A 144179-nucleotide genomic window follows, 5' to 3' on the forward strand; every position below is an offset into this window, starting at 1 on the left:
ACATTAACCTCACAACTAATGAGACACAGGAGTCTGAATCCAACTCCACTGAGTGAGGGGTTTGATGTGACATCATGCACGTATACATTCATGCTCACACACTCACAGGAAATGCACAGTTTCATTCCATTGCAGTTGAATGTCCGTTTAATAATTGAGCAAACACAGCGATGAGGATATAACTACAAAAACATATGTCCAACACGACTCTATTATCTTTGGATTTGAAAATGAAACACACACACACACACACTTTGCCTGAAGGTTTAGACTATTCCAAATCTTAAAAAGACACGTCCCCATTTATTCACGCAACACTGTAGAAATGCATCATCAGCATGATTAGTCAGCAGCTTTCACACAGACCAGGATGGCTTATTAACCCTCATCTCTCAGCCTGTAGCAATGGATCTCTAGTGATGACAAGACACTGTCCTTCTGCTGCAGAGGGTTAGAACCAACAGGCCCTGGGACTTACTGAGGAGAGGGCAGGTAGACAGCATACACCACTTTCAAACACACACACAGACAAGGACTCTTGCAAGCATGCACACACACACACACACATTTTAGTCAGTATAGCTGAGACAGCAGCTATACTATGTGGGTCTCTGCTTTAGATGGGAGGAGTGTTGCACTATAAAGCTACTGTAAAATCACATTGCATCAATGAGTTACAGAGTGCAACATGTATAAAAACAAATGGTCATATACTGGAAACAATATCTAACCAATTGAAATGTGTTGTTTCCATGGGAGAATGTTTAGCATATTAATGTTGTCTTTGTGCTCAAATACACACAGCACAGTTGCTGTTCAATTGTTAATTGAACAATCAGTGAATGAAAGAAAGGAGACAAAGGAAAGGTAGCCTAGCGTTTAAGAGCATTGGGCCAGTAACCGAAAGGTTACTGGTTCAAATCCCAGAGCCGACTAAGTGAAATATATGCCGACGTGGCCTTGAGCAAGGCACTTAACCCTGTAAGTCGCTCTGGATAAGAGTGTCTGATAAGTGGAAGGCAAAGAAATCAACGTCAAAATATTATGCAAAAACAAAGGCCAGAAAGGAGTCCCTTGATGTCACCCTTATCTGAGATCAGTAGCGAACTCTCTAAACGTAGAACATCACGTGGAACATGCAGATGACTTCAGGATGCTTCCGGAGGATCATGCTGCAAAATGAACGTAGAATGAAAGGACATTTGAAAACACATACAGTATGTTATATACTGTAACAGTGCTAGGGTCAGGTTGACCTTCTGTGTAACTGAGTTACAAAGTTACTCATTACAGTGGAGTAGTTACACTTCAGGTAGAAATAGATTACTTTCATGAGAACAGCAGGAAAAATGGTGCAATGTCTGATCTGACCCCTTCTCTCACCAGTTCGTCTGCGTCTCTCTCTGCGATGTTTCGTCGTAAACGCTCCCAGAACGTTACCCTCTCGTCCTCATCTTGGGGCCAGTCCAGGTAGGTCCGGGTTCTGGCCAGCTTAGCCAGTCTGCAACACAAACACCCAGTACATCATATCACTACTGTTCATATCACTACTGTTCATATAATTTCTGTTCATATCACTACTGTTCATATCATTTCTGTTCATATCATTTCTGTTCATATACAATGTATTCCATTCTAAGTTCAGTCCATTCAAGAGGTGAGTTGGTGTGTTACCTGTGGAAGGCGGACAGCTCGAAGGGGGAGATGTGTTCTAGGAAGATGAGGATGAGTCTGTGGCTGTGCTCAGACAACAGGCGGTGTGTGGCCACTCTCATCTCCAGGCCACACCAGTCACTCCTCAGGTAGCGTCTGGTCAACACACACACCGTCCTCCTGCTGCAGTAGATGTTCTCAGCGATGTTATCCACGATGCCCTTCCCTACCTGGGACAGGACATAAACAGCACCCAGCCTGTTATCAATGAAATCTAATGTAGTTGTACTTTGTACCATTATAGCCCCATATTCTCTATTCTCACAAACACTTGCATGTCAAAGCGCGCACTCGCCCGCACACACACTCACCTCAAAGTCTCGGTGGTGCAGACACAGTCGTAGTCGTGGCTCCCCCTCCTCTAGCATCGGGGCCATCTCTCCCAGTACCCACGCCTCATCACCACTGCTGAATGACACAAACGCATCATACCTCACCTCCTCTCCCTCTTCCCCCTCTATCAGCTCCTCCCACTGTCCCCCCATCCTCCTCTTCCTCCTCCACCACCTCCTCCCCACACGTCGCTCCACCCATCCTCTCAGACGAAAGAATAGAACGACACAGGGCCATCGGAGGAAGCGGTATCCTAGCGCCAAGCACAGGAGGGTGCACACAGTGGCCGTTGTGGAGACGTAGGACAGGAAGTCGTCTTCGGTCTGGCACAGGCGCTCCATGGTGGACAGGAAGTTGAGTCGTTGGTAGTGCCAGATGCACTGCTGTCGCTGCAGGAGCACCACCTGAGTCCATAACCAATCAATAATTAATCATCTGTAATCAATATACTGTATCAACTTCACCTCTTATAGTCAATTATCAAAAATCTATAAATTGACTGTTGTTGAACGATTCTAATCAATATAATTTGTTGTTCACAGCACCCGTTAAAGACCAGAAATCATCAAACATAAATACACGATCCCTAGTAAAAACCTGTTACCTGTAATTAATCAACAATTATCTATATGTTATCAGAACTTTAGTTGGACCTGACTTGTTCTACCTGTGTTTTGCGAGAGTTGTCAGCCCAGTCCAGAAGCCAGCCGTTGGAGCAGTCACAGCGGAAGTCGACCTGGTCAAAGACCAGCGTGGAGAGAGACAGCAGGGGAATGAAGACCCCCTCCAACAGGATCAGAGGGCTCTCACTGTACAGCCTCAAAACACGTAGAGACACCAGGTCTGTAAACATGGACTGGAGAGAGGAAGGGAGGGAAAGAAAGAGGGACGAAAGATAGTAATGAGAAGGAGAGAGAGGGAGATACAGTAATGACATTGTGAGGGAGGGAGAGAAAGACAGAGGGAGATAGAGATACAGTAATGAGAAAGAGACAGAGAGATCTGAAGTCAAATTTTTACTGTTTGCTGATGATCTGGTGCTTCTGTCCCCAACCAAGGAGGGCCTACAGCAGCACCTAGATCTTCTGCACAGATTCTGTCAGACCCGGGCCCTGACAGTAAATCTCAGTAAGACCAAAATAATGGTGTTCCAAAAAAGGTCCAGTTGCCAGGACCACAAAATAAATTCCATCTAGACACTGTTGCCCTAGAGCACACAAAAAAAATATCCCTACCTCGGCCTAAACATCAGCACCACAGGTAACTCCCACAAAGCTCTGAACGATCTGAGAGACAAGGCAAGGAAGCACCTTCTACGCCATTAAAAGGAACATAAAATTCGACATCCCAATTATGAACTGGCTTTAAAATACTTGAATCAACCCTTTATGGTTGTGAAGTCTGGGGTCCGCTCACCAACTAAGAATTCACAAAATGGGACAAACACCAAATTGAGACTGCATGCAGAATTCTGCAAAAGCATCCTCTGTGTACAACGTAACACATCAAATAATTCATGCAGAGCAGAATTAGGCCGATACCCAGTAATGATCAAAATCCAGAAAAGAGATTCCACAACAACCTAAAAGGAAGTGATTCCCAAACCGTCCAAAACAAAGCCATCACCTACAGAGAAAGTAACCCAGAGAAGAGTCCCCTAAGCAAGCTGGTCCTGGGGCTCTGTTCACAAACACAAACAGACCCCACAGAGCCCTAGGACAGCAGTACAATTAGACCCAACCAAATCATGAGAAAACAAAAAGATAATTACTTGATACATTGGAAAGAATTTACCAAAAAACTGGAATGCTATTTGGCCCTAAACAGACTGTACACAGTGGCAGAATACCTGACCACTGTGACTGAACCAAAATGAAATTAAGCTTTGACTATGTACAGACTCAGTGAGCATAGCCTTGCTATTGAGAGGACGCCATAGGCAGACCTGGTTCTCAAGTGGAGACACTGCCCACAGTGTGCCATCACAGCAGCAAGATTTGTGAACTGTTTCCACAAGAAAAGGGGTTGTACAACCCATAATTGTTTATTTATATTCCCTTTTGTTCTTTAACTATTTGCACATCGTTATAACACTGTATATAGCCATAATATGACATTATGAAATGTCTCTATTTCTTTGAAACTTTTGTGAGTGTAATGTTTACTGTTCATTTTTTATTGTTTATTATCTATTTCACTTGCTTTGGCAATGTAAACACATGTTTCCTATGCCAAAAAAGCCCTTTGAATTGAGAGCTACAGTAATGTGGAAGACAGCATTGGCAGTAACATGTGATGCCATCACTAGAAGGATCTAAGGACTCTCAATGTCAAGGTAGAGACACCAGGGTCATTATCAGTAGGCATGAAACTAAAAGCGGTTGGAAAAACGATCAATCAATTAATGATTCGATTGATGGACCAATAGCTAGTTAGTACCCTGGTGAGGAAGTTGAGTCGACAGTTGATCAGCACTAGGCTCCTGAGCTCCGTCAGGTTCCTGAAGGTAACACTGGGGTCTGTGTGGTTGGAGAAGTTGAGGTTGGTCAGTTTGAGCCTCTTCAGCTTTCGAAGCTGGTTGATGGTGGTGTAGGGGGTGGCAAACTTCTCAGGGTTGGCTGAGAACTCAAACGACTCCAGGTTGAGGAAGTAGGGGGCCAGGAAAATGTTGTTGCAGTCAAATTTTGTCCCCTCGCCCACCTATTTTCAGAATATTTGTATTACTAAGATTACAGGACAATTACTGGTAGCTAGCCAGATCAGTGTCTGCTGCAACCAAGTCCTTCAGCACAACGTTGTTGAGGCATGACAATAACATGAATTGGCGGTAGCAGAAACTTATCTGGCTAGCAACCAGTATGATTCATTTTCCTGTACAAGATCTGCTGCTTAGCTATAAAGCAGTGTTCTTCAATCCTGGTCCTGTGGAACCACAGCTTCACATAAGTTGATCAGGTGAACCAACCCACTGGGCACAGACATCATTTGGTTGAGTTGTCAACTAATGTGAATTGAACATGAAATCAACAACAAATGTCACCATGTCATTAGATTTAGGTTAAAGGTTTGGTGAAGAAAATACTAAATGTTCTTAGGTTGATGACTTTTTGCAAATCCAATCAGTTTTCCACTTTATTTCATCGTCATCACAGATATATTGTTGTTGCTTGAAATGATGTGGAAAGAACATTGATTCAATTCGTTTTTGCCCAGTGGGAAGTGTGTTAGTACTGGAGGATGGAGCAATAGCCTGCACACCTTTACTTTCGCCAGGACCATGGTTGAAGATTACTGCTAGACATCACATTGAGATACAACACAGAGTAACTCCTCATCCTGGCCCACCTTCAGCTCTCGGACCATGGGGAACATGTTGTTTTCACAGTCAGAGGACTGGATCATCTTCCCTCTGAGTTCCAGGACCATGGGGAACTCAGGAGCGGGAACATGGCCTACGGTGAGGTAGGTTCCTGGGCCTGTGTCGATGAGGAGGTGCTGGAGCTTGGTGGGGAAGCCCAGGAACAGCATGTTGAGGTAGAGCTGGTAGATAATGTCTATCTCTCCCAGGCTGAGGTCTTGGAGTCGATGCTGTCTACGGAACACCCCATGAGCGATGCCCCCCGAGATCTTGTTCCCTTCCAGGAGGAGAACCTACAGTCACATCATCAATAATTGATTACCAAAATCTGTTTCCCCTCCAAACATATAGCAGTTACCACATCAACACAAATATCCTGATCTGACCTCTAGAGCAGGCAGACCCTCAAAGTCGTCTTCTCCCAGCAGGGAGATTTTGTTGTGGGTGAGGTCGAGGACACGGAGGAGCGGTATCCCCTGGAGAGCCCGGTGGGCCAGGGAGGAGATATGGTTCCCACTCAGATCCAAACGCTCCAGCAGGGGCATACAGGAGAACTGAGAATGATCATGACAAACATCATACTCATCGCCATACTGATTTTATATAGCATCACACAAATATCTCAAGTCAAATACATTTGTCAGCAAAGTTATTGTATCTCAGTTAATTGAGGTATAGACATTAAACAGAAGTGACAGACTGACTGACCTGATCAGTGGTGATCTCAGTGAGGTGGTTCTCATGGAGAATGAGAGAGGTGAGGTTCCACACCCTCCCTCCCCCTGCTGAGCAGAACGAGGCATTGGTCAGCTTGGTCAGGACCATCATCAGACCCTGTATCTGACCGGTACCAGTCCAGAACCCCAGGTCCATACCAGACAGATCCTCAGAAGTCACAGACAGCTGCCTCAGACCAGGACCACACCTACAGAGTCAGGGTTAGCATATTACAACATTAGCCTGGTTGACAGATCTGTTCCTGTGCTCATTTGTTGTTCATAGACATGGGAATTAATTTTCACATTCAAAAGATCAATTGGAGTGCTGTAGCTCAGTAGGTAGAGCATGGCACTAGTAACGACAGGATAGTGGATTCCATTCCTGGGACCACCAATACGTAAAATGTATGAACGCATGACTGTAAGTCGCTTTCAAATCAAATTGTTTAGTCACATGCAGCGAATATAACAGGTGTAGACCTTACAGTGAAATGTTTACATCCGAGCCCCTAACCAACAATACAGGTAAAAAAATATATGAATAAGAAATTAGAGTAACAAGTAATTAAAGACAACAGTACAATAACAATAGCGAGACTCTATACAGGGGGTACCGGTACAGAGTCAATGTGCGGGCGCACCGGTTAGTTGAGGTAACATGTACATGTAGGTAGAGTTATTAAAGTGAATATGCACAGATTCTAACAACAGAGGAGACCAGCGTTGTGAGGGTGGGGGGGCATTCCAATGTTTAGGACATTCCTCTATCCCTCTGGTATAGAGGTCCTGGATGGCAGGAAGCTTGGCCCCAGTGATGTACAGGGCCGTATGCACTACCCTCGATGGTGCAGCTGTAGAACCTTTTGAGGATCTGAGGACCCATGCCAAATCTTTTCAGTCTCCTGAGGGGGAATAGGTTTTGTCGTTCCCTCTTCACAGCTGTCTTGGTGTGTTTGGTCCATGTTAGTTTGTTGGTGATGTCGACAAAAGTGTCTGCTAAATGGCATATATGAATGTATTATTATTATTTATTACAACTGCTTAGTTACCAGTCTGTTTATGCTTGTTATTCTATGATTATATATGACAACTGCTTGGCTACCAGTCTGTTTATGCTTTATCCAAATCCTTTGAGTCTGATCAGAAACCAGGCCCCCAGAAAACCCTAGACTAGACCTGGGGTACCCAACTCTAACCCAACGAGGTCCAGAGCATGCTGCTTTCTGTTCTAGATGATCATTAATTACACACAACTGGTGTCCCAGTTCTAAAATCAGTCCCTGATTAGAGGGGAACAAGTAATAAAATGCAGTGGTACTGGCTTTGAGGTCCAGAGTGTAGTTTGAGGGAACTAGACCATTCTAAAGCGACTCACCTCTTCATGACCTCTGCAGTGAAGGCTGTGATCAGGGCCAGGTGCAGATCCAAGGACTCCACTCCATGTTTTACTACCAGAGTACACAGGTCAGACAGGCTGGGGGTGAACTGTTTCAAGGTGTAACTGGACAGGTAGAGCTTGTTAACCCTCCCCATGCCAGACCCCCACAGCTGGCCCACCCAGACATCCACCATAGACAGGGACAGACTGGACAGGTTCTGGAACACAGACAGAGACTTCGGCTCTACCCTTCGCACCGGGTTTCCACTCAGATCCAGGATCCGGATCCTGGACAGGAGCACTGTGGGCCACGGATTGGATCCAGAGCAGCCTCCGTTCTGGATGGAGCTGACCATGCTGTCAGGCAGCTCCAGGGTCTCTAGTTTCTCCATCCCAGGGGAGAGGAGACAGAACAGTTCCCCCAGGTCTCTCGCTCCAGCCCTGTCCACCCTCAGGCTCCTCACCCGTACCAGGGGATCCAGCAGAGCAGGGGGGGCCAGGGCCAGACTCATCCCAGCCAGGGTGAGCTCCTCCAGGCTAGACAGGCCCTGGAACACCCCTGGCTCCAGAGTGACGTTCACTCCCCCCCAGGAGGAGGAGACGAGGATGTGGAGGAACCTTAGTTTGGGCAGACCAGCGAAGGCCCCTGAGGTCACCTGTGAAAAAAGGGGATACACACACATCTAGGATTAAAAATATGGGCTGAATCAATGCATAACAGCTATACACATGTATAGCACGCACACACACACACACACACACACGTACCTTTGCCAGGTGTGAGCCATCCAAATAGAGGTGCTCCAGGAGGGGAATGTGAGAGAAGGAGTCTGCAGGCAGGGAGGAGGAAGAGTGAAGGATACAAAGAGAACGCACATCAGGAAACACCTCCTCCAGCCCAGACCTGAGATAAAGAAAGATAAGATTAGTGATTGATTCGTATATACACTGCTCCAAAAAAATAAAGGGAACACTAAAATAACACATCCTAGATCTGAATGAAATATTCTTATTAAATACTTTTTTCTTTACATAGTTAAATGTGCTGACAACAAAAATCACACAAAAATGATCAATGGAAATCAAATTTATCAACCCATGGAGGTCTGGATTTGGAGTCACACTCAAAATTAAAGTGGAAAACTACACTACAGGCTGATCCAAATTTGATGTAATGTCCTTAAAACAAGTCAAAATTAGGCTCAGTAGTGTGTGTGGCCTCCACGTGCCTGTATGACCTCCCTACAACGCCTGGGCATGCTCCTGATGAGGTGGCAGATGGTCTCCCGAGGGATCTCCTCCCAGACCTGGACTAAAGCATCTGCCAACTCCTGGACAGTCTGTTGGGCAACGTGGTGTTGGTGGATGGAGCGAGACATGATGTCCCAGATGTGCTCAATTGGATTCAGGTCTGGGGAACGGGCGGGCCAGTCCATAGCATCAATGCCTTCCTCTTCCAGGAACTGCTGACACACTCCAGCCACATGAGGTCTAGCATTGTCTTGCATTAGGAGGAATCCAGGGCCAACCACACCAGCATATGGTCTCACAAGGGGTCTGAGGATCTCGTCTCGGTACCTAATGGCAGTCAGGCTACCTCTGGCGAGCACATGGAGGGCTGTGCGGCCCCCCAAAGAAATTCCACCCCACACCATGACTGACCCACCACCAAACCGGTCATGCTGGAGGATGTTGCAGGCAGCAGAACGTTCTCCACGGCGTCTTCAGACTGTCACGTCTGTCACATGTGCTCAGTGTGAACCTGCTTTCATCTGTGAAGAGCACAGGGCGCCAGTGGCGAATTTGCCAATCTTGGTGTTCTCTGGCAAATGCCAAACGTCCTGCACGGTGTTGGGCTGTAAGCACAACATACCACCCTCATGGAGTCTGTTTCTGACCGTTTTGAGCAGACACAAGCACATTTGTGGCCTGCTGAAGGTCATTTTGCTGGGGTCTGGCAGTGCTCCTCCTGCTCCTCCTTGGACAAAGGCGGAGGTAGCGGTCCTGCTGCTGGGTTGTTGCCCTCCTACGGCCTCCTCCACATCTCCTGATGTACTGTCCTGTCTCCTGGTAGCGCCTCCATGCTTTGGACACTATGCTGAAAGACACAGCAAACCACCTTGCCACAGCTCGCATTGATGTACCATCCTGGTTGAGCTGCACTACCTGAGCCACTTGTGTGGGTTGTAGACTCCGTCTCATGCTACCACTAGAGTGAAAGCACCGCCAGCATTCAAAAGTGACCAAAACATCAGCCAGGAAGCATAGGAACTGAGAAGTGGCCTGGTCACCACCTGCAGAACCACCTCTTTATTGGGGGTGTCTTGCTACATGCCTATAATTTCCATCTGTTGTCTATTCCATTTGCACAACAGCATGTGACATTTATTGTCAATCAGTGTTGCTTCCTAAGTGGACAGTTTGATTTCACAGAAGTGTGATTGACCTGGAGTTACATTGTGTTGTTTAAGTGTTCACTTTATTTTTTTGAGCAGTGTATATATATATATATATATTACACACAGTACCAGTCTAAAGTTTGAACACACCTACTCATTCAAGGGTTTTTCTTTATTTTGACTATTTTCTTCATTGTTGTAATGAATATGATGGGAGACAGAGAGCTGGTTTCAAGCGCAGGGCGCAGCAGGTATTCATTTGTAAAGGACCACAGGAGGAGGCAGGTAGCTGTGTCCAGGGGCAGGCAGAAGGTCATACACAGGGGGTCCAAAAAGGCAACAGTACAGGCATGGAGAAGGCTAATGACGTAGTGCGGGAGATCAGACGTACAGTACAAGCAAGGAATAGGCTAAAAGGCGTCGTTAGTGAGGATGGCTAAAACTATGGTACACATGAGGACTAATACGGAAAAAACCAGAGCTCCAAATAGAAACATGTATCAAAACAAACAATACCTCACAATGACAAGGTGCAAAGAACTGAACTAAATAGTGTGTGTAATAAATGACATACAGGTGTGTGAACAGGTGATCAGAGTTCAGGTGATTGGGATCTGGAGAGTGAGCTGCGTTCAGGGGATCTATGCGTTTGAGAGTGTAAGTTGGAAAAATACATTACAATTGTAGAATAATAGTGAAGACATCAAAACTATTAAATAACACATATGGAATCATGTAGTAACCAAAAAAGTATTAAACAAATCAAAATATATTTTATATTTGAGATTCTTCAAAGTAGCCACCCTTTGCCTTGACAGATTTGCACACGCTTGGCATTCTCTCAACCAGCTTCACCTGGAATACTTTTCCAACAGTATTGTTGGAGTTCCCACTTATGCTGAACACTTGTTGGCTGCTTTTCCTTCACTCTGCGGTCCAACTCATCCCAAACAATCTCAATTGGGTTGAAGTCAGGTGATTGTGGTGGCCAGGTCATCTGAGTCAGCACTCTCCTTCTTGGTCAAATAGCCCTTACACAGCCTGGAGGTGTGTTGGGTCATTGTCCTGTTGAAAAACAGATGATAGTACCACTAAGCGCAAACCAGATGGGATGGTGTATCGCTGCAGAATGCTGTGGTAGCCATGCGGGTTAAGTGTGCCTTGAATTCTAAATAAATCACAGACAGTGTCACCATCAAAGCACCCCACACCTCCTCCTCCATGCTTCACAGTAGGAACCACACGTTGTCTCACAAAGACACGGCGGTTGGAACCAAAAATCTAAAACTTGGTCTCATCAGAACAAAGGACAGTTTTCCACCGGTCGAATATCCATTGCTCATGTTTCTTGGTCCAAGCAAGTCGCTTCTTATTATTGGTGTCCTTTAGTAGTGGTTTCTTTGCAGCAATTCAACCATGAAGGCCTGATTCATGCAGTCTCCTCTGAACAGTTGATGTTGAGATGAGTCTGCTACTTGAAGCATTTATTTGTGCTTTCATTTCTGAAGCTGGTAACTCTAATGAACTTATCCTCCGCAGCAGAGGTAACTCTGGGTCTTCCTTACCTGTGGCGGTCCTCATGAGAGTCAGTTTCCTCATATCTCTGGATGCTTTTTGCGACTTTCAAAACTCTTGACATTTCTGGATTGACTGACCATCTCTTAAAGTAATGATGGACTGTCGTTTCTCTTTGCTTATTTGAGCTGTTCTTACTATAATATGGGCTATCTTCTGTATACTATCCCTACCTTGTCACAACACAATTGATTGGCTCAAACACATTAAGAAGGAAAGAAATTCCGCAAATGAACTTTTAACAAGGCACACCTGTTAATTGAAATGTATTCCAGGTGACTACCTCGTGAAGCTGGTTGAGAGAATCAAAGTGTGTGCAAAGCTGTCATCAAGTCAAACAGTGGCAGCCTTGAAGAATCTTAAGTAAAAAATATTTGGATTTGTATAACACTTTTTTGGTTACTGAATGTTTCCATATGTGTTATTTCATAGTTTAGATGACTTCACTATAATTCCACAATGTAGAACATTTTAGAAAACCCCTTGAATGAGGTGTGTCCAAACTTTGTCTTGTACTAATATATATATATATATATATGTGTGTATATATAGCATTTATATATATATATATATATATACTCACATATATATATATACACACACACACACATATATATATATATATATATATATATTAGTACAAGACAAAGTTTGTATATGTTGTATATGTTGTATATGTGTGTATATATATGTGTATATATGTGTGTATATATATATATATACACACACATATGTGTGTATATATATATACACATACATACACACACACAGTGAGGAGAACATGTATTTGATAACCTGCAAAATCGGCAGTGTTTCTTACTTACAAAGCATGTAGAGGTCTGCAATTTGTATCATAGGTACACTTCAACTGTGAGAGACAGAATCTAAAACAAAATTGATTTAAGTAATTAATTTGCATTTTATTACACAACATAAGTATTTGATCACCTACCAACCAGTAAGAATTCCAGCTCTCACAGACCTGTTAGTTTTTCTTTAAGAAGCCCTCCTGTTCTCCACTCATTACCTGTATTAACTCCTGTTTGAACTTGTTACCTGTATAAAAGACACCTGTCCACAAACTCATTCAAACAGACTCCAACCTCTCCACAATGGCCAAGACCAGAGAGCTGTGTAAGGACATCAGGGATAAAATTGTAGACCTGCACAAGGCTGGGATGGGCTACAGGACAATAGGCAAGCAGCTTGGTGAGAAGGCAACAACTGTTGGCGCAATTAATAGAAAATGGAAGAAGTTCAAGATGACGGTCAATCACCCTCGGTCTGGGGCTCCATGCAAGATCTCACCTCGTGGGGCATCAATGATCATGAGGAAGGTGAGGGATCAGCCCAGAACTACACGGCAGGACCTGGTCAATGACCTGAAGAGAGCTGGGACTACAGTCTCAAAGAAAACCATTAGTAACACTCTACGCCATCATGGATTAAAATCCTGCAGCGCACGCAAGGTCCCCCTGCTTAAGCCAGCGCATGTCCAGGCCCGTCTGAAGTTTGCCAATGACCATCTGCATGATCCAGAGGAGGAATGGGAGTAGGTCATGTGGTCTGATGAGACAAAAATATAGCTTTTTGGTCTAAACTCCACTCACCGTGTTTGGAGGAAGAAGAAGGATGAGTACAATCTCAAGAACACCATCCCAACAGTGAAGCATGGAGCTGGAAACATCATTCTTTGGGTCGGCTTTTCTGCAAAGGGGACAGGACGACTGCACCGTATTGAGGGGAGGATGGATGGGGCCATGTATCGCGAGATCTTGGCCAACAAACTCCTTCCCTCAGTAAGAGCATTGAAGATGGGTCGTGGCTGGGTCTTCCAGCATGACAACAACCCGAAACACACAGCCAGGGCAACTAAGGAGTGGCTCCGTAAGAAGCATCTCAAGGTCCTGGAGTGGCCTAGCCAGTCTCCAGACCTGAACCCAATAGAAAATCTTTGGAGGGAGCTGAAAGTCCGTATTGCCCAGCGACAGCCTCGAAACCTGAAGGATCTGGAGAAGGTCTGTATGGAGGAGTGAGCCAAAATCCCTGCTGCAGTGTGTGCAAACCTGGTCAAAGTTTCATACAGGAAATGTATGATCTCTGTAATTGCAAACAAAGGTTTCTGTACCAAATATTAAGTTCTGCTTTTCTGATGCATCAAATACTTATGCCATGCAATAAAATGCAAATGAATTATTTAAAAATCATACAATGTGATTTTCTGGATTTTTGTTTTAGATTCCGTCTCTCACAGTTGAAGTGTTCCTATGATAACAATTACAGACCTCTACATGCTTTGTAAGTAGGAAAACCTGCAAAATCGGCAGTCTCTCAAATACTTGTTCTCCCCACTGTACAAGGCCTTTTTCAAGACAGGTCTCCCACTGTCTGTTTACCCACAGAGCGTATCTGACTACAAACTATTTTTATTTATTTAATCAGGTAGGCAAGTTGAGAACAAGTTCTCATTTACAATTGCGACCTGGCCAAGATAAAGCAAAGCAGTTCGACACATACAACAACACAGAGTTACACATGGAATAAAACAAACAGTGAATAATACAGTAGAAAAATAAGTCTATATACAATCTGAGCAAATGAGGTAAGATAAGGGAGGTAAAGGCAAAAAAGGCCATAGTGGCAAAGTAAATACAATATAGCAAGTAAAACACTGGAACGGTAGATTTGCAGTGGAAGAATGTGCAAGGTAGAGATAGAAATAATGGTGTGCAAAGGAGCTAAATAAATACAGTAGGGGGAGAGGTAGTTGTTTGGGCTAAATTATAGATGGGCTATGTACAGGTGCAGTAATCTGTGAGCTGCTCTGACAGCTGGTGCTTAAAGCTAGTGAGGGAGATAAGTGTTTCCAGTTTCAGAGATTTTTGTAGTTCGTTCCAGTCATTGGCAGCAGAGAACTGGAAGGAGAGGTGGCCAAAGGAAGAATGGTTTGGGGGTGACCAGAGATATACCTGCTGGAGCGCGTGCTACAGGTGGGTGCTGCTATGGTGACCAGCGAGCTGAGATAAGGGGAGACTTTACCTCGCAGGGTCTTGTAGATGACCTGGAGCCAGTGGGTTTGGCGACGAGTATGAAGCGAGGGCCAGCCAACGAGAGCGTACAGGTCGCAGAGGTGGGTAGTATACGGGGCTTTGGTGACATAACGGATGGCACTGTGATAGACTGCATCCAATTTGTTGAGTACGGTATTGGAGGCTATTTTGTAAATGACATCGCCAAAGTCGAGGATCGGTAGGATTGTCAGTTTTACAAGGGTATGTTTGGCAGCATGAGTGAATGATGTTTTGTTGTGAAATATGAAGCCAATTCTAGATTTAACTTTGGATTGGAGATGTTTGATGCGAGTCTGAAAGGAGAGTTTACAGTCTAACCAGACACCTAGGTATTTGTAGTTGTCCACATATTGTAAGTCAGAACCGTCCAGAGTAGTGATGTTGTACGGGCGGGCAGGTGCAGGCAGCGATCGGTTGAAGAGCATGCATTTAGTTTTACTTGTATTTAGGAGCAATTGGAGGCCACGGAAGGAGAGTTGTATGGCATTGAAGCTCGTCTAGAGGGTTAACACAGTGTCCAAAGAAGGGCCAGAAGTATACAGAATGGTGTCGTCTGCATAGAGGTGGATCAGAGAATCACCAGCAGCAAGAGCGACATCATTGATGTATACAGAGAAGAGAGTGGGTTCAAGAGTTGAACCCTGAGGCACCCCCATAGAGACTGCCAGAGGCCTGGACAACAGGCCTTCCGATTTGACAAGTAGTTGGTGAACCAGGCGAGGCAATCATTTGAGAAACCAAGGCTATCGAGTCTGCCGATGAGGATGTGGTGATTAACAGAGTCGAAAGCCTTGGCCAGATCAATGAATACGGCTGCACAGTATTGTTTCTTATTGATGGCGGTTAAGATATCGTTTAGGACCTTGAGCGTGGCTGAGGTGCACCCATGACCAGCTCTGAAACCAGATTGCATAGCGGAGAAGGTATGGTGGGATTCTAAATGATCAGTAATCTGTTTGTTGACTTGGCTTTCGAAGACCTTAGAAAGGCAGGGTAGGATAGATATAGGTCTGTAGCAGTTTGGGTCAAGAGTGTCCCCCCCTTTGAAGAGGGGGATGACCGCAGCTGCTATTCAATCCTTGGGAATCTCAGACGACATGAAAGAGGTTGAACAGGCTAGTAATAGGGGTTGCAACAATTTCGGCAGATCATTTTAGAAAGAAAGTGTCCAGATTGTCTAGCCCGGCTGATTTGTAGCGGTCCAGATTTTACAGCTCTTTCAGAACATCAGCTGACTGGATTTGGGAGAAGGAGAAATGGGAAAGGCTTGGGCGAGTTGCTGTGGGGGGTGCAGTGCTGTTGACCGGGGTAGGGGTAGCCAGGTGGAAAGCATGGCCAGCCGTAGAAAAATGTTCATTGAAATTCTCAATTTTAGTGGATTTATTGGTGGTGACTGTGTTTCCTATCTTCAGTGCATTGGGCAGCTGGGAGGAGGTGTTCTTATTTTCCATGGACTTTACAGTGTCCCAGAACTTTTTTTAGTTTGTGTCAAGCAAATTTCTGCTTGAAAAAGCTAGCCTTGGCTTTAACTGCCTGTGTATATTGGTTTCTAGCTTCCCTGAACAGCTGCATATCACGGGGGCTGTTCGATGCTAATGCAGAACGCCATAGGATGTTTTTGTGTTGGTTAAGGGCAGTCAGGTCTGGAGAAAACCAAGGGCTATATCTGTTCCTGGTTCTACATTTCTTGAATGGGGCATGCTTATTTAAGATGGTGAGGAAGGCATTTAAAAAAATAACCAGGCATCCTCTACTGACGGGATAAGGTCAACATCCTTCCAGGATACCCCGGCCAGATCGATTAGAAAGGCCTGCTCGCTGAAGTGTTTCAGGGAGCGTTTGATAGTGATGAGTGGAGGTCGTTAAACCGCTGACCCATTACGGATGCAGGCAATGAGGCAGACTGAGGAATGAGGCAAACTAGACTATGATGATGTAATATTATATAGTGCTGATCTCTGTACTATTGTCCTGGTTGTATGTAACCTACCTGAGGTCAGTGATCTCTGTTCTATTGTCCTGGTTGTATGTAACCTACCTGAGGTCAGTGATCTCTGTACTATTGTCCTGGTTGTATGTAACCTACCTGAGGTCAGTGATCTCTGTTCTATTGTCCTGGTTGTATGTAACCTACCTGAGGTCAGTGATCTCTGTGCACTCAGCATAGGGTCCCAGGCCAGGCTTAAGGGAACACTGTATGAACCCTCCGATGTCTTTCTGTACATACATATCTTCCTCATAGCAGTCACAGTGACGCCTGATCACCCCTTCTGCTCCGTCACACACACACAAGAGCAGCAGCACACTCACACCGGGCCTCCACACCCAAAACACAAACGTCATTCTTGGTGTTAGACCTAAACGAAACACAGAATATTTATGTTACAGCACACTTTTTATTAGAACTACATGGCATACAGTAATTTCATAATCCTCATAACAAACACCTAATTAACAATCAATAAATTCCAAGTAAATACCAGCTGATAGGAAACCAAAATGGACTATACAAGTGAAGAACAGGACAGTCAAAGTGAAGAACAGGACAGTCAAAGTGAAGTAGGACAGTCAAAGTGAAGTAGGACAGTCAAAGTGAAGAACAGGACAGTCAAAGTGAAGAACAGGACAGTCAAAGTGAAGAACAGGACAGTCAAAGTGAAGTAGGACAGTCAAAGTGAAGAACAGGACAGTCAAAGTGAAGAACAGGACAGTCAGTGAAGTAGGACAGTCAGTGAAGTAGGACAGTCAAAGTGAAGTAGGACAGTCAAAGTGAAGTAGGACAGTCAAAGTGAAGTAGGACAGTCAAAGTGAAGAACAGGACAGTCAAAGTGAAGTAGGACAGTCAAAGTGAAGTAGGACAGCTCACCTCAGTGTTCCGTGTTTACAAACTGTCTTCCTTTGCCAGACCTCTGTGCTTCTATGGAGGGAGAGGTCTGTACTTCTGTCGACACCTAGACCGCTACAGTCTCGTGCAGAATACTAGAGAACAACCTTTAAATATGTCTTGAGAAAAGGGAAGTGAAAACAATGTCTTTACTGCAAAAGTTGTTGTGTAGGTTTAAAATAGTCAGATAGAGGTTCTCTGTGGCTGTGAAGTGCTGAAGGTTAATTACCAGACCTGTAACGGACAGAACAGCAATACTTTTCATTCTCACCACTTATCAGTTGGCATAAAGCTGAGCAAGAATAGTAAACAAACAAATTTGACCAACTGGGGCCATTTTGTTAGTCCCCAAGGTCAAATGCTATTTCTAGGGGGTTTAGGGTTAAGGTTAGAATTGGTGTTATGGTTAGAATTAAGTTCAGGGTTAGGAGCTAGGTTTAGTTTTGGGGTTAGGAGCTAGGTTTAGTTTTGGGGTTAGGAGCTAGGTTTAAGGATTAATGTTAGGGTACAGGATTTTGAATGGATTAGTTATACAAGGTTAGATATACAAGACTGTGTGTGTGTGTGCGTGCGTGTGTGTGCGTGTGTGTGTGTAACATATATCTATATATCCGTTCAAAGGTTTGGGGTCACTTAGAAATGTCCTCGTTTATGAAAGAAAAGCACATTTTTTGTCCTTTAAAATATCAAATTGATCAGAAATACAGTGTAGACATTGTTAATGTTGTAAATGACTAGTAGCTGGAAACGGCAGATTTTTTAATGGAATATCTACATAGGCGTATAGAGGCCCATTATCAGCAACCATCACTCCTGTGTTCCATCACTCCTGTGTTAGCTAATTCAATTTTAAAAGGCTAATTAATCATTAGAAAACCCTTTTGCAATTATGTTAGCACAGTTGAAAACTATTGTACTGATTAAAGAAGCAATAAAACTGGCCTTTAGACTAGTTGAGTATCTGGAGCATCAGCATTTGTGGGTTTGATTACAGGCTCAAAATGGCCAGAAACAAAGTGCTTTCTTCTGAAACTCGTCAGTCTATTCTTGTTCTGAGAATTGAATGCTATTCAATGCAAGAAATTGCCAAGAATCTGAAGATCTCGTACCACGCTGTGTAATACTCCCTTCAAAGAACAGCGCAAACTGGCTCTAACCACCAACCTGCCTAGAAGGCCAGCATCCCGGAGTCGCCTCTTCACTGTTGACGTTGAGACTGGTGTTTTGTGGGTACTATTTAATGAAGCTGCCAGTTGAGGACTTGCGAGGCATCCGTTTCTCAAACTAGACACTAATGTTTTCTAATGATCAATTAGCCTTTTAAAATTATAAACTTGGATTAGCTAACACAACGTGCCATTGGAACACAGGAGTGATGGTTGCTGATAAATGGGTCTCTGTACGCCTATGTAGATATTCCATAAAAAAAATCAGCAGTTTCCAGCTACAATAGTCATTTACAACACTAACAATGTCTACATTGTATTTCTGATCAATCTTATTTTAAAAAGACACATTTCTAAATGACCCCAAACTTTTGAACGGTAGTATATACACTGCTCAAAAAAATAAAGGGAACACTTAAACAACACAATGTAACTCCAAGTCAATCCCACTTCTGTGAAATCAAACTGTCCACTTAGGAAGCAACACTGATTGACAATAAATTTCACATGCTGTTGTGCAAATGGAATAGACAACAGGTGGAAATTATAGGCAATTAGCAAGACACCCCCAATAAAGGAGTGGTTCTGCAGGTGGGGACCACAGACCACTTCTCAGTTCCTATGCTTCCTGGCTGATGTTTTGGTCACTTTTGAATGCTGGCGGTGCTTTCACTCTAGTGGTAGCATGAGACGGAGTCTACAACCCACACAAGTGGCTCAGGTAGTGCCGCTCATCCAGGATGGTACATCAATGTGAGCTGTGGCAAGAAGGTTTGCTGTGTCTGTCAGCGTAGTGTCCAGAGCATGGAGGCGCTACCAGGAGACAGGCCAGTACATCAGGAGATGTGGAAGAGGCCGTAGGAGGGCAACAACCCAGCAGCAGGACCGCTACCTCCGCCTTTGTGCAAGGAGGAGCAGAAGGAGCACTGCCAGAGCCCTGCAAAATGACCTCCAGCAGGCCACAAATGTGCATGTGTCTGCTCAAACGGTCAGAAACAGACTCCATGAGGGTGGTATGAGGGCCCGACGTCCAGAGGTGGGGGTTGTGCTTACAGCCCAACATCGTGCAGGACATTTGGCATTTGCCAGAGAACACCAATATTGGCAAATTCGCCACTGGCGCCCTGTGCTCTTCACAGATGAAAGCAGGTTCACACTGAGCACATGTGACAGACGTGACAGAGTCTGGAGACGCTGTGGAGAACGTTCTGCTGCCTGCAACATCCTCCAGCATGACCGGTTTGGTGGTGGGTCAGTCATGGTGTGGGGTGGCATTTCTTTGTGCAGAATACTAGAGAACAACCTTTAAATATGTCTTGAGAAAAGGGAAGTGAAAACAATGTCTTTACTGCAAAAGTTGTTGTGTAGGTTTAAAATAGTCAGATAGAGGTTCTCTGTGGCTGTGAAGTGCTGAAGGTTAATTACCAGACCTGTAACGGACAGAACAGCAATACTTTTCATTCTCACCACTTATCAGTTGGCATAAAGCTGACATTTTGGACACAACAACATGACAACTGTTCTTCAGAAGGTCAACGCTTCATTTATTAGGTTGCTTTTATCACAATCGTACCATGTTACATTTGCACATTTAAATCACACAAAGTGGAGTTTTCAACGATGCCTCTGTAAGCCCACGTGGTTCAACTTGAATGTCCGTTCAATCAATGTTTTAATGTGTGGATATGGGCTTGTCAATCATCAGATTTACACAGTTACCATCATGTAAACACAGGGCATCAGTCAGACTTGATTTTACAGCCCTGCTTCATCTGGTATCTACCTGGTATTTACTATGAAACTATGGTAACAGTCATACCTTTTGGCACTTATCTCAAAGAATTCAACAGAATTAGAAACTCTTAAAATTAACTTTTTTTTTATAATAAAAGTTGTCATTAGGTGGATATTCTAATGATCATTCTACTATTTAAGTAAATACCTGGTAAATACAGGAGTGTAAAGTAAAGTTGAACCACAACATCCAACTGTTTTCTTTCCTGAAGACAATCCTTATCTTAAGTGCCATGAGCATTTATCTTCATAATAACTGTTGCAACATAACCAAAAGGAAAGATGTTTTAGGGTTTTCAATACATTCCCTCTTTATCCAAAAGGATGGATGCATGGTCATCATATTACATTGTCTCCTAAGCAAGTTCATGTGCCTTCTGACATTTATAACATCCTCTATTTCATTTTAAATAGAATATATCATTCAAATGTTTTGTAAGTGTGTGGTGTTTTAGTGCACTATTTACAACCTGTTGAACATTGACATGAATATAAAGACCTGCATCACCATCACGTTACACTCACTCCTCCTCAGTACTTCAGTCACTTTGTAAATCTATCCTTTAATGACTTTTAAAGACCACGTCTCACAAACAAAAATAAAGTTATTAATAAATAAGTTAACAGAAATGATTGACATGAATGAAAGCTACCAACGCTACATGCCGCCAGTGAAAGGGTTAACTTGGCAGTGCACAATGCATAGTGTAATCTACAGCGGAAACACACTCCTATTTATGAAACAGACAAGTGTTACATCACTTTTCTAGGCTAGCGATCCTGGGTGGTTTGGTTTCCTATGGGGACAGTAAGAGGTTAGGCGAGGGGTTGATTTGGGATTGGCCATTGAGAGACACGTTCTAGTCCCCTCCGACTAGCTATGTTAAGACTGCTGGATGGACCTCTGTTTCCTCAGTGCCACTGGCCTGCTAGTCTCTCTCTCTACTCCCATCAACAACTTCACAGATCCCTCTGAAATGAATGCCTGAGGTGTGTATGTTTGTGTGTAATACATTATTCATTCAGACTTTTAAACTGTTGAAATGGAAAATAGCATAAGATTAAAGACATTAGTAGATAGTGTGTGTGTGTGTGTGTGTGTGTGTGTGTGTGTGTGTGTGTGTGTGTTTGGACGTGTTTCACTATATTTGTGGGGACCAGAAGTCCCCACAAGAATAGTAAACAAACAAATTTGACCAACTGGGGCCATTTTGTTAGTCCCCAAGGTCAAATGCTATTTCTAGGGGGTTTAGGGTTAAGGTTAGAATTGGTGTTATGGTTAGAATTAAGTTCAGGGTTAGGAGCTAGGTTTAGTTTTGGGGTTAGGAGCTAGGTTTAGTTTTGGGGTTAGGAGCTAGGTTTAGTTTTGGGGTTAGGAGCTAGGTTTAAGGATTAATGTTAGGGTACAGGATTTTGAATGGATTAGTTATACAAGGTTAGATATACAAGACTGTGTGTGTGTGTGCGTGCGTGTGTGTGTGTGTGTGTGTGTAACATATATCTATATATCCGTTCAAAGGTTTGGGGTCACTTAGAAATGTCCTCGCTTATGAAAGAAAAGCACATTTTTTGTCCTTTAAAATATCAAATTGATCAGAAATACAGTGTAGACATTGTTAATGTTGTAAATGACTAGTAGCTGGAAACGGCAGATTTTTTAATGGAATATCTACATAGGCGTATAGAGGCCCATTATCAGCAACCATCACTCCTGTGTTCCATCACTCCTGTGTTAGCTAATTCAATTTTAAAAGGCTAATTAATCATTAGAAAACCCTTTTGCAATTATGTTAGCACAGTTGAAAACTATTGTACTGATTAAAGAAGCAATAAAACTGGCCTTTAGACTAGTTGAGTATCTGGAGCATCAGCATTTGTGGGTTTGATTACAGGCTCAAAATGGCCAGAAACAAAGTGCTTTCTTCTGAAACTCGTCAGTCTATTCTTGTTCTGAGAATTGAATGCTATTCAATGCAAGAAATTGCCAAGAATCTGAAGATCTCGTACCACGCTGTGTAATACTCCCTTCAAAGAACAGCGCAAACTGGCTCTAACCACCAACCTGCCTAGAAGGCCAGCATCCCGGAGTCGCCTCTTCACTGTTGACGTTGAGACTGGTGTTTTGTGGGTACTATTTAATGAAGCTGCCAGTTGAGGACTTGCGAGGCATCCGTTTCTCAAACTAGACACTAATGTTTTCTAATGATCAATTAGCCTTTTAAAATTATAAACTTGGATTAGCTAACACAACGTGCCATTGGAACACAGGAGTGATGGTTGCTGATAAATGGGTCTCTGTACGCCTATGTAGATATTCCATAAAAAAAATCTGCAGTTTCCAGCTACAATAGTAATTTACAACACTAACAATGTCTACATTGTATTTCTGATCAATCTTATTTTAAAAAGACACATTTCTAAATGACCCCAAACTTTTGAACGGTAGTATATACACTGCTCAAAAAAATAAAGGGAACACTTAAACAACACAATGTAACTCCAAGTCAATCCCACTTCTGTGAAATCAAACTGTCCACTTAGGAAGCAACACTGATTGACAATAAATTTCACATGCTGTTGTGCAAATGGAATAGACAACAGGTGGAAATTATAGGCAATTAGCAAGACACCCCCAATAAAGGAGTGGTTCTGCAGGTGGGGACCACAGACCACTTCTCAGTTCCTATGCTTCCTGGCTGATGTTTTGGTCACTTTTGAATGCTGGCGGTGCTTTCACTCTAGTGGTAGCATGAGACGGAGTCTACAACCCACACAAGTGGCTCAGGTAGTGCCGCTCATCCAGGATGGTACATCAATGTGAGCTGTGGCAAGAAGGTTTGCTGTGTCTGTCAGCGTAGTGTCCAGAGCATGGAGGCGCTACCAGGAGACAGGCCAGTACATCAGGAGATGTGGAAGAGGCCGTAGGAGGGCAACAACCCAGCAGCAGGACCGCTACCTCCGCCTTTGTGCAAGGAGGAGCAGAAGGAGCACTGCCAGAGCCCTGCAAAATGACCTCCAGCAGGCCACAAATGTGCATGTGTCTGCTCAAACGGTCAGAAACAGACTCCATGAGGGTGGTATGAGGGCCCGACGTCCAGAGGTGGGGGTTGTGCTTACAGCCCAACATCGTGCAGGACATTTGGCATTTGCCAGAGAACACCAATATTGGCAAATTCGCCACTGGCGCCCTGTGCTCTTCACAGATGAAAGCAGGTTCACACTGAGCACATGTGACAGACGTGACAGAGTCTGGAGACGCCGTGGAGAACGTTCTGCTGCCTGCAACATCCTCCAGCATGACCGGTTTGGTGGTGGGTCAGTCATGGTGTGGGGTGGCATTTCTTTGGGGGGCCGCACAGCCCTCCATGTGCTCGCCAGAGGTAGCCTGACTGCCATTAGGTACCGAGATGAGATCCTCAGACTCATTGTGAGACCATATGCTGGTGTGGTTGGCCCTGGGTTCCTCCTAATGCAAGACAATGCTAGACCTCATGTGGCTGGAGTGTGTCAGCAGTTCCTGCAAGAGGAAGGCATTGATGCTATGGACTGGCCCGCCCGTTCCCCAGACCTGAATCCAATTGAGCACATCTGGGACATCATGTCTCGCTCCATCCACCAACGCCACGCTGCACCACAGACTGTCCAGGAGTTGGCGGATGCTTTAGTCCAGGTCTGGGAGGAGATCCCTCAGGAGACCATCCGCCAGGTCATACAGGCACGTGGAGGCCAGACACACTACTGAGCCTCATTTTGACTTGTTTTAAGGACATTATATCAAAGTTGGATCAGCCTGTAGTGTGGTTTTCCACTTTAATTTTGAGTGTGACTCCAAATCCAGACCTCCATGGGTTGATGAATTTGATTTCTATTGATAATTGTGTAATTTTGTTGTCAGCACATTCAACTATGTAAAGAAAAAAGTATTTAATAAGAATATTTCATTAATTCAGATCTAGGATGTGTTATTTTAGTGTTCCCTTTATTTTTTGGAGCAGTATATATATATATATATATATATATATATATATATATATATATATATATATGCGTGTTGCTCCCTAAATTCTACCTTGCAGCACATCCATCTATTTTCCTCAACCTTTATCTTTCCGCTCCTCCTGACATGCATTGACTCCCTTTCTCACTCCATCACACCCGTCCTCTCCCACTATCCTTCTTCCACTTCTCCCTCTCTCCTCCCCCTGGAACTGAAAACCTGTTCATTGCCTCTTCCTCGAAGTCATCCATCTCCTCCTCTACCTCCTCATCCTCCACCATATCCTCTAAGATGTCATCCACATCCTCCACAAAGTCCTTGAAGCTCATCTGGTCGTGAACGAACACTCCGTCACAGAAGAACTCCTTGGTTAGCTTACTGAGCTCCTCCCTCTTGGAGGCCTCCACCCCCACCCTCTCTGCCTTGACCAGGTAACCCAGGAGCAGGGCCTCAAACTCCGGCATGGTGACAGGGAGCAGCCCCTCTGCCTGAGCGCAGGCCTCCACTGAACTGCAGTGGGTTTGAGGGTTGGGTTTGTGCTGCAGTCGTTCTCTCTGGTGGCTCCAGTAGTCAGGTTGCTCAAGGGGGAGTCCGAGGTGGGTTTGGGGAGGGCCCTTTTCTCTCCTTCTCCTCTCTTTCTCTTTCTGCCCTTCCTTAGAGTAGTGGTGGTGGTGGTCCTTCTCGTACTTGTCATTCCCCCGGTCCTTTTTCCAGTTCCCACCGTTTCTCTCCTCCTTCAATCCTTCCATCTTTCTATTTCCATCCGACCACTCATTTTCTCTCCTGTTGTCCTTACTCTTCCACTCTTTACTGACGTCTTTCTTTCTGTCTTTCTTTGTCCAATCTTTCTCTCCCTTCCACTCCCTTTTCTCTCCTCTATCCTTCCATCCTTTGCCAAGGTCCTTATAGTCATCCTTGTCTTTCTTCCACTCTTTCTCTCCCTTCCACTCCCTTTTCTCTCCTCTCTCCTTCCATCCTTTGCCAAGGTCCTTATAGTCATCCTTGTCGTTCTTCCACTCATCCCTGCCCTCATTCCAACCTCCTTTTCTTCGATTTTTGTCCTCTTTTCCATCCTTCTCTCCCTTCCACTCATCCCTGCCCTCATTCCAACCTCCTTTTCTTCGATTTTTGTCCTCTTTTCCATCCTTCTCTCCCTTCCACTCATCCCTGCCCTCATTCCAACCTCCTTTTCTTCGATTTTTGTCCTCTTTTCCATCCTTCTCTCCCTTCCACTCATCCCTGCCCTCATTCCAACCTCCTTTTCTTCGATTTGTGTCCTCTTTTCCATTCTTCTCTCCATTCCACTCCTTGCTATCACTCCATCTTTCAGGGTTTTCCTTTTTCCAATCTTTCTCCACCTTCCAGTCTTTTTTCTCACTCTTCTCCTTCCATTCCATCTTGTTTCCTCTGTCCTTCCATGGTTTTCCCTCATTCCCTCTGCTAGATTTATCTTTCTTCCATTCTCCCTTCTTGTCTTCTTTCTTCTTCCACTCTTTCTCCTCTTTTCCTTCTTTCTCCTGGTCATATTTTCCACTTCTCCACTCTTTTTCAACCTTATAATCCGTCTTCCCTCCCTTATTCCAATCCGACTTCCCTCCCTTATTCCAATCTGACTTCCCTCCCTTATTCCAATCAGACTTCCCTCCCTTATTCCAATCAGACTTCTCTCCCTTATTCCAATCAGTCTTCCCTCCCTTATTCCAATCCGACTTCCCTCCCTTATTCCAATCCGACTTCCCTCCCTTATTCCAATCAGTCTTCCCTCCTTTATTCCAATCTGTCTTCCCTCCCTTATTCCAATCCGTCTTCCCTCCCTTATTCCAATCCGTCTCCTCTTCCTTCAACTCTTTTTTCACTCCCTTCCCTGGTTTCTTGCCCTCCCTCTCCATCGTTCCTGCTGTGTTCAGGCTGTCATCCCCAGCATGTCCAGAGGGGGGCGGGACAGAGGCAGAGACTGGAGGTGGAGCTGCATCCTTGGCTACGGAAAGAAATTAAGAGAATTAGATATTTTTGTGTGTGTGTGTGTGTTAGATCAGTCACTGTGGCTATTAGTGTCACTAGCTGGAAATTTCCCCTTGTCCTCTTCCTCCCTCCTTCACATTCCCTACTCCCCTCCCTCTCTCCTTCACATTTCCTACTCCCCTCCCTCTCTCCTACACATTCCCTACTCCCCTCCCTCCCTCCCTACCTCCTACACATTCCCTACTCCCCTCCCTCCCTACCTCCTTCACATTCCCTACTCCCCTCCCTCCCTCCTTCACATTCCCTACTCCCCTCCCTCCCTCCTTCACATTCCCTACTCCCCTCCCTCCCTCCTTCACATTCCCTACTCCCCTCCCTCTCTCCTTCACATTCCCTACTCCCCTCCCTCCCTCTCTCCTACACATTCCCTACTCCCCTCCCTCCCTCTCTCCTACACATTCCCTACTCCCCTCCCTCCCTCTCTCCTACACATTCCCTACTCCCCTCCCTCTCTCCTACACATTCCCTACTCCCCTCCCTCCCTCCTACACATTCCCTACTCCCCTCCCTCCCTCCTACACATTCCCTACTCCCCTCCCTCCCTCCTACACATTCCCTACTCCCCTCCCCTACACATTCCCTACTCTCCTCTCTCCTTCACATTCCCTACTCCCCTCCCTCTCTCCTACACCTTCCTACTCCCCTCCCTCTCTCCTACACATTCCCTACTCCCCTCCCTCTCTCCTACACATTCCCTACTCCCCTCCCTCTCTCCTACACATTCCCTACTCCCCTCCCTCTCTCCTACACATTCCCTACTCCCCTCCCTCCCTCCTATTCCCTACTCCCTCCCTCCCTCCTACACATTCCCTACTCCCCTCCCTCCCTCCCTCCTACACATTCCCTACTCCCCTCCCTCCCTCCTACACATTCCCTACTCCCCTCCCCCTCCTTCACATGCCCTACTCCCCTCCCTCCCTCCCTCCTACACATGCCCTACTCCCCTCCCTCCCTCCTACACATTCCCTACTCCCCTCCCTCCCTCCTACACATTCCCTACTCCCCTCCCTCCCTCCTACACATTCCCTACTCCCCTCCCTCTCTCCTACACATTCCCTACTCCCCTCCCTCTCTCCTACACATTCCCTACTCCCCTCCCTCTCTCCTTCACGTTCCCTACTCCCCTCCCCCCCTCATTCACGTTCCCTACTCCCCTCCCCCCTCATTCAAGTTCCCTACTTCCCTCCCTCCTACACATTCCCTACTACCCTCCCTCCCTCCTACACATTCCCTACTCCCCTCCCTCCCTCTCTCCTACACATTCCCTACTCCCCTCCCTCCCTCCTACACATTCCCTACTCCCCTCCCTCCCTCCTACACATTCCCTACTCCCCTCCCTCCCTCCTACACATTCCCTACTCCCCTCCCTCCCTCCTACACATTCCCTACTCCCCTCCCTCTCTCCTACACATTCCCTACTCCCCTCCCTCCCTCTCTCCTACACATTCCCTACTCCCCTCCCTCCCTCTCTCCTACACATTCCCTACTCCCCTCCCTCCCTCTCTCCTACACATTCCCTACTCCCCTCCCTCCCACACATTCCCTACTCCCCTCCCTCCCTCCTACACATTCCCTACTCCCCTCCCTCCCTCCTACACATTCTACTCCCCTCCCTCCCTCCTACACATTCCCTACTCCCCTCCCTCTCTCCTACACATTCCCTACTCCCCTCCCTCCCTCCTACACATTCCCTACTCCCCTCCCTCCTTCACATTCCCTACTCCCCTCCCCCTCCTTCACATTCCCTACTCCCCTCCCCCCCTCCTTCACATTCCCTACTCCCCTCCCCCCTCCTTCACATTCTCTACTCCCCTCCCTCCCTCCTTCACATTCCCTACTCCCCTCCCTCCCTCCTTCACATTCCCTACTCCCCTCCCTCCTACACATTCCCTACTCCCCTCCCTCCTACACATTCCCTACTCCCCTCCCTCCTACACATTCCCTACTCCCCTCCCCCTCCTTCACATGCCCTACTCCCCTCCCCCTCCTTCACATGCCCTACTCCCCTCCCTCCCTCCTACACATTCCCTACTCCCCTCCCTCTCTCCTACACATTCCCTACTCCCCTCCCTCCCTCCTACACATTCCCTACTCCCCTCCCTCTCTCCTACACATTCCCTACTCCCCTCCCTCTCTCCTACACATTCCCTACCCGCCTCCCTCTCTCCTACACATTCCCTACCCGCCTCCCTCTCTCCTACACATTCCCTACCGGCCTCCCTCTCTCCTACACATTCCCTACTCCCCTCCCTCTCTCCTACACATTCCCTACTCCCCTCCCTCCCTCCTTCACATTCCCTACTCCCCTCCCTCCCTCCTTCACATTCCCTACCTCCCTCCCTCTCCCTCCTACACATTCCCTACCTCCCTCCCTCCTACACATTCCCTACTCCCCTCCCTCCTACACATTCCCTACCCCCCTCCCTCCTACACATTCCCTACTCCCCTCCCCCCTCCTTCACATTCCCTACTCCCCTCCCTCCCTCCTACACATTCCCTACTCCCCTCCCTCCCTCCTACACATTCCCTACTCCCCTCCCTCCTACACATTCCCTACTCCCCTCCCTCCTACACATTCCCTACTCCCCTCCCCCTCCTTCACATTCCCTACTCCCCTCCCTCCCTCCTACACATGCCCTACTCCCCTCCCTCTCTCCTACACATTCCCTACTCCCCTCCCTCTCTCCAAAACATTCCCTACTCCCCTCCCTCTCTCTCCTACACATTCCCTACTCCCCTCCCTCCCTCCTTCACATTCCCTACTCCCCTCCCTCCTACACATTCCCTACTCACCTCCCTCCCTCCTTCACATTCCCTACTCCCCTCCCTCCCTCCTACACATTCCCTACTCCCCTTCCCCTCCTTCACATGCCATACTCCCCTCCCTCCGTCCTACACATTCCCTACTCCCCTCCCCCTCCTTCACATGCCCCACTCCCCTCCCTCTCTCCTACACATGCCCCATTCCCCTCCCTCTCTCCTACACATTCCCCACTCCCCTCCCTCTCTCCTACACATTCCCCACTCCCCTCCCTCTCTCCTACACATTCCCCACTCCCCTCCCTCTCCTACACATTCCCCACTCCCCTCCCTCTCTCCTACACATTCCCCACTCCCCTCCCTCTCCTACACATTCCCCACTCCTCTCCCTCTCTCCTACACATTCCCCACTCCCCTCCCTCTCTCCTACACATTCCCCACTCCCCTCCCTCTCTCCTACACATTCCCTACTCCCCTCCCTCTCTCCTACACATTCCCTACTCCCCTCCCTCTCTCCTACACATTCCCTACTCCCCTCCCTCCCTCCTACACATTCCCTACTCCCCTCCCTCCCTCCTACACATTCCCTACTCCCCTCCCTCTCTCCTACACATTCCCTACTCCCCTCCCTCTCTCCTACACATTCCCTACTCCCCTCCCTCTCTCCTACACATTCCCTACTCCCCTCCCTCCCTCCTTCCTTCACATTCCCTACTCCCCTCCCTCTCTCCCTCCTACACATTCCCTACTCCCCTCCCTCCTTCACATTCCCTACTCCTCTCCCTCCTTCACATTCCCTACTCCCCTCCCTCTCTCCTACACATTCCCTACCCGCCTCCCTCTCTCCTACACATTCCCTACCCGCCTCCCTCTCTCCTACACATTCCCCACCCCCGCCTCCCTCTCTCCTACACATTCCCTACTCCCCTCCCTCTGTCCTACACATTCCCCACCCCGCCTCCCTCTCTCCTTCACATTCCCTACTCCCCTCCCTCCCCTCCTTCACATTCCCTACTCCCCTCCCTTCCTCCTTCACATTCCCTACTCCCCTCCCTCTCTCCCTCCCTCCTACACATTCCCTACTCCCCTCCCTCCTACACATTCCCTACTCCCCTCCCTCCTTCACATTCCCTACTCCCCTCCCTCTCTCCTACACATTCCCTACTCCCCTCCCTCTCTCCTACACATTCCCTACTCCCCTCCCTCTCTCCTACACATTCCCTACTCCCCTCCCTCTCTCCTACACATTCCCTACTCCCCTCCCTCTCTCCTACACATTCCCTACTCCCCTCCCTCTCTCCTACACATTCCCTACTCCCCTCCCTCTCCTACACATTCCCTACTCCCCTCCCTCTCTCCTACACATTCCCTACTCCCCTCCCTCCCTCCCTCCTACACATTCCCTACTCCCCTCCCGCCTACACATTCCCTACTCCCCTCCCCCCCTCCTTCACATTCCCTACTCCCCTCCCCCCTCCTTCACATTCCCTACTCCCCTCCCCCTACACATTCCCTACTCCCCTCCCCTACACATTCCCTACTCCCCTCCCTCCTTCACATTCCCTACTCCCCCCCCTCCCTCCCTCCCTCCTTCCTTCACATTCCCTACTCCCCCCCTCCTTCCTTCACATTCCCTACTCCCCTCCTACACATTCCCTTACTCCCCTCCCTCTCTCCTACACATTCCCTTACTCCCCTCCCTCTCTCCTACACATTCCCTACTCCCCCTCCCTCCTTCACATTTCCTACTCCCCTCCCTCCTTCACATTCCCTACTCCCCTCCCTCCTACACATTCCCTACTCCCCTCCCCCCTCCTACACATTCCCTACTCCCCTCCTTCACATTCCCTACTCCCCTCCTTCACATGCCCTACTCCCCTCCCTCCCTCCTACACATGCCCTACTCCCCTCCCTCTCTCCTACACATGACCCATTCCCCTCCCTCTCTCCTACACATTCCCCACTCCCCTCCCTCTCTCCTACACATTCCCCACTCCCCTCCCTCTCTCCTACACATTCCCCACTCCCCTCCCTCTCTCCTACACATTCCCCACTCCCCTCCCTCTCTCCTACACATTCCCCACTCCCCTCCCTCTCTCCTACACATTCCCCACTCCCTCCCTCTCTCCTACACATTCCCCACTCCCCTCCCTCTCTCCTACACATTCCCCACTCCCCTCCCTCTCTCCTACACATTCCCCACTCCCCTCCCTCTCTCCTACACATTCCCCACTCCCCTCCCTCTCTCCTACACATTCCCCACTCCCCTCCCTCTCTCCTACACATTCCCCACTCCCCTCCCTCTCTCCTACACATTCCCTACTCCCCTCCCTCTCTCCTACACATTCCCTACTCCCCTCCCTCCCTCCTACACATTCCCTACTCCCCTCCCTCCCTCCTACACATTCCCTACTCCCCTCCCTCTCTCCTACACATTCCCTACTCCCCTCCCTCTCTCCTACACATTCCCTACTCCCCTCCCTCCCTCCTTCACATTCCCTACTCCCCTCCCTCTCTCCCTCCTACACATTCCCTACTCCCCTCCCTCCTTCACATTCCCTACTCCCCTCCCTCCTTCACATTCCCTACTCCTCTCCCTCCTTCACATTCCCTACTCCCCTCCCTCTCTCCTACACATTCCCTACTCCCCTCCCTCTCTCCTACACATTCCCTACTCCCCTCCCTCCTTCACATTCCCTACTCCCCTCCCTCCTACACATTCCCTACTCCCCTCCCCCCTCCTACACATTCCCTACTCCCCTCCCTCCTACACATTCCCTACCTCCCTCCTTCACATTCCCTACTCCCCTCCCTCTCTCCTACACATTCCCTACCCGCCTCCCTCTCTCCTACACATTCCCTACCCGCCTCCCTCTCTCCTACACATTCCCTACCCGCCTCCCTCTCTCCTACACATTCCCTACCCGCCTCCCTCTCTCCTACACATTCCCTACCCGCCTCCCTCTCTCCTACACATTCCCTACCCGCCTCCCTCTCTCCTACACATTCCCTACCCGCCTCCCTCTCTCCTACACATTCCCTACCCGCCTCCCTCTCTCCTACACATTCCCTACCCGCCTCCCTCTCTCCTACACATTCCCCACCCCACCTCCCTCTCTCCTACACATTCCCTACTCCCCTCCCTCTGTCCTACACATTCCCCACCCCGCCTCCCTCTCCTTCACATTCCCTACTCCCCTCCCTCCCTCCTTCACATTCCCTACTCCCCTCCCTTCCTCCTTCACATTCCCTACTCCCCTCCCTCTCTCCCTCCCTCCTACACATTCCCTACTCCCCTCCCTCCTACACATTCCCTACTCCCCTCCCTCCTTCACATTCCCTACTCCCCTCCCTCTCTCCTACACATTCCCTACTCCCCTCCCTCTCTCCTACACATTCCCTACTCCCCTCCCTCTCTCCTACACATTCCCTACTCCCCTCCCTCTCTCCTACACATTCCCTACTCCCCTCCCTCTCTCCTACACATTCCCTACTCCCCTCCCTCTCTCCTACACATTCCCTACTCCCCTCCCTCCCTCCCTCCTACACATTCCCTACTCCCCTCCCGCCTACACATTCCCTACTCCCCTCCCCCCTCCTTCACATTCCCTACTCCCCTCCCCCCTCCTTCACATTCCCTACTCCCCTCCCCTACACATTCCCTACTCCCCTCCCCTACACATTCCCTACTCCCCTCCCCTACACATTCCCTACTCCCCTCCCTCCTTCACATTCCAATCTCCCCCCCCCTCCCTCCCTCCCTCCTTCCTTCACATTCCCTACTCCCCCCCTCCTTCCTTCACATTCCCTACTCCCCTCCTACACATTCCCTTACTCCCCTCCCTCTCTCCTACACATTCCCTTACTCCCCTCCCTCTCTCCTACACATTCCCTACTCCCCTCCTACACATTCCCTACTCCCCTCCTACACATTCCCTACTCCCCTCCCTCCTTCACATTCCCTACTCCCCTCCTTCCTTCACATTCCCTACTCCCCCCCTCCCTCCTTCACATTCCCTACTCCCCTCCCTCTCTCCTACACATTCCCTACTCCCCTCCCTCTCTCCTACACATTCCCTACTCCCCTCCCTCTCTCCTACACATTCCCTACTCCCCTCCCTCTCTCCTACACATTCCCTACTCCCCTCCCTCTCTCCTACACATTCCCTACTCCCCTCCCTCTCTCCTACACATTCCCTACTCCCCTCCCTCTCTCCTACACATTCCCTACTCCCCTCCCTCTCTCCTACACATTCCCTACTCCCCTCCCTCTCTCCTACACATTCCCTACTCCCCTCCCTCCCTCCTACACATTCCCTACTCCCCTCCCTCCCTCCTACACATTCCCTACTCCCCTCCCTCCTACACATTCCCTACTCCCCTCCCTCCTACACATTCCCTACTCCCCTCCCCTACACATTCCCTACTCCCCTCCCCTACACATTCCCTACTCCCCTCCCTCCTTCACATTCCCTACTCCCCCCCTCCCTCCCTCCCTCCTTCCTTCACATTCCCTACTCCCCCCCTCCTTCCTTCACATTCCCTACTCCCCTCCTACACATTCCCTTACTCCCCTCCCTCTCTCCTACACATTCCCTTACTCCCCTCCCTCTCTCCTACACATTCCCTTACTCCCCTCCCTCTCTCCTACACATTCCCTACTCCCCTCCTACACATTCCCTACTCCCCTCCTACACATTCCCTACTCCCCTCCTACACATTCCCTACTCCCCTCCCTCCTTCACATTCCCTACTCCCCCCCCTCCCTCCCTCCTTCCTTCACATTCCCTACTCCCTCCCTCCTTCCTTCACATTCCCTACTCCCCTCCTACACATTCCCTACTCCCCTCCCTCCCTCCTTCACATTCCCTTACTCCCCTCCCTCTCTCCTACACATTCCCTTACTCCCCTCCCTCTCTCCTACACATTCCCTACTCCCCTCCTACACATTCCCTACTCCCCTCCTACACATTCCCTACTCCCCTCCCTCTCTCCTACACAGACCTCTGGGTTCAAATACTACTGGAAATTTTCCAATTACTTTTAGGGATCGCTTTAGCATGCCTGGTATACCAGGTGGGCGGGGCTTGCAGTTAAGACAATTTTATTGTGCCAGGCATTCTCAATCAAGCCCAGCTAAAGTACAGTATTGTAAATGATTTTAAATAGTATTTGAAGCCAGGTCTACACCTTAGTACCTGTGCTGTGTTTTAGTTCAGTCACTGTGGCTCTGAGTGTCTCTAGATCCTTCTGTAAGACAGGAACAGACTCCAGCTCTCTCTTCATCCTCTCGTTCTCCTTCTGAAGGACAGGGAGCGTCATCATCTCTCTCTTCATCCTACCGTGCTCCCTCTCCACCTCCTCCCTCTTCTTTCTCTCCTTCCCTCCATCCTCCGCCTCCTTCTGGGCTACTTTTAGCTCCTCTTTCTGTGCCTGATTTTTAAAAAAACACACCAAAGAGGACCCCTTGAGAATATAGGCAGCACACACACACAGTTGTACATTATGTCAGAAAGAAAGAGAGGGGGGGAGAGGAAGAGAGAGAGACAGCGAGGGGCCTACCAGGAGTTGGGCTTGCAGTACAGCTATCCGTTGGTCTTCTTTAGCCAGTTTATTCAGTTGGTCTGTACTGTCAACTTCTACAGGTGGTGGAAGAGGAACCTCAGGATTCAGCCATTCCTTTGATAACACACACACAAACATTACACACACGCACAGACAAACATTACACACACGCACAGACAAACATTACACACACACTACCATTTGAATGTTGAAGTTAGAGGGGATAAGATAGAGAGAAAGAGGCTGACCTGTTTTCCCACCACCTCAGTTTCTCTCAGCTCCCTGGCATCATAGTCCCCCTCTGGAAGCACAACAGCTGTTATAACGCATCACAACACTGACACAGAATGTTACAATGCATTATATCACAGTTATAACAAGTATAATGCATCATAAAGACAATGGAGACAACCCCAGACATATCACACAATACATATCATTGTGGACAATACACATCACTCTACACACAAACACTAGGATGCACTATCACCATGACAACAAAACACAATGATGGAATGCAACACAGTGCATCAGTGCATGTCAGGAGCTTCCTCATCAAAGCATTGAGAAACAACATGATGCATCAAAACACACTCAAATGGTGTCATGAGGATGGGCAGGCAACATTCACCTGCACAAAGCCCCCTCAGCATGCACACACACACACGTTATCATTATTAACGTGCACTTGTCATTTGTAATTGGCTAAGTAACCCTTCAGTTACACAGGGGGAAAAACTAAATCAGTAAGCGAATATCAATTTCTAACATTCATTGAATAGTAATATTATATACAGTGTAGATCTAGAGAGAGCAGTGCATCTTGGGAAAGCATGGAGAGCACTCAACCAAGCATGTGAGTGTTAATTGCATAACACTCCTCTTTTCCTCTGACACACACACACACAACCTACCACCATCCAGGTCCATGAAGACACCTGTAGACATAATACAGTCTCAGATACACCTTTATCTGCGACCACGACTTCAACCAACACACTACTGACTAGCTGTGATGTGGGGGACAAATCCCTTTACTCTAATCATTCATCATTATGTGAAGCACATCGTGTTACCGTCAAAGAGAAGAGACAGGCACAGGTGACATACAGGCGTGTGTAGGTTGTACACAGGTCACTTAAAAGGTAACAATATTGTATGTTACCATGGTAACAAACTGCATAGACACACACCTGAGAAGAAGATGGTTCCGAGGCCCAGAAGTATCACAGCTCCTAGGATGCACTTGTTGAGAGAGAAACCAGTCTCCTCTTGCTCCCTCTGCTGCGGAATCCGGAACTCATCCTCATCCTCCTCTTCCTCCTCCTTCCTCCCGATCCGCTCCAGAGCCGCCAGGAGAGACCCCCTCCTCCTCCTCACCCCGGACACCCCTTCCTCCTCCTCCCCCACCACCTCCGCTTCCAGATGGGAGTCTGGCCCAGGGAGAAAGAGAGGAGGAGTTATAGCTACTGAACATTAACGTTAAAGGGACAGTTCACACAAACTACATTTTAAGGAGAAGTGACAGTGAAGCTAATGTTGTTACGGTGCTCCAGACAGATGCCTTGTGTCTCACCTGTCTTGGCCCTGACCTCAGACAGATCAGACTCCTCCTCTTCCTGCCCAAGCCCCTCCTCATAATGATGATGCACATCCTGTATATACCCCTCCGCTTCCTGTACAAGCCCCGCCTGCTCAGTGTTGAGCAGCAAGGCTGGGGGCTCTTCAAGGTCGGGGGAGGAGCTAATGTGGGTGTAGGAGTCAGAGAACGAATCAGGGTCAGAGATGGGAGGGGCTGGGTTCCCAGGGAGGCTTCTGGATTGGCTGTGTGTATTTGGGTCAAGCCCTGTGGGGGCGAGGACTTCTAACAGAGAGCTCTGAGGAGCAACACTAGCAGAGGTGGAGTCAAGGGCAGGGGTGGAGTCAGGGGCAGGGTCAAAAGGAAGGTCATGGGTGGGACTCTCTACAACAGGGGTGTAATCCTTGTCTCTCTCTGGTTGTGTTTCCTGGGAATGGATGTGAAACAACTGTTAGTGTCCAAGACCAGTCAGTGTTTCCTCTAGCTAGATATGATCCTAGGTGGGGTGTCAATAGAGATGGATCTCTAACCTGCTGTAGCTTCACAGAGTGAGACTCTTCAGCAGACACAGCATCCTCCCCAGGCCTACTCTCTGATAGACAGACAGACATGTTAGAGGTTAAGTAGTATAACAGTATTAGTGCCTGTAGGTTATACTATTGCAGTTGCTACCCATCGTTCACGGCAGGGCAGAGCCCCACCTGCTTTGTGTGTTATTTTGGCATTAATACGTTTCAAATATCAGTTTGCAAACAATGAGTTAATAAAGCTGCATACAAACATGGTCTCTTTTTAGATTTCCTGAGTAACGCAGCTCCAAAATGCAGGTGTTTTTGCCAGGCTCAGCGCTTTCTGTGGTGGTGGGGCAGCCAGCGGAAAATACAGAGCGAAGGGGTTCTCTAGTTGGGTCGTGATTGGGTCAGTGTTGTGTCACTCATGGGGACACTGTCAACGTAAAATCTACAGGGAGATTCTGCAGCAATGAAGGTCCTTCATGAAGGTGGACTCCATAATTCTAAAATGGAAGACGTTTGGAAACACCAAGACTCATCCTAGAACTGGCTGCCCGGCAAAACTGAGCAATCAGGGGAGAAGGGCCTGGGTCAGGGAGGTGACCAAGAACCCTATGGTCACTTTGACAGCACTCCATAGTTCCTCTGTGGAGATGGGAGAACCTTCCAGAAGGACAACCATCTCTGCAGCACTCCGCCAATCAGGCCTTTATGGTAGAGTGGCCAGATGGAAGCCACTGCTCAGTTAAAGGCACACGACAGCCAACTTGAAATTTGCCAAAAGGCACCTGAAGGACTCGCAGACCATGAGAAACAAGATTCTCTGGTCTGATGAAACCAAGATTGAACTCTTTGGCCTGAATACCAAGTGTCACGTCTGGAGGAAACCTTGCACCATCCCTACGGTGAAGCATGGTGGTGGCAGCATCATGCTGTGGTGATGTTTTTCAGCTGCAGGGACTGGGAGACTAGTCAGGATCGAGGGAAAGATGAATGGAGCAAAGTACAGCGAGATCCTTGATGACAACCTGCTGCAGAGCGCTCAGGACCTCAGACGGGGGGGGTTCATCTTCCAACAGGACAACGACCCTAAGCACACAGCCCGGACAACACAGGAGTGGCTTCAGGACAAGTCTCTGAATGTCCTTGAGTGGCCCAGCCAGAGCTCGGACTTGAACCCGATCGAACATCTCTGGAGACACCTGAAAATAGTTGTGCAGCGACACTCCACATCCAACCTGACAGAGCTTGAAGGGCATCTGCAGAGAACAATGGGAGAAACTCCTCAAATACAGGTGTGCCAAGCTTGTAGCGTCATACCCAAGAAGACTCAAGGTTGTAATCGCTGCCAAAGGTGCTTCTACAAAGTACTGAGTAAAGGATCTGAATACTTATGTAAATGTGACACATACATTTGCTAAAATAAAAAAGTTTTTGCTTTGTCATGATGGGGTATTGTGTGTAGATAGTTTTTTTTAATCAATTTTAAAATAAGGCTGTAATGTAACAAAATGTGGAAAAAGTCAATGGGTCTGAATACTTTCCGAATGCCCGGTCTACCGTAGCTTTGATTGGACTGATCATGTCAACATGATCCTTTCAATATCTTATCTAGCAAACAGTCATCATGAGTCAGGTCGACAATGTACTGGCAAATCATTTTCAATTATTGTCATATGAAGGGAAACTATACAAAATCTATCGTTGCAATTTGGCCATTGGACAAACATTACACAACAAGTAGGAAATCGCAAATTCAACAATGAGTGGTTTGGAAGGAATCAGTGGCTAACTGCAAGCATTGCAAAGAAATCACTAGCCTGCTATTCAGTAGAGAGGGTGTGGGTTTAATGGTCTCTTTTCCAAGCTTAAAAGGATAAACTCACTCAAGTCAGATTTCCCAGTTCCGAAATCTGCCATGTTGTTTTGAACAAGGCAGATTTCGGAACTTGGAAATCTCAGACTTGAGTGAGTTCAAGACAAGTGGGAACTCTGGGGAAGAAAAAAAAAAAGTTCCCAGTTGTCTTGAAAGCACCATAAATCCAGAGAATGCCAGACTTTGATGAAAGTTTGCTGACAAAAAAAAAAGATGGACCGCTGCACCACCTTCCTGTTCAAGTGAGCACAACAATGTGATTCCAAACATGTCTTGTATGCTGCTGCATAAATGATGTAATATGCCAAGGAGATATGTATACTCCAGCTAAGTATGTTGTATAGGAAGCTATAGTAGCTCATGTGCCTCACCCTAATAGATTTGGTAACTTTCCCCCTCATAATTTAGTCTACTGTTCTGACTTGTGCCTATAGCCTGTTTTAGAGAAATGTAGTCACTGAATATTGTAAGAGCTTTCATTGTCTGCTTATATGCCCACTTTATTGATCCTACGGTTCTGACTTGGTGTACAGGGAAAACACTGTAAGAACAGCCCATGTTATGAATTCTGTCACTGTACATTTCAAAAGTGCTGAACAAAGTTATTGACTACGTCCATTTTAGCTCGCTCATTAATGTCTTAATCAAAATTACAGATTGATTCTTATCCGCTCATCGTTCCCTTATGGCACAAGTTTGTACAGCTTAATTGTCAGTAGAAACCACATGTTTAAACAAGTCCGCCATATCAGCTGTTTTTTTAAAGGCAGTAAATGAGGCTGAATAAACTGTGTCGCTGCCAGACAAGAACCAGCTGATAGCCATGTGTAGCAGTGGTAAGGATTCACTCCATGGTGTTGAAAAGAAAGCTCTGCTGTTGGGACAGCTTTATGTAGGACCTAACAGTTTGTGGGAACTGCTTGTCACCATTATATAGCAATTGATGTATTGTGTAGTGTTGTTTAGTGGCTTTATTGGTATGAATCAAAACTTTTTTTTTTTTGTTTGCCCCAACAAGATGTACATGCTAAAATCCCCACTGTTGCAATACGTGTTGTGTACCTGTAGGTTCTCATGTGGCAATACAATAAGTATTGGGACAGTGATTTTTTTTGTCGTCGTTTTGGCTCTGAACTCCGGCACTTTGGATTTGAAATGATACGGTGACTGAGGTTAAAGTGCAGACTCAACTTTAATGAGGGTATATTCATCCATACCATTTAGAAATTACAGAACTTTTTGTACATAGTCCTCACATTTTAGGGGACCAAAAGTACTGGGACAAATTCATTTATGTTATGTGTATTAAATTAGTCTAAAGTTTAGTATTTGGTACCATATTCCTAGCACACAATGATTGCAGTAAGCGTGTTACTATACAAACTTGTTGGATGCATTTGCAGTTTGTTCTGGTTGTGTTTCATATTATGTTGTGCCCAATGGAAATGGTAAATAACGTAGTGCCATTTTGTAGTCACTTTTATTATAAATAAACACTTCTAAATTAATGTGGATGCTACCGTGATTATGGATAGTCCTGAATAATGAGTCAGAAAGTTAGACACACATATTATACCCCCACGACATGCTGATCTCTCACCATTACAATAACAGGAGAGGTTAGCATTTTATATCATACCCCCACGACATGCTAATCTCTCACCATTACAATAACAGGAGAGGTTAGCATTTTATATCATAACCCCCACAACATGCTAATGTCTCACCATTACAATAACAGGAGAGGTTAGCATTTTATATCATACCCCCACGATATGCTAATCTCTCACCATTTCAATAACAGGAGAGGTTAGCATTTTATATCATACCCCCACAACATGCTAATGTCTCACCATTACAATAACAGGAGAGGTTAGCATTTTATATCATACCCCCACGACATGCTAATCTCTCACCATTACAATAACAGGAGAGGTTAGCATTTTATATCATACCCCCACAACATGCTAATGTCTCACCATTACAATAACAGGGGAGGTTAGCATTTTTGGGGGGGGGGGATATTTGATCATCTAACTTTCTCACTCATCATTATTCACAATTCATTCAGGACTATCCGTAATCTTGGCAGCTCCCACATTAATGTAGAAGTGTTTATAAACATATTATATTCTTATTTTACAATAAAAGTGACCCAAAAATTATACAATCCATTCATTTGCCATTCATTTCAATTGGGCAAAAAATAATCTGAAACACAACCAAAACAAACAGCAAATGGATCCAACAAGTCTCACGCTTTATGTAATACTAAACGTTTGACTACTTTAATAGAGAAGTGAATTTGTTCCCTATACTAGGGGTACAACGAGTGCTGTTATTTCTACACAGTTCACCCAATATGGATGAAAATACCCTCAAAGCAAAGCTTGAGTCTGCACTTTAACCTCATTTCAAATCCAAAGTGCTGGAGTACAGAGCCAAAACATGTCCAATACTTTTGGTGCTCACTGTATGACTGGGTGTACCTGTAGGTTTCTCTGCAGCAGTATGACTGGGTGTACCTGTAGGTTTCTCTGCAGCAGTATGACTGGGTGTACCTGTAGGTTTCTCTGCAGCAGTATGACTGGGTGTACCTGTAGGTTTCTCTGCAGCAGTATGACTGGGTGTACCTGTAGGTTTCTCTGCAGCAGTATGACTGGGTGTACCTGTAGGTTTCTCCGCAGCAGTATGACTGGGTGTACCTGTAGGTTTCTCCGCAGCAGTATGACTGGGTGTACCTGTAGGTTTCTCCGCAGCAGTATGACTGGGTGTACCTGTAGGTTTCTCCGCAGCAGTATGACTGGGTGTACCTGTAGGTTTCTCTGCAGCAGTATGACTGGGTGTACCTGTAGGTTTCTCTGCAGCAGTATGACTGGGTGTACCTGTAGGTTTCTCTGCAGCAGTATGACTGGGTGTACCTGTAGGTTTCTCTGCAGCAGTATGACTGGGTGTACCTGTAGGTTTCTCTGCAGCAGTATGACTGGGTGTACCTGTAGGTTTCTCTGCAGCAGTATGACTGGGTGTACCTGTAGGTTTCTCCGCAGCAGTATGACTGGGCGTACCTGTAGGTTTCTCCGCAGCAGTATGACTGGGCGTACCTGTAGGTTTCTCCGCAGCAGTATGACTGGGCGTACCTGTAGGTTTCTCCGCAGCAGTATGACTGGGCGTACCTGTAGGTTTCTCCGCAGCAGTATGACTGGGCGTACCTGTAGGTTTCTCCGCAGCAGTATGACTGGGCGTACCTGTAGGTTTCTCCGCAGCAGTATGACTGGGTGTACCTGTAGGTTTCTCTGCAGCAGTATGACTGGGTGTATCTTCATGGTGTTCTGTTCCTTCCGCTACAGACCTCAGTGTCTCAGCAACAGTCTCCTGAGAAACACACATTATTTAATTGACCCATATGGTGACACATTAATCCCATTTGAAAAACAAAATGTTCAAAACTCAAACTTTTGTAAACTCTGCAGTTCGCACACACACCCACACACACACACTAAAGTGTAAAGAGAGCGTACCTCAGCTGTGAGGACAGTCCAGCTGCTGCTGTTGGCAGCACCACTGCTGTCAGACATTGCCCCCTCGTGGCTCTGACCAGCACCTGCAAGTCAAACACAGTACTTCAGCACAGGCTATAGATAGGCCTAAGTAATATTGAAATCCTGGCCTCAAGGTCCACAGTTCTGGTTTTCATTCTTTCTTTCGACTGATTTAAACCTGTGAAACCAAGTGTGTGCCTGTCATGGGCGATTACATTACATTGATAGAGTAAGGGCCAGAGGGAGAGGAGAAAGGCAGCAGTACTGCAGAGAGGCCCCCAGGGCCTGAATAGTGTTGTTATAGACTTTATGTACAGATACTAAAAAGACTGTAAAAACACCAGGAAATCAGCTCCAAGAGATTTTAATTCAATAAGTCTGTTGTAAGGATTCCCATGCATAACAGAGAGACATGTGGTTGTACACAAAGGTAAGCAAGGTTTGAAATGATTATTTTAGTCAAACATAGTGGCAAGGCAAAGTATGTGAACCCTTTGGAATTACCTGGATTTCTGCACAAATTGGTCATAACATTTGATCTGATCTTCATCTGTCACAACAAGACACAAACAGTGTGCTTAAACTGATAACAAATTGTATTTTTCTTGTCTATATTGAATACATAATTTAAACATTCAAAGTGTAGGTTTGAAAAGTCTATGAACCCCTAGGCTAATGCCTTCTCCAAAAGCTCATTTGAGTCAGGAGTCAACTAACCTAGAGTCCAATCACTGAGACGAGATTGGAGATATTGGTTAGAGCTGCCTTGCCCTATAAAAAAAAACTCACAAAATTTGAGTTTGCTATTCACAAGAAGCATTGCCTGAAGTGAACCATGCCTCAAACAAATGAGATCTCAGAAGACCTAAGATTAAGAATTGTTGACTTGCATAAATACACTCCTCATTCTGCTACTGAAGGCTCTACAGCATCAGTATGCTACAGTACTGTTCTCATTCTGCTACTGAAGGCCCCACAGCATCAGTATGCTACAGTACTGTCCTCATTCTGCTACTGAAGGCCCTACAGCATCAGTATGCTACAGTATTGTTCTACTCCTCATTCTGCTACTGAAGGCCCTACAGCATCAGTATGCTACAGTATTGTTCTACTCCTCATTCTGCTACTGAAGGCCCTACAGCATCAGTATGCTACAGTACTGTCCTCATTCTGCTACTGAAGGCCCTACAGCATCAGTATGCTACAGTACTGTCCTCATTCTGCTACTGAAGGCCCTACAGCATCAGTATGCTACAGTATTGTCCTCATTCTGCTACTGAAGGCCCTACAGCATCAGTATGCTACAGTACTGTCCTCATTCTGCTACTGAAGGCCCTACAGCATCAGTATGCTACAGTACTGTCCTCATTCTGCTACTGAAGGCCCTACAGCATCAGTATGCTACAGTACTATTCCACTCCTCATTCTGCTGCTTAAACTCCTCATTTACATCCTCTGTTTTTACATGCACAGGAAGTGTGTGTGTGTGTGTACATGAAGTGCACACTCCTGTGAGTGTATTCAGTCCTTCATTAGTAGTATAGTGTGTGTTGCTAGCATTGTGGCTACCCTGGCTTCTGACTGGCTGACGCATGCTTTGGCAGAGACAGGGGTTACTATGGCTCGGGACATTGTAGAATTAGAATTAGTAGAACAGACATTCCCAAAGAAGCAGTGGATTGGCCTACACCAGGAGCCATAATAGGTGCAGGAAGGCCCAGTATTTATTTAATGTTCAACTAATTGATGCCTACCACATAATCTTTTTTAATTGTGCCTTTCTCAAAGTTATACTACACATGCACAAAATGGCAAATTCTATTGTCATTCGGTAGATGGTGGATTTTAGAGAACTAGTCCATTCTAGTCATTGTGATTCTATGTCTGGCCAGGCAGTGCAGGAGGCACCTCCACTCTGGCTGAAATTACTGGGGCAGAAACCAACTGACTGAAAATACTGGACAGGGTTCTAAAACGACGCAATAAACTGCATACATGCATTAGTATGTTTATTTTAAGCCTAGAAAAAAGGTGTCCTGTCTACTTTCAAAAGTATGTTCTATTAAATTTGACTTTTTAGGCTACACGGGTTATTATTGTCATTGTGTCTGACACCATCTTCAATCATGCCACTTCTGTCAGATCACAGCATGACACACTTTAGTCCCCCATGTCTCTTCTCTGTCCCATAGTCATTTAGGTCTTCTAATCAGGCTCTTCCCATGAGAAGCCTGTTGAATGTCGCCTCGGGCCAACGAGCATTGTGGAGCATATCGCGGAATGACTTAAATATAGATTGTAGCCTAGCTAAATATAGAGCCAATGAGATAGATTCCAAGACAGAAAGAGCGAACAGTGCCCTGGTGAATCAAACATGCACACGCATTCTGAAGGAGCGCCACTGTTTTAACTGTGGAGCATTTAAAGAGGCAGTGGCGACCAGTCATTCAGGGCAGAGCTAAAAAATATACAGGTACAGTGGGGCAAAAAAGTATTTAGTCAGCCACCAATTGTGCAAGTTATCCACTTAAACAGATAAATTACAGGTCTTTCATCAGAGGTACACTTCAACTATGACAGACAAAATGAGAAAAAAAATCCAGAAAATCACATTGTAGGATTTTTAATGAATTTATTTGCAAATGATGGTGGAAAATTAGTATTTGGTCACCTACAAACAAGCAAGATTTCTGGATCTCACAGACCTGTAACTTCTTCTTTAAGAGACTCCTCTGTCCTCCATTTATTACCTGTATTAATGGCACCTGTTTGAACTTGTTATCAGTATAAAAGACACCTGTCCACAACCTCAAACAGTCACACTCCAAACTCCACTATGGCCAAGACCAAAGAGCTGTCAAAGGACACCAGAAACAAAATTGTAGACCTGCACCAGGCTGGGAAGACTGAATCTGCAATAGGTAAGCAGCTTGGTTTGAAGAAATCAACTGTGGGAGCAATTATTAGGAAATGGAAGACATACAAGACCACTGATAATCTCCCTCGATCTGGGGCTCCACGCAAGATCTCACCCTGTGGGGTCAAAATTATCACAGCAAAAATCCCAGAACCCCACGGGGGGACCTAGTGAATGACCTCCAGAGAGTTGGGACCAAAGTAACAAAGCCTACCATCAGTAACACACTACGCTGCCAGGGACTCAAATCCTGCAGTGTCAGACGTGTCCCCCTGCTTAAGCCAGTACATGTCCAGGCCCGTCTGAAGTTTGCTAGAGAGCATTTGGATGATCCAGAAGAAGATTGGGAGAATGTCATATGGTCAGATGAAACCAAAATATAACTTTTTGGTAAAAACTCAACTCGTCGTGTTTGGATGACAAAGAATGCGGAGTTGCATCCAAAGAACACCATACCTACTGTGAAGCATGGGGGTGGAAACCTGCTTTGGGGTTGTTTTTCTGCAAAGGGACCGGGACGACTGATCCGTGTAAAGGAAAGAATGAATGGGGCCAAATATCGTGAGATTCTGAGTGAAAACCTCCTTCAATCAGGAAGGGCATTGAAGATGAAACGTGGCTGGGTCTTTCAGCATGACAATGATCCCAAACACACCACCCGGGCAACGAAGGAGTGGCTTCGTAAGAAGCATTTCAAGGTCCTGGAGTGGCCTAGCCAGTCTACAGATCTCAACCCCATAGAAAATCTTTGGAGGGAGTTGAAAGTCTGTGTTGCCCAGCAACAGCCCCAAAACATCACTGCTCTAGAGGAGATCTGCATGGAGGAATGGGCCAAAATACCAGCAAGTGTGTGAAAACCTTGTGAAGACTTACAGAAAACGTTTGACCTCTGTCATTGCCAACAAAGGGTATATAACAAAGTATTGAGATAAGTATTTGGTCAATAACAAAAGTCTATTTTCCACCATCATTTGTAAATAAATTTGCAAATGCAAATAAAAAATCCTACAATGTGATTTTCTGGATTTTTTTCCCTCATTTTGTCTGTCATAGTTGACGTGTACCTATGATGAACATTACAGGCCTCATCTTTTTAAGTGGGAGAACTTGGAAAATTGGTGGCTGATTAAATACTTTTTTGCCCCCCTGTATATGTGTTATTTGTATTTTTTTTGCGTGTTATTTTGGCATTAATGTCAGTTTGCAAACAATCATTGAGTTAATAAAGCCGCATACAGTCTCTTTTTTGCTTTCTTAAGGCAGCTCCAAAAAGCAGGTGTCTCATGGGGACACTAAGTCACCGCAAAATCTACAGGTAGAGCTTGAAAATTCAAGTCCCTTGGGTGCCCATCCAAGAAGGCTCAAGGTCTTTGTCGTCAAATCACATATCTACCGTAGCTTTGATTGGACTGATCATGTCAACATTTCAAAGTCCTAGCTAGCAGTCAAAATCATGAACCAAGTCAACAATAAACTTGCAAATCCTTTCAATACTTGTCATATGAAGAGAAATTATACATAAAATGTTTCGTTGCTCAGCGGCAATTGGACATAGACATTACACAACAAGTTAGACATTTCAAATTCAACAATGAGTGGTTTGGAAGGAATCAGTGGCTAACTGCAAACATTCCTTTGCAATCACTAGCCTGCTATTCAGTAGAGGGGGTGTGTAGTCCAAGTCTGGGTTTAAGGGTCTCTTTTCCAAGCTTAAAGTATAAACATTCAACACCATGGGCCATAAAAGGGTGAATACATTAGCCATGCTGTCAACCCAGACTTCTACAGCATTTCAAAACAACTGGAAACCCGGAACTGGGAAATCTCAGACCTCAGTGAGTTCCAGACAACTGGGAACACGTAAAAAAAAGAGATTGGACTGGGAAAATACATTTTGAACGGTCATCCAACTCTAAATAACAAGTCGGGACTTGGGCCTCTTTCTAGAGCGCACCTTGGACAGTGGAGTTTTCAGCCAATATAAGACACTTATTCTGTATACCTCTGGCCCTTCTTTGGACACTGTTAACTAAACTCTCCTTGGCCTCCAACTGCAAGTAAAACTAAATGTATGCTCTTCAACCGATCGCTGCCCACACCTGCCCGCCCGTCCAGCATCACTACTCTGGACGGTCCTGACTTAGAATATGTGGACAACTACAAATACTTAGGTGTCTGGTTAGACTGCAAACTCTCCTTCCAGACTCACATGAAGCATATCAAATCCAAAATTAAATCTAGAATCGGCTTCCTATTTCACAAAAAATCATTCTTCACTCATGCTGCCAAACATACCCTCGTAAAACTGACCACCCTACCGATCCTCGACTTCAGCGATGTAATTTACAAAATAGCCTCCAACACTCCACTCAGCAAATTGGATGCAGTCTATCACAGTGCCATCCGTTTTGTCACCAAAACCCCATATAATACCCACCGCTGCGACCTGTTTGCTCTCGTTGGCTGGCCCTCACTTCATATTCGTCTCCAAACCCACTGGCTCCAGGTCATCTACAAGTCTCTGCTAGGTAAAGCCCCACCTTATCTCAGCTCACTGGTCACCATAGCAGCACCCACCCATAGCAGGCGCTCCAGCAGTTATATTTCACTGGTCACCCCCAAAGCCAATTCCCCTTTGGCCGCCTTTCCTTCCAGTTCGCTGCTGCCAATGACTAGAATTAACTGCAATTAATTTTATTTTTTTATCACTAAAGCTGGCGACTCATATCTCCCTCACTAACTTTAACCACCAGCTGTCAGAGCAGCTCACAGATCACTGCACCAGTACATAGCCCATCTGTAAATAGGCCATCCAACTACCTCAGCCCCATTCTGTTATTTATTTTGCTCCTTTGCACCCCAGTATCTCTACTTGCACACTCATCTTCTGCACATCTATCATTCCAGTGTTTAATTGCTATATTGTAATTATTTTGCCACTATGGCCGAATTATTGCCTTACCTCCCTTATCCTACCTCATTTACACACACTGTATATAGACTTTTTCTTTTTTTTTGTTGTTTGGTGTCGCACTGCTTTGCTTTATCTTGGCCAGGTCGCAGTTGGAAATGACAACTTGTACCCGACTCGTCTACCCGGTTAAATAAAGGTGTAATAAAAAAAATATATATGTACCTACATTTGTTTTTTCTCTAAAATCTGCGTTCTTGACATAATTCGCTGCATGATTTACAACTGTCCCGTTGACGGGGCGCTGATCCTTAAGCAAGTCTGCCAAATCAGCTATTCTTTATAAAAGACAGTAAATGAGGCTGAATTAACGGTCGCCGCCAGACAAGACTCCACTGAAAGCCAGGTGTAGAGGTGGTAAGGATTCATTCCATGGTGCTGAAAAGAAAGCACTATTTGTCACCACTATAGTGCAATTAATGTATTGTTGGTATATATATATATATATATATTTTGCCCCACCAAGATGTACATGTTAAAATAGCCACTGTAAATGTCCTCTAGACCTATAGCAAGTAGCCTAGAATTCAATATAAAATAAACCTAACTTGTTTAAAGAAAAAACATTTGTAAAAAATAAGGTATCAATGAAAGATGCCCTCATTCTTCCATACTCGCTCTCTGAAGTGGGTCATGTCTAGAAGGGATACAGCTTGTCAAATTGAAGTCAAAAAGTTGCATTTTAACTAACTCTTAAACCTTTTTCTAATCTTAACCTAGTTCACCTAACCTTCTATTTTCATTCGCCTAAATTATCTTAAACCTGCTAAGAAAAGTACATTTTGACTAAAACTGTATCCCTTCTAGACAAAACCTTTGAAGTGGTGTGTTCATTTGGCAGCCATGGAGCTCTCGACAGAGTAGCGATCTTCTGAGACACACTCTTGACCCATCAACTTCACAAATTAACAAACGGTTCGGCGCCAGTGGTAGCACACTTGGCCTATACAGGCGTCCACTGCAAACTGCACTTTATCCTCTTTATATTTGCTTAAATAGGCATGGGTACTAGAGAAGGATGTGCTTTGAAACGAGTTTCTCTCATTCTCTTTCCTCTGAAATTACATTTATTTTGGCGTTGTCACATGCTTCTTCAGTCTGTGTGCCAACAGCCTGTTATATATCTTTATCTGTGTCTCGGCGAAAGAAAATGACCAAAAATGGTCACAACGCTACACTGCTGGCCTTGTCTAGTCGATGCTAGGCTGTAAAATGTTTAAACAAGTGTTCAACCTAAACTCCCTGACACCTAATTTGCATGTTAGCCATCTGTGTCGACAAAGGTGTGTACTCTGAAATGTCAACAACTGTCACACCGTATCTCCACTGATGAACCATGAAAAAAAAATCCTCATCGATTGAAACATTGTGACCATCGGTGGTAACACAATATAGAACTAAAGAATACTGAAACTTTACTACATCTGTTACAAAAACATGTACTATTCAATTAAAGATAACAGGTTTTATCTGCCAACCTACTATGGAAAACTTTAATCCCGTCCCTGAAAATCCAGATAGTTACTGTTTCTGTCGAGAACCAGGAAACACTAACATCTAACGACAAAATGGTAACAAGAACACAAAGTAACATGACATTTTCTACTCCACTTACCTCTGAACGCGATGTTTTCCTTATAAATGGCAATCGTGTATCAATCCCTTTCTGCCAAATTAATTGAATGCATCCAATTTCGGAACTTGGAAGAGTCTCTTTGACACTTGCGTGAGCCACTCTCTCTTGTCCAACCGGGAAGGGCATTCTCTCACGTCCCACCCCTTCTTGCCCAACTCGCCAATGATAATCACTCTCTCGTGTCGCTCAATGGGCACACTTTCAGATTGATTGACACACGCAGGTGAAAAGAGTGGGTATACAAAATATACCATACGCAATGCTTTTCCGATGATGAGTGGTGCGACCTGACACTATGATGACATTGGCAGATGTCAGGCTCTACTTTTTTGTTTCTCACACACACACACACACACACACACACACACACACACACACACACACACACACACACACACACACACACACACATCACCTGACTCCGGGTAGCACACACAAACCAAATCAGATATTACATTGTTTATTCCTTGCATATTAAGACTGTACAGAAATGAATAAAACTTGGAATTAAATGTGACCTAAGCAGCATCAAAAGCCATGTCCATTGCCTCACAGGTTTGGTTTCTCCACAGGTCTAGGATCAGCAGATTCGTGTTAAGATGATGCTTCACACACACACACACACACACACACACACACACTGCAGGTCTCCAGACCGACTGACTCAGGATCCGAGAATGACAGAGATCCTCTGATACACCAGGCAGCACATCAGTTTCCCAAGCCTCCAGACAGGAATACAGAACTGCATCATGGGCACTAAGAGGAGCAAATCCACACACCAGGGCCATATAGTACAACATGTAAACCATAACATACTACACAGTCCTACATATTTGGTAGAATATTTTACAGGTAACATGTACCGTAGCTGAAAGGAAATGATGTTGTCAGAAAACAGCTTGGCAAACGTCTTCTATTTTGGAGTCAAACTTTGTACAGTATCTACTGTATGTAATGACAAGACTCATACTTACACCGCTTCACACGCTGTGTTTAACATCTTAGCTGGTGAGAGAAAAACAGAGGAGAAAGAGAACCTCACCCTCGTGCCCCTCTCTCCCTCTCGTAGTGTCTCAGTCAGTCAGTCCAGTATCTCCTTGATGCACCAGCAGCAGAGTACGAAGTAGAGGCACTCCTTGAGGGACTGGATGAAGCCGTAGGCAATGTTCCCACCAAGGAAGTTCTTCCCTCTGCCTAGGCCCATGGCCATGTCACGCAGGTTCTGCCCGAGGGAGGAGGGCATGGCCTGGGGGAGAGGACGCTGGGGGTGCATGGCTCTGTGGCACTGCTCCACACGGAGGACAGGAGGAAGAAATGATAGAAATGGGAGATGAGAGGAATAGGGGTCAGGTCAATCCCAGAGGAGTAGAGGAGGAAAGGAAGAGAAGACCAGGGTTGGACTGGGTGTGAGTGGACAGAGAGCTCCTGTCCAGAGAGCTCCTCCTATAGTGACATCAACACTACCAACACCAGGGGGTGTTCTCTCAGCTCCTGATTTTTCTCTATTCTATTCTTCTACACTCTGGAACACAGACACACCAGTCACCCCTGGTTATGAAACATTCTGTTCACTGGCTGTGGGTGTGTTCTGCACCCCACCACCCCTCTCTCTCCCTCCCTCCAGCTCTCTCTGCATCTCTAGGGTTTTTGCCAGTCTGGAACAGTCTCTCCCTATGTAAAGCCTAATCTATCCACCACACCTACAGTACACCCCTCAGGATAGTTCCAGTATCACCTGCTCAATGCAACTCTACTGTAAATACGCACAATATGCCTCCTCTCTTTGTCCAGGACTGTGTGACTGTCTATTGTTTCTCTCATCTGGTAATATGTGTTTTGTGTTCTGAACAGGTTGAAATAAGTAAGCCCCACTATTCTGATTTCTATATTGTTGGATGACTGCATGGTGGTCATCGTCGAGGTTGAAATGATTCTGAGAAGGGCAGCTATAGGACATGTTATCACCAGGGGTCTGAATATAGAACATTTACTGACATGGACCCTGCACCAATGCACGTTCTCTAACCCCAGACCCTACTGTACACCTTGGCACTTAATGTAGAGGCACAAAATAGCCTCTACCTCGCCCTGCGGTAACTCAACTAGCCTCTACCCCCCCCTGTGGTAACTCAACTAGCCTCTACCCCCCCCCCCCTGTGGTAACTCAACTAGCCTCTACCCCCCCCTCCTGTGGTAACTCAACTAGCCTCTACCCCCCCCCCCCTGTGGTAACTCAACTAGCCTCTACCCCCCCCTGTGGTAACTCAACTAGCCTCTACCACCCCCCTGTGGAAACTCAACTAGCCTCTACCTCCCCCCTGTGGTAACTCAACTAGCCTCTACCTCCCCCCTGTGGTAACTCAACTAGCCTCTACCTCCCCCCCTGTGGTAACTCAACTAGCCTCTACCCCCCCCTCCTGTGGTAACTCAACTAGCCTCTACCCCCCCCCCCTGTGGTAACTCAACTAGCCTCTACCCCCCCCCCTGTGGTAACTCAACTAGCCTCTACCCCCCCCCTGTGGTAACTCAACTAGCCTCTACCTCCCCCCTGTGGTAACTCAACTAGCCTCTACCCCCCCCCCCCCTGTGGTGACTCAACTAGCCTCTACCCCCCCCCTGTGGTAACTCAACTAGCCTCTACCCCCGCTGTGGTAACTCAACTAGCCTCTACCCCCCCCTGTGGTAACTCAACTAGACTCTACCCCCCCCCCCCCCTGTGGTGACTCAACTAGCCTCTACCCCCCCCCCGCTGTGGTAACTCAACTAGCCTCTACCCCCCCTGTGGTAACTCAACTAGTCTCTACCCCCCCCCCGTGGTAACTCAACTAGCCTCTACCTCCCCCCGGTGGTAACTCAACTAGCCTCTACCCCCCCTGCGGTAACTCAAGTAGCCTCTACCTCCCCCCTGTGGAAACTCAACTAGCCTCTACCCCCCCCCCCTGCGGTAACTCAACTAGCCTCTACCTCCCCCCTGTGGTAACTCAACTAGTCTCTACCTCCCCCCTGTGGTAACTCAACTAGCCTCTACCTCTCCCCCTGTGGTAACTCAACAAGCCTCTACCTCCCCCCTGTGGAAACTCAACTAGCCTCTACCTCTCCCCCTGTGGTAACTCAACAAGCCTCTACCTCCCCCCTGTGGAAACTCAACTAGCCTCTACCTCCCCCCTGTGGTAACTCAACCAGCCTCTACCTCCCCCCTGTGGAAACTTAACTAGCCTCTACCTCCCCCCTGTGGTAACTCAACCAGCCTCTACCTCCCCCCTGTGGTAACTCAACTGCCTCTACCACCCCCCTGTGGTAACTCAACTAGCCTCTACCCCCCCTGTGGTAACTCAACTAGTCTCTACCCCCCCCCCCCGTGGTAACTCAACTAGCCTCTACCTCCCCCCGGTGGTAACTCAACTAGCCTCTACCCCCCCTGCGGTAACTCAAGTAGCCTCTACCTCCCCCCTGTGGAAACTCAACTAGCCTCTACCCCCCCCCCCCTGCGGTAACTCAACTAGCCTCTACCTCCCCCCTGTGGTAACTCAACTAGTCTCTACCTCCCCCCTGTGGTAACTCAACAAGCCTCTACCTCTCCCCCTGTGGTAACTCAACAAGCCTCTACCTCCCCCCTGTGGAAACTCAACTAGCCTCTACCTCTCCCCCTGTGGTAACTCAACAAGCCTCTACCTCCCCCCTGTGGAAACTCAACTAGCCTCTACCTCCCCCCTGTGGTAACTCAACCAGCCTCTACCTCCCCCCTGTGGAAACTTAACTAGACTCTACCTCCCCCCTGTGGTAACTCAACCAGCCTCTACCTCCCCCCTGTGGTAACTCAAATACCTGTACCACCCCCCTGTGGAAACTCAACTAGCCTCTACCTCCCCCCTGTGGAAACTCAACTAGCCTCTACCTCCCCCCTGTGGAAACTCAACTAGCCTCTACCTCCCCCCTGTGGTAACTCAACTAGCCTCTACCTCCCCCCTGTGGAAACTCAACTAGCCTTTACCTCCCCCCTGTGGAAACTCAACTAGCATCTACCTCCCCCCTGTGGTAACTCAACTAGCCTCTACCTCCCCCCTGTGGTAACTCAACTCCCTCTACCCCCCCTGTGGTAACTCAACTGCCTCTACCCCCCCTGTGGTAACTCAACTGCCTCTACCCCCCCTGTGGTAACTCAACTGTCTCTACCCCCCCTGTGGTAACTCAAGTAACTTCTTCCTGCCCGATCCTGTCTCTTTCCTTGTCCTGTCCTCTCATAATCTCCTTGGTCGTCTCCTCGAAGTGTAGAACTTCAATTAAAACAATATATCTTCCTCACCTGTATTTAGCAGAATAAATAAGTAAAGGGGATATGTTCTATTTAATAGTTATGAATCAACATTTAAGAAAACACATCACAGGAGACCAAAGTGTAAATCCAGAAACTGCATTTTAAAGCCAAACTCACCAAGAAAGATTCATGACATATGCATTTATATGCCATCTGTGATTTCAGGTACAGGTGTAAACAGATGTATTTTCCCCCAAAAGAACAAGAGCATTACAACAGAACTGTAAAAAGTAAAAAATTAAATCAATATATTTGTGAAGGCTAATTGAAAATAACCCTTTGGCTTTCAAAACTCAAATTAAAAAGTACATCAAAACAACAATATAGAAACTTTAAAAAATGATTTCCATGCAACAAAGGCAACTGTGATGAACAATGACAACGCTAGAATGTTTCACAAATTATGTAGAGGATAGATGATTCCTTTTACACACACATCTTGGGGCTTGTATACTTGTTTTCTTGTTGCCTATCCAGGACCTATAGTCACTTAAACAGTCTGTGTCTAACAGTCTGTGTGTTTGTGACAGAATGAAGCAAAGACCTCACACACAGAGCACAAGTGCCACCATGTAAGAACTACACTCCCAACCATAAACTCTGATCATCCACACATCCTCTCTCACAACACACACACAAGCACGATGAGAAAGATGAATAAAACAATTACCTGTCCAGGCTCAAAGAGCCCTTTCTCATGACTAGAGTTGCAAAATTCAGATAACTTTCCCCAAATTCCCCAGTTTCCCAGAAATCCTGGTTAAAATAATCCTAGAATTACACGAGCGAATAAACAGGAATTCCGTGAATCCTCCCTCCAACCAGGATTTCTGGAAAACCACAGGATTTTGCAACCCTACTGATGAGACAGAAATATTTTGTACAGCAGGTGGCAGATCCCAGTTTACGCTTCACTTCCACGTTTACAGTTTGGTTTCAGCCTCCCTCAAAAACCTGGACATGGTTCATTGGCTAGAATCAAAATGAATTGGATTCAGAGAGAAAAGTATTCTGTGGGTATTACATGTGAAATACAGTATCTGGTTCTGTCCCACCCATGTTATTAATAACATCTAAACAATAAAGACTTTCATTTCAGAACCAAGAACTCAAACCAACCAATCAGATCTGATGTTATTTACAGGTGGAGTGGAAATCCCTCCAGTGAGAGCTGCGACATCAAGCAACCGTGACAACAACAAGTGACAACAGGAAGTAAGAATGAATGTGCAATAGAGGAGCGGATTGGCATCACTGGACCTGGGTGGTGAGAGTCAGTGTCCTTTTTGCAGAGTCTTTGATGGACTGAGAGACCATGTGACAGGATCCAACGGTCCACTACATTTGGATTAAGTACATCAACTGACTGTACAATAAGCACAGTACATTAGGTGACAGACTGCACTGGAGTGAGGTGACTGCATCGAAGAAACAAGGCACGAGTAAAAGATACAAAACATATCATGAAGAGAAGGAGGGAGAGGATGATTCCTCCACGTTCTCTCCCTCTACCATCTTCTAATTCCAAGGAAAACAACACGTCAAAGTCCAATGTCTGACCAACGTTCGCGAAGCTCCCAGATTTTGTTGTGAACAACACTGCAGTTTTCCCTGCAGTGAGCTGACAAGACACACATCACACACTAATGCTTACGCTAATGCTAACGCTAAAAGCTAATCTCCTGACCAAGTGTTGCAGCACATTTGGGGAGGAGATAAAATCTATGCTTTGAATGCTCTGGAACGAACGCTTTCGGCATTAAACACACTTCATCCAGTATGCCCCCCAACCTCTCCACCCCCCACCCGTCCAGACAGAGACATGGCCATAGATTGTCAAGGCAAGCAGATATTAACAACAAATCCATTGAAAAGCAAGAAAATATTGGCATTAATCCGAACTATGATTCCAACACAGCACCGATTAAATTGTGACAGCCGCATTTGGGTTAACTGTGACAACGTCGTAGAATTGGTTTTGAGCTCTTTCAGATGACATCGTGTCTAGGTCTGATGACATCTCTAGATGTGGAACCTCCCCCCGGCCTCCTGCCCCTTCCTAGTCTTCTCTCCATCCCTCTCTATGTAAAGACACTATACTCCCAATGAAAGTACACATGACAGATACAGACTAGCACACTGTATGTTGGTGTAGGAGTCATCTCCATGGTTTCTGCTGCCCCAGTCCAACCAAGTCCACTTTCTTTGTCATGAACAGGACAGAAAGGTAAGACCAGTCCCATGCAGACAGACAGGTAAGACCAGTCCCATGCAGACAGACAGGGAGACCAGTCCCGTGCAGACAGACAGGGAGACCAGTCCCATGCAGACAGACAGGCGGATGTCGGACATCCTTTTATCAAACTCCACCTTCGGAGGCCGGAAAGAAACCTTGTCCATATTTGGACAGACGGAGACAATGGTTGTTGGTATAGCAACCCCCTTTTTGCATACAGAGACGTCCTCCTTGACATCACCAGGTATCACTCAGGGTCAATGGTCAAAGATGAAAGGTATTTTAATGGAAGTGGCTTGATGGTAAGCGAGGGCCCTGATTGGTGTGGACACAAAAATGTCAATGCATATTAACAGGAGGCCTGATCTCAGTCATGATTGGTTATTCATGTGTTCCACTGATGTTTGATTGGAGGATCCATGTCTGAGCTCTCTGACGAGTCCAATCATCAGACAAGTCTTTGGAGTGCTTCTGTGACAGTGAGAGAAACTGTTTCCTCTGCCATGTCTGGATCAAGACCTCTCCCCCCATCCCTCCATTCCTTTCTCTACGTTTCACTCCTCCCCTCCAAGGTGCATAGTCCTCCTTTACTATGATAGAGTCATTTCTGAATGATACAATGGCATGATTTAATTAATAATGCTCAGTTTTTTACTAAATTGTATTAATTTCTGTCCCGATTAGAAGGAAAATAAAGTGTTCCTAGGTGTTACTCCCACGTTCTTTGGAGGGATGGAGGGAGTGGACCTCGATGACGGAAGGATGAACAGAAGGAGGGATCACGGAGGTAACAGTGAGTCGTCCAGGAGGAGAGAAGGGTGTGAGGAAAAGCAGAGTGCAAATGATTTTGGCAGAAAGAGTTAGAGGTGTTTTTTTGTCTTTCCTTAATGTTGGCAGCACTGCTTATGTGTGTAGTGTTTCTGAGAGTGTGTGTGTGTGTGTTGCATTGCTGTGTGTGTGTGTTCAGGCCCCGTGCTCCACTGGTTGTTGCAGACACACCTCACTGCCTGCTGATACGATGGGCAGTCTGTTGTCCATGTGGTAACTGATCAGGTGGCTCACACTCTCAAAGTGGTGGTCTTTGGTACGTACCTGAGTAGTTGGACAACACGCACAGACAGACACACACACACACACACACAGAGAAAGAGAGAGGGTCACAAAACATCACGTCACAGCTGATAAGTGGGAAGGCTTCGGGTGGCTCGCTCTAACTCAGACACCTCTCCCTCCCAACTCACCACTCCCTCTGGGTCGACCAGTAGTAGGTGTTTGGGCTGACCCCCCTGTTGTCCAGTGAGGACGTACTGTCCAGGGGTGGTGCCTGACTCTCGGACCAGGAAGTCTCCGTCACGGGTCAGCAGTCTCTCAGCCTGCCTGCGACTCAGGCTGCCGTGGAACCAGGCCTCGCACTGCAGCTGTTCCACCAGAGGGGGCGCCGCTGAGACCCCCAGACCTGATACACCCAGGGAATCATCAAACGGCTCTGAGGGGAGAAGGAGAGAGGGCAGAGCGAGAGAGACGTTTTGAAACCATATGACCAGACCAGATTCATTCTTGATACATTCAGGATAACAATATTCTAATTTCCCCTATGTCCAAACCCAAATGAAAAAACTAATGACTTCTACTGTAGTGTAATTACTGCAATATAGCTGATAACCATTCTAATTAGTCTTATCTGAGATGACTGATAGTGACTGCTGTAGACTGCAGGGCCAGTTGATGTATTGTATACAGACTCTAGCTGATAGGGCCAACTGGGACTCACTCATGTCGAACGCATCTCTGTGAGCATTGCCATTGGCTGCAGCTGTTGCGGGGCGGGGTTTATCCACATTGACGTATGAGGGGTCATCACACAGGTCCCGCCCTCCCTCCTTTGCTCCCACTGAAACAACCAATCAGAGGAGTTTAATCACATAACTGTCTGTCAGTATCACCTGGGAGGTGTTCAGGGATGGGAAACATTTAGACATATAGAATATCTGTTCTGCGATGTCACAGATAGAAGAACCCAGATAATTCACAGGATGTATAAATCTGAAGCATCTGTTACGAAATTCTTCTCACCAGCAGATATGGTGATGAGAGGAAGTCCAGTGGGAGGAGATGTAGTTAGATTAAACCTACAACTACTAAGGACATGGTGATGAGAGGAAGTCCAGTGGGAGGAGATGGAGTTAGATTAAACCTACAACTACTAAGGACATGGTGATGAGAGGAAGTCCAGTGGGAGGAGATGTAGTTAGATTAAACCTACAACTACTAAGGACATGGTGATGAGAGGAAGTCCAGTGGGAGGAGATGTAGTTAGATTAAACCTACAACTACTAAGGACATGGTGATGAGAGGAAGTCCAGTGGGAGGAGATGTAGTTAGATTAAACCTACAACTACTAAGGACATGGTGATGAGAGGAAGTCCAGTGGGAGGAGATGTAGTTAGAGTAAACCTACAACTACTAAGGACATGGTGATGAGAGGAAGTCCAGTGGGAGGAGATGGAGTTAGATGAAACCTACTACAACTACTAAGGACATGGTGACCTCTAGTGGACAACCAGAGACTTACACAACCAGATACTTTTTTATTTGACCTTTATTTAACTAGGCAAGTAAGTTAAGAACAAATTCTTATTTTCAATGACGGCCTAGGAACAGTGGGTTAACTGCCTGTTCAGGGGCAAAACGACAGATTTGTACCTTGTCAGCTCGGGGATTTGAACTTGCAACCTTCCGGTTATTAGTCCAACTCTCTTACCACTAGGCTACCCTGCCACCCCTATTTAACTATTCGTCACAGACGGATCGGCTGATTTCAGCAGAGCGAGTCGACAAAGACATACAAGCGTAAATATGTACATTGCATTTCTAAATCTGAATGAGCGGGTGTTAGGGTGCTAAATATCCATATTTACGATGAGCGTATTATTCAACTGCATGTACGATAGATGAATTCCTCTGTCTCCCCTTCTCCCGCTCTTTCTTTCCCCAGCCCTTTCACTGTGTAACCAGCCGTCATATCGGGTTAGTCCACTAGGGACTTTTCATTGCATTATGTTAGAAATCAACGTATAATCTATCCTGTGTGTGTTTATGTCATTTTGTGTGATTATTTAGTTAGTCAGTAAATAAATCAGCCAGTTTGTGTATCGCTGAATCATCATGCAGACTAGGGTTGGTGCAAGTCAACGAGGTTCAGAATGAGACTGATATGAGGTAATAATAATTCATGGATGACTAATATGATAAAGGTATATTCTGATATTCTTCAGTCAATTCGGGGAAATTGTAACTCATTAAACAAACTTTTTCTGTGGTGCCCCAAGATTGCTAATGAGTTAATTGTTACGTCATTATTTAATCACATAATCATTTAAACGTAGTAAATTTATTTAATTAAATAATTGTCATCGCATTAATGGTATTCACGTCACAACACCCCTATGGGAACACAGAGACCAGTTGACACACACACTGTCCGGGAGCAACACACACTGTCCTAGAGCAACACACACTGTCCTAGAGCAACACACACTGTCCTAGAGCAACACACACTGTCCAAGAGCAACACACACTGTCCTAGAGCAACACACACTGTCCTAGAGCAACACACACTGTCCTAGAGCAACACACACTGTCCGAGAGCAACACACACTGTCCTAGAGCAACACACACTGTCCGAGAGCAACACACACTGTCCGAGAGCAACACACACTGTCCTAGAGCAACACACACTGTCCTAGAGCAACACACACTGTCCGAGAGCAACACACACTGTCCGAGAGCAACACACACCGTCCGAGAGCAACACACATTGTCCGAGAGCAACACACACTGTCCTAGAGCAACACACACTGTCCGAGAGCAACACACACTGTCCTAGAGCAACACACACTGTCCTAGAGCAACACACACTGTCCTAGAGCAACACACACTGTCCGAGAGCAACACACACTGTCCTAGAGCAACACACACTGTCCTAGAGCAACACACACTGTCCTAGAGCAACACACACTGTCCTAGAGCAACACACACTGTCCGAGAGCAACACACACTGTCCTAGAGCAACACACACTGTCCGGGAGCAACAAACACTGTCCGAGAGCAACACACACTGTCCTAGAGCAACACACACTGTCCTAGAGCAACACACACTGTCCTAGAGCAACACACACTGTCCTAGAGCAACACACACTGTCCTAGAGCAACACATACTGTCCTAGAGCAACACACACTGTCCGAGAGCAACACACACTGTCCGAGAGCAACACACACTGTCTGAGAGCAACACACACTGTCCTAGAGCAACACACACTGTCCTAGAGCAACACACACTGCCCTAGAGCAACACACACTGTCCGAGAGCAACACACACTGTCCTAGAGCAACACACACTGTCCGAGATCAACACACCCTGTCCTAGAGCAACACATACTGTCCTAGAGCAACACACACTGTCCGAGAGCAACACACACAAGGTCAATCTGACTCATTTCCTCTCACTGTGTCCGTGTCATTCTCTCACTGCAAGTCATTGTATTGTGTCACCTCATATCCTTTAGCTGTGTGTGTGTGTGTGTGTGTGTGTGTGTGTGTGTGTGTGTGTGTGTGTGTGTGTGTGTGTGTGTGTGTGTGTGTGTGTGTGTGTGTGTGAGAGAGAGAGAGTGAGAGGGATGGCTCACTTGGTAGAGGGGGAAGCGGCTGCTTGTGAATATCATTCTGACCCGGCTGTCCATAGGGCTGAAAACACACACACCAGAAGCAATTAGGATACAGATGGAAAAACATACATTACACTGACCAACTGATGACACTCACATACACACACACATTGTGAGGTGAATAAGGTGAGAGCCAGAGAGAGTGGAAGACTAAGGCCTGCTGTGATGTGAGAGTGAGACTGGGTCAGATGATTAGCCTACATACTGAACTGCCCTCTCTCCCCTGGAGCTGCAGTCTGGATTCAATACAATTGACTAACAATTACTTGATGTGTGTGTGTGTGTGTGTGTGTATGTAATATATATATATATATCTCACCAGCGTAGCCACAGGGCGGGCCCTCATGTCCACCAGTCCCCCAGGAGGAGGTTGTTTCCCGGGGAAGTTATTATAGTACGGAACATCTGCAGGGGGCGGTGCTCCCTCATCTTCCTCTTCCTCCCACGCTGAGCCATCAAACGGAGCCATCCTGAGAAAGGGGAGAGGAGTCAGAACTCAGGAGTGACACACACACACACACACACACACACACACACACACACACACACACACACACACACACACACACACACACACACACACACACACACACACACACACACACACACACACACACACCTGTCATGGGGGGTGACCAGTTTGGGGGGGTTCTTCAGGTACTGTTTGAAGCGTAGTTCGAAGGCCTGCCCTATCGTACTGATGACTTCCTGGGCCAAGCCCTCCGAACACTCCAGGATATGACACGCTGGACAGAAAAGAAGCAGAGAGGAGGGTAAACAACAGAGGTAAGGAAACAGAATATTGGCACTGCCTCGCTGTCCAAAGAAAGGTACTGAACAGGGATTTGATGTGCTGCTGGATAAATATATTGAGTTTATTTATTTTTACAGGGACAGTGCACATTAATCAATGTTTCAGTAAAAGTGCCAGTTTTAGCCAGCTGGCTAATTTTCAACTGCAGTCCCTGGGCAGGTTATTAAAAACAATTACAATATAGACAATCAATGAGCAGTGAGCACACGCAGAATAATATAGGACAAGCAACACGTAGCATGCAGACAAAGCAATAGCACAAAAAGCAACCAAACAAAATACATAAAAGCAACAAAGTGGAGGGATGACATTGATGTAAGGTACTGAACAAGGACTGGATGTGCTGCTGGATCAATCTATTGGAGGGATGACATTGATGTAAGGTACTGAACAAGGACCAGATGTGCTGCTGGATAAATCTATTGGAGGGATGACATTGATGTAAGGTACTGAACAAGGACCGGATGTGCTGCTGGATAAATCTATTGGAGGGATGACATTGATGTAAGGTACTGAACAAGGACTGGATGTGCTGCTGGATAAATCTATTGGAGGGATGACATTGATGTAAGGTACTGAACAAGGACCAGATGTGCTGCTGGATAAATCTAGTGGAGGGATGACATTGATGTAAGGTACTGAACAAGGACCAGATGTGCTGCTGGATAAATCTATTGGAGGGATGACATTGATGTAAGGTACTGAACAAGGACCAGATGTGCTGCTGGATAAATCTATTGGAGGGATGACATTGATGTAAGGTACTGAACAAGGACCAGATGTGCTGCTGGATAAATCTATTGGAGGGATGACATTGATGTAAGGTACTGAACAAGGACCAGATGTGCTGCTGGATAATCTATTGGAGGGATGACATTGATGTAAGGTACTGAACAAGGACTGGATGTGCTGCTGGATAAATCTATTGGAGGGATGACATTGATGTAAGGTACTGAACAAGGACCGGATGTGCTGCTGGATAAATCTATTGGAGGGATGACATTGATGTAAGGTACTGAACAAGGACTGGATGTGCTGCTGGATAAATCTATTGGAGGGATGACATTGATGTAAGGTACTGAACAAGGACCGGATGTGCTGCTGGATAAATCTATTGGAGGGATGACATTGATGTAAGGTACTGAACAAGGACCGGATGTGCTGCTGGATAAATCTATTGGAGGGATGACATTGATGTAAGGTACTGAACAAGGACCGGATGTGCTGCTGGATAAATCTATTGGAGGGATGACATTGATGTAAGGTACTGAACAAGGACCGGATGTGCTGCTGGATAAATCTATTGGAGGGATGACATTGATGTAAGGTACTGAACAAGGACTGGATGTGCTGCTGGATAAATCTATTGGAGGGATGACATTGATGTAAGGTACTGAACAAGGACTGGATGTGCTGCTGGATAAATCTATTGGAGGGATGACATTGATGTAAGGTACTGAACAAGGACCGGATGTGCTGCTGGATAAATCTATTGGAGGGATGACATTGATGTAAGGTACTGAACAAGGACTGGATGTGCTGCTGGATAAATCTATTGGAGTGATGACATTGATGTAAGGTACTGAACAAGGACTGGATGTGCTGCTGGATAAATCTATTGGAGGGATGACATTGATGTAAGGTACTGAACAAGGACCGGATGTGCTGCTGGATAAATCTATTGGAGGGATGACATTGATGTAAGGTACTGAACAAGGACTGGATGTGCTGCTGGATAAATCTATTGGAGGGATGACATTGATGTAAGGTACTGAACAAGGACTGGATGTGCTGCTGGATAAATCTATTGGAGGGATGACATTGATGTAAGGTACTGAACAAGGACTGGATGTGCTGCTGGATAAATCTATTGGAGGGATGACATTGATGTAAGGTACTGAACAAGGACCAGATGTGCTGCTGGATAAATCTATTGGAGGGATGACATTGATGTAAGGTACTGAACAAGGACTGGATGTGCTGCTGGATAAATCTATTGGAGGGATGACATTGATGTAAGGTACTGAACAAGGACTGGATGTGCTGCTGGATAAATCTATTGGAGGGATGACATTGATGTAAGGTACTGAACAAGGACTGGATGTGCTGCTGGATAAATCTATTGGAGGGATGACATTGATGTAAGGTACTGAACAAGGACCAGATGTGCTGCTGGATAAATCTATTGGAGGGATGACATTGATGTAAGGTACTGAACAAGGACCAGATGTGCTGCTGGATAAATCTATTGGAGGGATGACATTGATGTAAGGTACTGAACAAGGACCGGATGTGCTGCTGGATAAATCTATTGGAGGGATGACATTGATGTAAGGTACTGAACAAGGACTGGATGTGCTGCTGGATCAATCTATTGGAGGGATGACATTGATGTAAGGTACTGAACAAGGACTGGATGTGCTGCTGGATAAATCTATTGGAGCGATGACATTGAGTCTCACCTCTCTGGTTGACTGGGTCTTTGGCCACGTATGCTACATACTCTGCTGTGTCCTGAGGGAGAGAAAAGAGAAGAGGGGGATGGGGAGGAGGAAGAGAGGGTGGGAGGGGTAAATGAGAGGGAAATATGAAGAGGAGGGTGAGTAGAAAAGGGGAGAGTGGGTGTGTTGGAAGAGAGAAGGAAGCAAAGACGTTTAGTCGGAAGAGCTATTAACACACAATGATCTAGAGGAGGAAGAGGAAGAGCTATTAACACACCATGATCTAGAGAGGAGGAAGAGGAAGAGCTACTAACACACCATGATCTAGAAATGAGGAAGAGGGAGAGCTACTAACACACAATGATCTAGACAGGAGGAAGAGCTATTAACACACCATGATCTAGAGGAGGAAGAGGAAGAGCTATTAACACACAATGATCTAGAGGAGGAAGAGCTATTAACACACAATGATCTAGAGGAGGAAGAGGAAGAGCTTTTAACACACAATGATCTAGAGGAGGAAGAGCTATTAACACACAATGATCTAGAGGAGGAAGAGGAAGAGCTATTAACACACAATGATCTAGAGGAGGAAGAGGAAGAGCTATTAACACACAATGATCTAGAGGAGGAAGAGGAAGAGCTATTAACACACAATGATCTAGAGGAGGAAGAGCTATTAACACACAATGATCTAGAGAGGAGGAAGAGGAAGAGCTATTAACACACCATGATCTAGAGAGGAAGAAGAGGAAGAGCTATTAAAACACAATGAACTAGAGAGGAAGAAGAGAGGAGGAGGAAGAGAAAGAGCTATTAAAACACAATGAACTAGAGAGGAAGAAGAGAGGAGGAGGAAGAGAAAGAGCAATTAACACACCATGATCTAGAGAGGAAGAAGAGGAAGAGCTATTAAAACACAATGAACTAGAGAGGAAGAAGGAGGAGGAAGAGATGAGGAGGAAGTGCTGGAAGAGAAAGAATACATGTCTGAGGAAGAGAGGCAGGGAGTTCCACTGACGTGGATGAAGACAAAGGAAGGAGAAAGAGAGAGAGAGAGAGGCATAGAGAAGTAGATGGGTGGACAGAGTGAAGCAGGGAGAGAGAGAGAGGCATAGAGGAGTAGATGGGTGGTCAGAGTAAAGCAGGGAGAGAGAGAGAGAGAGAGAGAGAGAGAGAGAGAGAGAGGCATAGAGGAGTAGATGGGTGGACAGAGTGAAGCAGGGAGAGAGAGAGAGAGAGAGAGAGAGAGAGAGAGAGAGAGAGAGAGAGAGAGAGAGAGAGAGAGAGAGAGAGAGAGGCATAGAGAAGTAGATGGGTGGACAGAGTGAAGCAGGGAGAGAGAGAGGCATAGAGGAGTAGATGGGTGGACAGAGTTGAAGCAGGGAGAGAGAGAGAGAGAGGCATAGAGAAGTAGATGGGTGGACAGAGTGAAGCAGGGAGAGAGAGAGAGAGAGAGAGAGGCATAGAGGAGTAGATGGGTAGACAGAGTGAAGCAGGGAGAGAGAGAGAGAGAGAGAGAGAGAGAGAGAGAGAGGCATAGAGGAGTAGATGGGTGGACAGAGTGAAGCAGGGAGAGAGAGAGAGAGAGGAGTAGATGGGTGGACAGAGTGAAGCAGGGAGAGAGAGAGAGAGGCAGAGGAGTAGATGGGTGGACAGAGTGAAGCAGGGAGAGAGACAGAGAGAGAGAGAGAGAGAGAGGCATAGAGGAGTAGATGGGTGGACAGAGTGAAGCAGGGAGAGAGAGAGAGAGAGAGAGAGAGAAAGAGGAGTAGATGGGTGGGTGGACAGAGTGAAGCAGGGAGAGAGAGAGAGAGAGGCATAGAGAAGTAGATGGGTGGACAGAGTGAAGCAGGGAGAGAGAGAGAGAGAGAGAGAGGCATAGAGGAGTAGATGGGTGGACAGAGTGAAGCAGGGAGAGAGAGAGAGAGAGAGAGGCATAGAGGAGTAGATGGGTGGACAGAGTGAAGCAGGGAGAGAGAGAGAGAGAGAGAGAGAGAGAGAGAGAGGCATAGAGGAGTAGATGGGTGGACAGAGTGAAGCAGGGAGAGAGAGAGAGAGAGAGGAGTAGATGGGTGGACAGAGTGAAGCAGGGAGAGAGAGAGAGAGGCAGAGGAGTAGATGGGTGGACAGAGTGAAGCAGGGAGAGAGACAGAGAGAGAGAGAGAGAGAGAGAGAGGCATAGAGGAGTAGATGGGTGGACAGAGTGAAGCAGGGAGAGAGAGAGAGAGAGAGAGAGAGAGAAAGAGGAGTAGATGGGTGGGTGGACAGAGTGAAGCAGGGAGAGAGAGAGAGGCATAGAGGAGTAGATGGGTGGTCAGAGTGAAGCAGGGAGAGAGAGAGAGAGAGAGAGAGAGAGAGAGAGAGGGAGGCATAGAGAAGTAGATGGGTGGACAGAGGCAGAGCAATGAATAGAGTGGGTATAGAGGATGGATAGTGAGGTGAGCGAGGGAGAGGGCTGTATGACTCACTGGGTCTCCTCCAGAAGCGAAAGAGATGGACTGCATGTGATGATTTGCAATTATCTGTGAAAAGAGAGAGAGAGAGATCATGTCTCTCCATTCAGCAGTAGGGGTTGGTTCCATTGACAGTTAGATATAGTGTATATGAAATACCTAACTGACTGGATGATGTAATTAACACCATGTAACAGTCTGTAATAACAAACCCAGATAGCTCAATAACAACAAACACTCATTCAGGATCCATGCCCGAAAGTGCTTGTATGTGTGTGTCACCTGTTTGCAGTCGGAGGCCAGCAGGTTGAGGCTGCTGGTAGAGACCGTCAGGCTGATGGTCATCCCAGCAAACTGCAGGTTACGTTTCCCCAGAATGGACGTCATACAGCGAGACGACGGCTGGAGGGGGAGGGGAGGGACATTCATGTTAAACAGAAGGCCAACAGGGAAAGGAAGATTTCACCAATAAGGAAGATTAAACAGAAGATATTCTAAAGGATAACAACAGAGCATAGTAAACGTACTGTACAATATACAGAGAAGAATGTGTGTGTGTGAAGGCAATAGAAAGGGAGAAGCATGTCTGAGCCGTGTGTGTGTGTGTGTGTATATGGAAGAACAGCTGCAGGCTGCCAGTGAAGCTTGTCTAGTCAAGTCTCCCACAGTCTCACACAGTCCCCCACAGTCTCCCAGGGCCAGACATGATTTAGCCAAACCAGTCTGTTGTGTATATAGCTGTTTTATGTAGTGTTTGGGTGGATGCATTAAGTTTTACAGGAATGCCCCCCCCCCCCCCGAAAGACAGGCTGGGCCCGGCCCAGTTGGAATTGGCTTAGTCACGGAACACACAACTTAGTCACAAGTCTCCCTCATTACAAGGGGCAGTGTGTACATGTGTGAGAGAGACAGTGAGAGAGAAAGAGGGAGACCGAGGTAATTACCTGGAAGTACCACTGACCACAGAGTGGTCAATCCAGCTAAATCCAGATCCAACAACGCCCTGACCACGGCCCTCCACTTAACACATAAATAAATAATACTCTGTGTGTGTGTATTGGTGTACCTTTCTCTTGCGTTGGGCTCCTTTGGCTCCAGGCACTGCCTCACACACCACTGAGATAGCCTCTCTGAAACAACAACATGTGTGAGAATCTCTCTGTAACACACTTGTGCGGATTTCACACTGTGCAGCAGATTAGATGAAATCTGGCAACATGTTACACAGACTTGATCATCCTGACAACCACACTCATCCTCACCATGGATACAAACATCACTATAGAAACCAGAAGGAAACCAGCAGGATTCCAGAACATGCTAATTTAGAGGTTGTGAGGGCGGTAGGCACACACACACAATACTGTTAAACCTAAATAGAACTGGGCAAAAAAGAGAACTGGGGGATATGAACTGGAGATAAATAATGCATTTGTATGTGAAAAGGAGGTAGCTAGTAAGAGTACATTTTGTGATTTGCAATGTTTTGAACCAGAGCCCTATACAACACTTAGCTCTAACTACATGGCTCTGTTTTGAACCAGAGCCCAAAACAACACTTAGCTCTAACTACATGGCTCTGTTTTGAACCAGAGCCCTATACAAAACTTAGCTCTAACTACATGGCTCTGTTTTGAACCAGAGCCCAAAACAACACTTAGCTCTAACTACATGGCTCTGTTTTGAACCAGAGCCCTATACAACACTTAGCTCTAACTACATGGCTCTGTTTTGAACCAGAGCCCTATACAACACTTAGCTCTAACTACATGGCTCTGTTTTGAACCAGAGCCCTATACAACACTTAGCTCTAACTACATGGCTCTGTTTTGAACCAGAGCCCTATACAACACTTAGCTCTAACTACATGGCTCTGTTTTGAACCAGAGCCCTATACAACACTTAGCTCTAACTACATGGCTCTGTTTTGAACCAGAGCCCTATACAACACTTAGCTCTAACTACATGGCTCTGTTTTGAACCAGAGCCCTATACAACACTTAGCTCTAACTACATGGCTCTGTTTTGAACCAGAGCCCTATACAACACTTAGCTCTAACTACATGGCTCTGTTTTGAACCAGAGCCCTATACAACACTTAGCTCTAACTACATGGCTCTGTTTTGAACCAGAGCCCTATACAACACTTAGCTCTAACTACATGGCTCTGTTTTGAACCAGAGCCCTATACAACACTTAGCTCTAACTACATGACAAAATAACACATTGGTTTCCTTACCCTGTAAGCAGTCTAAGGACAATCGATCCCTTGGTTTAGTTTTCCTGGCACTGTTTCCAAATGCTAACGTTTTAGCAATTGTTGCACAAATCCCATTCAAGTCATGGTACCGACATTAGCATTTTCCGCACATCATGTTCAAATCATCTATAAGTGACTTTGTTGAGCTTCACAATCAATTTTAGATACTTCCGGGGGATTTTGATTGTCATAATGTTTCCATAGACTGTTTACAGGGTAACGAAACCAATATGACATTTTGTAATTGGTTGAACTATCCCTTGAACAATTGGAGGTTCTCACCTGGTGACCTGAGTTCTGGTGTTGAAGTCCAGCGCCCTCATAGACTGTAGCACCTCCACACAGCCCATATACTACACAGGAAATAAAGAGGAGACACATATGAACAGGGATGCCACATCCTACACAGCCCATACACTACACAGGAAACAGGAAAGGAACTCATATGAACTTGGATTCCATTTCCTCCAGAACACCCATATTGACCGGAGGGGAAGATGGAAACAGATAGAGACAGATGGAAAGATGGACAGACAAGAGAATAGATCATTTTGAGAGAGCAACAGAAAAATTGACAGATATGGAAAGTTAAAGAAATATGCAAGTACTAGCCTATAGGCCTATATCCTACAAACTGAAAAACAGAGAACAACCAACTCTTACCCGTACTGAGTAGGCGACCCCAGTGGTGCTGACCACATGGTCTGAGTGTAGCCATCCTCTGGTGGGCTTGTTGACGAAGGAACCGTGGCGTGTCCACTCATCTCCCCCCAGCTGCCCCCCCTCCACCCGCGCCCTCCTGGACGCCCCACCCAGCCGGTTCATATCCTGCAGAGGGGGGCGATGGGGGGGAGAGGGGGCTGTTAGACAGGGAGGGGGGTGAGGAGTGGGAGAGCTGGAACTGTTACCCCCTGAAGACCCCATGGGGGCTTGAGCCCGCTGAGGCCTGCTGGAGACCTTGAGGCCTGGGAGTAGAGTAGCAGAGATGCCCAGGCGAAGGGCTCCCATCCTGGGGAAGAAGGAACAGAGCGTGGTGGGGCTGTTCTCGGCCCGGCGGGGGGAGGAAGGGGGGAGGATGGGGGTGAGAGAGGAGGAGGAGAGGGAGGAGGGTAGCCCAGGAGGGGTGAGGGGGGTTGCGGGGGTGGAAGGGGTGAGGGAGAAAGGGTTGGAGTTGGTATCGTCATTCGAACTGAGAGATTCACTCCGGAAGTGAGTGTACTTAGTTTTAGGGACCAGCTCCATCATGGATCTGAGATGTTCAATGTCATTTCAGTGTTTCTCTAACAAGTCCACACACACTGGTGTGATTCAGTCTAAACAACAACGGTGGTTCATTCTCTCCTTCTCTGTGTTATCAGTCGCTCGCTCAAAAACACACTGGTCTTTCTTTCCCTCTAAGTGACCGTTGTCCATCCGTCCGCCCCGTTTTATATCCTCCCGTCATTATCAGGCAGTGCAGCAGACACTGCGCAAGAAACACCATCTACAAGACAGAGGAGAGCAGCAAGAGGAGCGATTGAAGATCAGAGGGTATCACTCTCTAAGAGTCTAACCCAGCACACTGATGGAGTGATACTCAGTTGTTTGGTGTCTACACTATCAGTCTTACAACATTTTATGACTTTCAATCCACAGAAATGAATGCCACTTTCCAATAGACAGAATCAAAAAGGATTTTTGTGATCAAGTATGTAGCACCTGTTCTGAAAAATGCTGTTTGAGCACATCAGCATGTCAACTAACGTAGCATGGCAGTAAAGTCCAGTTGTTCATCTTTGAGCACCATGGAGATTCCACATACAACCTCAGAATGTGATTGTCTATTGACACAGACACTCAGGTGGTATGAGTTACTGCATCAAGGGGCCTACCCTCATGTGCCTGTTAGCATGTGTTGGAGTAGAAAACTACTCTACTGCCTGTAAATGGCACAGAGTGTGTGAGGGGCAGTAGCTCACTAGCCTCTCTTGCCTGACACGGGCCCATAAAAACCCTATCAGCTGCCAATGAGTAGATCAGAAGGGACACACACACACACGGGTTGATACAACAGAGTAAGATTATCTGCAGAGTTTAATATAGCAAAGTTCTGTTAAGACCTGCTGATCTATGGCCAGACACCAATTCTGGCAGGGAAAATCTCTCTATCCCTCCTGCTTTTTATTCCTCTCTCTTTATCCCTCTTTCTCTCCTGTGAGCAGCTTTGTTTTTCAGGTTCCAAGGCTGCTGGAGAATACTCCTAAGTAATTTAACTCTTCCTCCTCTGTACTCTTTCACTCCCTCTTCCTTACACACTCCCTCTCCCTTTTCCTCACTCCCTCTCTCTCTTCCTCCAGATGGTCTCGTGTCCTCTCTGGATGGCCTTGGCTTTCTCCCCCTCTTCCTCTCTCTTCCTCCAGATCACCTCCTGTACAGTCTCTCTCCCTCTCTCTGCGCTTCTCTCTCCCCTCAGCTTGTCCTCTCCTATCCTCTCCTGGAATCCCTCTCTCCTCCTCCACACTGTTTTCTGTGCCTCCCTCAGTAGCCGCTGCACTTCCTCCTTCTCTCGCTCCACCACTTCCTGCCTTCTCTTCCAAATTATTTCTCGCTCCCCCTCCCCCCCTCCCTCGTCTCCTTTCCCGTTCTCCAGACTGTCCTCTTAAACAGTCCCTCTACTTCAAAGATTGTCTGTCTCTCTCCACACTCACTCTGTAACTACAGCCAGAGTCTATACAATGCACATAACCTAGTAACAGACACCACTAGATAAGAAAAAGACTGATAGATAAGAAAGCACCAGATGCTGGGCTTGTCCCTGACTGAAGTTTCTGATATGGCTAAAACTGTAGGTAGAGCTGTTCTAGAACATTGCTGCCCTGGTTAGAGTGGATACGTTCTGGAGCACCATAGCATCAGAAGTGCTAGAGTTGGAGAAGTTGCCTCTTTCTGGTTACAGAAACAGTGACACACACAGTGGTGATGTAACAAGAGAGAATGTAGGTCATTGGCTGATGACACCATTGGTGGGATTGTTTTGATGATAATGAGACCTGAATGGTACTGGAGGCTTGTTAGAGAACTCCCTCACCCAGTCATTACACTTAATTAAACCTCCCTCCCCTCTCTCTCTCTCCTTATCGATTCCACAGAAACAGTCTTGTTTAAACAAGCCAAGCCAATAGTCAGTTACCTGGGAGAAGCATGTGTATTTCTTAACACTGCACAGTACGGTCCAGTACTAACCTAACTAGAAACACTGAGCTAACTACAGTCCGAACAATCTGCATAGTCCATCCAAAGAGAAAACTAAAGATGTCTAACATGAACAGTCTCCAGCCACAAGACACAGCTCACAGGACTGAATAGTGGAGGTTGAACCTGGCATATAACTCCAGGGGCTTGTCAGCTCATAGGACTGAATAGTGGAGGTTGAACCTGGCATATAACTCCAGGGGCTTGTCAGCTCACAGGACTGAATAGTGGAGGTTGAACCTGGAATATAACTCCAGGGGCTTGTCAGCTCACAGGACTGAATAGTGGAGGTTGAACCTGGAATATAACTCCAGGGGCTTGTCAGCTCACAGGACTGAATAGTGGAGGTTGAACCTGGCATATAACTCCAGGGGCTTGTCAGCTCACAGGACTGAATAGTGGAGGTTGAACCTGGAATATAACTCCAGGGGCTTGTCAGCTCACAGGACTGAATAGTGGAGGTTGAACCTGGCATATAACTCCATGGGCTTGTCAGCTCACATATCAATGTTGTTTCCAGCACTTTACACATGTTCTAACCATTACTCTGCCAGGTTTGACCCACTGAGATAAACCTTTGTAACAGATTGACAATTTGGCACCAAGAGTTACACAATGATACCAGAGAAAGTTGACTTTCAACAACAAGCGCTAATGGCTAAAGCCCTGTATGTTTGGAAGCAGAGGGCTACCAGCTAGCAACAGACAGAGGGACGCTCGCTAGATCACACCAGTCTAGCACCAGAGGGTCTGTCTACAGAGCCTTCCACAGCACTCGCTAGCTAACGTCTCCTCCCAGACAGAGAGCACTAGAACACATCAGGATACAGACTGGGATTAGCTATGAAGTGCTATGTAGGGGCTATTAAGGTCTTACGACAGCCTACGGCAGGCTCTTAGCACAGCCTAACTGTCTTCGCATAATTACAAAAGTGTTCCATTATAGTCTATGCTCTAAATGTCTCTTTGTCCTAGTGCTGTAGCACTACCAGTGGAAGGTCAATTAGTGGCTGTAGACAACGTGTCCCGTGTGGCTCACCTGGTGGAGCATTAGGCTTGCAATGCCAGGGTTGTGGGTTCGATTCCTACAGGGGACCAGTAAGAACAAGTATGCACTCACAACTCTAACTCGCTCTGGAAAAGAGTGTCTACTAAATGACTAAAATATAAATGTCAACACAGATGAACGTATAGAGTTGCTAGCGTTTCACAATTGAACGCAATGCAACGCTAGCAACAGACAGAACCAGTCGCTAACAGTGACGAGATGTCACAAACATAGGTTAACACTAGTAAATGCTAGTACAGCAGGTTTAACCCTCGCCCTGCCAGATGTTAGTGCACAGAATAAAACACAGTGTAGGTCAGACGAGTGCTGAGTATAGCGTCCTCTACCTGAAGAGATGTCCTGATTCTCCTACACACAGATAGAAAACACACACAAGTAGAGAAAGTCACCACTACACTAACACATAAACAACACAGTTGATGATACCAGTTAAGACTACACAGTTCCACAGCTGTACAAAGTGAATGATATGTCCACATGTAGAATTATCTGATTATAATCCAGATGAGTCATTTCTGACATCGGCTTGGTATACCACCTGTCCCGGTCAGGACGCTAGTTACCAGCAAAGATGGCACGGCAGAAGTTGAAGAGAGAGAACGAGAGATATACCTCATGGCAAACCAGCAAGAACACTGCATCAAATTCAGTCTAGAATTCTAGACAGAGCCTACATTTACATAAATAGGTTCTACACACTAGAGGTTCTACACACTAACACCCCACCAGTAGTCTAGACTGTTTCTCCTTATTATCACCACCCCACCAGTAGTCTGGTCCTGTCTGGACTGTTTCGCCTGGTCGTCACCACCCCACCAGTAGTCTGGTCCTGTCTGGACTGTTTCTCCTGGTTATCACCACCCCACCAGTAGTCTGGTCCTGTCTGGACTGTTTCTCCTGGTTATCACCACCCCACCAGTAGTCTGGTCCTGTCTGGACTGTTTCTCCTGGTTATCACCACCCCACCAGTAGTCTGGTCCTGTCTGGACTGTTTCTCCTGGTCATCACCACCCCACCAGTAGTCTGGTCCTGTCTGGACTGGTTATCCTGGTTATCAGCACCCCACCAGTAGTCTGGTCCTGTCTGGACTGTTTCTTCTGGTCATCACCACCCCACCAGTAGTCTGGTTCTGTCTGGACTGTTTCTCCTGGTTATATCACCACCCCACCAGTAGTCTGGTCCTGTCTGGACTGTTTCTCCTGGTTATCACCACCCCACCAGTAGTCTGGTCCTGTCTGGACTGTTTCTCCGGGTTATCACCACCCTAGACAGAAACGTATAGAAAGAACAGCACCAGTATTTAAAAAAAGAGAAAAAGACTCAAAATAACTTTGCATCTCAGTCTGTCTCCGACTGCAGCGGATGCAAGTTGCCGTGGCAACATACATTAAAAGAGAAGCCTGCTCAGGATCTATATTGAGAAATCCTGACAGCGGCAGAAACATCTCAGACAGCGAGATAACAGACTGCTTCCACAAATCAGAGCCCAGGAGCAGCTAAGCAGAGCTGAGACTGACCCATTACGGTCTTTAACATCTAACTATAGAAACCACAGCCGGTCGGCCAGCCAGAGACTCTTGGAGGGATCAATACCACTCAGGAAATGATCAAAGTTTGGCCCACGTCGCACTGGCCATAAAACCAAATCAATGTTGACATCCCAACCTGGCTGATTCCAGAATCTGGCTAGGACACATGGATTAACACAACATATATTGCTTCAGAGGATGAAATACTTTCATATATGATAGTCAATATTAATATCAATTCAACTAAATCACAAAAGCTAACACTTTAGAAAATAATTGCATAACAACAACCTGAATGTTTTCCTGTACAGTCCTAACTGTTAGGTAAGTAACGACAAAGGTGGTGATTGTATAATAATCTGCAGAGCAGGTTTTTTTCCACCTATAATTGTTTATTTTACTACAAAAAATGTTATTTTTTTGCTTTGAGTTGTGAATAAATTCTTGAGAACTCTTCCTTTGCTTCAAGAGTGAATGAAAAATTTAAAACAATTGTTCCTTATTTTGGGTTAGACAGAGTAGAGGTGATTATCCGTAGCATGGTATTAACAGAGCTCCATATTCACATCAGAACCATATTCATGTTTAAACACCCTCGCTCTCTCCTCTCTTCCACTCGTTTAAATCACTAAGTCATTGCCAGATCTCATATCCTCTCCATCTATCCTCTCCTCAGCTTGTCCTCCTCCTCTCTTCTCCGTCTCAGTTGAATGTGAAACAGCAGAACGGCAGGGCTGAACAACGGCACTCCTTCATTGTCTTCCTCTCCTCCTCTTGCTTCGCTCTCTCATTCCCCTTTGCTTTCCTTCCAGCTCTGTCTGAGGGAGAGACGAGCCCGCTGTCTATCCTCTCCTTCTCCCTCTCTGTCTGTCTGGGTGATGCCGCCTCTCTCTCTCTCTCGCTCATGCGCTGCTGCTGTCTCATCCGCTCACCCCTCCTTCCCTTTCCCTCTCTCGTTCCATTTCTCTCCCTCCTTCCCTTTCCCTCCCTCCTTCCCTTTCCCTCTCCTCCCCCTTTCCCCTCTCCCACTTTGCAGTCTAAATCATTTAACAGTATATGCATGCGTGTGCACTGAGCATTGCTCTCTCCCTTTCTCTCTCACACACACACTAGGGGAAGGACAACGGAATGGATGGAGGAGGGGAAGGAGAGAGGGATGGAGATAGTAGAGCCCACATGGGCTGTTTCCCCTCTAAAAGGCTCCTCCCCCTTATTCCTGTTTGGTAACCTGAGAACCAGAGGGAGAGATGGATTGAATTGAGATGGAGGGAAAGAGAAAAAAGGAAGGAAACAGACAGAGGAAGAGAGGGAGGGGAGAGTCTCTCTCTCTCTCGACAAACCAGACAGACCACAGGCCAGAGATGCACACCCACAGTGTGATGACACCGTTCACCATACAGATCACAGCGGTATACAGAGTGATTGTTGAACACACACCCACAGTGTGATGACACCATTCACCATACAGATCACAGCGGTATAAAGAGTGATTGTTGAACGCACACACACAGTGTGATGACACCGTTCACCATACAGATCACAGCGGTATATTGTTTGTTGTTTGATGAACGCACACCCAGCAACCCCACACCAGGCCCTGCACCAGTGTAACAGTAACACACACACACACACACACACACACACACACACACACACACACACACACACACACACACACACACACACACACACACACACACACACACACACAAACCTCTAAATGGCTTAGATAGACAAATAAACAATGTCCTTTACAGCAGGGAGATACTGACAGTGGGAGGCGCAACCAGCAACCCATATGCCTGTGTGTGTGTCTCTCAAGTTCTTACCACGTATTCCATGGGACAACACTGACTGCCTGTGAGTGTCTGTAACCCTAAAAACACCAAAGTGCACATCAGCACATGGTACACACTAGAGGTTGACCGATTAATCGGAATGGCAGATTAATTAGGGCCGATTTGAAGTTGTCATAACAATCGGAAATCGGTAATTTTGGACACCAATTTAGCCATTTTTTTTGACACCTTTATTTAATCTTTATTTAACTAGGCAAGTCAGTTAACAAATTCTTATTTTCAATGAAGGCCTAGGAACAGTGGGTTAACTGCCTGTTCAGGGGCAGAACGACAGATTTGTACCTTGTCAGCTCAGGGATTCAATCTTGCAACCTTACGGTTAACTAGTCCAACACTCTAACCACCTGCCGCATGAGGAACCCGCCTGTTACGCAAATGCAGTAAGAAGCCAAGGTAAGTTGCTAGCTAGCATTAAACTTAATCAATCATAATCACTAGTTATAACTACACATGGTTGATGATATTACTAGTTTATCTAGCGTGTCCTGCGTAGCATATAATCGATGCAGTGCGCATTCGCGAAAAAGGTCTGCCGTTGCTCCAATGTGTACCTAACCATAAACACCAATGCCTTTCGTAAAATCAATACACAGAAGTATATATTTTTAAACCTGCATATTTAGCTAAAAGAAATCCAGGTTAGCAGGCAATATTAACCAGGTGAAATTGTGTCACTTCTCCTGCGTTCATTGCACGCAGAGTCAGGGTATATGCAACAGTTTGTGCTGCATGGCTCATTCGGAACTAATTTGCCAGAATTCTACGTAATTATGACATAACATTGAAGGTTGTGCAATGTAACAGGAATATTTAGACTCATGGATGCCACCCGTTAGATAAAATACGGAACGGTTCCGTATTTCACTGAAAGAATAAATGTCTTGTTTTCGAGATTATAGTTTCCGGATTCGACCATATTAATGACCAAAGGCTCGCATTTCTGTGTGTTATTATGTTATAATTAAGTCTATGATTTGATAGAGCAGTCTGACTGAGCGATCTTAGACACCAGCAGGCTCATAAGCATTCATTCAAACAGAACTTTCATGCATTTTTCCAGCAGCTCTGCTGTTTATGACTTCAAGCCTATTAACTCCCAAGATTAGGCTCGTGTAACGATGTGATGTGAAATGGCTAGCTAGTTAGCGGGGTTAGCGGGGTACGCGCTAATAGCGTTTCAAACGTCACTCACTCTGAGACTTGGACTAGTTGTTCCCATTGCTCTGCATGGGTAATGCTGCTTCGAGGGTGGCTGTTGTCGTTGTGTTCCTGGTTCGAGCCCAGGTAGGAGCGAGGTGAGGTATGGAAGCTAAGTGCCTATAAGAACATCCAATAGTCAAAGGTATATGAAATACAAATGGTATAGAGAGAAAGAGTCCTATAATAACTACAACCTAAAACTTCTTACCTGGGAATAGTGAAGACTCATGTTAAAAGGAACCACCAGCTTTCATATGTTCTCATGTTCTGAGCAAGGAACTTAAATGTTAGCTTTCTTACATGGCACATATTGCACTTTTACTTCTCCAACACTTTGTTTTTGCATTATTTAAACCAAATTGAACATGTTTCATTATTTATTTGAGGCTAAATTGATTTTATTGATGTATTATATTAAGTTAAAATAAGTGTTCATTCAGTATGGTTGTAATTGTCATTATTACAAATACATTTTAAAAATTGGCAGATTAATCAGCATCGGCTGTTTTTTGCCCTCCAACAATCGGTATCGGCGTTGAAAAATCATAATCGGTCGACCTCTAGTACACACACTCTTAACCAATCACTGAGCGTTGTACATGTAGCGAATCCTAGTTCTCCTAAATGATCCCCTCACAAACACTTGGCTTGGAGCATGCATTGCTCCCAGGATTAGCTGTGGAGAGAGTCATGTGACCTCCTTGTTCAGGTGAGCGCAAAGGTACACACACACACGTTAGGCAAGCTCTTTTTGTATCCCCACATACCAAAGACTGTGTGTGTGTGTTTGTGTGTGTGTGTGTGTGTGTGTATATTGAGCATGTTCAGACACACATTGTGGAATGAAAGGAATTACTTACAGGGACTAGTCAAATAAATCCAGACAACAGCTTTCCTTTCCAAAATCAGGAATATGTGTACACACACGCACAACATATAACCTGTCAGGTGATGTGAATGTGACAGAACAGGTCCAGAAATATTCAGGTTATTGAGCGTATATTAGGGGGTGGTATGGACATTAGATTAGCCAGGCTTTCAGCAGGCCCAACCAGCCGACCAGACCAGTTAACAGTTCTACATGTGAGACAAACAGATAGGGGGAAACAACCTGAAACTCTCGCCCTCTTTTTCGCTCTCCCTTCCTCTCTCCTCATTTTATTCTAACTCTGTCCACTCTCCTTCCTAGACTTTCTGTTTCCCTTTCTCTCTTTTGTCTGCTCTGTCTCTCATTGATGTTCTCTTTTCCTCTCAGGTTCTCCAAGTCTGTCCCTTCCTCTATCCTTCAATACCAAATACTGTAAAACTTCAATTAATATCCCAGGTGTTTATTTGCTTTAATCACTGAACACAGCCGACGCTTATTAGAGACAGGCCTTTATTTAAGCCAGGCGTCTATTTCCTTAACGCACACAGCTCTTGCTCAATAAAATGTTGAAAAGACTACCACACTGTTTGTGACTAGTATAAACATTGTAATAACAAATCCAATCACGATCAGACAAGCAAAGACTAGCCTGCCCATCATACACCCCCGATTTTACGATTCAGCACTATTGTCTCACTCGTTGCACCTCTTGTATCCACCATAGTTGAGTCGACCATGTCAAACCACACTGATGTCTCATCAATGGCTCTCCTTTATCTTTACTGTACTTACTGAAGTTCACTCGTAAACAATTACACTTAGACACAGCATTTATTTGAAACAGGTGTTTATTTGCTGGAATGTGTGCCGCTGCCTGGCTATTAAAAAGGGACAGACAGTCTGAAGGTAAAGTTTGTTTTATTGCCGACTCACATACTTAGCTACTCAAACACACACACATTCCCATTCTGCCTGCCTCCTGTCCTGACCACACCAGGTTCCACTCCTATCAGCTAAAAACAAGAAGAAGTGGCTCCAGTGGGCACGCGGTCACCAACACTGGACAGTTGAGGAGTGGAAACATCCCCTGGAACATAACAGCCAGTTCAGTTTATTGTTGTGGCCTGGTCAGTCCACAGACCTCAACCCAATAGAACATATTTAGGAGGAGATGGAACGGGCTGTTCACAGCATGTATGTACCACTGTCCAATCTGCAGCAACTGCATGAGCCCATGACGCCAACATGGACCAACATCCCTGTGGAACGTTTCCGACACCTTGTAGAATGTCACAAAGAATTCAGGCTGTTCTGGAGGCAAAGGGGGTCTGACCCGGTACTAGATGGGTGTACCTAATAATTGGCTAGTGAGTGTATTAACCTGGGTGTAAAAATGTATATACAGTACCAGTCAAAGGTTTGGACACTCCTACTCATTCTTTTCTGTATTTTTACTATTTTCTAATTTGTAGAATAATGGTGATATTTCATAGTTTTGATGTCTTCACTAAGAGTGTGCAAAGCTGTCATATATATATATAAATCAAAAATTCTCAGGGCAGTCTGTTGGGGAATAATCAGAATTGGTGGGTAACATAGATAAGATGTTTTATTTTCATGATATGCTTATGAGTTATTTCTCATAAGAATGTATTTTGTTGTACTATAGTGGTGGCCATTGGCAGTTATCTGTTCTATGTCAAGACTAAGTTGCATGGGCCGCAGAGAGGGGAGAGGTCAAGGTGTCATCATGTGTAAACATATCTTTTGCTCCACTGTGTCTGTGTGCCAGTCACTCCCTACTTTTCCCATCGGGGAGAGGAGGATGGCAGTGTCTGGAATCATTCTATGCTCCCCGTGAGCTTGTCCAGGATTGGTTGTATTTAGAATTGGTTGTACCTAAATGACAATTTGATATATGCCTGTTGATATGGAGGATTGGTTTATGGTTCTGGGTTTGAGTAAGGAGACAAAGCTGAACGATTTATTTATGTCTATGCTGTCTGACTATGTGTGTTCTTTGCTATTAAAGGATCTCAGTTGCAAAGTAGAGGGGGCTCTCAGAGAATTCATTGATAGACACTGAATTGATCTGAGAGTCACAGGGTTGTGATAGAGCTCATATAATTAAAGATGGACTTTGATAACTAACTCTGACTTGTGTTGTGGTTTGCGCTCATGATTTGGTAAATAGAGGAAATTTCCACGACAAGTCACTGCGAGAATTGACTGAATAACAAGATATCTCCCATCCGTCTCTCTCCATCTCTTCTCCCCATGTCCCTCTCCCTTCTGTGTTGCTGCTTTGATGAATATTAACCAATTCTACAGGGCCCCATAAATGCTGTACACACAAACGCACGCGCACACACCTCACTGTCCAGAACAACAGGCCTTAACAGAGAGCAATACTTTACAACACACAGGACAGATCTGTCCTGTCCAAATCTATACAGACTCGCTCTGACTCATAGCCTACCCTACACAAGTTATGGCCCAAATAAATTGGATAATTCAAGACAACAGCACAAAGACTGAAGAAACTCAGAGTCGTATCACTTTATTCACAAACATACTGATATGGTAGACAGAGAACTCCTTCACCACTGCTCTAACTACAAGCTCAGCCAGCCAGCCAGGGGAACTATTAGTGCACACCATAGGGAACTCTTAGAGTGTAACACTTTACAGAGAAACAATAAGTAATCCCTGGAAACTGTAGCCTCAGGGCCAGAGCAGGATGTGAGACTGAAACAGTTCCCTTTTAACCTCACAAACCTCCCACACAGAGGGCACACCACACAGGCCCAATGCCATGAACCTAGGATGGCAGAAAACAGGATTAGGCACAGAGATGTCATAAAGGAGACCAGGAAGTACGGGAGCTAACCATTCTATTCATTTCATTCACTTCCATTCAGTGGACAGGAGTTCCATTCGCTCCCTGTTCATATGTACTCCTGTTAATAACATCAGACATTAGGAATGTCCCTCTCTAAATGTGCTGATCAAATGTGAATGACAGGAAGCACCAGTATATGACGGGTCTGAGTATGAAGCATGTGCAACCCTGATAAAGCTCCCTGTTTTGTATCATAAAAAAATCTATGAATCTATGAATAGTGGTATCATAATGATTACTTTGGGACTTGATTATTATATATGCCATTTACAGTTATTAAGTGCATCAAGTAAATACTAGTAGGCCTTTAGTTACATTTAAACTATGTGGGAGTGAATCTGTCTGCAGCTCAGCATGTAGTCTTAAGAGTCTATGTGAAGTGAGGAGGCGGCAGACCAGGGCTGCAGGGCAGGAAGTGGAGCTCAGGCATCACCATCTCTCAGCTACGTTGTAAGAGATGGACAACCACACACTGAGACACAGATAACTGCTCCTACAGTGTTTCCACACACACTGAAAACTATTTGGGTCCACAATTAAGTGTTACAGTGAAGGACCCAAATAAGTCAAAGGTCATTCATATGAATGTTCTTAAAACCATGGAAACAAAACCTCTTCTTGATGCAGATAAGCTGCTGCTCACAACAGCTGAAACAGTATCTTGCCAGCTAAAACAGAGCAGTATCTAGCCAGCTGCTTGGCTTTTTTCTCTGGCAGTGAGCTACATGTCAGACATAGCCTCATATTGATATACAAACTGACGCTGAGTGAAATCCAAGACTGTTGCCAATTGCAACTAAGTGCTGGCACACGTCCACACACATGCATGTGTGCACGCGCTCACACACACTTATTTTTGAGTGGAGATACACACACCTGTCTGACAAATCAAAAGGGAGTTAAGGAAAGGTATCACCCAGCCAAGCTTATCACACAGACAGGACTGATTGGTTCTGCTTTTGATTGATAGGGTCTGCATTAGATTGGGCAGACCCGGTTTGATTGAGAGGGTCTGAGGTGGATTGTGAAGCTCTGTCAGACAGGATGTCTTTGATTGACAGATAGATTAATTGATTAGTTGGTAGTGTGTGTGTGTGTACATTTCTATCACTGACATTTCTGTCTCTCAGAGTGTATTATCCCCAGGCCCAGCCTGCAGCAGTCAGTCAAGCCTTCCTCCTCTTCGTCACCATCAGAGAGATAACCCACTGACAGTGAGTTTAAGGAGTGTGGGAGAGTGTGATATGGGAGCTGGGCATATTATGAAGCAGTCTGTTCAGACACATAGGCCTACCTCTATCCACTCCATCCCTGACTCCTGTCTGTCTGGGGTGTCTCCAAACCATCAGAGTGGTATACTATGATTAAACTTAGATTTACTTAGGGTTTTCCAAAGCTAGCCAGCTTTAGTCACATTCCAGCTCAGGCTTCATCCGTACTACAACAGTGGATATTGCTTATATGCCTGCTGCTAACTCTAGCAGGCTTGTAACTGCGCATGCATGTCACACGTGTCTGGTAGAACGCCAAACTTTTCATTGAGACAAGGCTGAAACATCCATCCATGGGCGAGTCAGTGCCACGTCTTAATTTGTGCAAAATGAAAAGAGTTATGCTGCACATTCAGCAGGCTGTGGTGTAAAATAGGCTTGTTGAAGGGCCATCTTTATTTTATTATCGTTAATACCTTCTTTAGTGTGCTTATCAATACACGAGCACCTTTCCCCCACTCCTATCGATATAATAATCGTATTAAGTTATACACATGTTTTACTTGATTTTATTGGTCTTTAACTCATGACACTTCATTCAGGAGTTAACCCTGAGTAAGCCTGCCCAGGTGCCGGTTAGTTCTGGATTTGTTGCCATAGAAATGTACCTGGCTAACTTTGGTCAACTCTGAGTTCAACTCGGGATAACTGGTCGTGGTACCAGTTATCCCGAGTTGAACTCAGAGTTGACCAAAGTTACCTCGCTAACTCCTTAAACCACATACGTAGTATAGGGCTCAGGACCAGGCCAGCTGTCGAACAACAGTAGTCCCATCACAGACTGAGGTGTAGGTAACCATAACAACTGTGTGTGTTTATGTATCTGGCCACACCAATACAGCCCGAATCATAGGCTTATGAAGGGCCCAGCATCACAGCTTGTTGTTGAATGTTCTGTATGTGTCACGCCCTGGCATAGAGTGGATTTTATTCTCTATTTTGGTTAGGCCAGGGTGTGACTAGGGTGGGAATTCTAGTTTCTTTATTTCTATTTCTTTGTTTTTGGCCGAGTGTGGTTCCCAATCAGAGGCAGCCCTCTAACGTTGTCTCTGATTGGGAATCGTACTTAGGTAGCCTTTTCTCCACCTGTGTTTTGTGGGAAGTTGTTTTCTGTATAGTTTATTTGCCTTACAGAACTGTTCGTTTTTCACTTTGTTCGAGTGCTTTGATCAATAAAAGTCATGGACACTTACCACGCTGCGCTTTGGTCCATGCCGTCTGACGAGAGACGAGACAGTATGGCACGTATCCAACTACAGAGTACTGTTTTAGTCAGGGCTTGTTACAGATTATTTAAATTATCATTGTTGTCTGAAACAAATAGTTACACTTCCATGACAATATAGAACCTAGACCTATTGAAACATTAAATCATCTCCATGAGAATGCCACCTTGACAATATGCTAAAGATCTATATTGCACATCACAGAAATGTGAACTTCTGATTAGGTCACTGAAAAAGAACTAGAGCATTTACAGAAAGCCAAAACCAGCCTGTTTAGTCTAAGACTTTAGATTCAGTTTCTCTAAACCTGTGTGGTAACACTGGGATTCATTTAGTAATAGCCTTGCATTAACGTGTTTTTACATAGTAAGAACAATAGCATAGTTTCCATTGCATAGTAGTTATTGTGGAGTTTACATACACGGAATAGTGGTCTGTTCCTGTTCCACGTGTAGAAAAACAAACAAAACTCCATATTGCTATAGTAGTACGTAAACAACACGTCAATACAAACAATGCGGTTACTTTTCTTGTTACGGTATTAGTACTCGTGTAGGTCTATAAAGTGTTACCAGAACAGTTTAAATGACAGAATTGGACAACTTGGACCCAGGCCTACAGAACTGACTATTTCTAGTAGCCTATGCTGCAAACCACTTGATTTTGAAAACACCCAAATGTGACAACACGGCTGTTTGCGACTTCTGTTGAATGGATACAATGTTTAATGTGCGGCCTAGGCTAGTTACTTTGTATCACTAGGCTATATTTCGCAATGTTACAATAACTCGATACATTTTTTCGTAGTACGGCCAAACTGAACTCAGCAGTCTTATTAGACGAGTTTTTTTTTTTAGCAAGACTGTTTCGCCAACATCGAACAGATGGCACAACAAAACGTAATAGCCTAGGTTGCCTACACTCGGCCTATAGCAAATAATATTCATCTGTCAGACAATGTTATTGCTTTAGTATTCGAATGTGCTAAAACGTCTCTCTACCACGTTACAACACGCAGCCCTTAAAATTCAAGCCCAAACCATGCCCAGAGAAGTGTGCTGAACTTTTGTCAGGAGAACTTACCAGCTATCTTCCTCCTTGTCCCTTTTGTGCCTCTTGTTTTCTCCCAGCTGTTGTTGTCCCGTAGGCCTACCTCTAACTAAATTACACAAGTGGCTGAATGCGAAGGTTCAAAACGCCAGCTGTCGTACAGTGTGCATATGAATTTCTTTAGAAAGAGGCCTGAAACTTTTCTTCTTTAGTTTCTCTTCCTTTCCTCCCCCACCGCCCCCTTTCTACCAACACAAAAAAGCCACTTCCGCGAACAAATGGTAATGTCATTTGCCTTGGCCGCTAGTGCCACTCAGTTTGTGTGGTTCTCTGCACCTGGCCTGCGGTTGAACGGCCTTGACAGAAAGGGGTTGCGCAAAACGACAATTTCCCACAATAACAATCCAGCCTACGGTATAACCGAGTAAACTGACATCAAACCCCATACACACAGTCTTTATTGAGTCACACATTATTATTTGCATAGTGCAACTGTAATGCCTACGTTATAGGCTACAACTTTCTTGACCGAGGAGCACGAGAACAAACCAGGATAGCAGATCATAATGTTTATGATTGGATCACTGAGGCCAAATAATGTTATATTGTATTTTATTATATTCCGTTATTTTCTATTTTATTACACTCAATTATATTCCACAGTCCTATATTTTATTCTATCCCATTTTTCAATTAAACTCAACAACTCAACTCTATTCAATTGTTTTGCCTGTTCAATAATAGAATAGGCCCTTATTGAATAGGTAAAATATGATAAATAGCCTATACTCTAGATAATTCCATGAAGCCCAGTCATTTATGCATAGTGAATACTGTTCAATGGAGTCCTCTGCTGGTAGATACCATATTCGCACACGCACAGCGTAATATTTGTATTTGACAGTACTAGAAAATAAAAACATTTACATTTATGAGACGATCCAGAGCGATTTACAGTAGTGAGTGCATATTAATTGTACTGGTCCAACGTGTGAATTGAACCTACAACCCAAGCGCCATACTCTACCAGCTACAAAAGACTGTCTGCATATCTACAAAGTGTACATTCTACCGCCTAGCTATTGTTTTTCTTATGGTTTATCACACATCAATGTAAGAATTGTAATCTCTGTTGTGGATAGGCTTAAAACACGTGTTTTGCTTGGTCGAGGCTAATATAATAATATTGTTATAATCATAAAATAATATTGTAGGCATACTCCGGGTGTATGTTATCAGGGTCTTGTCTAGAAGGGATAAGGTTGTGACATTTGACATCAAAAGTATTTTTTATTTTAGCTAATCCTAACTCTTTTCCTAACCTTGACCTAGTTCTCATAACCTACTGCTCACGTTATGCTAAACCTACTACGAAAAAAAGTTGTATCCCTTCTAGACAAAACATGATATCAGTGGAACACTGCACACCCTGTACTTCCGCTACACAAATAGCGTGGTCAATTTCCGTCCCGCCTTCTTACTACAGCTCATTGGCTTTTTGGATTCAGAGATGGCACTTTATTGCTCCTGATTGGCTCGGCAGAGCCACCCAGTGTTCGAAGGGCATGCAGTTTGTCGGCTAATACATAACGAGGACGTATGCGACTTTAGGGTAAGCACTTGTCTGTTGATTACACAGGTTATCAAACACATGGTTGTTGCTATCTATTGTCACAGCAGAGATACATTATAATCAGTAGAAAGTGTATTACGTTGCCATTAAACTAATGATCATGTTTACATTCAGACGTTGCGCAGGGGGTATCTAGCTAGCTGTTAGCCTATGATGTCTAATCAAATATGGTGGATAAATGAAGATATCTTACGCAGGCCATTTACCTTTGAAAACAGTTGTCATAGTTCCGGTCTGCTTTAGGGTTAACAGCTGAATCTGGTTTGCTTAGTTCATTGACCTAATATGAACCCGCAAAATATTTGCGAGTGGGATGTCTCGCTTCCTTTCCCGTCTCTGGTCCAATGCAATGGTTGTGGATGGGGCTGGCTTGTTCCTCGCCGAGTGACCGTGGTGAAATCACCCTTTACTCTAGATAGGCAGGTGGCTTATAACTACAGCAGACGTTTAGCTTGAACTTAGACCGCAACATACATTTCAGCCACCATAACTTCATCAAGTTAATGCTTGGATTTCAAATATAATAGTCAATTTAACTGGACAATCTTTTATGGTGAAATCCTGTGTAACACTCCTCTGATCTACCCTCCCGTCTTATGCAAATAAGATGACAGCTGTTCTCCTTATTGGTGTCCAATGACTACATTTTGATCTTATTGGAACAAGTATGTACAGCATTCTCCCCTTCTTTCTCCCTCTACTACTCCATAACTCACCCTCCATGTCTCTCTCCCTCCCTATCTCCTTCGCTGCCTCCCTCTCTAGTTGTTTCTCTTCCCCCCCTCTTTCTGTCTCAGGTCTGGATGCTGCAGGCTGTGTCCAGGCTGAGTAGAGCAGCGGTGCGTGTGAGGAGAGTGGCCGCCCAGGTCCAGGTCACCACTGTAACCATGGCCCAGAATCACCAGAGCTGCGGTGCCTCCTGTCAACAGAATGGGGGTGCTGTCACAGCAGCCATCCTCATCATCGGGGACGAGATACTCAAGGTGATACTGGAGATGGGGGCTTGCTACTAGAGGTCGACCGATTAATCAGAGTGGCCGATTAATTAGGGCCGATTTCAAGTTTTCATTACTATCGGAAATCGGTATTTTTGGGTGCCAATTTTGCAGATTTTTTTTATTTTTTATTATAATAATTTTTTTAATGCCTTGTTCAGAGGCAGAACGACAGATTTTCACCTTGTCAGCTCGGGGAACCCAATCTTGCAACCTGCCTCTCGTTGCACTCCACAAGGAGACTGCCTGTTACGCGAATGCAGTAGAATCCAAGGTAAGTTCTAGCTAGCATTAAACTTATAAAAAATAATCAATCAATCATAATCACTAGTTATAAATACACATGGTTGATGATATTACTAGTTTATCTAGCGTGTCCTGCGTTGCATATAATCGATGATTTAACAAATGTGCATTTGCGAAAAAAGCACAATCGTTGGACGACTGTACCTAACCATAAACACCAATGCCTTTCTTAAAATCAATACACAGAAGTAGATATTTTTACACCTGCATATTTAGCTAAAAGAAATCCAGGTTAGCAGGCAATATTAACCAGGTGAAATTGTGTCACTTCTCTTGCGTTCATTGCACGCAGAGTCAGGGTATATGCAACAGTTTGGGCAGCCTGGCTCATCGCGAACCAATTTGCCAGGATTTTACGTAATTATGACATAACATTGAAGGTTGTGCAATGTAACAAGAATATTTAGACTTAAGGATGCCACCCGTTAGATAAAATACAGAACGGTTCCGTATTTCACTGAAATAATAAACGTTTTGTTTTCGAAATTGATAGTTTCCGGATTCTACCATATTAATGACCAAAGGCTCGTATTTGATAGAGCAGTCTGACTGAGCGATGGCAGTCTGACTGTTACACTGGCAATACTATAGTGCCTATAAGAACATCCAATAGTCAAAGGTATATGAAATACAAATGGTATAGAGAGAAATAGTCCTATAAATACTATATTAACTACAACCGATAACCTCTTACCTTGGAATATTGAAGTCTCATGTTAAAAGGAACCACCAACTTTCATATGTTCTCATGTTCTGAGCAAGGACCTCAAACGTTAGCTTTTTCACATGGCACATATTGTACATTTACTTCTCCAACACTTAGTTTTTGCATTATTTAAACCAAATTGAACATGTTTCATTATTTATTTGAGGCTAAATGGATTTTTATTGATGTATTATATTAAGTTAAAATATGTGTTCATTCAGTATTGTTGTAATTGTCATTATTACAAATAAATAAATAAAAATCGGCCGATTTTAATCGGTATCGGCTTTTTTTGGTCCTCCAATAATGGAAATCGGCGGTGAAAAATCACGATCGGTCGACCTCTACTTGGTACTGAGTGGAATATGCCTGATCTCTGAAAAGAAACTCCTCCCCAAGTCCCTATCTCTTAGGAGTTAGCTAATCTAAAGAGTCTCTCTCCCTCCCTCTACCCCCCCCCCCACTCTCTCTCAGGGTCACACGGTGGACACTAACAGCGCCTTCCTGTTGCGAGCTCTGAGGAAGCTGGGAGTGTGTGTCCAGCGTGTCACAGTAATCCCAGACCAGCAGGAGGTCATCTCTAAGGAGGTGGCCCTCCTGGCCCCACAGTACACACACCTGCTCACCTCTGGGGGAATAGGCCCCACCCACGACGACGTCACCTTCGAGGGTGTTGCCATGGCGTTCGAGGAGGAACTGCATGCCCACCCGGAGCTGACCCGTTTGGTGGAGGAGTTCTTTGGGGTGGTGGATAGGGAGAATGCAGCCATGAAGCTAGCCATGGTCCCCCGCTCGGCCAAGCTCAACTACGGCACGGACCCTCAGACTGGACAGCCACTACGCTATCCACTGGTCAGTGGCTGACTACTGTTAAACAAAAAATATATTTTGGTATTTTTTCTTCATTAGTCCACTGTTGATACAGTCCCTAAATTCTTTGAATGTTAGCAGTCAAGTCAAGATATTGGACTTTCACGAAGTAAAACGTCACTTGCCACATCATCATTATGATGCAAAATGCATCATGTGATTCCTTTAACATGTAAGGGATAAACACCCACGTTCTGTATATTACCTTGGAAACAACGGACGGCAGAGTGGCAGGCGGAGCCAACTAGCTACAGCAACACAGTCCCGACCTCTGCAGCCGAATAACAGCAAAGTTTATTTTGTTTAAGCTGTTTATCCCGCTTATACCACATTTGTCAATGAAAACAATACTAAGCACACATTTACCGGTAGAAATAAAATGTTTTTGTTGATATTTTCACTTATATAAGCAAATTCATACTCCTATTTTGGTTGCTACAGACTCAACCCACTGGTTCGTTATGATTAGTTCGATATTTATGGACGTGACCCAGTTGTTTGTTCTTTGTCCCGTTGCCATGCTCACTGCCAACGTTCTTATCCCTTGCTTGCTAGCTAGCCAGCTAGCTATGGCTAACACAGTCACAAACCTTTCAGCCAGAATAACAGCAAAGTAGATGTTTTCTAGTGACTTTCATTTGAATAAATAAATTTGATAACAATGAGCTGGTAATGCCCGACTTTGCCTGGCATAGCTAGAAAAGTTTGCCTTCTCGTCAGGACACCCGACACTGTTCATTACGAGGAGATCGCATTGCATATCAAACACTAGGCTAGAAGCTAGCTACAGTGGGGCAAAAAAGTATTTAGTCAGCCACCAATTGTGCAAGTTCTCCCACTTAAAAAGATGAGAGGCCTGTAATTTTCATCATAGGTACACTTCAACTATGACAGACAAAATGAGAAAAAAAATCCAGAAAATCACATCGTAGGATTTTTTATGAATTTATTTGCAAATGATGGTGGAAAATAAGTATTTGGTCAATAACAAAAGTTTATCTCAATACTTTGTTATATACCCTTTGTTTGATGCAAGAAACCACTTTACAAAATAAAATGCATTATTATTCCCATACCATTATTACAGAGAATTTAACAAATTATGCTACCCTCTGCCTATTGGCTACTTATCTTATTCAAGCCGGTCTCAAAATACAACACTGCCCCTCTTAAGACAAAAAAAGCTCTTTACCTGACTTGCATCTCAAAGATGGCTAGACATGTACACATTTTGTGCTCATGTAGAAAACAACCACTCCCCCATTGCTGACTACAAATGATCTATAACTGGACTAATAACTCAACTAGCGGAGGATATGAACAAATGTGCACAAGTGGCTACATGCAGCTCACACTTTTGATCTCAAAACAAGCTCATCTCCTCACGACTGCTAATGCTGCAAACAGTCCAGTTCAAAGTGAATGGCACAGATCCATATATGGAAAACAAAAAGGATAACGCCGCACACTGCTGCTCATGCTCCCAGGTGATTTTATTTAGAACAACGTTCCCTTAAGTCTTCATCGGGCTTCCATATCCCATGTGGGGGTGGAAGGTCCTAAATATAGGGGTAGTACTCAGTGACATCACTTAGTGAAACAGTTTGGGAGCAGTGTGCAGCGTTTTCCATAAATTCACCTGCGAATAGTACCTGGATGTGCGTATGTTCTTCAGCTTTTGTACAGATCCATATATATCCATATGATTGGTTATGCCACAGGTCTGTGTAGAGTAAGGACTGAGTAGTGCATGTCAATTCAACAGAATCCTACTCCGAACAAAAAATCTCATGCATAGTTATTAGTTTTGGATACTAAGTATGTTGCATTAAAAGTGGCTAATATTGTGTTGATTCAATCACAATTCCCACAGTAAAGGGAAACATTCATAGTGTTAACTAAGTGGGAAAAATTCTAGAAAGTTAATTGAAATTCAATTTCGTGCTTCTCTGTGCAGGCTGATATTTCTACTGTGTCGTGCCTGTGCACACGCACAGTTTAGAGGGAACATTGGTATTGTCCAGAGAGATTCATGTTCATCACTCACCACGTTAGGTCATCAGATGCTAAAATAAATGTCTCTGCAAAAACAAATCAATGCCAGCTAGCGAAGTTTTTTTTCTTTCTCGTTGGACCTGCGTTTACAGTTTATCCAATTTCAGTTTGTGTAGTTGTTGGTTTAGCTTCCTGTAACAAGTACGGTCGGCATGTGTAGGCGCATATTGCGCACTGATTGCAAGGCGTCCCGATATCTTTTCCAACTGTCCAGTTATCTGGTTTTAATGTCCATTCTAGAATGCCCTTCTAGCCAATCAGAAATGAGTATTCAACAATGCTGTGGTGTAACATGATATCATGTAGAAAACATGAACGTTCTACCTGATGGTCAGTGTCTGAAACCAGGTCAAATATATTTTAATGATAGGAGATATGAGTGCGTTGGAGCCACCGGCTTTAAGAGTCTGGAGATGCTTGTTGTCATGCTGGTCGTGGTTCTGACTCCGTCTCTGACATTCCCAGGTGAGTGTGCGTAACGTCTACATCTTCCCTGGGATCCCGTCTCTGTTGGAGAGAGCCTTCAACGGTCTGGAGCACCTGTTCGCTGGCTCAGGGACAACCTTCCACACACGAGAGGTGAGGTGACCAACGGTCTGACTCCACTACAATACAGTCGACAGGACGTTTTCAACAGACAAACGTCGCTTCACTCCTGGCCCTGGAGACCCACAGGGTGTGCAGGCTTGTTTTCCATCTCAGATTTAACACCTCTGACTCAAGTTATGGACTAATCATCAAGACCTTGATGAGCTGAATCAGCTGTGTTTGTGCTGGGCTGGAGCAAAGCCTGCACAGGACCACTGCTGCAATGGATGCCTACTATAATGTTATGTATTCCCCGTGTTGTAGGTGTTTGTGGATGCAGACGAGGCGTTGATCGCCCCGGTGCTGACCCGCCTGCAGGCGGGCTGGGGGAAGAGGGTGGCTCTGGGCTCCTACCCTGACTGGCTCAGTAACTACCACCGGGTCAGGCTGGTGCTGGATTCAGACATCTCTGAGGAGGTGGAGAAGGCCCGGGCTCAGCTGCTGGAGGAGATGCCCAAAGGCAGTGTGGTTCCCCTGGTCACGGACCCTGTGTCCATTGCTACTGAGGAGGTCTACACACTGGTCAACAGCGGTGTGTGTGTGTGTGTGTGTGTGTGTGTGAGAGCAAAGGAGGGAAGGGTGGTGGAGGGACGGACAGCTAGAGTACCCATAAAAAATCAGTGACTACATTTCCCATGATTCCAACTGTCTGTATGAACTCCATCTCCCATAGGCACGCCGCTGGGTGATAAAGTGGCAAACGCTCTGAAGACCATAGAGACTGCTCTGGATCAGTATTCGGCAGGGGAGATCTGTGTGGGCTTCAATGGAGGCAAAGACTGCACTGCTCTACTACATCTATATTACGCTGCACTGAAACGGTGAGAGAGAGAGAAGGCAATAGACAGTTTTCTGTCTACACAGAATGAAGGAATGAGACGATGTGTGACTTTTAACCCATATTGTGTTCTCCTGTCTGAATTGATTGTTTACTGGGAAAATCTACCTCGTATTTATTCTCTTTCTCCCCCTCCCTCACAGGCGGTATCCGGAGGGTAAGGACAAGGTAAAGGCTCTGTACATTCGCATCGTCTCTCCCTTCCCAGAGATGGAGAGATTCCTCCAGGACACAATAAAGAGGTAAGCTATCGGTCTCTGTAGTTAGCGTTAGCATCGCTAGGTCGTTTCCTCAATCCCTATATGCTGCTCCTCAAATCAAATCAAATTTTATTTCAAATTTATTTGTCACATACACATGGTTAGCAGATGTTAATGCGAGTGTAGCGAAATGCTTGTGCTTCTAGTTCCGACAATGCAGTAATAACGAACAAGTAATCTAACTAACAATTCCAAAAAACTACTGTCTTATACACAGTGTAAGGGGATAAAGAATATGTACATAAGGATATATGAATGAGTGATGGTACAGAGCAGCATAGGCAAGATACAGTAGATGATATCGAGTACAGTATACATATGAGATGAGTATGTAAACAAAGTGGCATAGTTAAAGTGGCTAGTGATACGTGTATTACATAAGGATGCAGTCGATGATATAGAGTACAGTATATACGTATGCATATGAGATGAATAATGTAGGGTAAGTAACATTATATAAGGTAGCATTGTTTAAAGTGGCTAGTGATATATTTACATAATTTCCCATCAATTCCCATTATTAAAGTGGCTGGAGTTGAGTCAGTGTCATTGACAGTGTGTTGGCAGCAGCCACTCAATGTTAGTGGTGGCTGTTTAACAGTCTGATGGCCTTGAGATAGAAGCTGTTTTTCAGTCTCTCGGTCCCAGCTTTGATGCACCTGTACTGACCTCGCCTTCTGGATGACAGCGGGGTGAACAGGCAGTGGCTCGGGTGGTTGATGTCCTTGATGATCTTTATGGCCTTCCTGTAGCATCGGGTGGTGTAGGTGTCCTGGAGGGCAGGTAGTTTGCCCCCGGTGATGCGTTGTGCAGACCTCACTACCCTCTGGAGAGCCTTACGGTTGAGGGCGGTGCAGTTGCCATACCAGGCGGTGATACAGCCCGCCAGGATGCTCTCGATTGTGCATCTGTAGAAGTTTGTGAGTGCTTTTGGTGACAAGCCGAATTTCTTCAGCCTCCTGAGGTTGAAGAGGCGCTGCTGCGCCTTCTTCACGATGCTGTCTGTGTGAGTGGACCAATTCAGTTTGTCTGTGATGTGTATGCCGAGGAACTTAAAACTTGCTACCCTCTCCACTACTGTTCCATCGATGTGGATAGGGGGGTGTTCCCTCTGCTGTTTCCTGAAGTCCACAATCATCTCCTTAGTTTTGTTGACGTTGAGTGTGAGGTTATTTTCCTGACACCACACTCCGAGGGCCCTCACCTCCTCCCTGTAGGCCGTCTCGTCGTTGTTGGTAATCAAGCCTACCACTGTTGTGTCGTCCGCAAACTTGATGATTGAGTTGGAGGCGTGCGTGGCCACGCAGTCGTGGGTGAACAGGGAGTACAGGAGAGGGCTCAGAACGCACCCTTGTGGGGCCCCAGTGTTGAGGATCAGCGGGGAGCAGATGTTGTTGCCTACCCTCACCACCTGGGGGCGGCCCGTCAGGAAGTCCAGTACCCAGTTGCACAGGGCGGGGTCGAGACCCAGGGTCTCGAGCTTGATGACGAGCTTGGAGGGTACTATGGTGTTGAATGCCGAGCTGTAGTCGATGAACAGCATTCTCACATAGGTATTCCTCTTGTCCAGATGGGTTAGGGCAGTGTGCAGTGTGGTTGAGATTGCATCGTCTGTGGACCTATTTGGGCGGTAAGCAAATTGGAGTGGGTCTAGGGTGTCAGGTAGGGTGGAGGTGATATGGTCCTTGACTAGTCTCTCAAAGCACTTCATGATGACGGATGTGAGTGCTACGGGGCGGTAGTCGTTTAGCTCAGTTACCTTAGCTTTCTTGGGAACAGGAACAATGGTGGCCCTCTTGAAGCAACTGGGAACAGCAGACTGGTATAGGGATTGATTGAATATGTCCGTAAACACACCGGCCAGCTGGTCTGCGCATGCTCTGAGGGCGCGGCTGGGGATGCCGTCTGGGCCTGCAGCCTTGCGAGGGTTAACACGTTTAAATGTCTTACTCACCTCGGCTGCAGTGAAGGAGAGACCGCATGTTTTCGTTGCAGGCCGTGTCAGTGGCACAGTATTGTCCTCAAAGCGGGCAAAAAAGTTATTTAGTCTGCCTGGGAGCAAGACATCCTGGTCCGTGACTGGGCTGGATTTCTTCCTGTAGTCCGTGATTGACTGTAGACCCTGCCACATGCCTCTTGTGTCTGAGCCGTTGAATTGAGATTCTACTTTGTCTCTGTACTGGCGCTTAGCTTGTTTGATAGCCTTGCGGAGGGAATAGCTGCACTGTTTGTATTCGGTCATGTTACCAGACACCTTGCCCTGATTAAAAGCAGTGGTTCGCGCTTTCAGTTTCACACGAATGCTGCCATCAATCCACGGTTTCTGGTTAGGGAATGTTTTAATCGTTGCTATGGGAACGACATCTTCAACGCACGTTCTAATGAACTCGCACACCGAATCAGCGTATTCGTCAATGTTGTTATCTGACGCAATACGAAACATCTCCCAGTCCACGTGATGGAAGCAGTCTTGGAGTGTGGAATCAACTTGGTCGGACCAGCGTTGGACAGACCTCAGCGTGGGAGCCTCTTGTTTTAGTTTCTGTCTGTAGGCAGGGATCAACAAACTGGAGTCGTGGTCAGCTTTTCCGAAAGGGGGGCGGGGCAGGGCCTTATATGCGTCGCGGAAGTTAGAGTAGCAATGATCCAAGGTCTTTCCACCCCTGGTTGCGCAATCGATATGCTGATAAAATTTAGGGAGTCTTGTTTTCAGATTAGCCTTGTTAAAATCCCCAGCTACAATGAATGCAGCCTCCGGATAAATCGTTTCCAGTTTGCAGAGAGTTAAATAAAGTTCGTTCAGAGCCATCGATGTGTCTGCTTGGGGGGGGATATATACGGCTGTGATTATAATCGAAGAGAATTCTCTTGGTAGATAATGCGGTCTACATTTGATTGTGAGGAATTCTAAATCAGGTGAACAGAAGGATTTGAGTTCCTGTATGTTTCTTTCATCACACCATGTCATGTTGGCCATAAGGCATACGCCCCCGCCCCTCTTCTTACCAGAAAGATGTTTGTTTCTGTCGGCGCGATGCGTGGAGAAACCCGCTGGCTGCACCGCTTCGGATAGCGTCTCTCCGGTGAGCCACGTTTCCGTGAAGCAAAGAACGTTAGTCTCTGATGTCCCTCTGGAATGCTACCCTTGCTCGGATTTCATCAACCTTGTTGTCAAGAGACTGGACATTGGCAAGAAGAATGCTAGGGAGTGGTGCACGGTGTGCCCGTCTCCGGAGTCTGACCAGAAGACCGCCTCGTTTCCCTCTCTTTCGAAGTCGTTTTTTTGGGTCGCTGCATAGGATCCGCTCCGTTGTACTGTTTGTAAGGCAGAACACAGGATCCGCGTCGCGAAAAACATATTCTTGGTCGTACTGATGGTGAGTTGACGCTGATCTTATATTCAGTAGTTCTTCTCGACTGTATGTAATGAAACCTAAGATGACCTGGGGTACTAATGTAAGAAATAACACGTAAAAAAACAAAAAACTGCATAGTTTCCTAGGAACGCGAAGCGAGGCGTTCATCTCTGTCGGCGCCGGAAGTACTACTCCTCTGTTAGCTATGTACTTTTTTTCTGTCCCCAACAGGTCTGTGTATGGTTGTAGCTTGATTGTAGCTTCATCTGCATTGCATCTTTGAGTTTGAGCAAAACTCTGATAATAAAATGTATTACAGTATTATTATACAGAGACTTTGGCTCACTATTTAGCAGAGCTCCATCCTGTCTCCCATAGGTATGACCTGGAGATTTTCTCAGTGGAGGGCAGTATTCGGCAGGCATTGAGTGAGGTACAGGAGAGGAGGCCGGAGCTGAGAGCTGTGTGTATGGGCACCAGGAGGAGTGACCCCTACTCACACACACTCACACCCATGTGTCTCACTGACCCTGGATGGCCGGACTACATGAGGGTCAACCCCCTGCTGGTGAGACATGATGCTTACAATGTTCCCTTTCTGAGGGTGTGTGTGAGATATACTTCTAATACTCTCTCTTCCTCCCTCTCTTTCTCATTCTCTCTCTTGTCTCCCTCCCTCTATCTCTCTCTCTGTGTCTCTCTCTCCCCCTTCTTTCTTGGTTTCTCTCCCTCCATCTCTCTCTCTCTCTCTCTCTCTCTCTCTCTCTCTCTCTCTCTCTCTCTCTGTCTGTCTCCCCCTTCTTGGTTTCTCTCCCTCCCTCTCTCTCTCTCTCTCTCTCTCTCTCTCTCTCTCTCTCTGTCTCCATCAGGACTGGACATATCATGATATCTGGTCATTCCTGAGGACTCTATATGTGCCCTACTGTATTCTATATGATAAAGGGTAAGAAGACATACACACCTTTATCAAGCATGTCCTCTGTTTCCTCTCACTGTCTATTCCCCCGTCCTAGTCTCTGACTGAGTCCTCTGTCCGTCTCCTGACAGGTACACCTCATTGGGCAGCATGGACAACACCTGCCGAAACCCCGCCCTCCAAGTGGTGGATGGGAGGGGCGTGAGCCGCTATAGACCTGCCCACCACTTGGAGAATGAGGAAATGGAGCGCGACTCACGTGAATGATGTCACTTCCTTGTTTGTAATGTCATGTCCTGATCTTTTATCTGCCATTCCTGATTGGGGCTCCAGGTAAGAGATGCTTGGAGGGACAGACCTAGGATCAGCATATCCTCCTCAAATCCCAACCTTAACCATTAGACAAAACTGAACATACAGGCAACTTCTGAAGAGAGGAGGGGAGGAAGGACGTGGAGAGTGAAAGAAAGAGGGAACAGATGGAGGAAAGTGGAACAGACAAAGAACCAGAGACTGATCGCAGAATGAGGCAATTTTGAAGGAAAAGTGTGTTTCTGAATGGAAAACATGTGCCTGAGTGTATGTCTAAGTGGCTTAGAATCTAAAGATATGGATTTACATGGTTTGTAATAAAATATCAATCTGTCACAAGTTTACTTATTGATTAATTATTGGCAAAAGATTGTGAAGGTGCTGATGAGAGAGGGGGAGGGATAGTAATTATTCTGTTGTACATTTTAACAATATTCCTCTGTTCACGATTTTACACGACAAACACCTTCCTAATATTGAGTTGCACCCCCCTTTTCCCTCAGAACTGCCTCAATTCGTTGGGGCATGGACTTTACTGTTACTGTTGACTACAATGCTTCCCACAGTTGTGTTACGTTGGCTGGATGTCCTTTGGGTGGTGGACCATTTTTTTAACCTGTCTCCTCCCCTTCATCTAAACTGATTGAAGTGGATTTAACATGTGACATCAATAAGGGATCATAGCTTTCACCTGGTCAGTCCATGTCATGGAAAGAGCAGGTGTTCTTAATGTTTTGGACACTCAGTGTATATTATAGCATATTTGTATACTGCAGTGGAGGCACATGGGAAGTGCCGGGAGACGAATGAGGCGGCGCAAAATTGGCCCAGCGTCGTCCGGATTAGGGGAGGGTTTGGCCCAGCGTCGTCCGGATTAGGGGAGGGTTTGGACCAGCGTCGTCCGGATTAGGGGAGGGTTTGGCCCAGCGTCGTCCTGATTAGGGGAGGGTTTGGCCCAGCGTCGTCCGGATTAGGGGAGGGTTTGGCCCAGCGTCGTCCGGATTAGGGGAGGGTTTGGCCCAGCGTCGCCCAGATTAGGGGAGGGTTTATTTTATCAGATCCTTTTTAGCCGACATCTAAATAGCGCTTGTTTTGGCCGTGTCGGCGGTGGAACTGCATTAGGGTGGCAGGTAGCCTAGCAGTTAAAGCATTGGAACAGTCACTGAAAGGTTGTTGGTTCAGAAAAATCGGTCTGTGCCCTTGAGTAAAGCGCTTTAACCTTAATTGCTCCTGTAAGTTGCTCTGGATAAGAGCATCAGCTAAATGACTAAAATGTAAATCCACAAGCAGCTCCTGGCATTACACCTAAAGTTGACATTGTCATTGGCTGCACAGAGCCGCATTAACAGAAATCCCATGCAGATTTGTTGGAACACTGGAGTGTGAGATGTAGGTTAATCTTCACCTTAATTAGGATGATAGAAAACCTCAATTTCATGATTTTTCAATTTGAGCATGACTATTTCTATATAGCCTACACTTTCTGGTTCTGAACTTCTAACGTGAGTGGGGCGGGGGTGTGGCTTCGTGACAATGATCGCAAGAGCAGCTGTTCACTGTTTTAACTGGCCCAACCCAGTTCCACCTCCAACATGCCAAAACATCAGCAATGCAGGTGTCTGCTATCGCTTGATGTGATTTCATCCATATGGGCCTTAATGTACAGTGCCTTGCGAAAGTATTCGGCCCCCTTGAACTTTGCGACCTTTTGCCACATTTCAGGCTTCAAACATAAAGATATAAAAATGTATTTTTTTGTGAAGAATCAACAACAATCATGAAGTGGAACGACATTTATTGGATATTTCAAACTTTTTTAACAAATCAAAAACAGAAAAATTGGGCGTGCAAAATTATTCAGCCCCCTTAAGTTAATACTTTATAGCGCCACCTTTTGCTGCGATTACAGCTGTAAGTCGCTTGGGGTATGTCTCTATCAGTTTTGCACATCGAGAGACTGACATTTTTTCCCATTCCTCCTTGCAAAACAGCTCGAGCTCAGTGAGGTTGGATGGAGAGCATTTGTGAACAGCAGTTTTCAGTTCTTTCCACAGATTCTCGATTGGATTCAGGTCTGGACTTTGACTTGGCCATTCTAACACCTGGATATGTTTATTTTTGAACCATTCCATTGTAGATTTTGCTTTATGTTTTGGATCATTGTCTTGTTGGAAGACAAATCTCTGTCCCAGTCTCAGGTCTTTTGCAGACTCCATCAGGTTTTCTTCCAGAATGGTCCTGTATTTGGCTCCATCCATCTTCCCATCAATTTTAACCATCTTCCCTGTCCCTGCTGAAGAAAAGCAGGCCCAAACCATGATGCTGCCACCACCATGTTTGACAGTGGGGATGGTGTGTTCAGGGTGATGAGCTGTATTGCTTTTACGCCAAACATAACGTTTTGCATTGTTGCCAAAAAGTTCAATTTTGGTTTCATCTGACCAGAGCACCTTCTTCCACGTGTTTGGTGTGTCTCCCAGGTGGCTTTTGGCAAACTTTAAACAACACTTTTTATGGATATCTTTAAGAAATGGCTTTCTTCTTGCCACTCTTCCATAAAGGCCAGATTTGTGCAATATACGACTGATTGTTGTCCTATGGACAGAGTCTCCCACCTCAGCTGTAGATCTCTGCAGTTCATCCAGAGTGATCATGGGCCTCTTGGCTGCATCTCTGATCAGTCTTCTCCTTGTATGAGCTGAAAGTTTAGAGGGACGGCCAGGTCTTGGTAGATTTGCAGTGGTCTGATACTCCTTCCATTTCAATATTATCGCTTGCACAGTGCTCCTTGGGATGTTTAAAGCTTGGGAAATCTTTTTGTATCCAAATCCGGCTTTAAACTTCTTCAAAACAGTATCTCGGACCTGCCTGGTGTGTTCCTTGTTCTTCATGATTCATCACAGTGCAGGTGCATTTATACGGAGACTTGATTACACACAGGTGGATTGTATTTATCATCATTAGTCATTTAGGTAAACATTAGATCATTCGGAGATCCTCACTGAACTTCTGGAGAGAGTTTGCTGCACTGAAAGTAAAGGGGCTGAATAATTTTGCACGCCCAATTTTTCAGTTTTTGATTTGTTAAAAAAGTTTGAAATATCCAAAAAATTTCGTTCCACTTCATGATTGTGTCCCACTTGTTGTTGATTCTTCACAAAACAATACAGTTTTATATCTTTATGTTTGAAGCCTGAAATGTGGCAAAAGGTCGCAAAGTTCAAGGGGGCCGAATACTTTTGCAAGGCACTGTATATAGTATATGGTGCAATCTAAAAAGAACTACAGCTACTGCAAAGTAGTCTAATCTACATTCAAACAGGCATGCATCTATGATACCACGACAAAGACATACCCATAGAGATCCTATTAAATTACAAGAGGGGCTATGTCATAAACCCTCAAAGTTCCAGAATATTGTTATATAATTACTGTATAATTAGGCCTACAATTTATGTAGGTTTTATACACATTTTCTGTATATCTTCCAGAATGTATGCAAACAGACCATAAATGTTTCAATGTTTGTTTTCTTGGAAAGCTGTGTGTTATAATATGATGCATTATTCATACTTGTTACATTTACAACTCTTCTAAGTCCTAGCATCAATGGATTTCAGCCAGTGGATTGATTGCATTGTTTGTATGGAATGCTAATAATAATAATTGATGCAACTTTTATAGCGCTTTTCTTTACAGAAAATAATGTCAAAGTGCATAAAAAGCTAAATAAGCAAACAACAAATTTAGATGGTAGAGATGGAGATTGAATATTCCTTTGGCTTCGGATGAAAGGCTGGAATTTAAGGCAGTTTGGATTGAAAGGCGGCAGTGTTGCTTCAGGAGAAAGACTGGGAGATGAGGCAGTTTGGATTGGAAAGGCAGTGTTGCTTCAGGAGAAAGGCTGGGAGATGAGGCTGTTTGGATTGGAAAGGCAGTGTTGCTTCAGGTGAAAGGCTGGGAGATGAGGCAGTTTGGATTGGAAAGGCAGTGTTGCTTCAGGAGAAAGGCTGGGAGATGAGGCAGTTTGAATTGGAAAGGCAGTGTTGCTTCAGGAGAAAGGCTGGGAGATGAGGCAGTTTGGATTGGAAAGGCAGTGTTGCTTCAGGAGAAAGGCTGGGAGATGAGGCAGTTTGGATTGGAAAGGCAGTGTTGCTTCAGGAGAAAGGCTGGGAGATGAGGCAGTTTGGATTGGAAAGGCAGTGTTGCTTCAGGAGAAAGGCTGGGAGATGAGGCAGTTTGAATTGGAAAGGTAGTGTTGCTTCAGGAGAAAGGCTGGGAGATGAGGCAGTTTGGATTGGAAAGGCAGTGTTGCTTCAGGAGAAAGGCTGGGAGATGAGGCTGTTTGGATTGGAAAGGCAGTGTTGCTTCAGGTGAAAGGCTGGGAGATGAGGCAGTTTGGATTGGAAAGGCAGTGTTGCTTCAGGAGAAAGGCTGGGAGATGAGGCAGTTTGGATTGGAAAGGCAGTGTTGCTTGGGGAGAAAGGCTGGGAGATGAGGCAGTTTGGATTGGAAAGGCAGTGTTGCTTAAGGAGAAAGGCTGGGAGATGAGGCAGTTTGGATTGGAAAGGCAGTGTAGCTTCAGGGGAGGGGGCATCGGTGGTAGAGCCAGAGAGAAACAGACAGTCTGACAAACAGGCCCAGAGTGCTTCATCAGTACACCACATCTGCTTCTCCTACGGTCAGTTCCTCCATAGGACCCACTCCTCCGTAGCTACTGCTCCTCCACTGCCCAACATGTAGCACCCACCTAGGTGATGTCACATCTGCTTCTCCTACGGTCAGTTCCTCCATAGGACCCACTCCTCCGTAGCTACTGCTCCTCCACTGCCCAACATGTAGCACCCACCTAGGTGATGTCACATCTGCTTCTCCTACGGTCAGTTCCTCCATAGGACCCACTCCTCCGTAGCTACTGCTCCTCCACTGCCCAACATGTAGCACCCACCTAGGTGATGTCACATCTGCTTCTCCTACGGTCAGTTCCTCCATAGGACCCACTCCTCCGTAGCTACTGCTCCTCCACTGCCCAACATGTAGCACCCACCTAGGTGATGTCACATCTGCTTCTCCTACGGTCAGTTCCTCCATAGGACCCACTCCTCCGTAGCTACTGCTCCTCCACTGCCCAACATGTAGCACCCACCTAGGTGATGTCACATCTGCTTCTCCTACGGTCAGTTCCTCCATAGGACCCACTCCTCCGTAGCTACTGCTCCTCCACTGCCCAACATGTAGCACCCACCTAGGTGATGTCACATCTGCTTCTCCTACGGTCAGTTCCTCCATAGGACCCACTCCTCCGTAGCTACTGCTCCTCCACTGCCCAACATGTAGCACCCACCTAGGTGATGTCACATCTGCTTCTCCTACGGTCAGTTCCTCCATAGGACCCACTCCTCCGTAGCTACTGCTCCTCCACTGCCCAACATGTAGCACCCACCTAGGTGATGTCACATCTGCTTCTCCTACGGTCAGTTCCTCCATAGGACCCACTCCTCCGTAGCTACTGCTCCTCCACTGCCCAACATGTAGCACCCACCTAGGTGATGTCACATCTGCTTGTCCTACGGTCAGTTCCTCCATAGGACCCACTCCTCCGTAGCTACTGCTCCTCCACTGCCCAACATGTAGCACCCACCTAGGTGATGTCACATCTGCTTCTCCTACGGTCAGTTCCTCCATAGGACCCACTCCTCCGTAGCTACTGCTCCTCCACTGCCCAACATGTAGCACCCACCTAGGTGATGTCACATCTGCTTCTCCTACGGTCAGTTCCTCCATAGGACCCACTCCTCCGTAGCTACTGCTCCTCCACTGCCCAACATGTAGCACCCACCTAGGTGATGTCACATCTGCTTCTCCTACGGTCAGTTCCTCCATAGGACCCACTCCTCCGTAGCTACTGCTCCTCCACTGCACAACATGTAGCACCCACCTAGGTGATGTCACATCTGCTTCTCCTACGGTCAGTTCCTCCATAGGACCCACTCCTCCGTAGCTACTGCTCCTCCACTGCCCAACATGTAGCACCCACCTAGGTGATGTCACATCTGCTTCTCCTACGGTCAGTTCCTCCATAGGACCCACTCCTCCGTAGCTACTGCTCCTCCACTGCCCAACATGTAGCACCCACCTAGGTGATGTCACATCTGCTTCTCCTACGGTCAGTTCCTCCATAGGACCCACTCCTCCGTAGCTACTGCTCCTCCACTGCCCAACATGTAGCACCCACCTAGGTGATGTCACATCTGCTTCTCCTACGGTCAGTTCCTCCATAGGACCCACTCCTCCGTAGCTACTGCTCCTCCACTGCCCAACATGTAGCACCCACCTAGGTGATGTCACATCTGCTTCTCCTACGGTCAGTTCCTCCATAGGACCCACTCCTCCGTAGCTACTGCTCCTCCACTGCCCAACATGTAGCACCCACCTAGGTGATGTCACATCTGCTTCTCCTACGGTCAGTTCCTCCATAGGACCCACTCCTCCGTAGCTACTGCTCCTCCACTGCCCAACATGTAGCACCCACCTAGGTGATGTCACATCTGCTTGTCCTACGGTCAGTTCCTCCATAGGACCCACTCCTCCGTAGCTACTGCTCCTCCACTGCCCAACATGTAGCACCCACCTAGGTGATGTCACATCTGCTTCTCCTACGGTCAGTTCCTCCATAGGACCCACTCCTCCGTAGCTACTGCTCCTCCACTGCCCAACATGTAGCACCCACCTAGGTGATGTCACATCTGCTTCTCCTACGGTCAGTTCCTCCATAGGACCCACTCCTCCGTAGCTACTGCTCCTCCACTGCCCAACATGTAGCACCCACCTAGGTGATGTCACATCTGCTTCTCCTACGGTCAGTTCCTCCATAGGACCCACTCCTCCGTAGCTACTGCTCCTCCACTGCCCAACATGTAGCACCCACCTAGGTGATGTCACATCTGCTTCTCCTACGGTCAGTTCCTCCATAGGACCCACTCCTCCGTAGCTACTGCTCCTCCACTGCCCAACATGTAGCACCCACCTAGGTGATGTCACATCTGCTTCTCCTACGGTCAGTTCCTCCATAGGACCCACTCCTCCGTAGCTACTGCTCCTCCACTGCCCAACATGTAGCACCCACCTAGGTGATGTCACATCTGCTTCTCCTACGGTCAGTTCCTCCATAGGACCCACTCCTCCGTAGCTACTGCTCCTCCACTGCCCAACATGTAGCACCCACCTAGGTGATGTCACATCTGCTTCTCCTACGGTCAGTTCCTCCATAGGACCCACTCCTCCGTAGCTACTGCTCCTCCACTGCCCAACATGTAGCACCCACCTAGGTGATGTCACATCTGCTTCTCCTACGGTCAGTTCCTCCATAGGACCCACTCCTCCGTAGCTACTGCTCCTCCACTGCCCAACATGTAGCACCCACCTAGGTGATGTCACATCTGCTTCTCCTACGGTCAGTTCCTCCATAGGACCCACTCCTCCGTAGCTACTGCTCCTCCACTGCCCAACATGTAGCACCCACCTAGGTGATGTCACATCTGCTTCTCCTACGGTCAGTTCCTCCATAGGACCCACTCCTCCGTAGCTACTGCTCCTCCACTGCCCAACATGTAGCACCCACCTAGGTGATGTCACATCTGCTTCTCCTACGGTCAGTTCCTCCATAGGACCCACTCCTCCGTAGCTACTGCTCCTCCACTGCCCAACATGTAGCACCCACCTAGGTGATGTCACATCTGCTTCTCCTACGGTCAGTTCCTCCATAGGACCCACTCCTCCGTAGCTACTGCTCCTCCACTGCCCAACATGTAGCACCCACCTAGGTGATGTCACATCTGCTTCTCCTACGGTCAGTTCCTCCATAGGACCCACTCCTCCGTAGCTACTGCTCCTCCACTGCCCAACATGTAGCACCCACCTAGGTGATGTCACATCTGCTTCTCCTACGGTCAGTTCCTCCATAGGACCCACTCCTCCGTAGCTACTGCTCCTCCACTGCCCAACATGTAGCACCCACCTAGGTGATGTCACATCTGCTTCTCCTACGGTCAGTTCCTCCATAGGACCCACTCCTCCGTAGCTACTGCTCCTCCACTGCCCAACATGTAGCACCCACCTAGGTGATGTCACATCTGCTTCTCCTACGGTCAGTTCCTCCATAGGACCCACTCCTCCGTAGCTACTGCTCCTCCACTGCCCAACATGTAGCACCCACCTAGGTGATGTCACATCTGCTTCTCCTACGGTCAGTTCCTCCATAGGACCCACTCCTCCGTAGCTACTGCTCCTCCACTGCCCAACATGTAGCACCCACCTAGGTGATGTCACATCTGCTTCTCCTACGGTCAGTTCCTCCATAGGACCCACTCCTCCGTAGCTACTGCTCCTCCACTGCCCAACATGTAGCACCCACCTAGGTGATGTCACATCTGCTTCTCCTACGGTCAGTTCCTCCATAGGACCCACTCCTCCGTAGCTACTGCTCCTCCACTGCCCAACATGTAGCACCCACCTAGTTGATGTCACATCTGCTTCTCCTACGGTCAGTTCCTCCATAGGACCCACTCCTCCGTAGCTACTGCTCCTCCACTGCCCAACATGTAGCACCCACCTAGGTGATGTCACATCTGCTTCTCCTACGGTCAGTTCCTCCATAGGACCCACTCCTCCGTAGCTACTGCTCCTCCACTGCCCAACATGTAGCACCCACCTAGGTGATGTCACAGCTGCTGAAATGTTTTTAACTTTTTTGGAATATTATTGGAAGTTAATTAGAACAAATATTTGAATCATTCCACTTAAAATGGCTGGCTGTCTAGCTACTAAACATAACGTGCAGATAATCTTCAAATTCATTGTTTTACACTACCTTCACATCACACTGGCTTGGACATGGTTGACTGACTCCCTGACCAAAATGGCTGACCTTTTATGGTGTCATAAGACCTTTTATGTCCATTCTGTTATTCTAATTCCTAATTATATGGAAATATCTGTGCAATTTAAGCAAAACATACAGAAGAAAGGTTTTAACTATGTCTCTCTCTCACAGAACAGTTGATTCAGGATGGGACAGCATTCATTTTACAGTAGGTCTAAGATGCAGTTTCAGTGTCCAACCTCACAGGAGCGTTGTTCTCACGTTTTTCATTGAGCTTTTTGATTACAATAAATTACCCTTTCTGTTTTCAAGTGTGACTGAATCCCGGCGTATCGATTCCCCTCTCCCCCGCCAGGAGATTAGTCGATGCTCCGGCAGCAGGGATCGATACAAGCCAATCTAATCAAGCGGGTCGCTTACGAGGCCTCCCCAGGCCTCACACAATGTTACAACATCAATTACCTTCTCTGCTCTGTGTCACTCCCGTGTCCCCCAACTTCACTGGTCTGGGTGTTATGGCGTGATTAGATTATTATTAATAAGAGCGACAATAAGATGAGATATTACAATTATAAAGGTAATGGTGTTAGATTGTGGGACTTGATAGGAGATTGTCTGGAATATGATGTAGGTATATTTGGAGTGATTACTTTATATTGGTTAAGATGCTTGTCAATTACAAATGTAGTGTGTGTGTGTGGCAGGTGTTCACTATGTAATTATTTCAGAGAAGCAGGTGTCCCCCTCTTCCCCAAGATCTACCCCATACCCTCTCTCTCTCCTCCATCCTCATATCCCTCCCTTTCCTTCATCACTCCCTCTCCCCTGCTGACCGTTATTCCCTCTAGTCTTTAATGTTCAACGTTCAGAGTTTACCGTCTCATAAACAGGAGCTAGATGGTACCAATCTTTCCCATTTGTCTGGGATGGAGGTCTGCAGATTACCCATAATGCATATTGCTGAATTTATTTACACAACAGATGCCATGGAATACAGACACAGCTTGACTTTAGATCACTGTTGATGTGGAAAATCTGACAGACTTTGATTTGGTAGAGAGCTATTGCCTTAATGTCCCCAGATGTAAGCCTTCTTCAGATAGTGTTTGTGTTCTATAGAGGAAGGTCTCTAATCCAATTGCATGCTGGCTCTCTGTGTAAGAGGAGACGAGGCAGCATGAGACAGCGATTCAGCTCCCCGTCCTGAGAGGGATGCTGAACACTCAGGATGAATGGATTCTCAGTGGTTAGAAATCATCTGGAGGACCGAGACCTTTGGGTCTATGCAAATCACAAAGTGATTGGCATGTAAAGTCAACCAACCAGAATGCAGGAAATGTGATGTTCAGTATCAAAGTGTCACATTTTAAAGGGGATGAAGAGAGGGAGAGAGAGCTCTTTGAATCGTCTCATGTGAGGTGTGACCGAGTGAGGTGATTTAACTTTCTGTCTCGCTTTGGTTTCTACACATAAAGGTATTCTCATACTCTCAGGTTTGACACAGTTCTGAGTTCACTTAATAAAACCTAGACCCCTGTTTGTATTGGGGTACATGAAGGAGTTTCTGAAAAGACGTTCAAACCAGACATCACAGGGTTCACTCAAAGTAAATGCAGCATGGCTTACAGATTCAATACCAGTTTTCTGAAACTGATGAGAAAATTCAGAGATTGGATTTGTGGGGTTCATGTTTTGTACTGAGAACATTAACACAGCAAAATATATCCAGAAGTTGCTAATTGCAACGTCCTTCAGATTGTCACGGCTCAGTGACCGGCCTAGTTGGGGCTGAGAAGTCTTTGATTGTGCGTGTACTTGAGAACGTCTTCAACGATTGGTCAGTTTGTGTGTAACAGTCCTCCATTGTTCTTGTAAAGACTGAACAAACACGAGCTTTTTGAAGTTATAGAAATGACGTCATGGTAAAAACCACCTTCCGACTTGGTTATGAACACAACATTAGACACACTGATCTATACAACTAATTGAAATGTCACTGAACATGTGTTCAAAGAATGTCTTGCCATTTCTCAGGAAATCAAACTTAAACAGAAAATATCACAACACACCTGTCAGTCTATTGATTAAGCATGATTAATAGTATACCATATATTTGCTCTAAATAAAGTTAAGCTATTCAGAAACCCACTGGAAAGTCAAATGAAGAGAAAATATTTATAAATGCTCCTAATAGGTTTCAGAAACATATCAATTACTGTAATGTGGCTTTAACAGTTAACAATACAAAAGATCTGATGACGTGGGTGTGGCTGTTTTTATGGCTGCACACAACCTTTAATCTTTAAAGAGACGCACCTGAGTATCACCAGTCATACAGCACAACAGAGACCACGCACCAACATTGTCTCAGTGATTAGTAAAGATAATCACAAAATAACAGTTACCACTTTAGACAAACTAATCCTCCATTGTCCCTGTAAAGACTAAACAAACACATGAGAACTTAGTGAATTTATAGAAATGGCCTCAAGAAAGTTCATTTAATCATATCTGAATCAAGAATCAAATCCAGTTTTCTAGTAAATTCTGCACTTCGGTTACTGAATTTATATGAAAATAATGTAATTTGTCCTCGAGTGTTCACACAAATTCTCAGAAGACCACACAATTCCTTAACTCTGAAAGGAGGACAAAAATATATATTTTTAAATTCACACGCCCGACTTCCTCAAAACCAAGGATGCAGCAATTATACATTACACCTTACAATGGAAAGTCACAGAGACAAATGTAACCCTGCAGATTGCCTTTCTTCTAAAGGTTTTAGAAACATACACGTGAGATGTTCTATAAAATACAATAATGGAACTTTAATAAATAATAATTGTTTGACATTGGCAGTAGTTTCTACTTCAACAATAACATAATTTGCTTTTCTTCATAGAAGATGCTACCTACTTCACAAAAATTTGAATACGAAAAAACAAAACAACTATTTTTTCCTAAGAACTGATTGTAATACATATTAAATCTGGAAGCACCAGATTTATACAACAAGGTATTTAAACCCCTGGAATAATCATTATATTCCTGAATAATCTGCGTAGACCAGAAAAAAATATTTAACTGTCATTAAGGAATATTGACAACCAAATGTGCGTGTAAAGTAATTATTAACAATAATTTCAGTTAATTCTCCCATGCACTTTTTTAAAACAAAAAAACATGTATATTTTTATGATATTTTTAACACACTTCTACGGTAAGTGCACTTTAGTGTTCCCTGATATAACTTTTGTGATTGGAAAATGAAATTGAAGGGAAGTAAAACTCATAAATGTCATATCTAACCAATAGATAAACAGATATAACACAATAAAAATAATGAATTTAAATTGCATTGATAATAAAATGTAAGTAATTTATGTTATTTGTTTAATGAACAGACGATAAAAAAAATATATTTTATAAATTAAGAAAATACAGGGTAACCTGTACTAAAGAACTTCAGTTATTGTTGGTAGAACTACAAGCATAACTACACTGAGTTCATCTACACCTGTAAACATTTGTAAAAAAGTTCAGCCATGTAAAAATGTGGAGATTTTTCAGAATGTTTCAAATAATCCAAATCGATGCCAACACATGTCTGGACCTCTAATAAATATCAACATTTAACTGAAACACCTAAAGCAGAGTGTTTACTGCGCTAAAATAAAAAACCTCCATTCAAACAAACACCAGCTTTAAGCCTCTCCTCATTGATGGAGGGCCTCACCTGGTTAAGTGTTCAGCGACAGTCAAAATAACTGCACACCTGGTGTAAGCAATGTTATGATATCTGTATATTACAATTCTACCTGTAATTACAAAAGTACAATGATTCATGTTTTGCTTTATCTTGAGATTAAGAATCAGTGGTCGAGACTTTAAGTGCATGAAGAGATCAACTGTACAAAAGTCATATGTCTCTTAGTTTCCCAATCCTTCTTCCATAGTTTAAACAAACTACAAATAACAATAAGCTGAACTCCGACTAGCAGAAACATCTTTGTATTAGCAACTATTAATTATGAGCTTATATGGTATTAAAGTTAAGGGACATCAGCCTGGTGATCCTCAGTAGGGGATAAAAGGGAAAACACCAGTGTCTTGCTTGCTTGCAAATTGCTGTAAGTTTAAACTCCGGGTCGCAATCCTCATTAAACAAACTAACCTCTGATCAAATACGTTTTCCTGTGATCACTTGTGGGCACATAGGGCAGCATTCCCTTACACTGGTTAAAATCGAGCACACTGCAATGCAATCTCCATAGACCAACATTGGCAGTAGAATGGCCCATACTGAAGAGCTCAGTGACTTTCAACGTGGCACCGTCATAGGATGCCACCTTTCCAACAAGTCAGTTCATTAAATTTCTGCCCTGCTAGAGTTGCCCCGGTAAACTATGCTGTTTAGTGTGTGCTGTTATCACCATGTGCAATGCCAAGCGTTGGCTGGAGTGGTGTAAAGCTTGCCGCCTTTGGACTCTGGAGCAGTGGAAACGTGTTCTCTGGAGTGATGGATCACGCGTCATCTGGGTTTGGAAGATGCCAGGAGAACACTACCTGCCCCAATGCATAGTGTCAACTGTAAAGTTGGGTGGAGGAGGAATAATGGTCTGGGGCTGTTTTTCATGGTTCTGGCTAGGCCCCTTAGTTCCAGTGAAGGGAAATCTTAATGCTACAGCATACAATGACATTCTAGATGATTCTAAGTGTCCAACATTGTGGCAACAGTTTAGGGAAGGCCTGATCCTGGTTCAGCATAACAATGCCCCCGTGCACAAAGCGAGATCCATACATAAATGGTTTGTCGAGATCGGTGTGGAAGAACTTGACTGGCCTGCACAGAGCCCTGACCTCAACTCCATCGAACACCTTTTGGATGAATTGGAACGCCGACTGCAAGCCAGTCCTAATCGCCCAACATCAGTGCACGACCTCACTAATGCTCTTGTGACTGAATAGAAGCAAGTCCCCAGAGCAAGTCCCCAGAGCAATGTTCCAACATCTAGTTGAAAGCGTTTCCAGAAGAGTGGAGGCTGTTATAGCAGCAAAAGGGGGACCAACTCCATATTAATGCCCACGATTTTGGAATGAGATGTTCGACGAGCAGGTGTCCATGTATAAAAAACAGATCTCCAGCTTAAACTGATGGATTTTGATGGGGACTTTTTATTCTTCTAATTAGATTACCGCGGGCCTGCAGAAATAGACTCTAGTTAGTCCTAAACTGGCTTGATGATTAGTTCACTAATTGTTTCAGGTGTCCCAGTTTCGGATTAAAACAAAAATGTAAAATGTCTGTGTGGGCCCCAAGGAGAGAGTTGGGAAACAATGCTGTAACTTATCTATCAACATATGAATGTGGCCCTGGCTTAGTTTAGCAACACCTTAAGCCCAATGATGCGTTTTTACAACACTTACAAAACCACCGCTAGCTCTGGCTTAGAATGTTTGTTTCTCAACTTGTTTTTTCTACATAATTATTATATCTTGAGAAGACAGGAAACATGTTTCAAGTGCACTTGCATAGATAGCCTACAACATATGCTTGTGTTGGGGACCAGTGAGGTGTCAGACGAGAGGACAATTTCTAACGTTTCAGAGGCTACGGATGCCACAATAATCATACCAACACAAAACAAATACTACTAAGAGATACATATGTGTCTAAGGAGATGCATTAGGTAGTGTTTGACATAATGCTTTAGTTTAGGACGGGTACATGATGATGCAGAGGTGGGTGTGGATGTTTATATGGCTTCACACGACCTTGGATACTCACCTGAGTATCACTGGTCATACAGCAAGGCAGGGATAACAACATTTCCACTGTAATAAGTGAAGGGAATCACAAACGTACATGTAACACTTGAGACATAATAATAATAACAGTGAATTTATAGACAGGACCTCAAGACAGTTAATTGAATCATAATGAAGACCATAACCCTGTTATCTAGTACATCCTGCTCTACCTTCACTAAACTTGTAGGAAAATAATGTAATTTGTCTGATTGTTCACACACAATTCTCAGAAGACATTCCTTAACTCTGAAAGCAAGAGAAAAGAGAACTCCACACTTCCCCACCCACTCAAAACAATGGTTGAAAATACTGCCCCCTAGCACCAACAGGTTAAAGTGGCTGGAGTTGAGTCAGTGTGTTGGCAGCACCCACTCAAAACAATGGATTCAACAGTTATACATTACACCTCACACAGTGGAAGGTTAAATAGAGAGAACAATGGCTTTACTTCTAAAGGTTTAAGTGACCCACATGTGAGATGTTCCATAAATGACATGGGACTTGAACAATTATTTGATGACATTGGCAGTAATTCCTACTCCAACAATAACATATCATTTGCTCGACCAAAACTAAAAGGTAGTGATTCAAAACCTGGATTAAAAATAGAAACTCATATGTACCTGTTTTATGGTTGGGGGGAATTCCATAAGACTAATCTTCAGCCTGGTATGACCCAGAGGTGGGTGTTGGTTAAAACCATCATGGTATGACCCAGAGGTGGGTGTGGGTTAAAACCATCATGGTATGACCCAGAGGTGGGTGTGGGTTAAAACCTCTTAAGGATCGGACTCTTGTTTTTTCAATTCCTCCTAAAATGACAAACCCAAATCTAACTGCCTGTAGCTCAGGACCTGAAGGAAGGATATGCATGTTCTTGGTACCATTTCAAAGGAAATGCTTTGACGTTAGTGGGAATGTGAAATGAATGTTGGAGAATATAACTATATATAACTCTCCTACACCTTACAATGGAAAGTCACAGAGACAAATGTAACCCTGCAGATTGCATTTCTTCTAAAGGTTTAAGAAACATACACGTGAGATGTTCTATAAAATACAAGAAAGGGGCTTTAATAAATACATGGTTTGATCACATTGGCAGTAATTCCTACTTCAACAATAACATTCTGCTTTTCTTTTTTAATTTACATGATTTACTTCAGTTTATTTAGCTAATTCTTTCTTAACACTTTTTTTTCTTAAAACAGACTTGTTCATTTATGAATCATATAATCAGTTATCCAGTAATAACTGTAGGGGTTTATCACATGTTAGACGTTTTATCCACATCTATACAAATAATGAAATACAAATATCACTGAACTTGTGTTCAAAGAATGTCTTGCCATTTTCTCAGGAAACAAACTAAACTAAAAACACCACAACATACAACATTAAGCATGTAAGATGTAACATGTAAGATGTAGCATGTAAGATGTAACATGTAAGATGCAACATGTAAGATGCAACATGTAAGATGCAACAAAGACATACAAATGACTATAATGGAGCTTTAACAGTTAACAATACAAAGTATCGGATGACACAGAAGTGGGTGTAGATGTTTATATGGTTGCACACAACCTTTCAATATCTAAAGAGACTCACCTGAGTATCACGGGTCATACTGCACGGCAGGGAGGACACCTGGATCAACAACTCAGGTGAGTCCTTCACTGGGTATCACGGGTCATACAGCACGGCAGGGAGGACACCTGGATCAACAACTCAGGTGAGTCCTTCACTGGGTATCACGGGTCATACAGCACGACAGGGAGGACACATGGATCAACAACTCAGGTGAGTCCTTCACTGGGTATCATGGGTCATACAGCACGGCAGGGAGGACACCTGGATCAACAACTCAGGTGAGTCCTTCACTGGGTATCACGGGTCATACAGCACGACAGGGAGGACACCTTGATCAACAACTCAGGTGAGTCCTTCACTGGGTATCACGGGTCATACAGCACGACAGGGAGGACACCTGGATCAACAACTCAGGTGAGTCCTTCACTGGGTATCACGGGTCATACAGCACGACAGGGAGGACACCTGGATCAACAACTCAGGTGAGTCCTTCACTGGGTATCACGGGTCATACAGCACGACAGGGAGGACACCTGGATCAACAACTCAGGTGAGTCCTTCACTGGGTATCACGGGTCATACAGCACGGCAGGGAGGACACCTGGGTCAACAACTCAGGTGTCCTTCACTGGGTTACAGAAATAGGCTATTTAGGGGAAGGCACACAAACTTTACAATCATATTTATAATGTATTATACAGTTTTTAACCAAACAGTTATGATGGGTTTAAAAAAAGATTGTTCTATGCATTTGGAGAGAGAGAGAGAAGGGGGAGAGAGAGAGGAGGGGGGGAGAGAGAGAGAGAGAGGAGGGGGGGGAGAGAGAGAGAGAAGGGGGGGAGAGAGAGAGAGAGATAAGGGGGGGAGAGAGAGAGAGAGAGAGAAGGGGGGAGAGAGAGAAGGGGGGAGAGAGAGAGAGAGAGAGAAGGGGGGGGAAGAGAGAGAAGGGGGGAGAGGGAGAGAGAAGGGGGGAGAGAGAGAGAGAAGGGGGGGAAGAGAGAGAAGGGTGGGAGAGGGAGAGAGAAGGGGGGGGGGGGAGAGAGAAGGGGGGGAGAAAAAAAAATGTGTGTACATTGTAAGAAAACAAAGCTATAGTCTGGACAATAGCTCAAGGGAGCTGCAATACTCATAGCACAATGTCTATGCATTTCCAATCATTTTTGGTTGAGTTATTTGTGGATTTCATTTAACATGTTTCTGAGGATATATAGATATTAAAATCTGGATGTTAAAAATATACTGTCCAGAGAAGGCTGGCTTACTGTACATCACTATACTGTATGTAATGCTTACTTGAATGATACATTCTGATGTAGCTGCTGTATGTCATTTAGGTGTGTTGCTCTGTCTTTATCCACTGCATTTTGGGGGTTTTGAACAAGAGCTCTGTAGTCAAGTTTTCATACATTCTACTGGATAAATATATACGTCTTGATCTACCTAACAGCATGTCAACATTACATCACGTCCCTCCCCTCCCCATGATATTGTTCTTCTCCAATGTTGCCCAGAAGTAGCTAAACAACCTAGGTCAGTGATCTGACAAAGAACAAGTCACAAGTACAACCTCAACCATCGCTCATAAAACACTCATCAATTTATATGAACTCATCGGAATCATCATCAGAGACAGAGGACGATATGAGTCTACCCTTATCAGGGTCTACTCTTCACTTCATCACCTGGAACACCTGTGGTATCAAACCCCGCAGACAAGCCTCAGATAATGACCCAAAACTGAATGCTGTACTAGACCAGCTGGAGGATATAAACTCTTCTGTAGCGTTTCTACAGGAGACACACGTTGGACCTGAGGATGGCAGTCTTTTAGAGGATGTTCCGGGTTGGAAATCTTTCTTCACTGTATTTCATTCAAAAAGCATAGCAGTGGCCATACTGACAGAAGATCTAGTCAAATCAAATATTATTAATCACATGCACCGAATATACAAGTGTAGACCTTACAGTGAACTCCTTACTTACTAACCCTAACCAACAATGCAGTAAAACAAAGAAAAAGAATAAGAAATAAAAGTAACAAGTAATTAAAGAGCAGCAGTAAAATAACAATAGTGAGACTATATACAGGGGGTACCGGTACAGAGTTAATGTGCTGAGGCACCGGTTAGTCGAGGTAATACAGTGCCTTGCGAAAGTATTCGGCCCCCTTGAACTTTGCGACCTTTTGCCACATTTCAGGCTTCAAACATAAAGATATAAAACTGTATTTTTTTGTGAAGAATCAACAACAAGTGGGACACAATCATGAAGTGGAACGACATTTATTGGATATTTCAAACTTTTTGAACAAATCAAAAATGGAAAAATTGGGCGTGCAACATTATTCAGAGTTCAAGGGGGCCGAATACTTTCGCAAGGCACTGTATATACATGTAGATAGATATTAAAGTGACTATGCATAAATGATAACAACAGAGAGTAGCAGCGGTGTAATAAAAGAAGGGGGGGCAATGCAAATAGTCTGGGTGGCCATTTGATTAGATGTTCAGGAGTCTTATGGCTTAGGGGTAGAAGTTGTTTAGAAGCCTCTGGACCTAGACTTGGCACGCCGGTACCGCTTGCTGTGCAGTAGCAGAGAGAACAGTCTATGACTACGGTGGCTGGAGTCTTTGACAATTTTTAGGGCCTTCCTCTGACACCGCCTGGTATAGAGGTCCTGGATGGCAGGAAGCTTGGCCCCAATGATGTACTGGGCCGTACCCACTGCCCTCTGAAGTGCCTTGCGGTCAGGGGTCGAGCAGTTGCCATACCAGGCAGTGATACAACCAGTCAGGATACTCTCGATGTTGCAACTGTAGAACCTTTTGAGGATCTGAGGACCCATGCAAAATCTTTTCAGTCAGCTGAGGGGGAATAGATTTAGTTGTGCCCTCTTCAAGACTGTCTTGGTGTGCTTGGAAAATGTTAGTTTGCTGGTGATGTGGACACCAAGGCCGTGCTCAGTCCTCTTTTTCCTGTAGTCCACAGTCATCTCCTTTGTCTTGAGCACGTTGAGGGAGAGGTTGTTGTCCTGGCACCACACGGCCAGGTCTCTGACCTCCTCCCCATAGGCTGTCTTGTCGTTGTCGGTGATCAGGCCTACCACTGTTGTGTCATCGGCAAACTTAATGATGGTGTTGGAGTCGTGCCTGACCTTGTAGTCATGAGTGAACAGGGAGTGAGTACGCACCCCTGAGGGGCCCCTGTGTTGAGAATCAGCGTGGCGTGTGTGTTGTTATCTACTTTTACCACTTGGGTGCAGCCCGTCAGGAAGTCTTGGATCCAGTTGCAGAGAGAGGTGTTTAGTCCCTAGGTCCTTAGCTTATTGCTGAGCTTTGAGGGCACTATGGTGTTGAACGCTGAGCTATAGTCAATGAATAGCATTCTCACATAGGTGTTCCTTTTTGTCCAGGTGGGAAAGGGCAGTGTGGAGTGCAATAGCGATTGCATAATCTGTGGATATGTTGGGGCGGTATGCAAATTGGAGTGGGTCTAGGGTTTCTGGATTAATGGTGTTGATGTGAGCCATTACCAGTCTTTCAAAGCACTTCATGGCTTCAGACATGAGTGCTACGCGTCAGTAGTCATTTAGGCAGGTTACCTTAGTGTTCTTGGGCACAGGCACTATGGTGGTCTGCTTAAAACATTTTGGTATTACAGACTCAGTCAGGGAGAGGTTGAAAATGTCAGTGAAGACACTTGCCAGTTGGTCTGCGCATGCTCGCAGTACACGTCCTGGTAGTCCGTCTGGCCTTGTGGCCTTGTGAATGTTGACCTGTTTTAAGGTCTTACTCACATCGGCTGCGGAGAGCGTGATACTCTTAAGATTGCGCCAGAGAACAAGGTTGACGTTTTACGTATTCCTAACCAATTATGCTTTTTTGATCGTTTCTTTGCATTGTTTGTAACCTAGCTTTTTACTTATTTTGTACATAATGTTGCTTCTACCATCTCTTATGACCGAAAAGAACATCTGGACATCAGAACTGCGATTACTCACCACGGACTGGCAGAATCTTTTTTGTCCTTTAATGAGAACGACAAGCCCGACGTGAATGATATACTGCTCTCCCGGGAACAGGCCCAGATCCACGTCATTTGCGTGAAGAGAAGGCGGAGAAAAAGGGGCCAGAGGGCGGGCTGCCTTCTGAGAATTTGTAGGTGATCGAATAAACCCCCACTTCCTTCCATAATATCGATTACCTACGTGGAAGATTAAACTACCAATGAGACATTCAAAACTGTAATATCTTATGCTTCACAGAGTTATGACTGAACGACAACATTATCAACATACAGCTGGCTGGCTATACGCTGTATGAGCAGGACAGAACAGCGGCATCTGGTAAGACGAGGAGCGGCAGACTATGTATTTTTGTAAATAACATCTGATGCATGATATCTAAGGAAGTCTCGAGCTATTGCTCGCCTGAGGTAGAGTATCTCACGATAAGCTGTAGACCACACTATCTACCCAGAGAGTTTTCATCTGTATTTTTGGTAGCTGTCAACATATCACCACAGACACTAAGACCACACTGAATGAGCTGTATTCCACCATAAGCAAACAGGAAAATGCTCACCCAGAGGCGGCGCTACTAGTAGCCGGGGACTTTAACGCAGGGAAATTTAAATCCGTCTTACCAAATTTCTATCAGCATGTTAAATGTGCAACCAGAGGGGAAAAAAACTCTGGACCACCTTTACTCCACACACAGAGACACATTCAAAGCTCTCTCTCGCCCTCCATTTAGCAACTCTGAACATAATTCTATCCTCCTGATTCCCGCTTACAAGCTAAAATTAAAGCAGGAAGCACCAGTGACTCGGTCAATAAAAAAGTGGTCAGATGAAGCAGATGCTAAGCTACAGGACTGTTTTGCTAGCACAGACCGGAATATGTTCCAGGATTCTTCTGATGGCATTGAGGAGTACACCACATCAGTTATTGGCTTAATCAATAAGTGCATCAATGACGTCGTCCCCACAGTGACCGTACGTACTTACCCCAACCAGAAGCCATGGATTATGGGCAACATCCGCAATGAGATAAAGGTGAAAGCTGTGATCCCTTATTGATGTCACTTGTTAAATCCACTTCAAATCAGCGTAGATCAAGGGGAGGAGACAGGTTAAAGAAGGATTTTAAGAGACAATTGAGACATGGATTGTGTACGTGTGCCATTCAAAGGGTGAATGGGCTAGACAAAATATTGAAGTGGCTTTGAACGGGTAATGGTATTAGGTGTCAGGCCCCTGGTTTTTGTCAAGAACTGCAACACTGTTGGGTTTTTCACACTCAACAGTTTCTTGTGTGTATCAAGAATGGTCCACCACCCAAAAGACATCCAGCCAACTTGACACGACTTTGGGAAGCATTGGAGTCAACATGTAGAGTCCAGTATGTAGAGCCCTGATGAATTGAGACTGTTCTAAGGGTAAAAGGGAGATCATGACCACACAATCCTGAAGAGACTGGGTCAGTATCTTGAAAACACTGCTCCCAGAACCTTAGTGGTCAGAGGGGATTTCAACACAGGGCTAGACCCTAAAAGTGACAGGGGCTTCATGTTAGATAACCATCCGCACAAAGCATTTAGAGGTTATCTTGAAGAATTCATTTCCTTTCTGAAGCTAGTGGACATCTGGAGGAGATGGCACCCCGGGATAATACAATATACTCGCTCTCAAAAGAACAATGTAGAATTAAAGAGAAACCAAGGTAACTCAGAATCCAAATCCAGATTAGACTATTTTTTTATTCAAGTGACTGCAGTTTCATGTTCACAGTTGTGAAATATGCAAGATGTAGAAATTACAAGGGGATAGTTAGGAAAAAAATGAAAGATTTCAGATCATGAGCCAGTTTCTCTCTGCTCTGCCTACCTGAAGCACTAACAGCATCCTATGATGGCCGTGAAATCCTGGACAACTCCGGACAAACAACACCAGATGTTTTAAAAGCAGACCACTACAAACACTTTTGCTTTCCAATGACAGAGATCTTAAAGATAAATTACAATCTAATGCTTGGATACAATCAATATCTAAACAATTAAAACATTTGCTCTTCCAAAATAACCAGCACCTTTTTAATGTTGACTACTTGATATTTTCCAAAATCATTTTTCATCTGAAGCACAAAAATAAGGTGTAAGGACAGAAGTTTCATTGTTACTTTTAACAAAGTGCTACAGTTAATAAACTGGCCCTCCCTGATGGAGAAACTTGGGCCATAAAGCTTTCAGGTACCCAAGAGGTGCTGAAGGAATTGCTTCCCGTTAAAGAAAATAAAGAAACTCCGGGCAGCATAAAATGTCTGCGATCGGGCTGTCCCCTCACACAAGCCATCCTCCTGCGATCGGGCTGTCCCCTCACACAAGCCATCCTCATGCTCTCACTGACACACCTTGCTGTACTGATATCTAAGAAAGGCTGGGTCACCAGTATCTGCCACCATAGAAGGGGAATCCTGATCTATATGAGGGATAATAGACAGAGGGATAAGATATCCCAAAGTCTGTTGAACCTCCTCTTGAAATTCAGAATAAAATCAGGGCTTAGAGTGATAATTTCTGTAATAAAAGATTAGCGGCAGATACCGCTACAAGGCTAGTGTAGGCCAGTAGCGGTACGTTGGTAAAATCACTGAGGAAGCCAAGCCCTCGAAAAAAGCCACATTACAACCTATGTGTCGTGATAATTGTGTTGTTTTTTCTGTAACCTGTTAGTTCATATGCCTTCACACTGTGATTTATAGGCGTAAGGCCGAGACAATAAGAAGACACAGTGGCAGAATAGATTCAACCACACCTTTGTTTAATCACAAAACCAAATAGCAACCTGTCCAGTGAAGTCCACAAAACATATTGCATGTACAGTAACAGACAGTTACATGACTTGCAGGGTGGCAGGTGGCCTAGTGGTTAGAGCATTGGGCCAGTAACCGCAAGGTTGCTGGATTGAATCCTTGAGCTGACAAGGTACACATCTGCCTTTCTACCCCTGAGCAAGGCAGTTACCCCACTGTTCCCCAGGTGCTGAATCAAATCAAATCAAATCAAATTTATTTATATAGCCCTTTGTACATCAGCTGATATCTCAAAGTGCTGTACAGAAACCCAGCCTAAAACCCCAAACAGCAAGCAATGCAGGTGTAGAAGCACGGTGGCTAGGAAAACCTCCCTAGAAAGGCCAAAACCTAGGAAGAAACCTAGAGAGGAACCAGGCTATGTGGGGTGGCCAGTCCTCTACTGGCTGTGCCGGGTGGAGATTATAACAGAACATGGCCAAGATGTTCAAATGTTCATAAATGACCAGCATGGTCGTATAATAATAAGGCAGAACAGTTGAAACTGGAGCAGCAGCACGGTCAGGTGGACTCTGATTCAGAGGGATTGTGTTAAATGTGGAAGACACATTTCAGTTGAATGCATTCAGTTGTACAATTGACTAGGTATCCCCATTTCCCCTACAGCATGGTCAAGCAAGTTAATGTTTCTGACATTTCCGGACCACTAAACAACTATTGATTTAGAACCACAGAGTTACGCAAGTCGCAAAAAAACCAGGAGCTAACATTTCAACATCATCAAATCACCTATGCTGAGTCTAATACAGTGACAACTAAAATATATCGAAAACAATTTAGTCCAATTGAGATAAGCTAAATATGATGTGGCTGTCCATGGTTCTGATTTATGTGTGTGTGTGTGTGTGCGCATTCATGCAAGTAGAAAAACATGTCTCACCCTACTTGTAGAGAAACGCCAATGCCATCCTCCTCTCTTTCATGTTGACTCACCCTACTTGTAGAGAAACGCCAATGCCATCCTCCTCTCTTTCATGTTGACGAAACAGTCTATGACTCTGTCATACACTACATACTTTTATTTTTTGTTGTCCTAGGCTACCTGGCTAAAATACTTGTTCCCTAGCCTGACTTCCATTCATGGGCAGTGTTAGCTAGTTAACATGAGCCTTCTACATCTAGCTACATATTGAACTCATCCTCTCAGGCCAAGGTTACAACAATGTATGAATTAATGGTTGGATCAGAATCGTCGTTATACTCATTGGCCAGTACAGAGAATGAAGTAAAACCACAAGTCCAAATCCCTATCTCCATCCATGGCTAATTTAGGAAAGGGACAATTTTAGCTAGCTGGCCACTGGAGGACAACAACAACTAGGCGCAACAATTCAAGCTTTTCTGTCAATGACGTGTGCTTTCAATGGGATTTGATAGGAGTGGTGCCAAATCCAAGCTGGCTTCATTTGACACTTTTTTTGGTGCGCCAGGACCATTCACAGTTGAGCTCGCTCAGTTTAGCTCAACGCTGATTGGCTATTTTTTAAAATATATTTTCTTAGACAAGGGAGTCCAGATGCTCGCTGGCTTCCCTGGCCTTGTTACGGCGGCAACAATTTCATACTCGTTTGGACCAGACAGCATCAGATAGATGGCCTACATGAACCATTAAATAAGAGCCATTACACTTCATATCCAGGGATATTGGATATCTGGTGCTATACGTTACATCCTATATAAATGTATACATTTATATATGTACGTGTATCTTTAAAACACGCTCATATTACTGTATTCATTGCTGCATATCTGTCGTGATAGGAACATGAATAACTACTGTACATATTATACTGTATACATATGTACGTGTATCTTTAAAACACGCTCATATTACTGTATTCATTGCTGCATATCTGTCGTGATAGGAACATGAATAACTACTGTACATATTATACTGTATACATATGTACGTGTATCTTTAAAACACGCTCATATTACTGTATTCATTGCTGCATATCTGTCGTGATAGGAACATGAATAACTACTGTACATATTATACTGTATACATATGTACGTGTATCTTTAAAACACGCTCATATTACTGTATTCATTGCTGCATATCTGTCGTGATAGGAACATGAATAACTACTGTACATATTATACTGTATACATATGTACGTGTATCTTTAAAACACGCTCATATTACTGTATTCATTGCTGCATATCTGTCGTGATAGGAACATGAATAACTACTGTACATATTATACTGTATACATATGTACGTGTATCTTTAAAACACGCTCATATTACTGTATTCATTGCTGCATATCTGTCGTGATAGGAACATGAATAACTACTGTACATATTATACTGTATACATATGTACGTGTATCTTTAAAACACGCTCATATTACTGTATTCATTGCTGCATATCTGTCGTGATAGGAACATGAATAACTACTGTACATATTATACTGTATATATATATGTAACGCTTGTCATCTGGGGAAGGAGAGGAGGACCAAGGTGCAGCGTGGTAAATATTTTAATGAACACTGAAAACAAAACAATAAACAACCAACGAACAGTCCTGTAAGGTGCAACACAACACTAAACAGAAAATAACCACCCACAAAACACAATGGAAAACAGGCTACCTAAATATGGTTCTCAATCAGGGACAACGATTGACAGCTGCCTCTGATTGAGAACCATACCAGGCCAAACACAGAAATAGAAAATCATAGACAAACTAACATAGACAACCCACCCAACTCACATCCTGACCATACTAAAACAGAAGACAAAACAAAGGAACTAAGGTGATGGTGATGGTATGAGCTATGATGTATCAAGGAGAAGTGCTCCCAGGAAAATGCAATGTCTCAGTCTTATCAGGGTTCTGCCGACTGTACATAAAATATTAACTCAGGTTGATATACCATTGAGTTTCTCAGGTTACACACATACACCTGGATTGTGTGTTGTAGAATAGAGGGCACACACTTAATATATTGTGAAATCTGTTGTAAAATGTATTTTCATGTTTAAATGGGATTATAATGTATATCACTGTCTTCATTTCTCCTAGACCCATGATTAATACAAATACTTTTTTATTTAACTCAACAAGACAGTTAAGGACAAATTCTTATTTACAATGATGGTCTAGGAACAGTGGGTTAACTGCCTTGTTCAGGGGAAGAACAACATATTTTTACCTTGTCAGCTCAGGGATTCGAGCCAACAACCTTTCAGTTACTGTCCCAACGCTCTAACCACTAGGCTACCTGCCGCCCCTAAATAAAAAATGGCCTTTGAAACCTAAAGGTAATCTGAAGTCCGTGAGGTCTCGTTATGAACATACATTGTACATAATATGTCTGTCTTCAACAAATAAAGGTGTGTATTTGCATGTGTGTGAATTGTCTAAATTCCTCTTGATTATAGGACTTGATGAAGTAAAACAAAGAAGAAAATGAAGACACCAGGAAATAAACCAGGAAAATGTACAAATAGCGAAGGAAAGAAAATTCAACAGTCTTACTGCAATCATATTTATTTTGTTGTCTCACCTTGTATAAAAGGGCTCAGATTGCAGTTCACCCTTCATAGAAGATACTACATAATTCACTAAAATTTGGAAAACATAACACAAAAATAACAAATCTTTTTTTCCTATGAATTGATTGTAATAAACTCTAAATCTGGGAGCACCAGATTTATACAAGGTTCCAGACATCAGCGTTCACAGCGTTGCAATAATCATAGCATTCCTAAATAACCTGCTTAGACCAGATAAAATGATTTAAACGTATTTAAAGCATATTGATACACAAATATGTGAGTAAAGTAATACTACAGACTCCTCTTCATGAGTTAGTGCTTACAGGCACAACTAATAGTCGAACTGCTGATGAGAGAGCGATTCAACTCCATGTCCTGAGAGGGATGCTGAACACACAGGATGAATGGATTCTCAGTGGTTTGAAATCACCTGGAGAGGAGGGAGAGAGTATAGAGAGAGAGGGAGAAAGAAAATTAGAGGAGCGAGACTTAGGAGTCTATGCAAATCACATACTGATCTGCATGTAAAGTGAGGGAGGAGCACCTCTATGGAAATCCGTCAGGCAAATCAAGCAGCAGGCTGGAGTCGACAAGCTACTATTTACCTTTCAAGTATCAAACCGGGATGGCAAGTAGCCTAGTGGTTAAGAGCGTTGGGCCAGTAACCAAAAGGTTGCTGGTTTGAAACCCTGAGCTGGCTAGGTGAAAAACATGTTGATGTGCCCTTGAGCAAGGCACTTAACCCTAATTGTTCATGTAAATTGCTATGAATAAGAGGGTCTGCCAAATGACTAAAATGCCAAGGAGGTTCTAATCATATAAACCAGGCAGACTGTATCCCCAATGACATCCTGTTCCCTACATTTAGACAGGCAGACCTAAACATAAAGGCATTCTCATTGTCCCTGGTTTGCCACAGTTCTGAGTTCAGTTTATGAAACCTCAACCCCTGCTTGTACTATGGTACATGAGGGAGTGTATGAAAAGTCTTTCAAACCCGACATCAATCAAATGTATTTATAAAGCCCTTCTTACATCAGCTGATGTCACAAAGTGCTGTACAGAAATCCAGCCTAAAACCCCAAACAGCAAGCAATGCATGTGTAGAAGCACGGTGGTTAGGAAAAACTCCCTAGAAAAACCAGAACCGAGGAAGAAACCTAGAGAGGAACCAGGTGGCCAGTCCGCTTCTGGCTGTGCTGGGTGGAGATTATAACAGAACATGGCCAAGATGTTCAAATGTTCATAGATGACCAGCAGGGCCAACAATAATAATCACAGTGATTTTTGAGGGTGCAACAATCTCTATCGCTCCTGCTGTCTCTAGAGAGTTGAAAACAGCAGGTCTGGGACAGGTAGCACATCCAGTGAACAGGTCAGGGTTCCATAGCCACAGGCAGAACAGTTGAAACTGGAGCAGCAGCACGGCCAAGTGGACTGGGGACAGCAAGGAGTCATCAGGCCAGGTACCCCTGAGTCATGGTTCTAGGGCTCAGGTCCTCCGAGAGAGAGAGAAAGAAAGAAAGAGAGAAAGAGAGAGAGAAAAATAGAAAAAAAGAGAGAGAGAATTAGAGAGAGCACAGGACACCGAATAAGACAGGAGAAATACTCCAGATATAAACAGACTGACCCTAGCCCCCCGACACATAAACTACTGCAGCATAAATACTGGAGGTTGAGACAGGAGGGGTCGGGAGTCACTGTGGTCCGTTCCGACGATACCCCCGGACAGGGCCAAACAGGCAGGATATAACCCCCACCCTCACAGCTCCCACACCACTAGAGGGGTATCTTCAACCACCAACTTACCATCCTGAGACAAGGCCGAGTATAGCCCACAAAGATCTCCGCCACGGCACATCTCAAGGGGGGGGGGGGGGGGGGCGCCAACCCGGACAGGAAGATCACGTCATGAACTCAACCCACTCAAGTGACGCACCCCTCCTAGGGACGGCATGGAAGAGCACCAGTAAGCCAGTGACTCAGCCACTGTAATAAGGTTAGAGGCAGAGAATCCCAGTGGAGAGAGGGGAACCAGCCAGGCAGAGACAGCAAGGCGGTTCATTGCTCCAGAGCCTTTCCGTTCACCTTCACACTCCTGGGCCAGACTACACTCAATCATATGACCTGCTGAAGACATGAGTCTTCAATAAAGACAAAGGTTTGAGACTGAGTCTGCGTCTCTCACATGGATAGGCAGACCATTCCATAAAAATGGAGCTCTATAGGAGAAAGCCCTGCCTCCAGCTGTTTGCTCAGAAACAGTAAGGAGGCCTGCGTCTTGTGACCGTAGCGTATGTGAAGGTATGTACGGTAGGACCAAATCGGAAAGATAGGTAGGATCAAGCCCATGTAATGCTTTGTAGATTAGCAGTAAAACCTTGAAATCAACCCTTGCCTTAACAGGATGCCAGTGTAGGGAGTCTTGCACTGGAGTAATATGATCCAATTTTGGGGTTCTAGTCAAGATTCTAGCAGCCGTGTTTAGCGTTAACTGAAGTCTATTTAGTGCTTTATCCAGGTAGCCAGATAGTAGAGCATTGTTGTAGTCTAACCTACAGTAGAAGTGACAAAAGCATGGATTCATTTTTCTGCATCATTTTTTACAGAAAGTTTCTGATTTTTGCAATGTTACGTAGATGGAAAAAAGCTGTCATTGAAACAATATGTTCGTCAAAAGAGAGATCAGAGTCCAGAGTAACGCCGAGATCCTTCACAGTTTTATTTGAGATGACTGTACAACCATCAAGATTAATTGTCATATTCAACAGAAGGTCTCTTTATTTCTTGGGACCTAGAACAAGCATCTCTGTTTTGTCCGAGTTTAAACATAGAAAATTTGCCTCCATCCACTTCCTTATGTCTGAAACACAGGCTTCCAGGGAGGGCAATTTTGGGGCTCCACCATGTTTCATCTAAATGTACAGCAGTGTGTCATCCGCATAGCAGTGAAAGTTAACATTATGTTTCTGAATGACATCACCAAGAGGTAAAATATATAGTGAAAACAATATTGGTCCTAAAACGGAGCCGTGAGGAACCCTGAAATTTACAGTTGATTTGTCAGAGGACAAACCATCTACAGAGACAAACTGATATCTTTCCGACAGATAAGATCTAAACCAGGCCAGAACTTGTCCCTGTAGACCAATTTGGGTTTCCAATTTCTCCAAAAGTATGTTGTGATCGATGGTATCAAAAGCAGCGCTAGGACAGATGCCGAGCCTTGGTCTGATGCCATTAAAAGGTAAATTACCAACTTCTCAAGTGCAGTCTCAGTGCTATGATGGGGTCTAAAACCAGACTGAAGCGTTTCGTACACATTGTTTGTCTTCAGGAAGGCAGTGAGTTGCTGCGCAACAGGTTTTCTAAGATTTTTGAGAGGAATGGGAAATTTGATATAGGCCGATAGTTTAAAAAAATATTTTCTGGGTCAAGATTTGGCTTTTTCAAGAGAGGCTTTAATGCTGCCACATTTAGTGAGTTTGGTACACATCCGGGGGATAGAGAGCCATTTATTATATTCAACTATTGATTTAGAACCACAGAGTTACGCAAGTCGCAAAAAAACCAGGAGCTAACATTTCAACATCATCAAATCACCTATGCTGAGTCTAATACAGTGACAACTAAAATATATCGAAAAACAATTTAGTCCAATTGAGATAAGCTAAATATGATGTGGCTGTCCATGGTTCTGATTTATGTGTGTGTGTGTGTGTGCGCATTCATGCAAGTAGAAAAACATGTCTCACCCTACTTGTAGAGAAACGCCAATGCCATCCTCTTCTCTTTCATGTTGACTCACCCTACTTGTAGAGAAACGCCAATGCCATCCTCCTCTCTTTCATGTTGACGAAACAGTCTATGACTCTGTCATACACTACATACTTTTATTTTTTGTTGTCCTAGGCTACCTGGCTAAAATACTTGTTCCCTAGCCTGACTTCCATTCATGGGCAGTGTTAGCTAGTTAACATAAGCCTTCTACATCTAGCTACATATTGAACTCATCCTCTCAGGCCAAGGTTACAACAATGTATGAATTAATGGTTGGATCAGAATCGTCGTTATACTCATTGGCCAGTACAGAGAATGAAGTAAAACCACAAGTCCAAATCCCTATCTCCATCCATGGCTAATTTAGGAAAGGGACAATTTTAGCTAGCTGGCCACTGGAGGACAACAACAACTAGGCGCAACAATTCAAGCTTTTCTGTCAATGACGTGTGCTTTCAATGGGATTTGATAGGAGTGGTGCCAAATCCAAGCTGGCTTCATTTGACACTTTTTTTGGTGCGCCAGGACCATTCACAGTTGAGCTCGCTCAGTTTAGCTCAACGCTGATTGGCTATTTTTTAAAATATATTTTCTTAGACAAGGGAGTCCAGATGCTCGCTGGCTTCCCTGGCCTTGTTACGGCGGCAACAATTTCATACTCGTTTGGACCAGACAGCATCAGATAGATGGCCTACATGAACCATTAAATAAGAGCCATTACACTTCATATCCAGGGATATTGGATATCTGGTGCTATACGTTACATCCTATATAAATGTATACATTTATATATGTACGTGTATCTTTAAAACACGCTCATATTACTGTATTCATTGCTGCATATCTGTCGTGATAGGAACATGAATAACTACTGTACATATTATACTGTATACATATGTACGTGTATCTTTAAAACACGCTCATATTACTGTATTCATTGCTGCATATCTGTCGTGATAGGAACATGAATAACTACTGTACATATTATACTGTATACATATGTACGTGTATCTTTAAAACACGCTCATATTACTGTATTCATTGCTGCATATCTGTCGTGATAGGAACATGAATAACTACTGTACATATTATACTGTATACATATGTACGTGTATCTTTAAAACACGCTCATATTACTGTATTCATTGCTGCATATCTGTCGTGATAGGAACATGAATAACTACTGTACATATTATACTGTATACATATGTACGTGTATCTTTAAAACACGCTCATATTACTGTATTCATTGCTGCATATCTGTCGTGATAGGAACATTAATAACTACTGTACATATTATACTGTATACATATGTACGTGTATCTTTAAAACACGCTCATATTACTGTATTCATTGCTGCATATCTGTCGTGATAGGAACATGAATAACTACTGTACATATTATACTGTATACATATGTACGTGTATCTTTAAAACACACTCATATTACTGTATTCATTGCTGCATATCTGTCGTGATAGGAACATGAATAACTACTGTACATATTATACTGTATATATATATGTAACGCTTGTCATCTGGGGAAGGAGAGGAGGACCAAGGTGCAGCGTGGTAAATATTTTAATGAACACTGAAAACAAAACAATAAACAACCAACGAACAGTCCTGTAAGGTGCAACACAACACTAAACAGAAAATAACCACCCACAAAACACAATGGAAAACAGGCTACCTAAATATGGTTCTCAATCAGGGACAACGATTGACAGCTGCCTCTGATTGAGAACCATACCAGGCCAAACACAGAAATAGAAAATCATAGACAAACTAACATAGACAACCCACCCAACTCACATCCTGACCATACTAAAACAGAAGACAAAACAAAGGAACTAAGGTCAGAACGTGATGGTATGAGCTATGATGTATCAAGGAGAAGTGCTCCCAGGAAAATGCAATGTCTCAGTCTTATCAGGGTTCTGCCGACTGTACATAAAATATTAACTCAGGTTGATATACCATTGAGTTTCTCAGGTTACACACATACACCTGGATTGTGTGTTGTAGAATAGAGGGCACACACTTAATATATTGTGAAATCTGTTGTAAAATGTATTTTCATGTTTAAATGGGATTATAATGTATATCACTGTCTTCATTTCTCCTAGACCCATGATTAATACAAATACTTTTTTATTTAACTCAACAAGACAGTTAAGGACAAATTCTTATTTACAATGATGGTCTAGGAACAGTGGGTTAACTGCCTTGTTCAGGGGAAGAACAACATATTTTTACCTTGTCAGCTCAGGGATTCGAGCCAACAACCTTTCAGTTACTGTCCCAACGCTCTAACCACTAGGCTACCTGCCGCCCCTAAATAAAAAATGGCCTTTGAAACCTAAAGGTAATCTGAAGTCCGTGAGGTCTCGTTATGAACATACATTGTACATAATATGTCTGTCTTCAACAAATAAAGGTGTGTATTTGCATGTGTGTGAATTGTCTAAATTCCTCTTGATTATAGGACTTGATGAAGTAAAACAAAGAAGAAAATGAAGACACCAGGAAATAAACCAGGAAAATGTACAAATAGCGAAGGAAAGAAAATTCAACAGTCTTACTGCAATCATATTTATTTTGTTGTCTCACCTTGTATAAAAGGGCTCAGATTGCAGTTCACCCTTCATAGAAGATACTACATAATTCACTAAAATTTGGAAAACATAACACAAAAATAACAAATCTTTTTTTCCTATGAATTGATTGTAATAAACTCTAAATCTGGGAGCACCAGATTTATACAAGGTTCCAGACATCAGCGTTCACAGCGTTGCAATAATCATAGCATTCCTAAATAACCTGCTTAGACCAGATAAAATGATTTAAACGTATTTAAAGCATATTGATACACAAATATGTGAGTAAAGTAATACTACAGACTCCTCTTCATGAGTTAGTGCTTACAGGCACAACTAATAGTCGAACTGCTGATGAGAGAGCGATTCAACTCCATGTCCTGAGAGGGATGCTGAACACACAGGATGAATGGATTCTCAGTGGTTTGAAATCACCTGGAGAGGAGGGAGAGAGTATAGAGAGAGAGGGAGAAAGAAAATTAGAGGAGCGAGACTTAGGAGTCTATGCAAATCACATACTGATCTGCATGTAAAGTGAGGGAGGAGCACCTCTATGGAAATCCGTCAGGCAAATCAAGCAGCAGGCTGGAGTCGACAAGCTACTATTTACCTTTCAAGTATCAAACCGGGATGGCAAGTAGCCTAGTGGTTAAGAGCGTTGGGCCAGTAACCAAAAGGTTGCTGGTTTGAAACCCTGAGCTGGCTAGGTGAAAAACATGTTGATGTGCCCTTGAGCAAGGCACTTAACCCTAATTGTTCATGTAAATTGCTATGAATAAGAGGGTCTGCCAAATGACTAAAATGCCAAGGAGGTTCTAATCATATAAACCAGGCAGACTGTATCCCCAATGACATCCTGTTCCCTACATTTAGACAGGCAGACCTAAACATAAAGGCATTCTCATTGTCCCTGGTTTGCCACAGTTCTGAGTTCAGTTTATGAAACCTCAACCCCTGCTTGTACTATGGTACATGAGGGAGTGTATGAAAAGTCTTTCAAACCCGACATCAATCAAATGTATTTATAAAGCCCTTCTTACATCAGCTGATGTCACAAAGTGCTGTACAGAAATCCAGCCTAAAACCCCAAACAGCAAGCAATGCATGTGTAGAAGCACGGTGGTTAGGAAAAACTCCCTAGAAAAACCAGAACCGAGGAAGAAACCTAGAGAGGAACCAGGTGGCCAGTCCGCTTCTGGCTGTGCTGGGTGGAGATTATAACAGAACATGGCCAAGATGTTCAAATGTTCATAGATGACCAGCAGGGCCAACAATAATAATCACAGTGATTTTTGAGGGTGCAACAATCTCTATCGCTCCTGCTGTCTCTAGAGAGTTGAAAACAGCAGGTCTGGGACAGGTAGCACATCCAGTGAACAGGTCAGGGTTCCATAGCCACAGGCAGAACAGTTGAAACTGGAGCAGCAGCACGGCCAAGTGGACTGGGGACAGCAAGGAGTCATCAGGCCAGGTACCCCTGAGTCATGGTTCTAGGGCTCAGGTCCTCCGAGAGAGAGAGAAAGAAAGAAAGAGAGAAAGAGAGAGAGAAAAATAGAAAAAAAGAGAGAGAGAATTAGAGAGAGCACAGGACACCGAATAAGACAGGAGAAATACTCCAGATATAAACAGACTGACCCTAGCCCCCCGACACATAAACTACTGCAGCATAAATACTGGAGGTTGAGACAGGAGGGGTCGGGAGTCACTGTGGTCCGTTCCGACGATACCCCCGGACAGGGCCAAACAGGCAGGATATAACCCCCACCCTCACAGCTCCCACACCACTAGAGGGGTATCTTCAACCACCAACTTACCATCCTGAGACAAGGCCGAGTATAGCCCACAAAGATCTCCGCCACGGCACATCTCAAGGGGGGGGGGGGGGGGGGGCGCCAACCCGGACAGGAAGATCACGTCATGAACTCAACCCACTCAAGTGACGCACCCCTCCTAGGGACGGCATGGAAGAGCACCAGTAAGCCAGTGACTCAGCCACTGTAATAAGGTTAGAGGCAGAGAATCCCAGTGGAGAGAGGGGAACCAGCCAGGCAGAGACAGCAAGGCGGTTCATTGCTCCAGAGCCTTTCCGTTCACCTTCACACTCCTGGGCCAGACTACACTCAATCATATGACCTGCTGAAGACATGAGTCTTCAATAAAGACAAAGGTTTGAGACTGAGTCTGCGTCTCTCACATGGATAGGCAGACCATTCCATAAAAATGGAGCTCTATAGGAGAAAGCCCTGCCTCCAGCTGTTTGCTCAGAAACAGTAAGGAGGCCTGCGTCTTGTGACCGTAGCGTATGTGAAGGTATGTACGGTAGGACCAAATCGGAAAGATAGGTAGGATCAAGCCCATGTAATGCTTTGTAGATTAGCAGTAAAACCTTGAAATCAACCCTTGCCTTAACAGGATGCCAGTGTAGGGAGTCTTGCACTGGAGTAATATGATCCAATTTTGGGGTTCTAGTCAAGATTCTAGCAGCCGTGTTTAGCGTTAACTGAAGTCTATTTAGTGCTTTATCCAGGTAGCCAGATAGTAGAGCATTGTAGAAGTGACAAAAGCATGGATTCATTTTTCTGCATCATTTTTTACAGAAAGTTTCTGATTTTTGCAATGTTACGTAGATGGAAAAAAGCTGTCATTGAAACAATATGTTCGTCAAAAGAGAGATCAGAGTCCAGAGTAACGCCGAGATCCTTCACAGTTTTATTTGAGATGACTGTACAACCATCAAGATTAATTGTCATATTCAACAGAAGGTCTCTTTATTTCTTGGGACCTAGAACAAGCATCTCTGTTTTGTCCGAGTTTAAACATAGAAAATTTGCCTCCATCCACTTCCTTATGTCTGAAACACAGGCTTCCAGGGAGGGCAATTTTGGGGCTCCACCATGTTTCATCTAAATGTACAGCAGTGTGTCATCCGCATAGCAGTGAAAGTTAACATTATGTTTCTGAATGACATCACCAAGAGGTAAAATATATAGTGAAAACAATATTGGTCCTAAAACGGAGCCGTGAGGAACCCTGACATTTACAGTTGATTTGTCAGAGGACAAACCATCTACAGAGACAAACTGATATCTTTCCGACAGATAAGATCTAAACCAGGCCAGAACTTGTCCCTGTAGACCAATATGGGTTTCCAATTTCTCCAAAAGTATGTTGTGATCGATGGTATCAAAAGCAGCGCTAGGACAGATGCCGAGCCTTGGTCTGATGCCATTAAAAGGTAAATTACCAACTTCTCAAGTGCAGTCTCAGTGCTATGATGGGGTCTAAAACCAGACTGAAGCGTTTCGTACACATTGTTTGTCTTCAGGAAGGCAGTGAGTTGCTGCGCAACAGGTTTTCTAAGATTTTTGAGAGGAATGGGAAATTTGATATAGGCCGATAGTTTAAAAAAATATTTTCTGGGTCAAGATTTGGCTTTTTCAAGAGAGGCTTTAATGCTGCCACATTTAGTGAGTTTGGTACACATCCGGGGGATAGAGAGCCATTTATTATATTCAACAGGGCCAAGCACAGGAAGCAGCTGTTTCAGTTGTTTAGTTGGAATAGGGTCCAGTATGCAGCGTGAAGGTTTAGAGGCCATGATTATTTTCATCAATGTGTCAAGAGATATAGTACTAAAAAACTTGAGTGTCTCCCTTGATCCCAGGTCATGGCAGAGTTGTGCAGACTCAGGACAACTGCAGATTTTTAAAGGAGTCCTTAATTTTCTTTCTAATGATCATGATCTTTTCCTCAAATAAGTTCACAAATTTATCACTGCTGAAGTGAAATCCATCCTCTCTGAGGAACTTTGCTTTTTAGTTAGCTTTGTGACAGTATCAAAAATACATTTTGGATTGTTCTTATTTTCCTCAATTAAGTTGGAAAAATAGGATGATCGAGCAGCAGTGAGGGCTTTTCGATACTGCACGGTACTGTCATTCCAAGCTAGTCGGAAGACTTCCATTTTGATGTTGCGCCATTTCCGTTCCAATTTTCTGGGAGCTTGCTTCAGAGCTCGGGTATTTTCTATATACCAGGGAGTTAGTTTCTTATGACAATTTGTTTTTGTTTTTAGGGGTGCGACTGCATCTAGGGTATTGCGCAAGGTTAAATTGAGTTCCTCAGTTAGGTGGTTAACTGATTTTTGTACTCTGGTGTCCTTGGGTAGGCGTAGGGAGTCTAGAACGGCATCTAAGAATCTTTGGGTTGTCCGAGAATTTATAGCACAACGTTTGATGATCTTTGGTTGGGGTTGAGCAGAATATTTGTGGCGATTGCAAACATAATAAAATGGTGGTCCGATAGTCCAGGATTATGAGGAAAAACATTAAGATCCACAACATTTATTCCATGGGACAAAACTAGGTTTAGAGTATGACTGTGACAGTGAGAAGGTCCGGAGACATGTTGGACAAAACCCACTGAGTCGATGATGGCTCTGAAAGCCTTTTGGAGTGATTCTGTGGACTTTTCCATGTTAATATTAAAGTCACCACAAAAATGTGAATATTATCTGCCATGACTACAAGGTCCGATAGGAATTCAGGAAACTCAGTGAGGAACTCTGTACATGGCCCAGGAGGCCTGTAAACAGTAGCTATAAAAAGTTTGGACATCCTACACATTCAAGGTTTTTTTGCAACGATACGCCACAGCATTTTGCAACGATTCCCTTTGCTTCCCTCCAGGCCCGAGGGCACACACTTTCTAGTAGGCTTAAACTGAAGATGTGGCAATATCGTCCGCTATTATCCTCAGTAATTTTCCATCCAAATTGTCAGACCCCGGTGGCTTGTCATTGTTGATAGACAACGTAAAGCATGGAGGAGGAGGTGTTATGGTGTGGGGGTGCTTTGCTGGAGAGACTGTGATTTATTTACAATTCAAGGAACACTTAACCAGCATGGCTACCAGAGCATTCTGCAGCGATACGTCATCCCATCTAGTGGGACTATCATTTGTTTTTCAACAGGACAATGACCAAACACACCTCCAGGCAGTGTAATGGCTATTTTACCAAGAAGGAGAGTGATGGAGGACTGCATCAGATGACCTGGCCTCCACAATCCCCTGACCTCAAACAAATTGAGATGTTTTAGGATGAGTTGGACCGCAGAGGGAAGAAAAAGCAACCAACAAGTGCTCAGCATATGTGGGAACTCCTTCAAGACTGATGGAAAAGCAATCCAGATTAAGCTGGTTGAGAGAATGCCAAGCTGTCATCAAGGCATCAAGGTAGTGTGCAAAGCTGTCATCAATGCAAAGGGTGGCTATTTGAAGAATCTCAAATCTCAAATAGAGAGACATAAACTGAACAGGTTCCACAGACATGTGACTAACAGAAATTGAATAATGTGTCCCTGAACAAAGGGGGGGGGGGTGTCAAAATCAAAAGTAACAGTCAGTATATGGTGTGGCCCCCAGCTGCATTAAGGTCCTCAGTGCATCTTCCAACAATTGTCGGAAAAATGAATGGTGTCATGCACAAAGTAGATGTCCTAACCGACTTGCCAAAACTATAGTTTGTTAAAAACCTCTTCGGGATAGGGGGCAGCATTTTCACTTTTGGATAAATAGCGTGCCCAATTTCAACTTCCTGCTACTCATGCCAAGAATATAAGATATGCGTAGTATTAGTAGATTTGGATAGAAAACACTCTGAACACTCTAAAACTGTTTTAATCATGTCTGTGAGTATAACTGAACTTATGTAGCAGGCAAAACCCCGAGGACTAACCATTCAGATTAGTTTTTTTGAGGTCACTCTCTGTTCAATAAGTTTTCATTTGGAAACTAGATTTCTAAGGGACTTGTTTGCAGTTCCTACCACTTCCACTGGATGTCACCAGTCTTTGGAAATTGGTTGAGGTTATTCCTTTGTGTAATGAAGAAGCAAGACTAGAAAGCATGCTTGAGTTTGTTGTCCACCTGTATTGAAAACAAGTCGGTTAGGACATCTACTTTGTGCATGACACCATTCATTTTTCTGACAATTGTTTCCACAAACTTCAAAGAGTTTGCTTTCAAATGATGCCAAGAATATGCATATCCTTGCTTCAGCGACTGAGCTAACAGGTAGTTAGATTTGAGTATGTCATTTCAGGCGAAAATTTAAAAAAAGGGGCGGATCCTTAAGAGGACGGATACCCAAAACGTTTGACCCAAGTTAAACAATTTAAAGGCAATACTACAAAATACTAATTGAGTGTATGTAAACTTCTGACCCACTGGGAATGTGATGAAAGAAATAAAAGCTGAAATAAATCATTCTCTCGACTATTATTCTGACATTTCACATTCTTAAAATAAAGTGGTGATCCTAACTGACCCAAGACAGGGAATTTTTACTAGGATTAAATGTCAGGAATTTTGAAAAACTGAGTTTAAATGTATTTGGCTAAGGTGTATTCTAAACTTCCAACTTCAACTGTATATTATTGTATCCTATGTATTCTTCAGATATGCTACATATTCTATCCATATTGTCTATATATATATATATATATATATATATATATATATATATATATATATATATATATATATATATACAGTGCATTTGGAAAGTATTCAGACCCCTTTTCTTTGTTACGTTATAGCCTTATTCTAAAATGTATTAAATAGTTTTTTCCCCTCATCAATCTAGAAACAATACCCCATAATGACAAAGTGAAACAGGTTTTTAGAAATTTCTGCAAATGTCAATTTTTTTTTTGAAATATAAATATCACATTTACATAAGTAATATAAGTACAATTAATTACAATTTAAGTACATAAGTACAATTTTGCAGATTAACACTGGAGTGATAGATGTGCAGATGATGATGTGCAAGTAGAAATACTGGTGTGCAAAAGAGCAGAAAAGTAAATAAAAACAATATGGGGATGAGGTAGTTAGATTGGATGGGCTATTTACAGATGGGCTATGTGCAGCTGCAGCTGCTCAGATAGCTGATGATTTTCAGGTCTCTCCAGAGATGTTCGATCGGGTTTAAGTCCAGGCTCTGGCTGGGTCACTCAAGGACATTCAGAGACTTGTCCCGAAGTCACTCCTGCGTTGTCTTGGCTGTGTGCTTAGGGTTGTTGTCCTGTTGGAAGGTGAATCGTCGCCCCAGTCTGAGGTCCTGAGCGCTGTGGAGCAGGTTTTCATCAAGGATCTCTCTGTACTTTGCTCCATTTATCTTTCCTTCGATCCTGACTAGTCTCCCAGTCCCTGCCGCTGAAAAACATCCCCACAGTATGATGCCGCCACCACCATGCTTCACTGTAGGGATGGTGCCAGGTTTCATCCAGATGTGACACTTGGCATTCAGGCCAAAGAGTTCAATTTTGGTTTCATCAAACCATAGAATCTTGTTTCTACACGCAGTCAGTCAGGAAAGCTAAGGCCAGCTTCTTCAGGCAGAGGGTTTGCATCCTTTAGCTCCAACTCCAAAAAGTTCTGGAACACTGTGAAGTCCATGGAGAACAAGAGCACCTCCTCCCAGCTGCCCACTGCACTGAGGCTAGGTAACACGGTCACCACTGATAAATCCATGATTATCGAAAACTTCAATAAGCATTTCTCAACGGCTGGCCATGCCTTCCGCCTGGCTACTTCAACCTCGGCCAACAGCTCCGCCCCCCCCCGCAGCTCCTCGCCCAAGCCTCTCCAGGTTCTCCTTTACCCAAATCCAGATAGCAGATGTTCTGAAAGAGCTGCAAAACCTGGACCCGTACAAATCAGCTGGGCTTGACAATCTGGACCCTCTATTTCTGAAACTATCTGCCACCATTGTCGCAACCCCTATTACCAGCCTGTTCAACCTCTCTTTCATCTCGTCTGAGATCCCCAAGGATTGGAAAGCTGCCGCAGTCATCCCCCTCTTCAAAGGGGGAGACACCCTGGACCCAAACTGTTACAGACCTATATCCATCCTGCCCTGCCTATCTAAGGTCTTCGAAAGCCAAGTCAACAAACAGGTCACTGACCATCTCGAATCCCACCGTACCTTCTCCGCTGTGCAATCTGGTTTCCGAGCCGGTCATGGGTGCACCTCAGCCACACTCAAGGTACTAAACGACATCATAACCGCCATCGATAAAAGACAGTACTGTGCAGCCGTCTTCATCGACCTTGCCAAGGCTTTCGACTCTGTCAATCACCATATTCTTATCGGCAGACTCAGTAGCCTCGGTTTTTCGGATGACTGCCTTGCCTGGTTCACCAATTACTTTGCAGACAGAGTTCAGTGTGTCAAATCGGAGGGCATGCTGTCCGGTCCTCTGGCAGTCTCTATGGGGGTGCCACAGGGTTCAATTCTCGGGCCGACTCTTTTCTCTGTGTATATCAATGATGTTGCTCTTGCTGCGGGCGATTCCCTGATCCACCTCTACGCAGACGACACCATTCTATATACTTTCGGCCCGTCTTTGGACACTGTGCTATCTAACCTCCAAAAAAGCTTCAATGCCATACAACACTCCTTCCGTGGCCTCCAACTGCTCTTAAACGCTAGTAAAACCAAATGCATGCTTTTCAACCGGTCGCTGCCTGCACCTGCATGCCCGACTAGCATCACCACCCTGGATGGTTCCGACCTAGAATATGTGGACGTCTATAAGTACCTAGGTGTCTGGCTAGACTGCAAACTCTCCTTCCAGACTCATATCAAACATCTCCAATCGAAAATCAAATCAAGAGTCGGCTTTCTATTCCGCAACAAAGCCTCCTTCACTCAAGCCGCCAAGCTTACCCTAGTAAAACTGACTATCCTACCGATCCTCGACTTCGGCGATGTCATCTACAAAATGGCTTCCAACACTCTACTCAGCAAACTGGATGCAGTCTATCACAGTGCCATCCGTTTTGTCACTAAAGCACCTTATACCACCCACCACTGCGACTTGTATGCTCTAGTCGGCTGGCCCTCGCTACATATTCGTCGCCAGACCCACTGGCTCCAGGTCATCTACAAGTCTATGCTAGGTAAAGCTCCGCCTTATCTCAGCTCACTGGTCACGATGGCAACACCCATCCGTAGCACGCGCTCCAGCAGGTGTATCTCACTGATCATCCCTAAAGCCAACACCTCATTCGGCCGCCTTTCGTTCCAGTACTCTGCTGCCTGTGACTGGAACGAATTGCAAAAATCGCTGAAGTTGGAGACTTTTATCTCCCTCACCAACTTCAAACATCAGCTATCTGAGCAGCTAACCGATCGCTGCAGCTGTACATAGTCTATTGGTAAATAGCCCACCCTTTTCACCTACCTCATCCCCATACTGTTTTTATTTATTTACTTTTCTGCTCTTCTGCACACCAATATCTCTACCTGTACATGACCATCTGATCTTTTATCACTCCAGTGTTAATCTGCAAAATTGTAATTATTTGCCTACCTCCTCATGCCTTTTGCACACATTGTATATAGACCCCCCCTTTGTTTTCTACTGTGTTATTGACTTGTTAATTGTTTACTCCATGTGTAACTCTTTGTTGTATGCTCACACTGCTATGCTTTATCTTGGCCAGGTCGCAGTTGCAAATGAGAACTTGTTCTCAACTAGCCTACCTGGTTAAATAAAGGTGAAATAAAAAAATAAATAAAAAATGGTCTGAGAGTCTTTCGGGGGCCTTTTAGCAAACTCCAAGCAGGCTGTAATGTGCCTTTTATTGAGGGGTGGCTTCCGACTGGCCACTCTACCAAAAAGTCCTGATCGGTGGAGTGCTGCAGATATGGTTGTCCTTCTGGAAGGTTCTCCCATTTCCACAGAGGAACTCTGAAGCTCTGTCAGAGTGACCATCGGGTTCTTGATCACCTCCAAGGCCCTTCTACCCCGTTTTCTCAGTTTGAACGGGACGGCCAGCTCTGTGAAGAGTCTTGGTAGTTCCAAACTTCTTCCATTTAAGACTGATGGAGGCCACAGTTTGCAGAAATGTTTTGGTATTCTTCCCCAGATCTGTGCCTCGACACAATCCTGTCTCGGGGGCTCTACGGATAATTCCTTTGACTTCATGGTTCAGTGCTCTGACATGCACTGTCAACTGTGGGACCTTATATAGACAGGTGTGTGCCTCCTGAAGAAGGTTATCCAGACGGATGGCCATCGCGATCAGTGAGTCCAAGGTTAGATTGTCATCTCGGCAAGCCAACTCTGTCTAGACCTCTTCATGCCATCCTCTTCTGAATATTGTGCAGAGCGCTGGCTCTTTCCAGCCTCTGGATGCTGCCACTGTCCGAAAGGTGAGCATGTAGTCCACCGTGGTCTGGCCATCCTGCCGTAGTTGGAGTAGGCGCGCACCCCCCTCACTGCCCTCCAGTTGATGGTCGACAACCCCCCCTGAACAGAGCCATGAACCCCTCATAGGAACCCAGCTTCTCCTCTCCTCTCTTCCAGATGGTCGTAGCCCACTCCAACGCCCATCCGGTCAGCAGGGAAATAAAGTATGTCATGAAAACGACGGGGACGAAGCCCAAAATAAACACATACAGTGCCTTGCGAAAGTATTCGGCCCCCTTGAACTTTGCGACCTTTTGCCACATTTCAGGCTTCAAACATAAAGATATAAAACTGTATTTTTTTGTGAAGAATCAACAACAAGTGGGACACAATCATGAAGTGGAACGACATTTATTGGATATTTCAAACTTTTTTAACAAATCAAAAACTGAAAAATTGGGCGTGCAAAATTATTCAGCCCCCTTAAGTTAATACTTTGTAGCGCCACCTTTTGCTGCGATTACAGCTGTAAGTCGCTTGGGGTATGTCTCTATCAGTTTTGCATATCGAGAGACTGAAATTTTTTCCCATTCCTCCTTGCAAAACAGCTCGAGCTCAGTGAGGTTGGATGGAGAGCATTTGTGAACAGCAGTTTTCAGATCTTTCCACAGACAGTCCGGGGTGCGTGGCAATGAATCCAGTTCAGTGACGCCTAGAAGGCTGGTGACGTAGACCACCCGGAGCTGGTGAATGAAATGAGCAACAGTACCGGGGGGATAGGTGACAACCACACTATTTACCAAGAGAGTATTCCTATGTATTTTTCATAGCTGTTTGCATACCACCACAACCCGAACCTGGCACTAAGACCGCACTCAATGAGCTGTATACGGCCACAAGTAAACAGGGAAATGCTCACCCAGAGGCGACGCTTTTAGTGACTTTAATGCTGGAAAACTCAAATCCATTTTTAACTAATTTCTACCAGCATGTTAAATGGGCAACCAGAGGGGAAAAAACTCTAGACCACCTTTACTCCACACACAGAGACGTGTACAAAGCTCTCCCTCACCCTCCATTTGGCAAATCTGACCGTAATTCTCTCCTCCTGATTCCTGCTTACAAACAAAAACTAAAGCAGGATGAACCAGTTACTCGGTCAATAAGAAAGTGGTCAGATGAAGCAGAGGCTAAGCTACAGGACTGTTTTGCTATAACAGATTGGAATATGGTCAGAGATTCTTCCGATGGCATTGAGGAACACCACATCAGTCACTGGCTTCATCAATAAGTGCATCGATGACATCGTCCCCACAGTGACCGTACATACATACCCCAACCAGAAGCCATGGATTACAAGCAACATCCGCGCTGAGCTAAAGGGTAGAGCTGCCGCTTTCAAGGAGCGGGAATCTAACCCGGAATCTTATAAGAAATCCCACTATGCCCTCCGACAAACCATCAAACAGGCAAAGCGTCAATACAGGACTAAGATTGAATCATACTACCCCGGCTTCGACGCTCGTCGGATGTGGCAGGCCTTACAAACTATGACAGACTACGAAGGGAAGCACAGCCACGAACTGCCCTGTGACACGAGCCTACCAGATGAGCTAAATTACTTCTATGCTCGCTTCGAGGCAAGTAACACTGAAACATGCATGAGAGCATCAGCTGTTCCGGACAACTGTGTGATCACGCTCTCAGTAGCCGATGTGAGTAAGACCTTTAAACAGGTCAACATTCACAAGACCGCAGGGCCAGACGGATTACCAGGAAGTGTACTCCAAGCATGCGCTGACCAATTGGCAAGTGTCTTCACTGACATTGTCAACCTCCCCCTGTCTGAGTCTGTAATACCAAAATGTTTCAAGCAGACCACCACAGTCCCTGTGCCCAAGAATACTAAGGTAACCTGCCTAAATTACTACCGACCCATAGCACTCACGTCTGAAGCCATGAAGTGCTTTGAAAGGGTGGTCATGGCTCACATCAACACCATTAATCCAGAAACCCGAGTCCCACTCCAATTTGCATACCGCCCCAACAGATCCACAGATGATGCAATCGCTATTGCACTCCACACTGCCCTTTCCCACCTGGACAAAAGGAACACCTATGTGAGAATGCTATTCATTGATTACAGCTCAGCGTTCAACACCATAGTGCCCTCAAAGCTCATCACTAAGCTAGGGACCCTGGGACTAAAGACCTCCCTCTGCAACTGGATCCTGGAATTCCTGACCGGCCGCCCCCAGGTGGTGAGGGTAGGCAACAACACATCCGCCACGCTGATCCTCAGCATAGGGGCCCCTCAGGGGTGCGTGCTCAGTCCCCTCCTGTACTCCCTATTCACTCATGACTGCATGGCCAGGCACGACTGCAACACCATCATTAAGTTTGCAGATGACACAGAAAACAACATAACAGCCTATAGGGAGGAGGTCAGAGACCTGGCTGTGTGGTGCCAGGACAACAACCTCTCCCACAACGTGATCAAGACAAATGAGATGATTGTGGACTACTGGAAAAGGAGGACGGAGCACGCCCCCATTCTAATCGACAGGGCTGTAGTGGAGCAGGTTGAGATCTTCAAGTTCCTTGGTGTCCACATCATCAAAAAAATAACATGGTCCAAGCACACCAAGACAGTCGTGAAGAGGGCACGACAAAACCTATTCCCCCACAGGAGACTGAAAAGATTTAGCATGGGTCCTCAGATCCTCAAAAGGTTCTACAGCTGCACCATCGACTGGCTGCATCACTGCCTGGTATGGAAACTGCCTGACCTCAGACCGCAAGGCACTACAGAGGGTAGTGCGTACGGCCCAGTACATTACTGGGGCCAAGCTTCCTGCCATCCAGGACTTCTATAC

General features: G+C 45.1%; 5 protein-coding genes across 16 annotated transcripts; 1 reads left to right on the plus strand and 4 right to left on the minus strand.

The window, feature by feature from the left end:
• Nucleotides 1–124: 124 nt before the first annotated feature.
• Nucleotides 125–18071, minus strand: LOC109885767 (toll-like receptor 4). Of its 2 annotated transcripts, XM_020477577.2 has the most exons (13): nucleotides 17413–18071; nucleotides 16681–16903; nucleotides 8270–8405; nucleotides 7499–8157; nucleotides 6113–6329; nucleotides 5791–5958; nucleotides 5392–5697; nucleotides 4486–4746; nucleotides 2714–2902; nucleotides 2025–2450; nucleotides 1675–1883; nucleotides 1384–1501; nucleotides 125–1172 (listed from the first exon to the last, which is right to left on the minus strand). In XM_020477577.2, exons 2-13 carry the CDS (start codon nucleotides 16887–16889, stop codon nucleotides 1149–1151), a joined length of 2922 nt encoding a protein of 973 aa, XP_020333166.2. In that variant the 5' UTR covers nucleotides 16890–16903; nucleotides 17413–18071; the 3' UTR covers nucleotides 125–1148. The 2 variants fall into 2 exon arrangements, with proteins under 2 accessions (XP_020333166.2, XP_031693108.1); XM_031837248.1 differs by lacking the exons at nucleotides 16681–16903; nucleotides 17413–18071 and adding an exon at nucleotides 16537–16550.
• Nucleotides 18072–24402: 6331 nt separating this feature from the next.
• LOC109884692 (pre-B-cell leukemia transcription factor-interacting protein 1) lies at nucleotides 24403–49885 on the minus strand. 4 transcript variants are annotated; one of them, XM_031837299.1, is made up of 12 exons: nucleotides 49744–49884; nucleotides 42220–42302; nucleotides 41983–42073; nucleotides 36844–36905; nucleotides 36311–36740; nucleotides 35928–36167; nucleotides 35649–35672; nucleotides 34983–35035; nucleotides 34732–34848; nucleotides 34368–34602; nucleotides 25658–26365; nucleotides 24403–25585 (listed from the first exon to the last, which is right to left on the minus strand). In XM_031837299.1, the coding sequence occupies exons 2-12, from the start codon at nucleotides 42274–42276 to the stop codon at nucleotides 24540–24542; spliced, it is 3063 nt and encodes a 1020-aa protein (XP_031693159.1). In that variant the 5' UTR covers nucleotides 42277–42302; nucleotides 49744–49884; the 3' UTR covers nucleotides 24403–24539. The 4 variants fall into 4 exon arrangements, with proteins under 4 accessions (XP_031693159.1, XP_031693158.1, XP_031693153.1 ...); XM_031837293.1 differs by having other exon boundaries at nucleotides 24405–26365; nucleotides 49744–49882; XM_031837298.1 differs by lacking the exon at nucleotides 35649–35672 and having other exon boundaries at nucleotides 24404–26365; nucleotides 49744–49885.
• Nucleotides 49886–50204: 319 nt separating this feature from the next.
• On the minus strand, nucleotides 50205–51885 carry LOC116376514 (lens epithelial cell protein LEP503-like). Of its 2 annotated transcripts, none has more exons than XR_004211924.1 (2): nucleotides 50742–51885; nucleotides 50205–50523 (listed from the first exon to the last, which is right to left on the minus strand). XR_004211924.1 is itself a non-coding variant. In XM_031837307.1 (2 exons), exon 1 carries the CDS (start codon nucleotides 51038–51040, stop codon nucleotides 50849–50851), a length of 192 nt encoding a protein of 63 aa, XP_031693167.1. In that variant the 5' UTR covers nucleotides 51041–51820; the 3' UTR covers nucleotides 50205–50523; nucleotides 50810–50848. The 2 variants fall into 2 exon arrangements, 1 of the variants encoding a protein (XP_031693167.1); XM_031837307.1 differs by having other exon boundaries at nucleotides 50810–51820.
• A 2208-nt stretch (nucleotides 51886–54093) lies between these two features.
• Nucleotides 54094–85565, minus strand: LOC109888011 (SHC-transforming protein 1). 5 transcript variants are annotated; one of them, XM_031837327.1, is made up of 13 exons: nucleotides 85252–85565; nucleotides 69677–70496; nucleotides 69296–69366; nucleotides 67820–67883; nucleotides 67036–67155; nucleotides 66769–66822; nucleotides 64319–64370; nucleotides 61662–61788; nucleotides 61362–61512; nucleotides 61004–61061; nucleotides 58090–58209; nucleotides 57560–57804; nucleotides 54094–57410 (listed from the first exon to the last, which is right to left on the minus strand). In XM_031837327.1, the coding sequence occupies exons 2-13, from the start codon at nucleotides 70256–70258 to the stop codon at nucleotides 57282–57284; spliced, it is 1773 nt and encodes a 590-aa protein (XP_031693187.1). In that variant the 5' UTR covers nucleotides 70259–70496; nucleotides 85252–85565; the 3' UTR covers nucleotides 54094–57281. The 5 variants fall into 5 exon arrangements, with proteins under 5 accessions (XP_031693187.1, XP_031693177.1, XP_031693193.1 ...); XM_031837317.1 differs by having other exon boundaries at nucleotides 69677–74577; XM_031837333.1 differs by having other exon boundaries at nucleotides 69677–70022; nucleotides 85252–85556.
• A 1132-nt stretch (nucleotides 85566–86697) lies between these two features.
• Nucleotides 86698–98397, plus strand: LOC109884694 (FAD synthase). Of its 3 annotated transcripts, none has more exons than XM_020476627.2 (10): nucleotides 86698–86830; nucleotides 87617–87834; nucleotides 89333–89710; nucleotides 92249–92362; nucleotides 92636–92903; nucleotides 93045–93192; nucleotides 93353–93451; nucleotides 97204–97393; nucleotides 97695–97768; nucleotides 97873–98397. In XM_020476627.2, the coding sequence occupies exons 2-10, from the start codon at nucleotides 87655–87657 to the stop codon at nucleotides 98006–98008; spliced, it is 1587 nt and encodes a 528-aa protein (XP_020332216.2). In that variant the 5' UTR covers nucleotides 86698–86830; nucleotides 87617–87654; the 3' UTR covers nucleotides 98009–98397. The 3 variants fall into 3 exon arrangements, with proteins under 3 accessions (XP_020332216.2, XP_031693204.1, XP_031693211.1); XM_031837344.1 differs by having other exon boundaries at nucleotides 86708–86830; nucleotides 87649–87834; XM_031837351.1 differs by lacking the exon at nucleotides 86698–86830 and adding an exon at nucleotides 86857–87516 and having other exon boundaries at nucleotides 87649–87834.
• Nucleotides 98398–144179: the final 45782 nt, after the last annotated feature.

The sequence above is a fragment of the Oncorhynchus kisutch genome, linkage group LG2, assembly GCF_002021735.2.
Source record: "Oncorhynchus kisutch isolate 150728-3 linkage group LG2, Okis_V2, whole genome shotgun sequence".
In the NCBI taxonomy this organism is placed as follows: Eukaryota; Metazoa; Chordata; class Actinopteri; order Salmoniformes; family Salmonidae; genus Oncorhynchus; species Oncorhynchus kisutch.

Bases quoted from the DNA above. Each gene is read 5' to 3' on its own strand.
- LOC109885767 (XM_020477577.2), bottom strand. From the start codon at position 16,889: ATGACGTTTGTGTTTTGGGTGTGGAGGCCCGGTGTGAGTGTGCTGCTG. The intron at 2,903-4,485 runs GTACTAACTAGC...TCCTCTCTCCAG, and splicing joins GACTCAACTTCCTCACCAGG to TCCATGTTTACAGACCTGGT. The intron at 1,502-1,674 runs GTAACACACCAA...TTTGTGTTGCAG, and splicing joins GAGCTGTCCGCCTTCCACAG to ACTGGCTAAGCTGGCCAGAA.
- LOC109884692 (XM_031837293.1), bottom strand. From the start codon at position 42,276: ATGTCTGACAGCAGTGGTGCTGCCAACAGCAGCAGCTGGACTGTCCTC. The intron at 36,906-41,982 runs GTACACCCAGTC...TCTGTCTATCAG, and splicing joins TGCTGCAGAGAAACCTACAG to AGAGTAGGCCTGGGGAGGAT. The intron at 35,036-35,648 runs GTAGGTTGTGTG...TTGTGCTTCCAG, and splicing joins CTTCATGGACCTGGATGGTG to AGGGGGACTATGATGCCAGG.
- LOC116376514 (XM_031837307.1), bottom strand. From the start codon at position 51,040: ATGCACCCCCAGCGTCCTCTCCCCCAGGCCATGCCCTCCTCCCTCGGG.
- LOC109888011 (XM_031837327.1), bottom strand. From the start codon at position 70,258: ATGATGGAGCTGGTCCCTAAAACTAAGTACACTCACTTCCGGAGTGAA. The intron at 61,789-64,318 runs GTGAGACTCAAT...TTTTCTGTCCAG, and splicing joins AGACCCAGTCAACCAGAGAG to CGTGTCATATCCTGGAGTGT. The intron at 61,062-61,361 runs GTGAGATATATA...GTGTGTTTTCAG, and splicing joins CCCGCCCTGTGGCTACGCTG to CCCTATGGACAGCCGGGTCA.
- LOC109884694 (XM_020476627.2), top strand. From the start codon at position 87,655: ATGCTGCAGGCTGTGTCCAGGCTGAGTAGAGCAGCGGTGCGTGTGAGG. The intron at 92,904-93,044 runs GTGTGTGTGTGT...CATCTCCCATAG, and splicing joins CTACACACTGGTCAACAGCG to GCACGCCGCTGGGTGATAAA. The intron at 93,452-97,203 runs GTAAGCTATCGG...TGTCTCCCATAG, and splicing joins CTCCAGGACACAATAAAGAG to GTATGACCTGGAGATTTTCT.